General features: G+C 36.7%; 9 protein-coding genes across 15 annotated transcripts; 6 read left to right on the forward strand and 3 right to left on the reverse strand.

The window, feature by feature from the left end:
• The first annotated feature begins 24,168 nt into the window (after positions 1-24,168).
• Positions 24,169-25,836, forward strand: LOC110629365 (probable WRKY transcription factor 15). 2 transcript variants are annotated; one of them, XM_021776299.2, is made up of 3 exons: positions 24,169-25,056; positions 25,147-25,272; positions 25,409-25,836. In XM_021776299.2, the coding sequence occupies exons 1-3, from the start codon at positions 24,311-24,313 to the stop codon at positions 25,566-25,568; spliced, it is 1,032 nt and encodes a 343-aa protein (XP_021631991.1). In that variant the 5' UTR covers positions 24,169-24,310; the 3' UTR covers positions 25,569-25,836. The 2 variants fall into 2 exon arrangements, with proteins under 2 accessions (XP_021631991.1, XP_021631990.1); XM_021776298.2 differs by having other exon boundaries at positions 24,174-25,056; positions 25,144-25,272.
• Positions 25,837-30,214: 4,378 nt separating this feature from the next.
• Positions 30,215-33,307, forward strand: LOC110629364 (tRNA-dihydrouridine(16/17) synthase [NAD(P)(+)]-like). The gene is made up of 3 exons (XM_021776297.2): positions 30,215-30,796; positions 31,213-31,319; positions 32,201-33,307. Exons 1-3 carry the CDS (start codon positions 30,341-30,343, stop codon positions 32,949-32,951), a joined length of 1,314 nt encoding a protein of 437 aa, XP_021631989.1. The 5' UTR covers positions 30,215-30,340; the 3' UTR covers positions 32,952-33,307.
• Positions 33,308-33,888: 581 nt separating this feature from the next.
• On the reverse strand, positions 33,889-38,591 carry LOC110629832 (probable 2-oxoglutarate-dependent dioxygenase At3g50210). Of its 3 annotated transcripts, XM_021776984.1 has the most exons (12): positions 38,432-38,591; positions 38,219-38,334; positions 37,588-37,706; positions 37,431-37,494; positions 37,240-37,307; positions 36,602-36,660; positions 36,354-36,519; positions 36,208-36,227; positions 36,079-36,125; positions 34,405-34,485; positions 34,225-34,314; positions 33,889-34,142 (listed from the first exon to the last, which is right to left on the reverse strand). In XM_021776984.1, exons 1-12 carry the CDS (start codon positions 38,463-38,465, stop codon positions 34,017-34,019), a joined length of 990 nt encoding a protein of 329 aa, XP_021632676.1. In that variant the 5' UTR covers positions 38,466-38,591; the 3' UTR covers positions 33,889-34,016. The 3 variants fall into 3 exon arrangements, with proteins under 3 accessions (XP_021632676.1, XP_043805550.1, XP_021632677.1); XM_043949615.1 differs by lacking the exon at positions 38,432-38,591 and having other exon boundaries at positions 37,588-37,650; XM_021776985.2 differs by lacking the exons at positions 37,431-37,494; positions 37,588-37,706.
• Positions 38,592-39,141: 550 nt separating this feature from the next.
• LOC110629652 (protein IRX15-LIKE) lies at positions 39,142-40,400 on the reverse strand. The gene has a single exon (XM_021776726.2). It carries the CDS (start codon positions 40,289-40,291, stop codon positions 39,350-39,352), a length of 942 nt encoding a protein of 313 aa, XP_021632418.1. The 5' UTR covers positions 40,292-40,400; the 3' UTR covers positions 39,142-39,349.
• A 15,288-nt stretch (positions 40,401-55,688) lies between these two features.
• LOC110630236 (SUMO-conjugating enzyme SCE1) lies at positions 55,689-60,331 on the forward strand. The gene is made up of 5 exons (XM_021777628.2): positions 55,689-55,939; positions 56,082-56,165; positions 59,153-59,305; positions 59,412-59,525; positions 59,997-60,331. The coding sequence occupies exons 1-5, from the start codon at positions 55,871-55,873 to the stop codon at positions 60,057-60,059; spliced, it is 483 nt and encodes a 160-aa protein (XP_021633320.1). The 5' UTR covers positions 55,689-55,870; the 3' UTR covers positions 60,060-60,331.
• Positions 60,332-67,836: 7,505 nt separating this feature from the next.
• On the forward strand, positions 67,837-71,968 carry LOC110628998 (RNA-binding protein L). Of its 4 annotated transcripts, none has more exons than XM_021775825.2 (10): positions 67,843-68,253; positions 68,814-68,876; positions 69,203-69,287; positions 69,409-69,480; positions 69,692-69,767; positions 69,981-70,032; positions 70,772-70,863; positions 70,956-71,025; positions 71,388-71,473; positions 71,635-71,968. In XM_021775825.2, the coding sequence occupies exons 1-10, from the start codon at positions 67,918-67,920 to the stop codon at positions 71,735-71,737; spliced, it is 1,035 nt and encodes a 344-aa protein (XP_021631517.1). In that variant the 5' UTR covers positions 67,843-67,917; the 3' UTR covers positions 71,738-71,968. The 4 variants fall into 4 exon arrangements, with proteins under 4 accessions (XP_021631520.1, XP_021631517.1, XP_021631518.1 ...); XM_021775826.2 differs by having other exon boundaries at positions 67,845-68,253; positions 69,695-69,767; XM_021775827.2 differs by having other exon boundaries at positions 67,846-68,253; positions 71,695-71,968.
• A 7,887-nt stretch (positions 71,969-79,855) lies between these two features.
• Positions 79,856-84,189, forward strand: LOC110629858 (ethylene-responsive transcription factor RAP2-10). Its single transcript, XM_021777027.2, has one exon. The coding sequence runs from the start codon at positions 80,264-80,266 to the stop codon at positions 80,837-80,839; it is 576 nt and encodes a 191-aa protein (XP_021632719.1). The 5' UTR covers positions 79,856-80,263; the 3' UTR covers positions 80,840-84,189.
• LOC110629857 (CBS domain-containing protein CBSX1, chloroplastic) lies at positions 82,060-91,415 on the reverse strand. Its single transcript, XM_021777026.2, has 8 exons — positions 91,088-91,415; positions 90,156-90,243; positions 90,012-90,076; positions 88,978-89,026; positions 83,706-83,758; positions 82,794-82,909; positions 82,606-82,663; positions 82,060-82,528 (listed from the first exon to the last, which is right to left on the reverse strand). Exons 1-8 carry the CDS (start codon positions 91,292-91,294, stop codon positions 82,454-82,456), a joined length of 711 nt encoding a protein of 236 aa, XP_021632718.1. The 5' UTR covers positions 91,295-91,415; the 3' UTR covers positions 82,060-82,453.
• Positions 91,416-95,102: 3,687 nt separating this feature from the next.
• On the forward strand, positions 95,103-99,566 carry LOC110629828 (polyadenylate-binding protein 2). The gene is made up of 9 exons (XM_021776980.2): positions 95,103-95,667; positions 96,359-96,477; positions 96,583-97,239; positions 97,349-97,426; positions 97,540-97,629; positions 97,779-97,916; positions 98,407-98,565; positions 98,772-98,975; positions 99,177-99,566. Exons 1-9 carry the CDS (start codon positions 95,421-95,423, stop codon positions 99,420-99,422), a joined length of 1,938 nt encoding a protein of 645 aa, XP_021632672.1. The 5' UTR covers positions 95,103-95,420; the 3' UTR covers positions 99,423-99,566.
• The last annotated feature ends 44,613 nt before the right edge of the window (positions 99,567-144,179 follow it).

Here is a 144,179-nt window from a genome sequence, read left to right on the forward strand (position 1 = left end):
GATCAGTTCACGGTCGGCGGCGAAACTCACCAAATCGACGGGAAAGAGGTTGATGGTCGACGGTCGGCGGTCGGAGGTCGACGAGAAAAAGATTGACGATCGACGTGAAAGAGAAAGAGAGGCCAGGGGAAGGAATCGGGATTCGAGAGAGAGAATAGGGGTTCGGGGGGAATCGGGTTCGGGAGAGGAGATTGCAGAATGTGGAGAACGGGATGAACGAAGGGGTTCAGCGAAATCGATTGATGGGGTTGGGCTGCTGCCTGCTGGGTTGGGTTAACATGTTTAAACCGGTTTTTTGGTTTTTCGGTTTGATCGGTTATTTAACATGTTTAAACCGAACCGAACCGAAAACTGAATAATTTTAAATTTATAAATCGAACCAAACTGATCATACCGATTAACCGAACCGAAAAACCGAAATTAATCGGTTCGGTTCGGTTTTTCGGTTTAAACCGAAATCTGCACAGGCCTAATCGGAATTCCTACCGTCCGGTGGAATTTCGGATGTCGGAAGCCTCTAGTAGGGTAGAATTATGTTTTCATAAAATGTTTTAATGTATTTCATGATTTTAAGTAAAAAGGAAATGATTTTTTGCATGAAAACAACCTTGGAGGAAAACCCAGGTTCGGCCGCCGAACCTCAAGTTCGGCCGCCGAACATGCAGGCATTTCGGGTGTGCCTTAGGCCCCCGAAGGCATAAGTGAGGGAAGTCTAGGTTCGGCCGCCGAACCTCAAGTTCGGCCGCCGAACATGGCATGCATGCGGAGGCACGTTCGGCCCCCGAATGTGGCCTGGCCAGCCACTATAAAAGGGTCCCTTAGCCGAAATGGGCGAGCTTTTCTCCCCATTTTCGGCCAAGGTGAGCTCTCCGCCGTCCCTCACCAATCTTTGAGTTCTTCCTTCAAATCTTTCACGATTTTCACAAGTTTTCATCTTGTTTTGAAGATTTTCAAGTTTTGAGCAAGTTTCGAGCTTGGAGACCCAAGAAAGTTGAAAATCTCCCATCTCCAAGAGTAGGTCGTCTCTCTCTCGATCTTCAAGAGGTAAGAGCCGATCTTAAGCTCATTGCATGTTTTAAGTAAGTTTTATGAAGATCTATGGGGTAGAATACATGTTTAGCTTATAGTTAGGTTTATGAGTTTATGTTGTGTTTTTGAACAATGTGGCTTGCCAATGCATATTTGATGTGTTGTAGATGGGGCTTAGGATAGTTTGAAGCCCCTAGGAGCTGGTATGCTTGTGTATGTGTGTTGTAGAATAGGTTTGTGCATGTTTGGGAAGTTTTGGAGGCGTATATGTATAGAAGAGCTGAGTTTCTGCCACTAAGGGAGAAACCAGGTTCGGCAGCCGAAGGAACTTTCGGCCCCCGAACATGCTTGTGGAAGCAGCCTTCGGCTGTCGAAGCTTCCCTCGAAAGGAGACTTTCGTCTCTGTCTGGGAGTTTCGGCCGCCGAAAGTGCCGCTGAACATACATGAGTTTAGCCTCTGTCTGGGAGTTTCGACCGCCGAAGGTGCCGCCGAACCTGCCTGACTTTCGGCTCTGGAGGGACTTTCGGCCGCCGAACCTGCCGCCGAAAGTGCCCTGTCCAGCCCTCTTTTGCATGATTTTCTATGATTATTTCATGATGTTCTAGGGGGTTTTTGGGGGATGTTTTTAGAGTTATGTTCTAGTTGTTTGGTCCCTCATTTGAGTCCACCTGTGTAGGTTCGGACCCGAGGAACCGAGGACCCCAGCAGTGAGTTCAGCTGCTTCTGAGTCAGTAGAGCTTCCGCCAAAGGTGAGTGGAATAACTCTTATGCTTTTAAATAAATAAACCAGTTTTAGCATGATTCACGCATCATGAATGCCATGAGATATAATAGGGTGCTTGCATTAGAACTCACGAATATGTTGCATTGCATAATATGTTGATGATGCGGATGAATGTTGAATGATCCTTTAGTCCTCATATGTTATGATATGATGATGATACGGTACGAAAGACCAGTGAGGCCCATTCTACGCCCCTGGCACAGTTGGAATGTTATGTTATGCTATGTTATGATTATGTAAGAGAAAGACCAGTGAGGCCCATTCTACGCCCCTGGCACAGTTGGACCATGTAGAGGACTATTGGTGACAAATTCATCCTTGATGTGATTAGCTGTGATGTGATGCATTTCATGTTATCATATATTTTAAATGTTTTATTATTTTGCTCACTGGGCTCTTGTAGCTCACCCCTCTCCCTTAACCCCCAGGCTTGCAGGTACAGGGTAGACCAGGAGGTCAGCAAGAGTAATGAAGTCTTGTGTATGTAATAGCTAGAATGTGGACATGACAAATTGTATAATAATGTAGAGTTGTGAATAGTTATGTAATGTAATGACATTGAGGATTAGAGACTGTGCTTGACCCTATGTATAAGGTATCCCTTTTAATGCATGATCCTAGATCTTTTCATAAGGTTTATGTAAACCAACTCAACACTAGTTATGCCACCCATTGGGAGCATTGATGAGGTCCCACAGAGGGGCCAATGTTTATGATTATGTTTATGTTCAGTGCATGCACAGGTTGAGTTGGTGTATGAGAGAATGAATGAAAGAAAAGTTTTAATTTTTATGTATGTTGTTGATCATGTATGGGATTAATCAGGTTCACAGGATGCATGTTAGGCTTGCTACGGGTCCCAGCGGCTTTAAGCCGACCTGGATCCTAGCGCCGGTAGCGGTTCGATTTTCGGGTCGTTACAGAATGGTATCAAAGCCCTAGGTTCATATGGTCGGACCTAGAGTGTCGGGCTCATAGATGTTATAGAAGGTCAAGCACAATAGGAAGATCATATCCACTAGGATAGGATGTGGAGTCCTGTCTTGCATGATGATGTGAAATGCCATGATTATATACATGTGCATTAATGCTATGATATGAATGATATGTATGTGATGCGGGTTCATGTGTGCCCACATGAACCATATGATGCTAATGTTTATGTGTTTTGTGCTGTTTTTCAGAAAACAGGATGAGAGGAACTCGTCGATCTGCAAGATTGACTGGAGTGCCACCTGAGGATGAGGGCATGAGCGCCCGTCCTCCTACATTGCCTAGGGTAATGTCTAGTAGGTCTAACAGAGAAAGGACAGCAAGAGACCCTATAAGGTCTCTGGATCTGGAAAGAAGCAGATTAGTGAGGGGAACAGTTCAGGGAGGAATGTCTGAAGACATGGGGGATGATATGGATGTAGAGCAGAGGAGGGATAGCAGTCTGGGAGTTAGCATGTCAGAAGAGGGAATGGGAGAGTCCCAAGGAGGCACTCAGGCCTCGGGATTTGTTCAGCCACCCTACTACCCACACTTCTCACAAAATCCCGGGTATTCGATGGGAGGTACATCGGATTACCCTAGCTTCACCCCTTATCCCACACAGATGCCATACCCACCCTACTACCCACCATATTCACAATACCCAACCCCCACCTTACTATCCAAACCCAGCAAACCCTACCTCAGAAAATGCTGCACCGCTACCTCCACCACCTACAGAACCAGCAGCCCCAGTTACTCAACCTTCTAGACCTAGCTCAGCCAGTGGGAGCAAGGTCAAGATGACCGACTATATGAAACTGGGTGCTCCTCAGTATGAAAAAGGGGATGACCCATTTGTGTATCTTGAAAGGGTTAAGGTGATCACAGATGAGATTGGGGCTGATGACAGTAGAGCCATTCAGATGGCTGGGTTCACGCTTAAGTGCAAGAAGGCACGAGAGTGGTTCAAGAATTATGTGAACCCGAGAGTGGACAGCATGTCTTGGGAGGAGTTTGCAAACGAGTTTGCAGGATGGGCTTTTCCCGATAGTTCAAGGGAGCTGAAGATGATCGAGTTTGAGCAGTTGAGGCAGACTGATGAGATGAGTGTAGAGGAGTTCACAGACAGATTCTTGGAGCTGTTGCTATTTGCAGGGCAAAATCTTGACTCGGACCAGAAAAGGTCAAGGAGGTATATCATGAAACTCCACTCCAGATATTCCTCCTTGATCCAGTCAGCAGATAGGGAGAGCTTTCATGCCATAGTGGATATGGCCCGAAAAATGGAGGCCAGTGCCATCGTTCAGGGGACAGTTAAGCAGTCAGTGGCACAACCTTCTGGTTCTAAGACCCCAGGCACTTCTTCTTTTAGTGCAGCAGCTTTAGGTAGCAAGAGGTGGAGCAGTACCACCAAGAAGTCGAAGAAGAACAAGTTTTGGAACAAGGTCAAGTCCAGTCTGGGATTAGGGAGTGGCTCGAGCTCTGGAGCGGATAATGCCGTTTGTACAAAGTGTAGCAGGCCACACAGGGGAGTTTGCCGAGCTGGGACAACAGCCTATTTCAGATGCGGGCAAGAGGGACACATGGCTCGGGAGTGTCCTAGGGCAGCTTTTGGAGCACAGTCTCAGTAGACGGCTTCTGGCAGTGTGGCTCAACCAGCAGCTCCAGCCATGACTCAGGCCAGTGGCAGAGGCAGAGGGAGAGGGTCAGCCTCTTCTTCAACGGATTTCAGAGGTGAAGGTCCATCAGCTCCAGCACGGATCTTCACGATGACTCAGCAGGAGGCAGATGCATCTAACACCGTGGTGGCAGGTAATTTAGTCATTGGTTGTTCAGATGTGTATGCCTTGATGGACCCTGGTGCATCTCATTCTTTTATTGCTCCGAGAGCCGTTGAGAGGTTGGGTCTGATGATCTCTGGGTTAGAGTGTCCTCTCTGGGTCGGTGGACCCAAGTGTGATCCATCAGTGGCAGAGTTAGTCTGCCAGTGCAGTCCAGTCTTTGTTGAGGGAAAATGCCTTTTCGCCGACCTTGTGGTTCTAGACTTGACAGATTTTGACGTCATTCTAGGGATGGACTGGTTATCTACCCATGGTGCTACCTTGGACTGCAGGGACAAGGTAGTCAGGTTCAGAGGTCAGGATGGGTCAGAGGTTGTCTTCAGGGGAGACAGGAGGGGTACACCTAGAGGTCTGATATCAGCTCTTCAGGCTCGTAGGTTGCTTAGGAAGGGATGTCAGGGGTATTTGGCTCATGTGAGAGAGCTTAGCAGTCAGGTTAGAGAGCCTGCCTCGGTGCCAGTGGTTAGAGAGTTTTTAGACGTCTTCCCAGACGAGCTGCCAAGTTTACCACCTACTAGGGAGATAGAGTTCGAGATAGAACTGATGCCTGGAACCCGACCGATCTCTATTCCTCCCTACAGGATGGCTCTAGCCGAGTTGAAAGAATTGAAGGAACAGTTGCAAGAGCTGGTAGAAAAGGGCTTCATCCGACCAAGCACCTCACCTTGGGGTGCACCAGTTTTGTTTGTGAGGAAGATGTGTAACGACCCCAAATTGGACCGTCACCGGCGCTAGGATTCAGGTCGGCTTAAGGCCGCCAGAACCCGTAGCAAGCCTGCTCTACTCTCTGTGTACCTGTAATCCTCATACATGATCATACATTTTCTGTGAAAATGACAACTCTGTTCTGACCCAAGGCTTAACCTGTGCATGCACTAGCTCTGTACTCTGTACTCATGTACTCTGTACTCTGTATCCCTGACTAGAGCTTGCTCTAGATGGGTTAACTCATACCTGTTAAGCCTGGTTTTCACATACAGGAAAACATATATACATATACAGATCATGTACACAATATACATCACTAGGTCAAGCACATTTCTAACTGTATACACAACTATGTAATATTACATGTCCACTCTAAGCTATTACAAATCTCTTTACTCTTCCTGTACTCTGCTGAACTGTCCCTGTACACTGTACACTGAACCTGCAAAACTGGGGTTAAGGGAGTGGGATGAGCTCTATAGCCCAGTGAGTAGAACAGTAAAACATCTCAGGAAAACATGATCTCATGGAATGCGTCATAACACAAACAAGCCACATCAAGAGTAAACCTGTCACCACATAGCCTCAGTAACTTCCGTGCCAGGGCGTAGAATCGAGCACCTGGTCTTCCTGTCATATATGTATATGTGTATAACACCTCTGTACTTACCATTGCCAGGGCATAGTCAAAGGCTCCTGGTCTTTACTATACCTGCCAGGGCGTAGTCAAAGGCTCCTGGTCTTAACTCAGAGACTATTGGATCATTCAGCATTTACTCACATCAACACTTAACAATGCAATGCAACATCTTCGTGAATACTAATGCAGTCAACCTATTTGTATACTCATGATGCATGAGATATGCTAAAACATTCCATTTTTCATTAAAAGCACTAAGTTTAGTTCCACTCACCTCTGGCTCTCTGGACTGACTGACTCTGCAGGCTCGGAAACTCTGGAGCAGAACTCACTGCTGCTCTCTCTGGTTCCTCTGGTCTGTACCTATACAGATGGACTCAAATGAGGGACCAAACAAGCTTATGACTAACTCTCTTAAACTCATGCAAAGCATGCAAAAGAAAAGCTGGACAGAACACTTTCGGCGGCAGATTCGGCGGCCGAATGTCCTCTCCAGAGACGAAACTCAAGCACCTTCGGCGGCACCTTCGGCGGCCGAATCCCCCAAACAGAGCCGAACATACAAAAACACTCAGGGGCAAGCTGTGGCAGCCAAGCCACCATGCAGGAGGTTCGACGGCCGAATGAACCTTCGGCTGCCGAACCTGAGTTCATCCAGAACTCAGCTTCAACGGCAAACCATCTTCTCCTTCCCTTCACCCACTCAAAACATAAATACTCCAACTCCTCAACACACATATACTCAAGTATATGATCACAGGGGTCCAAAACTATCTAATAACCCCAAACAACAAATCAAACATAACACAGAAACATGTATACATGCATAAAGCATCAAAACCACTACTTCTCACTTAAACATGCATCTCTCTCCCTTAACTTCCATAAAACCTTCAGAAAACACATAAACAGGTTCAAGAGCATTACTTACCTCCTGTAACAAGAAGATGAACACTCTGAACTAAGGACAACGGACCAACTCTCCTCAAACTCTCAAACTCTCACAAACTTAGCTTTTTGCTTCAAAACATTCAAAACCTTGTGAACTATCAAAACACTCTGCATGAGCTGCTCAAACTCAGCAAATAAACCAGGGGAGACGTGGCCAAGCTTCTGGCAACAAGTTGGCCATAACACCTGTCCAAAATGCTGACTAAGGATGCCCAAAAACTGGCTGGCCAACTCAGCTTCGGCTGCCGAATCGCATGCAAGACCATGCAACATTCGGGGGCTGAACTTAATCTTCGGAAGCCGAACATTGGGCACTTTCGGCGGCCGAACTTGGCTACAGTCTCCATGAACCATTTTCTCTTCAAAACTCAAAACTATAGAACTGTAAAACCATAAAACACCTCATAACACTTAGAAAACATAACTCCTACCCTTATATAGAATCCCAACACCCCGGATTCCACCAGACAACAGGAATTCCGGTGCCGGATTCTAGCCGGGTATTACATTCTCCCCTCCTTAAGAACATTCGTCCTCGGATGTTCCTAAAACAACAAAAACAAAACACAAGGAGGAAACTAACCTCAAAACAGATGTGGATACTGCTGGAGCATAGACTCCCGCGTCTCCCACGTACACTCTTCCAAATTATGATGGTTCCACAAAACTTTCACCATCGGAATCTCCTTGTTCCTTAGCTGTTTGATCTGTGTGTCCAGAATCCGTACTGGCTGCTCTGTATAAGTGAGATCCTCTAGAATCTCTACATCAGGTTCATTAACAACCTGACCCGGATCTGACACAAATTTCCGTAGCATAGAAACATGAAATACCGGGTGAATCCTCTCCATAGAAGTTGGTAAATCTAGCTTATATGATACATTTCCGATCCTCTGCAAAACCTCAAAGGGTCCAATGTACCCTGGAGCTAACTTACCCTTCCTTCCAAAACGAACCACTCCTTTCATCGGAGATACTTTCAGCAATACCCAATCCCCCTCCTGAAACTCTAACAGTTTCCTGCGAACATCTGCATAACTTTTCTGTCTACTCTGAGCTGTTCTGATTCTTTCCCTGATTACTGGCACTGTTCTACTGGTAATCTCTACTAACTATGGCCCTGCAAGAGCTTTCTCTCCTACCTCTTCCCAGCAAACAGGTGATCTGCACTTCCTCCCATATAATGCCTCATAAGGAGCCATCCCAATGCTAGCATGATGACTGTTATTGTAGGCAAACTCCACCAAAGGTAGATGCTGCCTCCAAGAACCGCCAAAGTCTAACACACACATTCTGAGCATATCCTCTATGGTCTGGATGGTCCTCTCTGACTGTCCATCAGTCTGTGGGTGGAAAGCAGTACTGAACTCTAATCTCGTGCCCATAGCACAATGCAGACTTCGCCAAAATCTAGAGGTGAACTGAGGTCCTCTGTCTGAAACTATAGACACTGGGACTCCATGCAATCTCACTATCTCATCCAGATAGACCTGTGCCAACTTATCCACAGAATAGTTACTCCGTACTGGAAGAAAATGAGCAGATTTCGTGAGTCTGTCCACAATCACCCATATAGAGTCTATCCTGTTGGACGCTACTGGTAAACCCACTACAAAATCCATGGCTATGTTCTCCCATTTCCACTCTGGAATCGGTAATGGGTTAAGCATTCCGGCTGGTTTCTGATGCTCTAGTTTCACCCTCTGGCAAACCTCACAGGCTGTCACGAACTGCGCCACTTCTTTCTTCATGGCTGGCCACCAATAGACCCTTTTCAGATCCTGGTACATCTTGGTGGCTCCTGGGTGAACACTATACCTCGCATTATGAGCTTCCCTCATAATGTCTTCCTTCACACTGCCCCTATCTGGTACACAAAGTCGACTCCCATAGCGAAGGATCCCTTTACTGTCAAATCTGAACTCTACACTGCTGCCTGACTGAACAGTCCTGGCAATTTTCATCAACTCAGGGTCCTCATGCTGTCTCTGCGCTATCTGCTCCAGAAACACAGGTGTCACTCTCATCTGTGCTATCAACGCACCTGTACCGGACAACTCTAGCTGTAATCCCTCATCTAAGAGCTTATAAAGCTCCATCACAACTGGTCTCCGCTCTGCTGCTATATGGGATAAACTGCCTAGTGACTTCCGGCTTAGGGCGTCTGCGACAACATTCGCCTTACCCGGATGATACTGGATTTTACAATCATAATCACTGAGCAATTCGACCCACCTTCTCTGTTGCAAATTCAGCTCTCTCTGACTTAAGATGTACTGTAAACTCTTGTGATCGGTGAAGATCTCGCATTTAACCCCGTAGAGGTAATGCCGCCACATCTTAAGTGCAAAGATAACTGCTGCCATCTCTAGGTCATGGGTAGGGTAATTTAACTCGTGCTTCTTCAACTGTCGAGAAGCATAAGCTATCACCCTATCACTCTGCATCAAAACACAACCCAATCCCACTCGAGACGCATCACAGAACACTGTGAAATCCTCATTACTCACAGGCAGAGCTAACACTGGTGCTGTAGTCAATCTCCTCTTGAGCTCCTCAAAGCTCTCTTCACACTGGTCTGACCAGATAAACTTCTGGTTCTTCTGAGTCAATTTGGTCATAGGAGCAGCTATCTTCGAGAAGTCCTGAACGAACCTCCTGTAGTAACCTGCCAGTCCCAGAAAGCTTTTAATCTCAGTCACTGTAGTGGGTCTGGGCCAGTTAGCTACCGCCTCTATCTTCTTGGGGTCTACCTCAATCCCATCCGCTGACACCACGTGTCCCAAGAAGAAAATGCTCCTTAACCAAAACTCACACTTAGAGAACTTGGCATACAAACCATGCTCTCTCAGTGTCTGCAAAACTGTCCGCAGATGATGGGCATGCTCCTCTGCATTTCTGGAATACACTAAGATGTCATCAATAAAAACAATCACAAAGTGATCCAGAAACTCGCTGAAAACTCTATTCATGAGATCCATGAATGCTGCAGGGGCATTAGTCAACCCGAACGGCATTACTAAGAACTCATAGTGCCCATATCTGGTCCTGAAAGCTGTCTTAGGTACATCTGCCTCTCTGACTTTCAACTGATGATACCCGGATCTCAGATCTATTTTCGAGAAACAACCTGCTCCAGCTAGCTGGTCGAAAAGATCATCAATCCTAGGCAGAGGGTATCTATTCTTGGTAGTAACTTTGTTTAACTGTCTGTAGTCAATGCAAAGTCTAAGGGATCCATCCTTCTTTTTAACAAAAAGTACTGGAGCACCCCAAGGTGAGGTACTAGGGCGGATGAAACCCTTATCTACCAAGTCCTGCAACTGTTCTTTCAACTCTTTTAACTCTGCTGGTGCCATCCTGTAGGGAGGAATAGAGATGGGTCTGGTATCAGGCAACAATTCAATTTCAAACTCTATGTCCCTATCAGGTGGTAGTCCTGATAAGTCATCTGGGAACACATCTGGAAACTCACACACTACTGGCATCGAAGCTGGTTCCCTAACCTGACTGTCTAGCTCTCTCACATGAGCTAGAAACCCCTGACAACCCCTCCTAAGCAAACGACGAGCCTGAAGGGCTGAGATCAGACCTCTGGGTGTACCCCTCCTATCTCCTCTGAAGACACACTCTGACCCATCCTGGTCTCTGAGACTCACTACCTTGTCTCTGCAGTCCAAGGTAGCACCATATGTAGATAACCAATCCATCCCTAGAATGACATCAAAATCCGTCAAATCTAGAACCACAAGGTCAGCTGGAAGGTATCTACCCTCTATGAACACTGGACTGAAACGACAGACTGACACTGCCACTGATGGGTCGCATTTGGGTCCACTGACCCAGAGAGGATACTCTAACTCAGAACTGATCAAACCCAATCTCTCTATGGCTCTCGAAGCAATAAAGGAATGAGAAGCACCGGGGTCCATCAAAGCATACACATCTGAACACCCAATGATGAGATTACCTGACACCACTGTGTTCGATGTATTTGCCTCCTCCTGAGTCATAGTGAAAATCCGTGCTGGGGCTACAGGATTTCCACCTCGGGAACCTGCTACTGAAGTAGAGGCTGCCCCTCTCCCTCTACCTCTGCCACTACTCTGAGGTATAGCTGAAGCCGCTGGCTGCCCTACGGGTTGTGCTACGCTGCCTGAACTCATCTGCTGGGAAGGTGCCATAAAAGTCACCTGAGGACACTCTCGAGCAATATGCCCTTCCTGTCCGCATCTAAAACAAGCTGTAGATCCCAACTGACAAGTTCCTCTGTGTGGTCTCCCACATTTCCTACATGCTGGAATAGCTGTGCCAGAGCTTGAGCCACTACCCATTCCCAGACCAGACTTAACTTTACTCCAGAACCCTTTCCTTGTTCCTTTCGCTCTATCCCATCTCTTACTGCCTGTAGAACCTGAACTAGGGGCCTTAGAACCCGAAGCCTGTGCCCTTGATTGTTTCTGAATATTGGCACTAGCTTCCATCTTTCTGGCTGCATCTATAATAGAGTGAAAACTCTCCTTTTCTGCTGGTAGGATCAAAGAAGAATACCTGGGATGAAGTCTCATGGTATATCTCCTTGCCTTCTTCTGATCAGTATCATAGGCTTGACCCACGTACTGAAGCAGATCCAGAAACTTATCCGTGAACTCATCAACACTCATCTCATCTGTTCAAATTCTATTATCTTCATCTCCCTGGAGCTATCAGGAAAAGCCCACCCTGCAAATTCATTGGCGAACTCTACCCAAGACATATTATCCATCCTGGGTTCCACATAATTCTTGAACCATTCTCTGGCCTTCTTGCATTTTAACGTGAAACCTGCCATCTCAATGGCTCGACTATCATCAGCTCCCAACTCACTGGTTATCATCCTAACTGACCTGAGGTATTCAAATGGATCATCTCCCGTGTTATACTTAGGAGCATCCAATTTCAAGTACTCCGTCATTTGTACCTTACCTCCAGATGAGCTAGGTTGATGTCTGTCAACAACAGGGGCTACTGGTTCTGGTGGTAATACTAGCTCATTTGGTTCTGGGTGTGCTGCACTTGGATGAGTAGGGGAAGATGGATACATAGGATATGGTGGGTAATAAGAAGGATAAGGCATATATGGCATGTAAGGAGGATAGGGGACAAAACTCGAGTACTCCGACATACCTCCCATCTGATACTCTGGGTAGCCGAAGCCTGACGTCTGAGCGCCTCCCTGCGACTCTCCCATACCTTCCTCAAATCTGCCTATACCCATACTGTCATCCCTCGACTGCTCAATCTCCTCCTCTGATCTTCCTCCTCTTGCTGTACCTCTTCTGCTCTCGTCCACAGACCTTCTAGGGTCTATTGACATACCTTCCCTGCTAGATCGCTGAGACCTTGCCCTCGGCAATGCAGGAGGACGAGCAGTTGGTCTCTCACTATCTAGTGGGACTCCAGTCAATCGAACTGATCGACGAGTTCCTCTCATCTTTACGCTGGAAACACAACATATAATATAGCACGTTAGCATATAAACATCACATATCAATACTGCACATGCATAAATCATGGCATTAACCAGATAGGACTCAACACCCTATCCTAGTGGACATGAATTCCTATTGTGCTTGACCACCTCTAGCCTCTATGAGCCCGATACTGTCTCTATAGGTCCGATCATGTAAACCTAGGGCTCTGATACCAATCTGTAACGACCCCAAAATGGACCGTCACCGGCGCTAGGATTCAGGTCGGCTTAAGGCCGCCAGAACCCGTAGCAAGCCTGCTATACTCACTGTGTACCTGTAAATCTCATACATGATCATACATTTTCTGTGAAAATGAAAACTCTTTTCTGGCCCAAGGCTTAACCTGTGCATGCACTATCTCTGTACTCTGTACTCTGTACTCTGTACTCTGTACCCCTGACTAGAGCTTGCTCTAGATGGGTTCATTCATACCTGTTAAGCCTGGTAGTCCACATACAGTAAAACATATACATATACCGATCATGTACAACACAATAGATTTACAACTACTAAGTCAAGCACATATATAACTATTACATCTCTTTAACAGTACATGTCCACTCTAGACTATTACATTTCTCTTTATTCTTTCTCTGAACCCTGCTGGACTGTTCCTGTACACGGTATACTGAACCTGCAAAACTGGGGTTAAGGGAGTGGGATGAGCTCTATAGCCCAGTGAGTAGAACAGTAAAACAATTCATTAACAGATGCTCTCATGGAATGCGTCATAACTCAAACATTTCACATCAAGAGTAAACCTGTCACCACATAGTCCCAGTAACTCTGTGCCAGGGCGTAGTCAAAGGCTCCTGGACTTCCTGTCATATATGTATATGTGTATATAACACCATTGCCAGGGCGTAGTCAAAGGCTCCTGGACTTTACTATATACCTGCCAGGGCGTAGTCAAAGGCTCCTGGTCTTTGCTATACTTGCCAGGGCGTAGTCAAAGGCTCCTGGTCTTCCTGTCTGTGACTATGGGATCATTCAGCATTTACCCACATCAACAAATAACAATGCAATGCAACATATTCGTGGATACTAATGCAATCAACTTATGGCATAATCATGATGCATGAGATATGCTAAAACATGTCTTTGATCAATTCAAAACGCATTAAGTTTAGTTCCACTCACCTCTGGCTATCTGGACTGACTGACTCTGCAGGCTCTGAAAACTCTGGAGCAGTACTTACTGCTGCTCTCTCTGGTTCCTCTGCTCTGTGCCTACACAGATAGACTCAAATGAGGGACCAAACATACTCGGACATACCGCTAAACATCTCCCCTTAAAACCCCTTAGACCAAACATAGAAAACATGCAAAGGAAGGCTGGACAGGGCACTTTCGGGGGCACCTTCGGCGGCCGAATGTCCCTTCCAGAGACGAAAGTCAGGCATGTTCGGCGGCCTAACTTGGACTTTCGGGGGCCGAACCTGAGTTCATCCAGAACTCAGTTTCGTGCACAAGGACGCCTGCCAATCCCTCCATCACCTGCTCAGACCTCAACACATGCATTTCACCCTTCTAAAACATGCATAAACACTTCAATAAGCATAAAGGAGCTTCAAATAAATTAAACTCCAACAAACAACACACAACAACCATACACAAAGCATAGGATCCATACACCCTAATATGGACAACTTATGCATACTCAAGCACAACTCCCCTTTCCCATCATCAAACTCATTTAAAACATGATAAAAACAAAGGATTCACTCTTACCCTTTGAAGAACAAAGGCTGGCGTGACCCCAAACTTGAAGAAATGAAGATTCAAGCTTCACAAGTTCTCAAACTCCACAACTTCTCAAAACTAGTTAAAACTCACCATAAACTTATTTTTCTTTGAAAGATTTGATTAGAAACTCAAGAAAATCACCAAGGGGAAACATGTGCTTGTTCCTGACCCAAAGGAGAGCTTAAGCACCTCCATAGTCGGCCATATCCACTTAAAAAAAGTGAACCACCGCTTCACGTTCGGTGGCCAAAGCTACATGTAACACCTCATCACGTTCGGGGGCCGAACATGAGCTACTTTAGGGGGCCGAACATGAGCTACTTTAGGCGGCCGAACTTACACTTTAGGGGGCCGAAAGTGGCAAAACTTTCCTTAGCCTTTTTTCTTCAAAACTTATTCCTTTGCTAAAACAAAAGCTTAAAACATCTAAAAACATTTTAGAAAACCTCCACTCTCCCTTCAGGGATGCTCTGACATCCTCGATTCCACCGAACGATAGGAATTCTGATGTCTGAACATGCCGGGTATTACAGTGAACGGTAACAGTGCCGATGAAAGGGCCGGGCTGTTACAGTTTTCATATATTTTTATGGTTTTTACGAAGAAAGAAATTGAGTTTTGAAAGAAAAGACCAAGGGGGAAAATGCCAGGTTCGGCCGCCGAGCATTGGTCTCTTACGGAGGCACCTTTGGCCCCCGAAGGTGGTCTGGCCAGCCACCTATAAAGGGCCTCTTGTCCAAAAATGGGTGAGTTTTCTCTCTCTATTTTCGGGCATAGGTGAGATTTCGCCTTTCTTTGGTCGATTTGTTGTTTTCCTTCAATCTCTTCGAGTTTTTGATTAGTTTTACTTGGTTTTTGAAGATTTTGAGCTAAAGATCAAAGTTTTGAAGCTTGGAGACCCCCAGAGCTCGTTCCTCCACATCTCCAAGTTTGGGATCGCATCTCCTCTCGATCTTCAAGAGGTAAGCGTAGATCCTCGCCTTCTTTTATGTTTTAAGTATGTTTTAAGAAGGGTTAAGGGGTTTTTATGCATGTTTAGGCTAGTTGTTTAATGTTAAGGTTTATATTAGTTAAATGTTAAATGCATGCTTAATGTGATGTTTTTGGGGTATAGGCTAGTTTTATGCCCCTATATGCTTGAATATGTGTATATGCATGTTTTAGTATAGTTTTGATGCTTGTTGGGTTGTTGAGGGTGGCTGGATTGGTAAGGCAGAGTCGGGTTCTGCCCTTTGGAAGAGCCCAGGTTCGGCCGCCGAAGCCACTTTCGGCCGCCGAACCTGCTTGTGGAGGCAGTTTGGCCGCCTAAACTCGCCCCCGAAAGTTTGGAGTTTTGGCTCTGGAGAGGAGTTTCGGCAGCTGAACCTGCCCCCGAAAGTGGGTGACTTTCGACTCTAGAAGGACTTTCGGCCGCCGAACCCTGCCCCTGAAAATGCCTGACTTTCGACTCTTGAGGGACTTTCCGGCAGCCGAACCTGCCGCCGAAAGTGCCCTGTCCAGCCTTCCTTTGCATGTTTTCTTTGAATGTTTTATGATGTTTTGGGGGGGGGGTTGGGGAGATGTTTAGAGTTATGTTAGAGTTTATTTGGTCCCTCATTTGAGTCCACCTGTGTAGGACCGGACCCGAGGAACCGAGGAGGCCAGCAGTGCTAGCTGTTTCAGAGTCAGCCAAAGGTGAGTAGAACTAAACTATGTTTTAAAGTAAATGAAATTTTTAGCATGTTCATGCATCACGAATGCCATGATATGTACTAGGTTGTTTTGCATTAGAATTCACGAATATGATGCATTGCATAATATATTGTTGATGTGGATGGATATTGGATGACCCACTAGCCCTCGATATGATATGTTATGATACGACATGGAAGTCCAGTGAGGCCCATTCTACGCCCCTGGCACAATTGGACTATGTGAGGGTTATTGGTGACAAATCCATCCGTGATGTGAATTGTTTGTGATGTGATGCATTTCATGATGGCATATGTTTTATAAACTGTTTTTATTGTTCTGCTCACTGGGCTCTTGTAGCTCACCCCTTTTCCCTAACCCCCAGGTTTGCAGGTTCAGGATAGACCGGAAAGTCGTCAAGGGTAAAAGTTATAGTTATGTAATAGATTAGTTGTAATACCCGGCTAGATCAGGCAGTGGAATTCTTCCCGTCCGGTGGGGAATCAAGGATGTCAGAAGTGTCTAGAGGGGTAGAGTGAAGGTTTTCTAAAAGCTTTTTAAATGTTTTAATGAGTTTTAAAGTGTTGGAAAATCTTGGAGTGGATAAGACTTGAGTTTTGAAGAGAAAAGACCAAGGAGGCAGAATGCAGGTTCGGCCGCCGAAGGTAATGATCGGCCGCCGAAAGTGCTACAGGTTCGGCTTCCAAAACTTCATGTTAGGCCGCCGAATGTTGCATGGTTTTGCATGCAGTTTCGGCAGCCGAAGGAAAGGCGGTTGGCCCCCTATTTAGGCCCCTTTGACCGGCCATGGAGGGTGCTGGAAGCTCCCTTTGTGGTCAAGGTGGGGTTTATGCTCTCCTTGGATGGTTTCATGAGGTTTTTGCAAGGTTTTCATAAGTTTGCACTTGGTTTTGAAGGTTTTGAGTAAAAAGAGGAAGTTGTGGAGCTAGAAGCTTGAGGAGCTTGGTTTCTCCATGTTTTGAAGCTAGGATCACGCCAGCCATGAGGTAAGTGTTGATCCTTCTGTTTTATAGTGTTTTAAGCACGTTTTATGGAGGGAAAGGGAAGAGTTGCATGGTGAGGTGTAAAAGGATGTTTTTGAGGGTTTTTATGCATGAGTATGTTTATGTGTTATGGGTGTTGGTTGTTGGGGTTTTTAGGTAGTTTTGGACCCCTTTGTGTATATATGTGCGTATATGCTTGCTGTGTGTGTTGAGATGCATGTTGAGTGAGGTTTGGGGGAAGTTGAGCATGAGGTGAGCGAGGTTCTGCCTAACTGGAGAACCCAGCTTCGGCCGCCGAAGGAGGGTTCGGCCGCCGAACGTGTTGAGGAGGTGGTTTCGGCTGCCTAAACCTACCCCCGAAGGATTGGACTTTCGTCTCTGGAGGGGAGGTTCGGCCGCCGAAGGTGTCGCCGAAGGTTAGAGACTTTCGTCTCTGGAGTATGTTTTGGCCCTCGAACCTTGCCCCCGAAGGCTTCGGCCGCCGAAAGAAGAGCTTCGGCCGCTGAAAGAAGAGCTTCGGCCGCCGAAAGTAGGCGAGTTTCGTCTCTGGAGAGGACATTCAGCCGCCGAATCTGCCGCCGAAAGTGTCCTGTCCAGCCTTCTTTTGCATGCTTTGTGTGATTGTTCTAGGATCTTTTAGGGGGTTTTTGGGGAGTTGTTTAAGAGATGTTTAGAGTTATGATAGAGTATGTTTGGTACCTCATCTGAGTCCTCCATTGTAGGATTGGACCCGAGGAACCGAGGTGGTCAGCAGTAGTAGCTGCTTCAGAGTTAGCGGTAGCCCAAAGTTAGCCAAGCAGTGGCTACAGGTGAGTGGAACTAAACTTAATATTTTAAATTGAGAAATGACACGTTTCCAATATGATCCATGCATCATAAAATGCCATGTTATGTATTAGGTTGTGTTGCATTAGAATTCACGAATATGATGCATTGCATAAGTTGTTGTTCTTGTGGATGAACGTTGGATGATCCTTAGCCCTTGATAGTAGATGAGATATTATGACAGAGATATGGCTGAGATAGCCATACCAGGTCGCCCCTGGATAGTCCAGGTCGCTCCTGGTACTATGATAAAGATAGACAGACAGTACAAGTGAAGTCTTGGTGAGGCCTAATCGCCCCAGGCACAGTTGGGTATGTATGTTATGATTCAGAGCAGAGTACTCCCGGTGAGGCCTCATCGCCCCGGGCACAGTTGGGTACATCCTAATATGCATAGGTAGAGGGCTATTGGTGACAAGTTCATCCGTGTGGTGATATGTTTGTGATGTGATGCATTTCATGATAGCATGTAATGAATGAACTGTTTTATTGTTCCTACTCACTGGGCTATAGAGCTCATCCCTCTCCCTTAACCCCAGGTGTGCAGGTTCTGAGATAGCTACGGGAAGTCAGAGTCAGCAAGAGTATCGAGGAAAGATATGCATGTACATATGTAATAGATCAGTGGACATGATGTAATTAAAGTTTAGTTGGTCATGTAATGTAGGGATATGTAGTGTCATATGATAGATAGAGTTGTGCTATGCCCCAGTGTATGAATAATCCCTTTGTACATGTATTCTGTTTTACGTTTCTTGATGAGAAATGTACTGAACCAGGTTTAATGTATGGCATATGTAGAGTGTGATGGGAAGAAAGGGTTTCACTCCCTTGACCCTAAGTGGACAGCATCCATTAGTGTAAGCCCTAAGGGCTATTCCAGATTTGTACAGGATGAGAGTATGCTTTGGTTAAGCCTGGTTAGTCATACAGTTTTTATATATATGTTTGATCATGTACAGGATTTTTCAGGTACACAGAGATTATAGTCGGCTTGCTACGGGTCCCGGCGGCCTTAAGCCGATCTGGATCCTAGTGCCAGTGATAGTTCCGGGCCGTTACAGAGGGGTATCGGTTTCCGGGCTGTTACATTAGTAGTGGACATGGTATGTAAAATGATGTAATGTAATGTAAGGTTTTGTCCAGTGATGTATTGAGGATTAGTATTGTGCTTGGCGCTAATGTATGTTAATCCCTTTTGTAAATGATCTTATGAAATGTTTTAATGATGAATTATGTTGAACCAAGTTTGGCATATGTTATGTTGACCCAGCTAGAGCATTTGATGAGGGCTCTAGTATGGGGTTTGTATGTTTAAGGTTATGGTGCATGCACAGGTTAAGCTTGGTGTATGAAAAGTTTAAAATTTGTATGTAAATGTATGATCATGTATGAGATTTATCAGGTATGACAGGTTGTATGTTAGGCTTGCTACAGGTGTAACGACTCGGAAACTGGACCGCTACCGGCGCTAGGATCCAGATCGGCTTAAGGCCGCCGGGACTCGTAGCAAGCCTAGCATACATCCTATCACCTGGTCAAATCCCATACATGATTAAAACATTAACATAAAAACTTAAACATCTGATGTATATACCGAGCCTGACCTGTATGCTACATAACTGGAAACATAAAAGAACCCCATACTAGAACTCTCATCAAATGCTCTAGCTGGGTAAACATAACATACATCAAGCTGGAATCACATCCAATGAACCAAAACCTAACCTGTGCATGCATCAAACCATAAGCATAAGACCTCCACTAGAGTCCTCATCAAATACTCTAGCATGGTAAACCACACATGCCACAAGTTTGGTTCAAACCTAACTCAACATAAAAACATTACATACATCATGTACTAAAAAGGGACTAACCAAGCCTTAGGGCCAATCACAATACTAATCCATAAACATAACACTACTTTACGTTACATTTCATTACATTATCTTGCAATACATTATATCAATTTACAATACATGTCCACACAAAAACACTAATCTATTACATAAGCATAACCTTAACTCTTGAGACTTCCCGATCGACCTCATACCTGCAAACTTGGGGTTAGGAGAGAGGGGTGAGCTAAAAAGCCCAGTGAGTAGAAACAATAAAAACAGTTCATTTATTACATGTTATCATGAAATGCGTCACAGCACAAACAATTCACATCACGGATTGGACATGACCTCAAAACTCCCTCTGTCGGTGCCCGACCCCCAAAGGAGCTCACACAGGACTTTCAATCACATAACATGGTGCCTGACCCTAAAAGGGCTCACACAGGACTTACCCAACATAGTGCCCGGCCCCCCTAAAGGAGCTCACACAGAACTTTAAATCATGACAGATCTATGGGCTATTGAAGTCGCCTTGGTCCATCCACATCAACAGTAAATAATGCAATGCGTCATATTCGTGAAACTAGTGCAATCAACCTATTACATAAAAACATGATGCATGAACGTACTTTAGGCATTTGATTTAATTTAAAAGCATAAGGTTCAGTTCTACTCACTTCTAGCAGACGCTGGACTGACTCTGCAACAGCTAACACTGATGGCCTCCTCGGTCCCTCGGGTCTGATCCTACACAGGTGGACTCGAATGAGGTGCCAAACACACTCTAAACAACTCATAAAAAATTCCCCAAAAACCCCCTAAAACATCCTCAAAACATGCATAGAAAATAACCATGAAAGGGCTGGACAGAGCACTTTCGGCGGCCGAAAGTTTCTCCCAGAGCCGAAAGCCATGTAGGTTCGGGGGCACTTTCAGCGGCCGAAAGTCCCTTTCAGAGCCGAAAGTCTAGCACCTTCGGCGGCAGGTTCGGCGGCCGAAGCCTCTCACAGATCCGAAAGTCCTGGCCTTCGGGGGCACGTTAGGAGGCCAAAGCTGCCTTCCATGCAGAGTTCGGCGGCCGAACATACCTTCGGCGGCCGAACCTGGTCCCCTCTGAACAGCAGGTCCGAATCTGTCACAAGCAAAACCAACCTCCAAACCACCCAAAACCTCACATGCTCTTACCCAAACATGCAAACACGCTCCCACATGCATATAGGGGCAAAAACTAACTTAAACCCCCAACACAAACATCACATAAACATACATTGGGCATAAAACCCACATAAACCCTAACATGCATATCTACCCATACTCAACCATCAAAACATCTTTAAACTTACTTAAAACTTCATTAAAACACAAAGGAAGCAAAGATCTACACTTACCTCTTGAAGATCGAGGGTTGGTGCGATCCCTAACTTGGAGATGTGGAGGAAACAAGCTCCTTGGGTCTCCAAGTTCCAAAACTTCGATCTAAGCTTTAAAACTCTTCAAAACAACCATGAAACTCATAAAAAAACATGAAGGAGTTGAAGAAAAAGCATGAAAACGACCAAAAGAGGACATGAACACACCTGAGCTCGAGAATGGGGAGAAAACTCGACCATTTTCGGTCTGAGGGCCTTTTATAGGTGGCCGGTCAACGACCTTCGGCGGCCTAAGTTGCTCCTGCAACTCCACCACCTTCGGCAGCCACTTCGGAAGCCTAACCTGCCTCCTAAACCAACCCATGTTCGACGGCCGAACCTAGTTTCTGCCCTCAAGACTTTCGGAAGCCTAAAGCACTCCTGAAACAGCCCTATGTTCGGCGGCCGAACCTGGGTCCTTCCTCCTTGGCCTATTCTTTTCAAAATTCATTTCTTTTCCATTTAAAACCATAAAATCATGTGAAAACATTTTAAAAAACATATTTTACCCCTCTATAAGACTCTGGCATCTTCAGAATTCCAGATTCCAACGGAGATTCCACCGGAAGGTAGGGATTCCGATGCCGGAATCTAGCCGGATATTACAACGGGTCCCGACGACCTTAAGTAGATCTGGATCCTAGCGCCGGTAGCGATCCGGTTTTTGGGTCGTTACAGTAAGAGACCGACTTTAATCCAATGAACATAAATTCAATGGATTTTCCGGTAATAAAACCAAATGATGTAACCGAAAAATAGAGTTGTATTGTGATTGGCTAGACCTGCAAGAAAGAGAACGTGAGGTGATGGGTGCCCACAGCAGCCACTCCAAAGCTCAAGTCAGTATATAAGAGAGTAGGACAAATGTAATGAACTGCTTAGAACTTAATTAGTGTAAGAGAATAACGTACTTTTGTCTCTGTGATCCTTAACTTTTATACTGTAAGGGTGGAGTTAATTATAGTATTTTCTGGAAATCCGACAATGATGTGGCCGGCTCATTGGTAAGAGATATCGCCGACTAATTAGTTGGAGATCTCGTGATTGTAGGCGTAAAAAGGATTTGCTAGATTGTAATTATTAACGGTAACTTCCTTATGAAATCTCATCCTGTAGCTGTGAGGGCGGATCCTAACAAACTGAATTGATTTAAGGCCGATTTGGAACGTCTGAGTTTTCTTTTCTCTCAATTTTTTGGATTTCACAGTTTTCTGGACTTTTCTTTTTACGGGTGGAACTGCATATTAGTTTATTAAGTACTTACTACGTGATCTGTTTTATGGTGACAACTCCCTATTTACGTTAGAAGATTATTGTGTAATATTAAATATATATAATAAAGTGAAAGAGAAATGGAGGATAGTGACGCAGACGAGAGACAACAAGGTGAGATAAAATATACTTAAAAAAAAAAAAATAAAACGAAAGGAAAGATAAAAAGAGAATATAAAAAAATGGGAGAAAATATGAAGGTGAATTCATTATCATCGGCAACGTTGTAAACATTTGGAGATATAACTTCCAATGAGAAATGCTTTTGTTTGCAAAGTTTTGGAAGAACATGTCTGAAGAGATTAATTGAGATGGTATTATACTCAAATGTTCGGATATTTAATTTGCATTATGTTTATTTTGTGAAAAATAATTTATATATATATTTATAATATAAAAAATAAAATTATAAAAAAAATATATTTTAATAAAATTTTAAAATCGAGAAAATGATTTTTTTTAGAAAAGTAAAGTGATTTTTTTAAAAAAATTTATTTGAAAGTATATTTCATTGATTAATTTTATTAATAATCTAAAAATAATAATAATAAGTACAATATTGACAGAAGTTGGAGGAAACTTCTTCTCATATCATTAAGACAGAAAAGAAGAGGAAACTTCTCATCATCTTAGCTTCACTGGTACAAATACTTGGCATTGTTTTAACAGACTTTGGGTAGCATTCTATTCATATTGTTTCATTCATATAATAAATTTTATGTAAACTTATGTTTTTTAGTTATGTATTATCTCTTATTTTTAAATATATTAAAAATTATTGAAATTTTAAAAATTTACTAATTAATTATTATTATTGTTATAGTCTGTATTAAATTAAAAACTAAAATAATTGATAATATTTTAATTTTTTTATTTTTAATAAAAATATAATTAAATCGAGTCCAATTAAATTTTAATTTAATCTCATTTAATAGAATTATTTAAAAATTCAAATTTAAATTTAAATTCAAATCAAATTTTAAATATAAATTTAAACGCTACTCATAAAAAAAATTATTTATTATTAAATTTAAATTTAAAAACTCATAATAATCAACAAATGGTCAAACAAGGAAAAGGAATAAAAAACAAAATATAATAAAAATAATTATATTGTTGGATATAAATAAAATATGGTAATTAAATTTAGCATAATTAGCTAATTATTTAATTAAAGCATTTATAAAAAAAAAAAAGAATTAAGAAGAAGACAAAGGGTCCAACCGGAGCTATCTTAATCCAGAGAGACAAATAGCAAAACCACAAAATTGGAATCTATCTTTTAGAAATTTCCCCAAAGCATAAAAAGTCAACTATATCATGCGGGTAGCGATCCCATCCATCTCACCTCTTTCTTTAATAATACTCATTCGGCTGCCTAAACACTACGATGCTTTGACTTAGGCCGCTTCGCTTCCCCTTTCCCCGCTTTCTATCGCCCTTTATTTAATAAAAAAAATTATTATTTAGTTTTTATGGGGAGAAATTGATTAAAAATATTAAAAATATTTTAATTTTTTTTAAAATTAAAAGATTAATTAGTAATTTTTAAATAATTTTTTAATAATAATAATAATAATAATTATAATATAAACTCTTCATAATTTTTATTTATAATTACTTTAATGCATTAAAGGTATTGCATAATTTATTATTTCATCAAAAAAATCTTTTTTCTAAATCATAATCTTTCGTCCCATAAAAATAAGCCTCACTTTCCTTTTTAATAAAATTTAATTTTAAAATTAAAAAAAAAAAGATTTTTTGTACCAATTTAATATAAGATTTATGGTAAATTTAGGGTTTTTCGAGAGAGAGAGAGATATATATAAAAAAATGTGATTGTGGTGGAATCTCATTCAACGTACAATACATGTTTGACGACAAATGCTAAAGTGACGGTCAGTGAGTGACCTACTTTTGGTTGATAGGGTTGTGTAACCGATGCCATCCTTTTGACCAAACTACAAGGGAGGCGAAGACCTTTCTCTCCCTCTCTGCCCTTTATCAACAGCCCATCTCTCTTCACTTTCTTTTCACTCACTTTAATCTCTTTCTTTTTTCTCTTCTCTTTTCTTTCATGGTCTTCTTTCAGTAGCCATGGCTGTAGAGCTCATGATGACATATAGAAACGATGGTTTCGCTGCTAAAATGGAAGAGAACGCCGTCCAAGAGGCTGCTTCTGGGCTTGAAAGTGTCAACAAACTCATCAGACTTCTCTCGCATCAGAATCAAGAAAATATTCAATCTTCATCTTCTTCTCCAAGTTCAAGATCGTCCATGGATATAGAGATGGATTGCAAGGCAGTTGCAGATGTTGCCGTTTCTAAATTCAAGAAAGTTATTTCTCTTCTGGGTCGAACCAGAACAGGCCATGCTCGTTTTAGAAGAGCTCCTGTGGCTACTCCGTTCAGTAATGCTCAGATTAGCCAAGAAAATCAAGTTCCTGCAAGTAAGATTTATTATGCTACGCCGATCCAGCAGATTCCTCCGCCGCCTCCTCCTCCTCCTTCAGTTCCTAATCATTTCCATGATTATTCTTCTATGACGGTGATGTCAAAGAACAATGGGGTGACTAATGACAGGAAAGAATCGTCTACCACGATCAATTTTTCTTATTCTTCTGCTGGGAACTCGTTTATGTCTTCATTGACTGGCGATACGATTGATAGTAAACAGCCATCGTCTTCATCAGCGTTTCAGATTACCAATCTGTCTCAGGTTTCTTCAGCGGGAAAGCCTCCACTGTCGTCTTCTTCCTTGAAGAGGAAGTGTAGTTCTGAAAATTTGGGTTCTGGAAAGTGCAGTGGTGGGTCTTCTGGTCGTTGCCATTGCTCTAAGAAGAGGTATCTCTCTCTTTCAGAATTGGTCAATTCTTGCTTTATTTTTGTGAAAAATTCAATTAACCCAGATCTTGATTTTGCTTTGTGTAGCAGAAAATTGAGACTGAAGAGAGTTGTGAGAGTTCCAGCAATTAGCTTGAAGATGGCGGATATTCCCCCGGATGATTATTCCTGGAGAAAATATGGACAGAAACCCATCAAAGGTTCACCGCATCCAAGGTATATACTTGAACTAATTAAGCTTTTGTGTATTTAATGATCCACTAACTGCTATTTCAAAATCATTAATTAACCAAGTTGAACAAGTGAGCCCTGTATTGATTTTCTGTTATGTGTTTGTGATTATGTCAAACAGAGGCTACTACAAGTGCAGTAGCGTGAGAGGTTGCCCAGCACGTAAGCATGTGGAGAGAGCTCTGGATGATCCCTCAATGCTTATAGTCACCTATGAAGGAGAGCACAATCATACGCTCTCCATTGCAGAGACAAGCAATCTCATCCTAGAATCCTCATAGATTAATCACCATCATCATCATCTTCATCCCAGCATCAACAAAGAACAAAATACAAGTGGGATTGTAGTTTTATTTCAGCCTTGAGTACTGTAGGAAGGGCAAAAAGTTTGTAGTGACAGTAGCTAGTGAGATCTGTGGAAATTGAGGATTCAAAGAAACTTTCTCAAGCTTTAATCTCAAAGGAGGTTAGTGGGGTTTGGTTCATTTCGTTTCTCTCTGTAAAATATTTTAAATTCCACAGCTGTCTTAATTTTTATTTATTTTTTCATATATCTGATTTCTGAATTGAAAAACTTTGAACCCACTTGGCCATTTGTGAAGAAAAAGAAAAAAAAAAAGCAGGAAGGGGAAGAAGATGGTGGGATATGGTATTAGATTTTGAATCTAAAAGTAAATTAAAGGAGAAATCAAAAGCAAAGTGGGAATGCAATTCTTTCTTTTTGGAATTTTGTAAAAAAAAAAAAAAAAATTGTTTGATTGGATGATTAGTCTTGGGAGTCATTGTATTTGGATGCCTCCTTAGTTTTGTTGCATCATCCATTGATTAAAATAGTAAAAGAAAAAGACCGGGTCAAACAAGGGCAAAGAAACGTAGACCAACGTGTCGTGTTTGAGACGGTTGACCATAAGAAATAAATAAGTTGGCAGTTTCCAGTTGGACGGCCAATTCAATAATAATGAGATAGTATGAGTTTTTTTTTTAAAAAAAAACTAAATTATAAAATATTTTTAAAATTAAGTCATTTTGACCTCTTAATTGATCGGTTCAATGAAAATAAGAAATATGATTTTTTAATTAGATTTATTTTAGGGTAAATTTGACAATTATTTTAGCTAATTATAATATGGTACTAAAAATGGGTCAAAAAAGAAAAATAATAAAGGAAGGTGGGTGTGGGAAGAACATGGGAGTTGTGTAGTAGAGAAGCGTAGACAAAGAAAAAAGGGTGAGTGAATGAAAAGAATGGGAATGCAAAATGGGCAAAAGTCAAAATGGGTGGTTGAAGGAATTAATAAAACCAAAAGGGTCATAAAAGGGGTCCCACAATGTTTGAAATAATTAGAAATGTAGGTTTGGTTGTAATTGCTTGGGCTTTGCTCTACGTCAACGTTGATGGTCCCCACATCTCAAATTGGTCCATCATTTTCAATTTTTAATCATACACCACTGGACTACTTATCCTTGATGAATGATTAAGGACTTGTTTAATTGAGCTAGTTGAGGGTAATTAAAGTCTGAAATTTTGAAATTTTTAGAAAATATCGTCTTTATTTCAGTTTCTTAGAAATCAAGAGTATATTTCAATAAATAATAATTGAAAAGAAAAATATTTAATTGAATATGATTATTACTGTTAATGTTATGATATTAATATTATTAAGAACTTAGGTATATGATGCAATGATAAGTGAAGAACGGAAGTATTTAATATTTATTAAATTTAAGTATTGTATGAAATAATAATTGAATGATTAAAGTATTTAATAAAAATTATAATTTTAATTAATGTTTTAAATTTAAAAAAGTAATAAATGGAAGGATGATTTTTTGACAGACATAAAATATAAGAGTTTATATATTTAATTTTAAATATATAAAAATCGAACGAATAATTATATTAAAATTTTTAAAATAGCATGAAATTTATTCAAAATTAAATAATTGAATTCTAAAATTTAATTTGAATAATTAATAAAAAATTAATTATTTAGTTCTTTTGATATAATAAAATTCACTAATTGATTTCATTATTTTAAAAAATATATTAAAATATTTATACCATTTTAAAAAATTTATTAATTAATTATTTTATTAATTTTAACTATTAAATATGATAAAAAAAAAATTAAAATATTCAGTATATAAATATATAATTGCACACTTTTATTTTAGTATTTTTATCTATCAAATACCTTATTTTAATCATGTCATAATAAATATTTAAATTTTTAAAAAATATTATTTTTAAATATAATTTTATTAAATTTATAATTTTAAAAATATGTTTAAAATTAATTTTTTAAATTATAATCACATATTTAATCTGATGATAAATGCATAGAAAGTATATATGTAAATATAAGAGAATTTATGTTTTATTTTTTTAATTTTTAATTTTTATTTAAAAAAAGTTAATTTTTTAAATTAACAGTTTTAAAATAGATTTTTTTTTAAATTTAAGTATTTAAATTATTTTTTTATAATTTAAGTGTTTAAAAATAATATTTTTTAAAATTTAAATATTTATTAGATAATAATTAAAATTAAGATATTTAATAAATAAAAATAATAAAACTATAAATATAAATTTTACAGTTAATTTACCATTTTGATAATTCCGAAGTAAAGTAGCTTCTTAGAAAGGTACAGTTTATCATTATTATTATTATTTAATTGATGCAAAGTAAAAACAAGGAACGGAAGCTATGGAAATTTGGTTGGGTTGCGCCCTTTTGCGTAGGGCAAAGGCAATCAAATTCATTTCGGCGTAGATCTTTGGCTTTGGTTTGGTGCTATCTCTGGTTCGATGCCTGTGTGAATTGGCAATCTTCACATGTCATTAGATTTATAATCATAGAGAGAAGAATCTTAGGTCCTCAGCCTTAAACAGCCATCTGACAAATCACATAAACATGCATCCAATTAAATGGGAAGGTCAATTTAAACCCTAATTCTCATGGTAAGCACAATTGTACAAGTATGATCAAAAGACAAAGTCAGATAATGATGAGGTAGTTAATTTTGCACCAACATGAAAAAGCTTGCAAGTAAAGAATATGAAAGCAAGCCCTTTTGTTTTATGTTAAAGAAGCCAAGAAAAAATGTGAAGTCAATAGTTATGCATGTTTAAAAGACAGCTACATAGTGGGAAATGACTCATGATGTGGGGTATTAAAATAATAAAGCATACTTGAGCATCAATAATTTTTTTTAATAATAATATTTATTAGGGGTGAGCATTCGGTCGGTTCGGTTTAAAATCGAACCGAATCAAATAAATCGAAAATCAAAATTTTAGTGTTTATGAAAACCGAACCGAACCGATTTTTGATCAGAAATCGAACCGAACCGGTCTGATTCGGTTCGATTTGATCGATTTCGATTTTTAATATTTTTTTATTTTTTACACTTTATTTTTAATATTTTAAAATTTAATTAAAATATTTTAATTTTAGTATGATTTAATTTATCTATATTATTGAAAAAACATATTATTATCACTAATCGGTTCGATTCGGTTTTTTCGATTTTTTTTTTATCAAAACCGAACCGAACCGAAATAACCGAAATTTCTGAAATTAAAAACTAAACCGAACCGAAATGTATAAAAAACCGAACCAAAATTTCAAATCAATTTGGTTCGGTTGATTTTTTCGATTTGAACCAAATACTGCTCATTCCTAATATTTATTATTACTGATAATTATATTTTTTAGTCGCAATTATAATTATATGGTAAAATAATTATAACCACAATTTATATTAATTATATATTATTGTTACAAATTTGTATTTTTTTTCTGTAGTTTTTAATATTTCTTTATTAATCACTATCACCTTCAAATTAAATTCTAATTAGCTCTAACTCCAAAATTTATTATTCTTTTTGTTAAATTATAATTCAAGGAGAAAGGGATTTATGATTTGGTTTTCATTTAAAATTTTATTTTGATTCTTTATTTTCTTATCTCCCTTCATTCAGTTTTTGAGTTAGGGATACGCAATCTAGTAGGTTTCAAAATTAAATTGAATCAAATAAATTAAAAATTAAAAATTTAATATTTATTAAAATTAAATTAATTTTAAATAAAAATCAATTTGAATCGAATTAATTCAATTCAATTAGATCGGTTTAATTTTTAAATATTTTTAAATATTTTTTATATCTTAATTTTAGTATTATAAAATTTAATTAAATTATTTTAATTTTATTTATGGTCTAATTTCTATAATATTAAAATAATATATTATTATTTATGAGTTAAGTTGATTTTATTAATTTATTTTTATTAAAATCAAATTGAATTGAATTAATTAAAATTTTTTAAAATAAAAATTAAATCAAATAAAAAAATAAAGAATCAAACTAATTTTTTAAATTAATTAAATTCAATCAATTTTTTCAATTAAATAATTTCATTCTAAACCTTTGTTATAATTAAATTAAATCAATTGAATTAAATGTATTCCATCGTCAATTATTTCTATTAATCTTAAGCCCATGATCACATCATCTCTTTAATTACTATCCATATTGGTTAGCTCTAACCTCTAATTTAAAAAAAAAAAATTTACAATAAAATATTAAAGAAGAACGATAATTATATTTTAAATTTTATTTAATAATAATATTTTTTAAAAAATATATATCTATCCTGTATTTAAAATAAAATCAAACTTATGAATTAAAAAGAAATAAAAATTAGAACAAATTTCAAAATAAGTATTTATAAAATTTGAAGAAGAAAAATTTCATAGAATCAAATACTTACCGTTAGATTAAATTTTTAATATGATATTTTAAATGAAATGATAAACTTTTGCCAGTCAATTTGCAAATTTCTTCAACAGCTGACCGCGGTCAGGCCCAAAGATAGAATTAGAATTGTGTCCTGAAGCCAAATCCAGCCCATGTCCAAGAGCAGAAGCAGGGCTCCGCAGTCTTCCTCCCAATTCTCCGGGTGCCGAATCTTGAAAAACTCCTCTGCTTGCTTTCCCTACCTTCTCCAAAGGCGGCGATGGGTTGCTTCTCTATTCCCATCGTCAGCCCATGAAATCTCTCTTCTCTCCAAGCATCCTTCCTCTCCAACCCCTACTCTTTACGCCGCTCAAATCCCTTATGGCCTCATCTCTGACCCATACCCTCTCCCAAGATCCTCCTCCTCCTCCTCCACACCTAGACGACCTTCTCTGTTCCAATCCACAGCAGCAGCATCAAACGGAAGAGGATGCCTCTTTGTCTTTGCTTGATACGTCGTCATCCTGCTGCTTGGGCTCCCCAAGCCGGTACCTGAGCGGAGAGTCTAAGGTGGAGCGAGCATGGTCCCACTGGACGAAGCTAGGCCGACCCAAGTTGATTGTTGCTCCTATGGTGGATAATTCGGAGCTTCCGTTTCGAATGCTTTGTAGAAAGTATGGGGCTCATGCTGCTTATACTCCGATGTTGCATTCTAGGATTTTCACTGAGAACGAGAAGTATCGAAACCAGGAATTCACTACTTGTCAGGTATTCATTTAAGCTTCGTTTTCATTGAAGTGATGAAATTTATGTGTTTCATTTGTGCCTTTGTAAGCAGCATTTTCTGTTGCCATATTACTTAATATACTATGGAAAACTCAGTTTTATGTGATTGAGTTTGATTTGTTGGATACTAAGCCTTTTGGGTTATCATGAAAGCTGTATATAGATTTCTTTAACTTTTTACTAACGTGCTACTGTGCATTGTGAAACTGGGCCTCCTGGAACTGTTCTACGGTTATATGCTATATACTGCATTGTTTCGTGCCATTTTCTTATGTGGGAAGATGCATGAATTAATCTCCCACAAGTTACAAACATCTAGCTTTGTATGATTTTCTTCTCTATGGTATATGTTCTTTCCATGACCACCAATTAAGTTGCATTTGTGAGAACAATTGCAGGAAGATCGCCCATTATTTGTTCAATTTTGCGCAAATGATCCAGACACCTTGTTGGATGCTGCACGGAGGGTGGAACCTTATTGTGATTATGTAGACATTAATCTGGGGTAATATTCTTAACCAATTATCTCTAATACTTCTCATATTCATTAAATCAGGTTACCTTTTTTTTTTCGCTGGAAATATAGATAGTGTACTTTGATGACATTGTGCTGTAACCGTATTTTAATACAAGTTTTAGGTTTAGTTTTTCTTTCTCTGATTCTTATGGAAAATATTTGGTTAGAGTAGGGATCTTATTCTTGCTTTGCACAATACATTGCAGCAGAATGAAATTTTACTGTTTCTTAGGATGGGCAAATTATTCTTGTTTATGCATGGATTAAGAGATCTATTGTAAACTTCAATAAGGTTGTACTAGAAGGAATCTCATTAAGCTCCAAAATTTTTTGAATCAAATTAACTCATGCCCCAAAATATTATGAGCACTGAAATAATGAAGATTTTGTTGTTCTTGTGGATGACTGAAAGAGCTTTAATGCAGCATTAAAAGGGCATAGAGTACACTGTACGTATCCTTTTGAGAAACTTTAACAACAATTAGTAAGCCTTAATCCCAAACTACTTGGAGTTGGCTATTATCTCTATTAGTGGCAGCAGTTGATGATATTAATGAAATTATGGTGTAGGGGTGGGGATCATGGTAGTAAAAGTAGCAATTAGCAATGATTTTAGCGATACCTCTGGTTATGGTAGTGCGGCGCATAACAGGCACGGTATCTTGGTGGTGGTTGATACTGATGGCAATGATGGTGGGTCAAAAATTTGAACCTGCCATTATCTTTCTCATTGAAAAGAATAATTTTATCATACTTGAATTGATGAAATATAACATAAATTCCAACTGTCAAGCATGTATCCATGGTCTGCAACTGTGGACTGAAACCTTTTGCATAAATTGTAATTGGCTCGAATGGCATCTATACAGGTGTCCTCAGCGGATAGCCAGACGGGGGAACTATGGAGCTTTCCTAATGGATAACCTTCCACTTGTCAAATCTTTAGTTGAAAAGTTGGCTCACAACCTTCATGTTCCTGTGTCTTGCAAAATCCGGGTGTTCCCAAAATTAGAGGATACTATTAGTTATGCAAAGATGCTGGAGGAAGCTGGTTGTTCCCTTTTAGCTGTTCATGGTCGAACTAGAGATGAGAAAGATGGAAAGAAATTCCGGGCTGACTGGAAGGCCATCAAGGCTGTGAAAAGTGCTGTCAGAATCCCAGTTCTTGCTAATGGGAACATCAGGCACACGGATGATGTTCACAACTGTTTGGAAGAGACCGGTGCTGATGGGGTGCTTTCAGCTGAGTCTCTTCTTGAGAATCCAGCTCTCTTTGCTGGATTTCGCACAGCTGAATGGATAACTGGTGAGGGAAAAAGAAATAAAGATGGAAAACTGGACCAGGCAGATCTTTTAGTGGAGTATTTGAAGCTTTGTGAAAAATACCCTGTGCCATGGAGAATGATCCGTGCTCATGTGCACAAGATGTTGGGAGACTGGTTCAGGATACAACCTCATGTAAGGGAAGATCTTAATGCACAATCCAGACTGACCTTTGAATTTTTATATAATTTAGTAGATCAACTCAGAGAGCTGGGCGTAAGGATTCCACTTTATCTGAAGGATGTGGAAGTTGAAACTCAGGCAGTAGAAGTTTCTGCAAACGGTTTGGCCAATTGAATTTTGCAACTCGTAGTAGTTAGATGTCTCGTGCACGATACTCGTACCATGGAAAGATGAGAATCGACAAGCAGGTTATCCTTTACCAATTTGTTGTTCCTTTTTGTATTATTAGATTGAAATCATGCTGCAATTTGTGGTGCTAGTTATAGCTAATTTATTTTTTGAGGAAGCAGAAGGCACATCAGCAGTCAAAGGCTGCAGTATACCAGATTTTTTCTCTCTATTGCTTGCATGCTAACCCTGGACATGCACTTTGTATTATTGATTTTTGTATTACAGATCATGAAGATGTATTAAATTGAAAGCACTGATTTTTGCTGAGATGAACAAATAATAGATGAGCAGTTTTCTTATTGCTTTCCAAGACTAAAAACGTGGAATGTTGAGGTTCAGAAGGCCTTGTTTTATTACTATTATTTTCTTATTTTCTCTTGCTAGATTATATCGTTTCAGGGAAACAGTGCTCTAAAACTTCTATTATGTCTTTTCTATCCCTGTTTTGATTTTCTGTCGGAAAATCTCATAAAGCAATTCACTACAAAAAGCATATGGAAGAATGCCTTGCAGAAAATGGAGAAATTAAATATGGTTTTCCTTGGTAGATATATAATTTATTTTATAAGAAAAATTTTAAATAAATTTTTAAAGAATTATAACTTTTTTCGTTTCATAATTTTTTTAATTATTTTAAAATATATAAATCAATTAAATTTTATTTTGTTTATAATTTTTTTAAAAAAAATCTCTTATTTATTTAATAAATAAATATAGTTAAAAATTAAAAAGTAATTATATTTTTTAATATGTAAAAAAATAAAAAAATAAAAATTATGAAATATTTGATTTTAATTTAATTTAATTTAAAATAAATCTTTTTAAGCTAAAATTAATTGAATTTTTTTTTTATTTTAAATAAAAAAATAATTAAATTAAATTACATTAAATTTCTGTGAAATTTTTTATTTAGTAAATGAAAATAAACTGAGGTTAATTTGCATGCTGTTGAGACACTTATTCGTGTATTATTCCATCAAATATACACAATTATTACAAGATCAAAATTCAAACGAAGTTTTTTTGGACTTTGCCCACCAAGTGTTCTCCATAAACCGCTTTGCCAGACTTCCTGATCCCACCAGTCCTCTTTACACAAATATCTGAAGGCTCTACAGCTGCATCAAAGTTGGGCTGTTCATGGCCAAAAACATGTATTAGGGATAACTTTTCAACATGAGGTGAAGGAAAGAGATAAATGAAGCTATTGACTAACCTCATGGAAGTAAGCCACGCATACGCGATATTTTGGAGAGTTGTTGATAACGCGATGCAGAGTTGAGTCATACAAACCATTTGACCAAATCTGCAATTCGACAAGGCTCCATAAGAATGATCTAATGGAAGCAAAAAAATCCAATATAAGACATTTAGGTAAGTGTTTGAATTTTATTACCTTTAGCATGTCCCCAATGTTGCACACAAATGTTCCAGGAATTGGGGGAGCTGATATCCACTCACCAGAGAGATTTCTCACCTTCAACAACTCACCTAGTTTAGAATTCAGGGAAAATAGAGCAAGCAGGATTTACATAGCCTACATATAAAGCTCCTTCAACTTAACATACTTCAGGCTTTAAATTTGTGAGAACTGGCTCTACCTTCTTCTATATCCAATCTCACTATCAAATTCAGTAGCTAAATTCAAATGTTCAGGAAGAGAAGCTTGGTGACATGAAGCAGCTATAGAATTCCAATAAAAGCTGATGATAAAAAGAGGTCTACTTCGAAACAAAAAAAGAAAGCTTCTTTGGGTGAAGAACAAGCAGACTGAATCATAGTTTAATTGCACAAAGAGAAGTGGAATGGCTGGTTTTGAGGCCAGGATTTCGCACTGATGAGAAAGCACAAACAGAATCAACTGAATCACCTGCATGCAATGGGTTTGTCTATGCAGCCACTGGACGGCTCCTATGCAACTATAAGAATCTGCTATGCAGCCATGGTTCTAAGAAACCAGATTTGAAGAGCACAAAGCCGTATACAATCCTTTCTACATGAGCATTCAGCCTTGACTCTCTCAATCTGGATTGCCTCCACTAGCTAAGATTGGTCGGTTTATTCTTCAGTTTTGATCAAACTGAGAGTTTGTTTATTCTTTTACCGAACTTCTACTGCCAATGGCCAAATTGAGATGGATTGTGTATTTTAGTTTATTCTTTTAATAATTTGGTTTGTTCACTACTGGGAATTACCGTTGAGATGGGTTTCTTTGTCTGTGGTCGTTCTTTTCTTGAATTTTGGTTCATATTGTGTGCAAGTCACAAGCAATAACTTTCTTTTCGCCTTTTTTCATGAATGAGAAATCTCTATTTCCTTCAGATATTTGGTGACAGTAATTGCGGCAATGAAATTAGAGAGAACAGAAGGTGCCTGTGAGCATGAGAGAAAGGGAGACAAAAAGACGGGTGGGAATGACAGAAGAGAGGAGAGAGGATGTGGAAGAGAGAGATTGACGAGGACTTTTGAGATTTATAATCTTAAATGTTTTTTTTTACTAACCCTAATTTTAGTTATTTTGGACAGACAGACCAATCAGTTAATGGAATCAAATATCGAGATGAAATCTTTACATTTTCAAACAAGGACAGACCTGTGTTTTTTGCCTAACCTTTGGGATGCTTTTAGAAATACCCTTTTATGTAGTATGCAGTCTGTAAGGACAAAAACAAAGGGGAAGCCCACCAGGTTGATAACTGGGATATGGAGATAAGAAAGGGGGATCAAGCGGCCTAAAAAATAATTAACAAATCCCAGCCAGTTTGGGAGTGAGACATAGGTAGTAGTTAAGGTGATTTTTGTAAATTATGAACAAGCATGCCAATTACAAGGTTAAGATATAGACGTCAAATGGAAATTTACCTAATAACTGGCTATTTCACTGCTCAAAAGTACAAAGGAGTTCTAGGATGTAAAAATGTGATTTCTACAATGAAAGGTAAAGGCATATCTTTAAGAGTATAATGAAGCTGTCTACAGATTCAGCACCATGCTTTTCTATCTATATATATAGTGGAACATTTAAGAAAATACTCCTAAAAACTAGAGGATCAAATTAATAGGTGTGAACCTGAAGTGCAGTTATATCATCATCCTGATTAACCAAAGTCAACAAACCTGTCACGCAACACTTACAGGACTGAGATTGGTAAAACTAGAATTTATGAGGGACTAATATCTTAAAGTTCATAAAATTTACCATAATCAGTGTGAGCTCCACTGTAACCATTCACCCAGAAGATATATGCAGAATCAAACCAAGAACAAGAGGAAAACATTTACATTAGACCCAACAACACAAGAAGAGTGCAAGTGTTGGCTGAATCAGAAAATAAGATGCAGTACCATCCAATGTCATTCTGAGCCAATTCTTCACTTTTTTCATTAGATGCACCTGGGTAACCAATAATACGCAAAACCCAAAAAGCATCTCCAGCTATTTCACCTTCAAATGCATCAGCTGAACTGCACAATGCGAGAGCAATTCCCCGCAAGATTTTTCTTGATAAGTCTGTAAAGATAAGAATGGAGATCATCAATCTGAATAAAATATGAGGGACAAATACCAAGGAACCACACTGCAGAAGGCATGCCTGTGCAAAGGGCTACATATTCCTCCATCAGTGTTTTGAAGTTTGGCGGATCAAGTGGCCTCTCAAAAGGAGCAGAAGATGAATAAATGAATGCAGGTACAAAGTAATCCAACATTCAATAAAAATACAACTTCATAAAGACAACTAATAATATCAGAGCTAAACCTTAAGACCAGCACTTTAAACTTCAGCATGATACAGAAAGAGCTAGAGCTATCTAGCTTATAAAAATTGTGGAAGATGTAGATGAGCCATTCCAGATTACTCTGATTAACCATTTAAAGAACAAAAAAGGTAAAAACAATAATCCATTTGGAATTGTTCAATGTATCTTACTAACAGCAAACTGTTAAGGTCTGCGTTCCATCAAGCAGAACTTTTTCTCAAGTTTCACTGAAACCTCAGTCAAGGCTACCTTCGCTGAGAAAAAATCATTACACCAATTCAGCAAAAACAGCCAAGTCTTGCTTGAGATTTGATGGCTGAACATCCAGTTAATCTCAAATGATGTGGTGGAAATCATTTAACAGGTCATTTAAAAAAGCATTAGATATTTGCAATATTCTGTCTATTAAGTTAGCCTAAAGACATTATTTCAAAAAGAAAAGTTGGCTTAAAACATTGTACTTTCTGCATACCATTGATTATTTCCTTCCATGGGATTACCAAGTTCTCCATACACCCCTGGTTTCATTTCTCTGTAACACTATAATGAACATATACAAAAGCATCTTATCTCAGTTAAATGCATAACACAAAAATCAAAGGATCACACACACACACACAGTATATATATATATATATATAGACTGAATAACTAAAAACCTACATCAATAGCTTCATGCATGTCAGGAATGCCTTTGGTTATATTTTCTCCAATTCTCTGGTACCCCCTGAATCCAAAGAGCTCATTGCGCGTTAAAGTTCATAAAAGCTATTAACAAACCCAAGTTGTTAGATATAGCAGGCTATTTCAAAGAGCAAACCTGTATCCAGCAGCAGGAGTCATCTTTATGTTCAATTTTTCTTCATAGGGAAGATGAAAGAATCTGTGTGACACGTTTTTAACCTCTTTGATAAGAGGATCAGGTATACCATGTCCCTTCTAATCAACCACATAACCAAAAAGCATACAGAAAATTTAGAGATAAAAAGGCTAAAGCTAAACAAAATATAATGCAGCAAAATATTGCCATTCCGTCCTGATAATGTACGGAATCAAAACCATATAGAGAAGAGAAATTGCTGCCTTTATTCCAATAGTATAAAACCATTTGAGTACATATACACAAACATGTAAATGAAAATAATAGGTTGTTGTCTGTAATTTTTATTCCCTCCTATATGCCATAATAGAAAAACAAAAGCACGAGAAATAATATTAGCTCTAGCAGCAAACCAGCAATATTCAATATTTTTAGAATCTCATTGAAAACCCTATTTTATTACTCATTGCTTCGCTAAATCCAGATATATATCTCACAAAAATTAACCAGAAAATTCCCACCTCCGGAAGTCAGTGCAGCACAGCGACATAAATATCAAACTACCCACTATCAGCAACAACAATTTTGCAATAAACAAAATGACAAACACAAAATTAGGAAGGAAAAGTACCACGTAGAAGAATCCAGCTTCTCTACAAGCCTGGTCCAATTGTTTAACGACTTCACACACAATGGGGTCTTGAGCCATGTTTGGATCATCACACTTGGCTACGAAAGGACCAACATCTGCATAGCTCAGAAGAGCAGTTTTCATTCGAAAAGTTAAAAAATTCGATACTGTGTCAGAAGATAATAGATATGGGTTCGAAGAATATTTGATTACCGATAATTGGGATAGATTTGAAATCGGTGGCCATGACGCTTTGCCTGATGATCTCTGTGATTCTGAACTTTAGGCCAAATGGATCCAAAAGCGGCTGCTCAGACAGTATAGCTTACAGTACCCTAATTTAATCATTGGATTGTGGAACTTTTCTTGTCTTATCCTTCTATCATTTTCCAGAGGCAACCTATATTTATCTACGAGGCTGGATTCTGGAACTGATTGTGGTAAAGAGATCCTGACACTCAAAAAATTACCCTAAATTACCGTCCAATTTGGGGAAAATTCACACAAGAATTTAGTATTACCCTGATTTTTAATTATAATTAATTAATAATAAAAATAATTACTATAGTGTACCCTATCATTTAGTCTAATTAATTAATTTATTTTTATAATTTTATCTAATACAAGGTAATTTAAATAAAAAATAATATTTTTCCGCTTTAACTAAAGAAAATAGATATTTATCATTTCCAATTAATAGAATTAAATTATGAGTATATTTTAATGTATTTTTAAAATAATAAAAATAAAATAATCAGTTATGCTAAATTATAGAGACATGATGATAATTATTTTTTTATAATATAAATAATACTTTTATAACACTTGACTAAAAATTAATGAAAAACAATATATATTGGGCTTCAATTAATCAATTATAATGTATATCTGGAATTGTTGAATATGGCAGATAAGCACTAAAATGACAGATAAATTGAGAGTCTGAAGCTTCCATAGCCAAGAAATTACAAGGTTTAGATGTTGCATTACCAAAAAAGAATTATTTTTTACACTCCCCATTATCAAATCCAAGAAGAAAAAGAGAAAAGATCTAAAGTTTTTCAATGATCATAAATACCCACATTTTTTTACCACTTTATACCATATATCCTGGCTTTTAGACAAAAACACTTAGGATGAAGAAGAAGATGATGATTTTGATGTTTGGTTGTTGCAGAACTGGTAGCTATTCTCATCCATCTTCTCCACCACAAAATGAGCAAGCATGTCATTAGCTTCCACCAAGTTTTCTCTGCACAAGAACTCATCCCCATATACTTTCTCCACATTTCTATAGTAATCATGAACAAATATATGAGTCTTCCCATTTCCTCCCTTCTTGCTCCTAGCTAGAACCCCGGATGTGAAGATTGGCGTCATCCTTCCTGGCCCTTCTGGTCCATCTCCTCGAGGCCCATCAATCAATATCACATCCCAATCTACCTCATAAACGTGATTAGGCAAATCATTAATCCCAAGCTTACATTCTGAGAAGAGAAGATTCTGAACTGGCTTGCATTCGTTGCGTATTTGATCCCTTGTAGAGGCTATAAGTTCTTTGTATTCTCTCATTTTTGTTGTGTATTGAACATCAAACACATCAAATTCTGGGTGTAGCTCTTCAAAATAGGCTGCATAGTATCGGTTTTCTTCAATAAAAACTGTGCGGCCATTGTGGTTGAGGGCTTTCCACAAAAGGGTTTCGTGCGTTAGCCCAAAAACAAGAAAATTACATGGAGAAGAGCACTTTCTAAGAACATCAGATATGGGTTTGATTTCAGAGTAAGACATGTGGAAACTGTCATTAGATCTTGAAGCATAGTGGAGGAGAGTATTGATGACAGTGGTAGGCAGAGGTGCAGAGGTGGATATGGAGGAGGAGGTGGCAGCAGCAGCCAAGGAAGCTGTGGATTTAGTGGGCAAAGCTTCTCTAGTATAGATAAGAGTAACAAGAAAAGCAATAGTAAAGAAAGAAACAAAAGCAAGAAGCCATAACCGATTGGAGCTTCCTTGTTTTTGGATGTAAGGATGAAGAAGAATAAGCTTTGTGTTGTTGTTGTTATTGTTCTTCATCTTTGTTGAGCAAAAGAGAGAAATTGCTCTCTTTCTCTCTTGTTCTTGATCTTGGTGGTCAAGATTTTAAAATTTTTTGATTGAAATGAGAAAAGATGGAATGATTTTAAAGATGGGGTTAAGCTCTTAGGCAAAAGAATATTTTTTGAAGCAATGGTACAGGAATGTGACATTTAGTCACTTTGCAATCAATCAAATAATATTCTAGATACCTAATTACAACACATTTTAGAGATTATCAATTTATTTTATTAAAATTAGTTTAAATTAGTTGCCTTGTCTCCATGCACAATTGTACTTGGTCAAATGGAAATTCTTTTAAAGAATTTCAATAATTGGAGGGGCTTATTCCAAATTTGAAGAATTTGAATAATAAATTATTTATGAAAATCATTGATGACGGCCGAATTTCTAAAGAAAGATATAGACCCAAAATTTATCAAATTATACATAAATAAGTCAGTTCAACTCGATCTGTACGTACGAACCTGAATAACACTAAAAAATAAAAAAAAAAAAGATAAAAAAAGGAGAAGCGTGATTCTCCCAAGTGAAACTTACACATACGCAATAAATTCTATTTTTAAAATTTCATAATATTAATTTTATTTAAATTAAAATTTTATTATTATTAAACTTATCAATGGGATTTTATTCATCAAACATATAAATGGGTTTGAAAATTAATATTAAAAATATAAAATATAAATTCATTATAAATATTAATTTTTAAATACAAACTCGTTATAATAAAATTTGAAATATTGTGACAGTTGCCGTATTTATACAGAACAAAACAGAGTTGTGCAATGGGAGCAAAACACAAAGTGGTTGGAGAGGAGCTGGTGGAAGGAAGGCAGCGACCCAATAACTAATACTAGCCAGAAGTCGCTTTACCTTGTTTTAATTTACAAGTAACATTATATAATTAATATTTTTAAAAAATTATATTAAATAAATAAATAAATTGAGGCTTTTCTTAAAAAAGTGGTTACCCTTTGATGGAGACTAATTACCTGTAACCATCTTCTAATTGAAAAGCAATCATTAGATTTATGCCCTAACCTCCAGTGATTATGTACCAAATTGAGATGCTTTAGGGCAAGATTTTGATACATTTGTAATTTTCAATTTTAAGTATACAAATGGGTATAACTAATTTTGTCACACAAGTACATGTAGTATTCAAAATAGCAGTACTTTTTGTATATATTGATGGATTTAGGTTTAAAATTGATGTTGATTCAAATTTTTATATAGATGGCACCTTTATATAACTAACTAATTAAATATAAAATATCTATTTTTATAATAAAAATAACCGGATATCTTAGAATTTCATTAAGTAAATTTAAAAAATTATTATAGAAAAAAAATTATTAATTAATTTTTCATATTAAAAATATATTAAAAAGTTTTAATTAGTTTTTATCTTTAAATGTTTAAATTAATATCGTTATCTTTAACGTTCAAAAATGAGAAAATTTTCTTTTTAAAATTATTGATGTTGTTCACATCATGTTTATAAATCTATAAAATAGGAGAGAATATCGAGTATATTAGTTTAACAATCTCTTTAATACTTAAGTCAATATGTGTGATGCATAAATTATGCAATTGATCGTTAGAAAAAATAATGTACCTCATTATGGAGGTTGTGAGCTCCTTATATAACGTGTAAGATAGAATTTTAATATGATATGAAATCCTAGATAAGATAGGACACAAAATCCTAGATAAGACAGGATGAATCCTATCAAATAAGGATAATATTATGATATAGATAATATTTTATTTCGATTAAAATTTTACCACCTTATTTAGAGTTATAAGATATTTGATAGTAAATGTGATTTGGGTTATTGAGACTTAAATTTAATATACTTTAATATTGAGTTACATAAGTAGTCCCTCTATAGTAATTGAATCTTTAGGCTCGATAATGAATTATTCCTTTGACAAACTTGTCATCCTATGAAAATTTCGTGACAAATCACTATGATGATTGCTTTGACTTTTCCATTTGCGAACTTGTCACCTTGTGGGACTCTAATAATGATTCGCTTTGATTTTTTTCCTTGATGAATTTGTCGTCTTGTGTTTTGATTTTGAAGGTCATGGTTTCTTTGCTACTTGTATTTGTGGTAATGATATTTTATGATTGCATTTTAATCCAGATGAGAGAACTAAAGTTATCAATATATAACTAAAATATAAGTATTTCAATAGATGGACTTATATGGCTAAATAAATATTACGTGGCTTTTATTCCCATCTTGTTTTGATGGCTTGACATTGATGAGATTTGGTATTATGCTGTCATCATGAGAAATTGTATAGGCATCAATTGTTGATAAGGCCATGCGGATTGCCTAAGGGGGCAATTGTTTCCTGAAAGAGCGCTCTTACATCGCCTAAATGAGCAATTGATCGCCTGAAAGGGCGCTCTTATATTGCTTAAGTGGGCAATTGATTGCCTGAAAAGACGTTCTTACATCGCCTAAGAATGCTCTTATGTCGCCTAAGTGGGTAATTGGTTGCCTAAAAGAGCGCTCTTACATCGTCTAAGGGCGCTCTTACATCGCTTAGGGGCGCTCTTACATCGCTTAGGGGCGCTCTTACATCGCCTAGGGGCGCTCTTACATCGCTTAAGTGAGCGATTAGTTGCCTGAAAGGCGCTCTTACGTCGCCTAGGGACGCTTTTACATCATCTAAGTGGATAATTGGTTGCCTAAAAGGGCGTTCTTACGTCGTCTAGGGCGCTCTTACATCACCTAAGTGGACAATTAGTTGCCTGAAAGGCTCTTACATCTCCTGGAGGTGCTCTTATGTCGCTTGAGAGCGCTCTTACGTCGTCTATATGGGCAATTAGTTGCCTGAAAGGCACTCTTACATCGCCTAGGGGCGCTCTTACGCTGCCTAAGAGTGCAATAGATCGCTTGAATTTGGGGAAGAGCCTTTTGATATGTGGAGTCGCCTCTTTTATAGGTGATATAACCCATTAAATCTCATCTTCAAAATTAATTCTTGTAGAAGATATAAAAGTATAAAAACTAAATTTGCATGAGATGACTAATAATGATATGTGATCCTAAAGTTAATGCTGAGTCTAAATAGAAAAATAAATATAAAAGTGAAAAGTAATTAGTATTTACCGCTGGTTGTTAAGAACATAGTATTACTTGATTGATGTGCGTAAACATCACCATCTTGCAATAAAATAATTTGTAACTCTTTTTTCTCTTTTTTTTTTTTTATACAATAAAGGATTTTTTCTAAGGCATTAACATAATGGTAGATTTTGTAAAATAAATTTAATAAATGAATAATGCAGATAAACCTTCATGCTTAATAAGAGCTTAAAGGATACTTAAAAATAACGAAAATATTTATACAAGTCATTTAGTGACGGCAAAATTCTATCGCTGATTCAGAGATACCGTCACAAAGTCTACCGCTACAGTAGCGAGCTGCAAAAATCGGTCTCAAAAAATTTAGGATGAAGGAAGCAAACATGGGATTAAGTCCGTTGCAAATCTTTTACATAAGCTTTTTACAATAGAATAAAATCCTTTAGTGACGTTAATTATTTCGTTGTAGACCCCCAAATTTCTAATAGGTGTGAGTGAGATACAAATTTTCATTATAACATATTTGTGCAGAAGCTCAAATCTCTAAAAAAAGTGTGAGGGATATACAAATTTCAATGTAATAGATTTTACACAGGAATAAAACTCTTTAGCGATAGGAATATTTTCATCAAAAGCTCATATTTCTACATGTTTGATCACAATCTTCTTTAAATAATAAGAAAAATGTGAGATACATAATTTTTTTTGTCGATTTCCACAGAGGGCGCGAATGATATTATTCACATCATATTTTTTCGGATATAAACCTACAAAATTAGAGAGAATACTTAAATGGATTGGGTTAGCAACCACTCTGATATTTAATTTAATATGTATGATGAATAAATTATGAAATTAACTGTTAAAGAGGATTGATCGTTTTCTCTCTTATTTTACCCATTTATATAAAAAAATATTATGTGAATAATATTAATTATTATTTTCTTTATTAAATAAATAATAAAAATAATTGAAAATATTTTAATTTTTCTTCAACTCTTAACTTTTTAAATTTATTGAAAAACTAATCACTGTACTTTTTAAAATTTCAATAATATTTTAATATGTTTTTTTAGAAATGAATGATAAATTAATGTGCTCTTTAAAAATAATGATAAATTAATGTGTTCTTTTGTTCGATATGTATTAAATGGTATTTTTTTTAAAAAAATTTGATAGGTATAAGGAGAATCAGATGTTTTTTTTTTCTAAAATTTTGAAATATAGTAAATTGTCACGATAAAATTTCTTAATTTCATATGAAATCTATTACAAAAATTATAATAGTGAGCATATAATAATAATAATGATGCATTCTAAAATAAATTAAATAATTAAAAAAATTACAATTGAATTTAAAATAAATTCTCAAGCATTAAAAATATTAATTAAATTAAATATGAATAAGTATTCACATATTTCTTATTGATGTTGCTAAAATCAAGTTGATGATGTGGTCGAAATGGAACTGAACTGTGATTGGTTAATCCTGTAAAAAAGAGAAAGTGAGGTGGTTGGCATCTACGGTAACTACTTCAACGCTCAAATCAGTAAACTGAGGAGAAGGCGAGAGTAAGGAATTGCTTAAAACTCAAGAGTAGTTGTGTTAGACAATAGTGTGTATTTATTTCTATGATCCTTAGCTTTTATACTGTAAGAAGATATGGTTAATTATAATATTTCCTGAAAATCCGACGATGATGTGGTTGGCTTATTAATAAGGGATTTTGCCGGCTAATTGGTTGGAAATTCTGTGATTACAGGTGTAAAAAGGATTTACTGAATTATAGTTGTTAACGGTATCTTCCTATGGAGTCTTGCCCTGTAGTTGAGAGGGCGAGTCTTGACGAGCTGAACTGACCTTAGGTCGACTTGAAGCGTTTGGGTTCTTTTTTCCTTTGATGGGATTGAGCATCATCTGATCAGACTCTTGCCACATGACCTTTTCTTCGACTTCCAGCACATAGCCTTCTTTGGGCGAGTATTGTGTAATATCAGAAGTTTTTTCGCTGGTCTTCGATTCTTTAAATTCGAAAATGACAGTTGTCTTCATGATTTGGGGCATATGGTTTGTTTAGATTGGCCTTCTATACTCGCATCAGTTTTCCTGCTCCTGCCTATAAATGACCATTGTCTTATGGCAATAATAAATCGAACTTAACATCTGATATTGCCTTGAGAATTTATTAATCAAGACTGACACTCGGTCGTTCTCCTGGCGAATACCCTTCTAGTGATCTGGTTGTGAAATGTGTCACAGTCTTGAAGTGCAAATCATACCAACTATCCTGAGTGGAACCGTGCAACCTTAGTTTAGTCCTTTAAACTAAGTCAGCTTCTATTCGGGTTGAGCGCGTTGTGTCCTTACTTTCTTCTTACTCGCGTTGCTAATCAGCCCAGTCTAAGATATTGCCCAGCGCCTAGCCAAAATTGATCCGAGCGATATAGTAACACCTTGGTGAGTTTTCGGGCTTTCTCTTATCTTAATGGCCCCGATGATCTTCCGGATATTTTTTAGCTCTGCTAAGCTTTCGGACATTCTCTAGCTCTATCAAGCTTCTAGACATTCTCTAGCCTTGACTAGCTTCCGAACATTTTCTCACCTTGTCGAAATTCCATGCATTCTCTAACCCCGACTAGTTTTTGAGCATTTTCTCTTCCCGTCGAGCTTCCAAGCATTCTCTAGCCCTGACTAGCTTTCAAGTATTTTCTCGCCCTGACTAGCCATGACGAGCTTCCAGTCATTTTCCTCCTTGCGGACTTCACTCGCTCTTTTAGCAGTCCGTCTCACCTTTTTTGATTGTCAAAAAGTCTTGCCCGCCTACAATGGGCCTTCTTCCTTCTAAAAATTTTTTGAATTTCCAAGGGTGATTGTAAAAGCAATATGATACTTTTTTGTGAAATGGGGCTAACACTCGGTTGGTCAGACTGGCGTATACCCTCCTTATGGCCTGACATAAGATGCCTTAGAAACCCTTTGTGAAACGAGATTGGCACCTAGTTGGTCGGTCTGGCATATGCTCACCTTGTGGTCTTGAAACTTTTGCTTATAGGGACTAACACCTAGTCATATGCTTGGCGGGTTCCCACCTTGTGGCCTTCAAACTGTAATATGGGACTAACACTCGGTCATATGTCTGGTGAGCTCCGGCCTTATGGCCTTGAAACTTTTGTTTAATATGGGACTAACACCCAGTCTTCTAGCCTGGCGGATTTTCGCCTTGTGGCCTTGAAACTTTTGTTTAGTAAAGGACTAACAGTTGGTCTTCTAGCCTAGCGGGTTCCTACCTTGTGGCCTGACATGAGATACCTTGTTATGCTGGACTAACATCCGGATGACCTTGTGGCCTTTTAGTGGGACTAACACCCAGTCTTCTGACCTGGCGAGTTTTCGCCTTATGGCCTGGCATGAGATGCCTTGTTATGTGGGACTAACACCAGAATGGCCTTGTGGTTTTTTAGTGGGACTAACACTCGGATCTTTTAGCCTGGCGGGTTCTCGCCTTGTGGCCTGTCATGAGATGCCTTGTTATGCAGGACTAACACCCGGATGGCCTTGTGGCCTTTAGTGGGAATAACACTCAGTCTTCTAGCCTGGTGGGTTCCCACCTTGTAGCCTAGCATAAGATGCCTTATTATGTGGGACTAATACCTGGATGCCCTTGTGGCCTTTTAGTGGACTAACACCCGATCTTCTGGCCTAGCGGGTTCCCGCCTTGTGGCCTTTTGTATCCACACTTTTACCTGATGTTCCTAATAAGAAAGGTTTGAAGAACGCATCATAGTTTTATTTATTATATTTTTGTAAACATCATACATTTAGTCAAGGATAATTAAAAGGCTTGGTTATCTAACTCGACTAGTTTATAAGACTCCAGGTGAATAACCTTCGAGACCTTAAGTAGTTCTTTTCAGTTTTTGTCCAACTTACCAAACCCAGCATTATTGCCTGTTACATCTTCTGTGATTTGCTTATCTTTCTTTACCATCACTAGGTCCTTCGGCAATTATGTAAATAACCCCTATGGGTTCTCAATCAAGGGTAGTTTTGGAAGTTGTTTCTCTGGGCTCAGGCCTCCTCTCTTCTGTATTTTTTCTGGCAAAATTCTAAAATGTGTCGTCTCTTATTAACTTTTCGATCTCATCTTTCAACTACCGATACTCCTCCATTGTATGTCTATGGTCTTCGTGAAAGTGGCAATATTTGGTCCCGTCTCACCTTTCGGCTCTCTCAGTGTTGAGCTTGGGAGGCCACCTGACCTCCTTGTCGCTTTTCCTGATCCACATTAGAATACGTGTCCGTGAGTCATTCAATGGAGTATAGTTCTTATACTTACTTTGGTCATCTCTTCTTCGGGAGACTTGGTGACTTCTATGGTTTTCTTCATACCCTCACCTTTCCGCCTTTTGGCTTTGCTTTTGGTTCGCCCTCTTGTCTCTCTCAATGCTTGGACTTCATCATTCAGCCTGACATACTCTTACAATTTTTCCATCAACTGTTGATACATAACAGTTGGGTTCTTGATTAAGGAATTTATGAACTTGACGCTACGTGTTCCTTTTTTCAATACTTCACATGCTATTCCATGGTTTAACTCCTCCACCTGTATTGCTTCTACATTAAATAGTGAGATAAAGCTTCTCAAAGACTCGCCCTCTCCTTAACGAATCTTTCGCAAGTCGGAGGAGAGTTTTTTAGGAGATATACAAATAATAAACTTGGATCTAAATAACATAACAAATTGCGTAAAATTTTGAATCAAACCTGGGTTCAGATGTTGGTATTATTTCTGAGCCAAACCTGTGAGTGTTGATGGAAATACTCAGTATAGCACAAAATTGTTGACATCTTAGAGCATCATGGTCATCCTAAATATTTATCCAAGCTAGGCAACTTGAATTTGGTCGAAAAAGTTTTTGTTAGGATTTTTTTTATAGGGGCGAGACACCATCTAGGCCAAAGTCCTCTTCTTGCTCCTTCTGGTACCTTGGAACAGCCCATACCAGCTTCCAATCGATGTCTTTCGGAGTATCGTCTAATTCATCTTCTTCAAACTCGGCCTTCCATTTGGATCACATTTTGATCGCCTCTATCCAAGTCTTCGAGAGGTCTACAGAGGCTTCCTCCCTTCCCCTAGGAACTATGTATGACATCTCCCCTTGAGTAATATTTAAATTTATTAGAGTATTTGCTCGTTGTTTAAATTGTTGAGATATGCTTTATTGACCATTAAGGGTGTGTTTTATTCACTATCAGGAGTGGGAGAAATGATAGCACCCTCATTGGTAGCAATTTTAGCAGTAGCCCGAGAAGTGTCAGCCATTGGGAGAGAGGAAAGGAAGGATTCTTTTAAAAGAAAAGGGATGAGAGATTAGTTTTAATCCAAATGAATAGAGAGAATTCAATGGATCTCCCAGCAGCAAAATTTAATGATTTTGCTGAAACCTAGTTGATGATGTGGACGAAATAGAGCTGGATTGTAATTGGTTAATCCTGCAATAAAGAGAAAGTGAGGTGATTAGTGCCTACGGCAGCCACTCCAATACTCAAGTCAGTAAACTGAGGAAAATAGCAAAATTTAGGAATTGTTTAGAATTCAAGAGTAGTTGTGTGAGAGAATAACATACATTTGTCTCTGTGGTCTTTAGCTTTTATACTGTAAGAATGTGGAGTTAATTATAATATTTCTTGGAAATCCGATAATATTGTGACTGGCTCATTGATAAGGAATCTTGCCGGCTAATTAGTCAGGGATCCTGTGACTATAGGCATAAAGAGATCTGCTGGATTGTAGCTGTTAAAGATACTTTCATATAGAGTTTTGCTCTATAGTTGAGAGGGCAAGTTTTGATGAGCTGAAATGACTTAAGGCTGATCTAAAGCGTCCAGATCTTTTTTTTTCTCGGTGGGATCGAGTACTATCTGATCATACTCTTGCCACATAACTCTTCTAAGTACATGATTTTTTTTGAATAATTATTGTGTAATATCAATCTCTACTTCTATATGATGAGGCAATTGAAAGTAAAAAAATATTATGTTGATTATAAATAGTTGATATGAAACAAAATTTTGGAGTACCTACCACCTACCAATGATGTAACACATGTATGTTATTTAAAAGATTTTTTAACAATAATGTCCTTAAAAACAAATCCAATCCACAATTTATATTAGACTTGCTACCAAACTTAACCCAATTTTCAAAATTTGAATGCTTCAATCATTGTCTTAATTTTGCATAAATACTAATTTTATTATTATATTGATTAACACACGGTAATAATATTAATAGTTACTATTATTGCTAATATAACAATAAATAAAAATTATAGATATTAATAAAAATTATTTTTAACAGTTATATTTTTTATTATTAATAATTTGTGAATGGATTTGAATCCACAAGTAATGGAATGTTGTGATGAGAGATGTGATAGTGTGAAACTATGGTCCATAGCCATTAGAGAGAAGGAGCCCAGTTACTGAGGGATGACAAGTGCGGCCCAAATTATATAGTAAATTTTTTAAAACTTAGCAAAATTCATACCTTATTCTGTCCATTTTTATTATATAGTAAATAATTTAAGCATGAGTTTTTATTTAATTCATAAAATAGTTTTCTATTATTTTTTTAGTTATCATAAATTAAAAAAGAATCAATGCGAATTAAAAAATATAAATTATTACAAATATTAAAATTATAAATACTAAATTATTATGCATATTAAAACTTAAAAGATTAAAGAAATGAAATTCAAAAATTAAAAGATTAAACTATAATATAAATGAAATTCAAAAATTAAATTATTTTAATATAATTATAAATTTTAATAAAATAATTATTTTATTAACAGAATGAAAATTTAAGAATTAAAACATAGATTTTATCAAATTTTAGAAACTACATTGTAAATGATCTAAATATTTAATTTAAATACTATTATATTTATTTTGATAAAAAAATTAAATTTACTCTTAGTAAAAAATATTAAATTTGATTTTTTAATTTAAATTTATTTCTGAACTATTACACTTATTAAGATTTTATCTATTTTATTTAATTTTTTAATAATAACTCAGTAAATAATTTTTTTAATTAATTTTTGTTTGTTGAATTAGTTTGGTGATATGAGAGAGCAAATGTTGTTTTTAAGTGAGTTAGATTGCAGAGATGGAGGCAGCTAAGATCTGCCTTTCTCAAAAGGTGAATCCAGTCTATCCTGCATCAACCAGCACCCAAGAAATTGCCATTGCTGCTCACTGCCACTGCTCAATTTCCAAGTGCTAACCCCCACCACTGCTAGCCCTAATTAAATTAATAGAAAAAGGAAATATAAAAGAATATCAGTATTTTTTATATATATATAATTGGTTTCAACTATTGGTTTAAATTCAACGCCCCTCAACTTTAAAAATAATTTTATTATTAATGAAATAAAATTCATTTTTTTTATTTTCTTGTATTTTATTTTAATTTTAAGTTTGTTTGTACTTTTTAATTTAATTTAATTTAATATTAAATATTAATATTTAATTCTTATAAATTAGTCTTCATATTATTTATTTAATGATTAATTTATTGTATTCATTTAACCTAAAAGGAGTATAATTACTGAAATGTGTAAAATTATAGAAAATAAATTAGGAATTAAATTATAAAGAAATATTAAATTATTTTTTTTATGTTTGAACTAATTTATTATTTTTTGTTTAAAATGAGAATTGAAAATTGAGGGAGCAGAATCTGAAATTTATCAGATTTACTCAGATACACCTACCACCAAATTAAATCTGTGGGCGCAAATTACATAATTATTTTTAAAAATATGAAAACTAATATATAAATTTTACGAGTATGTATGCTCTCATCCTCACATTTACATCCTCATTTTATTTTTCTTTTTTGGAGAAAAAAAAAAAAACCTCACTTTCTTTTCCTCCGGAAATCATAAAAGTACCGACATGGTTTAAAATGAGATTTGATATGCATTCGGTCAATTGAAATTTTGATTTTGGGCTTTATGACTCTGCCATTTTAGCGACTCTTGTCCCAGTGCAGCCTGCTTTCCGTCCAAAAACCAGCAAATTAAAGTCCAAACCTCTAATGCAAAGAAGAAATTCGGTCCAAAAACCCAATAAACCAAACCCTGGTGATAATGGAATCCCAAAAGTACATACACAATGCCCAGAATACACTAGCAAATACAAGAGATCAAAGCAACATATAAAAGCAAATTGGATCTTAGTATTCCTGAAAATCAGGGCTCAAACAAACGCAACATATCCAAACAAAACGCACATCAATCCAAATCAAGGCTACAAATCTCGTAGTCCCATCAAAATGCCAAACTTTCATCAGCTTTCGGCCAAGGCTCCCTGAGGATGAGAACTGAAGGCGGAAGAACTGAAGAAGAAGAGCAACAACGATAGTCTCGAAGGAGAAGAGGCAGGTAACGAGATGGGCGACGACAGCTGAAGAATAAAGGGGAAAGAAGAAAGGAACTGGGAAGAGAGGTTGGGCAATTGAGTAGCAGGTGATGCCTTAAAATGTCTTCAGTTTTTTTAATTTATCGAGTAATAGAAACAATGAAGCATTTGTAAAAGGGAGAAATTGGCTCAGTTAAATTCTTTTTTTTTTTCACTCATTTAATCAAATCCAACAGAATTTTTTTTTTAAAAAAAAATAATAATAAAACTGAAACCTAATCAATTGATTGAAAAACTAATAAAAAACCTAATTAAATTCATTCGTTTCGAGCTTTCGGTTAAAACCAATATTTGCTTATAGGGGTATTTTCATTTAAGACCGGAAAATTACAGAAGTTACGTTATGGTGCAGCATGAAAATTTTTCAGGAGTTTATTGCCTTTAAAAAAAACCCCCAAAAACCTTTAAGGAGTTGAAGCATAAGATGAAAAAAAAAAAAAAATCAAATGCTATAACACATATGGGCCCATTGGATCATGACACTTGAATACGGAAAGATTTTAAGAGTCAAACTATTTGGTCCGACCAGACAGAGAAAAGGTTCGATTAATAGAATGTGGATATCAAACCTCCAATTTCTCATACTTCGCTAACATCCAAAACGACCAAACAGACCCTTTCAAAATTTGTACTATCAACATTTGAACACAAGAACAATGATCTCAATGATCAGAAGGAATTTGACCAGGTACAAATTTGATGAAACCAGCGCGAGACACTGATTCCCACGCGATGGTCCGCCTCTTAGCCCTTTTCGAGGTATTCAATACGCTTGCAAAAAGGTTGTCTAGACGCCACCATTCCATGGGACGTAAAGCAGAAAATCGAGATATAAATATTCCAAAACTAACTTTCCACGAGGGGGTTCAGTCTCCCAAAAAGAAAAAGCTCTCCGAAAGTGAGACTCTCACTCTTCCAAAAACTAAAACTCCAAGAAACTAATCTCCCTCTCATATATTCATAGAAAACCCCTAAAAATAGAGACTATCTGGAGATTTCCTCGTAAAAACTTTATTATTTATTTTCTCTTATTTTCTCTTTATATTAATAAATATCAAATAATCTTTTGATATAACTTACGTGTTAGAGGATTTCCACCGGGAGTATTTCCGATAGACCTTTGACTGTCTTTTTCTATCTCACAAGTCTTTTTTCTCAATATAAGTATAGAAGGACTTAAAGGAATCAACTATGGGTCAATAGCCAATCTATTGAACCAAGCCGCTGCCATGTGTCCACAATTGGACACCCCGTTGGATCTCGCTTCATCAAAGGCCAAAGCTACAAGATGGCAACTTGCATGCACTCCACAAGTAAAGCAAGTGAATAGCAGTTCCAACCAATTTCCATACTTGGGATTTAAAGAAAACTACGTTTTTAATAGGGAAATTTATTATTTGGTGTTTGTAGTACGGGGAAAATCATTAGTTAGACTCTTAATTTTGAAAAATATATTAAAATATTTATGAGAATTTTAAAAGTCTATTAATTAGTTCATCTATTATTTTTTACCATTAAATATTATAAAAAAGTCTAAATTATTTTTAATATAGAAAGATTTATTAATATAATATTTATAAAATTAAGGGATCAACTATTAAATTTTTCTAAATAATATGGCCTAAATAATAAAACGATTAAAACTAACAGAAAACTAATCAGTAAATTTTTTAAAATGTTATAAATATTTTAATATATTTTTTCAAGTTGAGCTACTAATAAATGAATTTTTTTGCATAACATGACAATTAAATTGTAAATTTTCATTTTTAATAAGGGACCATATATTCTCAATCACTTTTAAGGGTGGGTCACCATCCTTAAATTTAGATTTAAGGACGTGAGAGATGCAACCATCAATGAACTTCTAGGAAACCCACCAACAAAAGTAAAAACCACATGTTGCTATTTCTCAATTTATAGGGAGAGGCCCACCCATATGAAAAAAAAACCCAACTCAGTCGTCAACCCTCAAGTGGATGGACCATCTGACTCGAAAAATAGGACCCGATAGTAGATAGAGAACTCTACCTGATCTCACCATCTAGATTACATCCTTCCATCTACGACCACGCAAACTAGTCCAAATGAAACATTAAGGCTTAAATTAACAAAATTATAGTAGTGCATAAACCACGTCATACTTCTTAAAACCGGATTTCCTAAGTTTGTAGACAAATAGATTAGAGAAACTAGAAAAGCTTCCACTATTTCGAGGATAGTAGCATATCAAAATGTTGGATAAAAATTATTTTTTTTTAATATGTATGAAAAAATAAAATAAATAAAAATTATATTATAAAAAATAATATTTTAATATATTACTCTTTATTATCTTACTTTAACTTATAAAATATTCTCTGGCTTCTTTCAAACACACTGTGATAAATCTTTTTCTCCTCCTGCTTCATGATAAATCTATCTTTCTTCTGGGTCCATCATATGGGTCCATCAAATGGGTCTCTCTATATTCTATTTGATAAAAGGACCTGCAAAATAAAGAAAAAAAGTCAGGGGCCTACCGGAAATGTCCCGGTGGAGACCCTCCGACGTTCAAGTCAGATTTTATGAATTAGAGTAGTATTTAGACAAGAGTTGCAGAGAGAAAAATAAAATGGAGTCCAAAAAGGAGAAAAGAAGCCGACCCTCCAGAAAGAGAAGACCCATTTTTTACCTGCCCCGTTCCTGCTATTATGCTACCTGTCTATGTCACTCAGGCTCGTACGTATGGACGTGTCAGACCCACTCTCCACGTCAAGCATCCATTTAATTCTCTCTAGTGCGCATGCGGGGTAGGGCTGCAAGGTGTTTGGGTCTACTAGTCTCTCCCGCTTCACTGGGTTGGACTTCTTCTTATTGGATCCGGGCTCATGGTGGATCTAGCCTACTCCGCGTGTCCGGATCGAGACTTGAAACACTGGATCGATCTTATTTAAGGAGGACTTGATAGGTTTTGAGCCATTATTCTCCTTTTCAGTCCAGCCTCGCTCAGGGCAAAGAAAGCCCGTCGGCCATCGCATTGTTAAAGTGAATGTATATGACATTGCATGGTCTTGATTGCTATTCTTAAGTTCTTATCTCATCTGAATAGGAAAAAAAAAAAAGTTAGATTAATTGAATTTTATTAATTAAATTTATCATTAAGTTATCACAGAATAATAATGCATGCCCTACTTATCACTATCGGCTAGGTTAAGGTCCTAATCTGCTTTATGCGCCCACAGGGAGAAATTCTTCACGTGACGGATCATTTAGTGGCGTGCATCTCACGCCAGCTTACCAAAAAATAAAAAAAAAAAATCGAATTCTTTGACTTTATTTAACCCTTCATTTTTATATTCTAAAAAACCACTAAACGACGAAATGTACCTTCCCTTGTCCAATGACACAGCTTAGATCGTCCCAAGATAAAATCTCCACCGTACAATGCTTCCCTTTGCACAAGTCTTCACGGCAAGGGCAGGTTTGGAATTGTATCAAAATATTTATTATTTAATTTTTATATTATATTGAATTTTAAAAATATAATAAAACATTCATAATATTTATTTTTATTAATTTTATTTATTTAATATTTTATTTTTTATAATTTAAAAACTTTATCAATTAATTTTTAATTTTATAAAATTCTATTAATTAATCTGAAGATATTTTATATTTTTTAATAATATTTAATTATTAAAATTTAAAATATTAAAAATATTTTAATTAAAAAATTAACTAATGAATTTAGTTATAATATAAATAATAATCTTTTTAAGGAAAAAAAAAAAGCGTTATTAGCCGACGAGAGAGATTTCTCTCTCACTCTGCCTCTGTATTTCGCTGCCCTTTAAAACTACCTATCATTTGATGCTGTGCTCAGAGAGAGAGAGAGAAGAGAGAGAGAGAGGGGGTAACGAACATCCGCTGTAGAGAGAGAAACCCTAAAGTCACAGAGGGAAGAAAGATAGAGCAATGTCGGGAGGCATAGCGCGCGGTCGTCTTGCTGAAGAGAGAAAGTCTTGGCGCAAAAACCATCCCCATGTATGAAACACAAGCCTTAGATTATTACTTTTTTTTTGGGGGGGGGGGGGGGTGGGGGGGTTTCGAATTTTTTTTATTTTAGTTTTTGTTTTCGAGGTTGCTAATTTGCTGTTGGATTTGATTTTTAATTTTGGTGAGGTAGGGTTTTGTAGCGAAGCCGGAGACTCTGCCTGATGGGTCGGTGAATTTGATGGTGTGGCATTGCACTATTCCTGGAAAACCTGGTGTAAGTGTTACTTTCTAAAATTTCAGACTAAATTTTGCTTCCAGTCTTACTTTGGTGGTCTTGGTTAATGAGATGATCATATCATTTTTTTTTATCTTCCTTGCTTCGAGAATTTCATTTGGGAAACTTTGCTTCCACATGGTAGGTAATGACTAGAGGAATTGGAAACTGCTAGGAGGTATATATATTGTAAGAGATGTATGTGCTGTATTAAGGGGAAAAATAATTGTTCTAGGTAATCGTAATGTATTTTTCTGGTCGCTTGATTATTCTGCTGTTAATTGAACCAATTTGATAAAATTGTAGTGGGTTTTTATTCGTCCTTTTGGTAATTAACTGAACAAACTTAAGAAAAATTATAGTGCTTGAGGTTGGTTCGGATTCTGAAAGTAATTGTGTTAAATTCCCTGTTAGTTAAATTCCTTGTTTGGGTAGGTAGGGGGGACTTGTAAACATTATCATTTACTTTTATTACTTAGAAGTTGAATTTAATGTTAATATAATGAAAATCTTTTCCGGTCCCATTTAGAATGCTGTATATCTCGATAGGTTTTGTAATAAAGTCAAAATCTTTACTTTGCAATGTCATGTTTAATTCATTCCTTATCTGAAAGGTTGCACAAAGGTCACAACTGGTTTCTGGAATTTTTTGTTGTTTTCTAATAGTTGTCAAGTTATGTCATCCCTTTCATTTCAGTTGCCTGAATGAACTTTCTTCTTGGCATTTTGAAGGGGTACTTGATATAGTTGTTTTACCTAGTTATCTTATTATCCTGTTTTGGGTAGGATATGGCAGGAGCTTCTTTTAAATAGAACACAATTTTGTTGTTTGCTGATTAAAGATGCAGGAAATTAGTTTTTCTTATATTGCAAGCATTGTGAGATACTTGTATTGGTTAATTTCTTAGCTATTGAGCTTGTCTTGATTGCATCAAAAGACATTGGCCTATAGTCAGGATTTTGTGATTGTGACATTGTGTTCGTAGTTGTTAAAGGCACAATCTGCAAGGGGCCAAGAGGTTTGGAGCCTAGGTGCAAGGCAAAGGAGCAAGCCTGAGAGATTTGGCGCAAAAAAAGGATACCTAAAACAATTTAATATTATTTTATTTCATAACATATATAAGGAATAAATAATCAATTTTGAGAAAAAAAGAAGAAATTAACTTTATCTTAAAAATTGGAAGGAGCTAGTAAGCAAATTAATCACCAATTGAACATAAAATGAACAAATTAAACAACTTGAAAAATTGACTCACAATTCGAGTGAATTGAGATTGTCAAGCATGGAGAATAAAAGCAGTTATTAAGTAAAATTTATTGCAATTCAGCCATGTTAGTGCACCAAACAAGATATGCCTTCCCAGCATCTCGACAAGGAAATCTCATTGCGAGGGAATTAATTTAAATAAATTTGTCAAGTAGAGAGTGTAGAGGGAGTTATACGTGTTGTTAATTTTACAGATTAAGAAAAAAAGGGTTGAAAAAAGGCAGAATGAAAAGAGTGGAAGTATGAATCTACTGATGGTTTGGTGATTGTCTTTATGCATGAGAAGTCTTGCCACAGGTGAAGGTTTATGAGGCATGCCGTGTCTCAGCCAGGTGGCTCAGACCCTTGGTCTGGTGTGCCTCTTTGACAATGGAATTAAACAATCTAACAACATATCAGATGCACCTTCACAGCTAACCTAGTTATCATGCTGTTTATTATATGTTGCTATGTTCATTGGCATGTGACCTTTCAGATGATAATAAACCTTAGCACAAGTTAATCATCTCCTTGATTTGGCTATATTCCTTTGTTTTGAAAATACAATTTTGTTTCATAATTATGAGTACTTGTGGATAATGGAGATGGTTTTTTCAATTTACGTGCTTTCATATCCTGCATCTTCTTTTGCTTTCTCTTTTTTTTTTAAAAAAAAAATAAAAAATAAAAAGTTCTTTTTTCGACCAGTGAATTCTTCCCCCTTCCATTTGAAATAATTGTTGTTCTTTGAATTTTAACTTCCTCATTTTAAATTGCAATGGCCATACTCTCTCTCTTTCTTTCTCTCATGCTCTCTCATCTTTCCAGCTTCTTGACATGGAATTGGGTTCCTTTTAATAGCGTCTTAGGAGATTTCTCTCTGTGAGGTAGTTGTGGATGTGGAAGAGATTAAAAAAGTTATTCATTTTGTTGATTTGGTCGTCTTGATGATAACTGACTTTGATGGTATTGAAGTAGATCATGGCTACAAGTTACAATTTCTCACATTACATAGATTCTGTTGGTTATCATTCATCCATTTCTTTAGGAAACGGATCTCTTCAAAAATTGTAAAGGCAGATTTTGCTTAAAACTAAGTAGCTGTTTGACTGCTTTCTGAGTCACCTACATTGTGTGATAAGTTTATTGCCCCCCTCTCTAATGTTTTTCACCTTTATTGCTTGGCTTGGCTTATTCTGGTATTGTTGTGTAGAGTACAAAAGACAAGAAGTTGTACCTGATGATAAAACCACAACAATATCATTGTACAGGAGGTAGTGCCCCTCTCTAGGCACTCTATTCATTGATTTAATACTTCATTTTGCTGGGTGAAAAAGGAAATAATAGAAAATATGATCAAGTCGAACTTCAATTTTCAGTTGTAATTTTAGGTCTTAAGTTGAAGTTTGACTTGGGAAAATGATTTTCAGTCATAATCATACTTCAGATGTGTCTCTCTCACTCACGCTCTGCTGTATTTATATTGTAATGATAATCTATGACCTCGCACGCCCTTGTTTTACCTCCCTCCCTCACTTCCAGGTTCATTTATATTAAGGTATAAAACTTCAAAGAATGTTTAGTTTCTTTTGTCGGGGTATTTTGTTGATCTCTATCTGAAGGTCTCACATAATTGGTAAAGACGATTATAAGGATAAAACTAGTGGTTATATTTTTACCTTGTAATTATATATTCTTGTTGAATTCGATGGATTAACCATAACTTTTTACGGTATTGTAGACTGATTGGGAGGGTGGTTATTTTCCACTTACACTGCACTTTAGTGAAGATTATCCTAGCAAGCCTCCGAAGTGTAAATTTCCTCAAGGTTTCTTCCACCCCAATGTCTATCCTTCTGGAACTGTTTGCCTGTCAATCCTTAATGAAGATAGTGTAAGTACCTTATGCTGCTTTTGATTAATGTTCTGCATTTTCTTTTTCTGCTAGTGCTATGAAATCTCTTTGCTATCTAGTATACTCAGAATACTTTATGGTGTAGGGGTGGAGACCAGCCATCACTGTGAAGCAAATTCTTGTGGGTATCCAGGACCTGCTGGATCAACCAAATCCTGCTGATCCTGCACAAACTGAAGGCTATCATCTCTTTATCCAGGTATGCTGACTTCTGGTCAAATATGATGATTTCTCTGATGGAATCATCACACTTTTTTGGTCTCCATCTGTATTCATGACAGATTGAATTCATTAATTTATTGTAAACGAATACTAGAATATTGAAGGTTCTGTTCTAAGGTCGGAAAATCGCGGAAGTATTGGTTATCTGTTGATTTGTTTTGATAACACAAAAAGGTGTAGAAGTTCTTCTGCAGAAACTTTATCATTCCATTTCTGATGTGGACAGCAAACATCACCTTGGTTGTGTTATTTATGGCATATGGATGTCAAGAAGACCTGTAATAATATAATCTGATGAGTATTTTAAAACATTAGAGTGGATTGATCATGTGCTTGAGTTTTGGGAAGACTAAAGAGTTGGTTGTTTGAACAGGGGGGCTCAAACAGAATTATCTTCGCAGTTATTGTTTTCATTATTCTAATGTGCATGAACTTGATTTAAATGCAGGATTCTGCAGAGTACAAGAAAAGGGTTCGCCAGCAAGCCAAGCAATACCCTCCTCTCGTCTAATGTGAAAACATCTTTATCTAGGAACTGCTGGTTCTTCGTAACTGTTAGTTGCCGGGCAATTGTGTAATATTAAACTAGCTTTTGATGAAAATTGTTGGCACTTGGTAATTGTCAGTGGCCTTGTGTGTGACTGCATGGTTGAACTGGTATTTCAGCTCTACAGATTTGGGTTAACCTTTGTTGATATGTTATAAGCACTACCCCAGTCAACCAGTGTTACCCATTGGTGTTTATACCAGTTAAAATCTAAAACTTTCGAAGTTATATCGCAATTTCTTGGTGTGATCGAAATCATAATGTTGAACTTGATAATTTGGAACTGCACTGCCATTTCTTTCCTCTCAAATAGATGACAAGTTAAAGGGCCTGTTCGGCGTTCTACTGTTTGTTCAGCTTTAGGCCTGTTTAGTTCAAACTTCCTAGCTACTTTACTTTCTTGAAGTAAAAGAACTAGTTTCCTTAAATTTAGGGGAAGTTGGGATAAAATGCAAACAAAATAAGCTGGTTATAATATTTTTTTAGAAATTTGAAGTGTGGATGCGCATCTTGGAATCTAATAGAGAATGGCTGAAGAAGATCTATGTTGCCTAGGATGGAATGTTTGTCTTGCATGTGTTTCTAGTTAATTATTTTATTATGGGGGTTCTATGAGGGTTGAAGCCATCGGAAATAGGGGTGAGCAGTATTCGGTTTAGATCGAAATAACTGACCGAATCAATTAATTTCAAAAATTTAGTTCGGTTTTTTTTTTCGGTTCGGTTCGGTTTGAAATTTTTAAAAAATCGGTGATTTCGGTTCGGTTCGGTTTTAGACGTAAAAATTTCGATTAGACCGAACCAAATCGAAATCACCTATACTACGTCGTTTTAATAGTTCCCTATTCCCTATTTCCCTTTCCTGCCCTAAATCTAAAACAAATTTCTATCTCTTCGTGCGTGCTGCCAGTGCTCCTGCTCCATCTCTCATCTCTGTCCACTCTCCTCTCGACTGGACTGATTCACCATCGGCGTCGGCCGTTGCTTTCTATTGGCTCTCCACGCGTCGTCGGGCAGTCGACAATCTCTCATCTCTATGCTCTGCTCCATCTCTCATCTCGCCGCGAGATTCTCGTACCTGTGCCTCCACTCTCCTCTCGACTGAACTGATTCACCATCGGCGTCGGTCGTTGCTCTCTATCGGCTCTCCACGTGTCGTCGGGCAGTCGGCAATTTGGTCGTGCTTATTCCACAGCCCTCAGTCCTCTCCGAGTCTCTGTGTCGCGCTTCCAGCCATTCACGGTTGAACTTGAGTAAACTGTAAAAGATAAGTAAATATTTGTGATTTGCTGGTTGAACTTGAGTAAACTGTAAAAGATAAGTAAATATTTGTGATTTGTTGTTAATTGTTGAATTTGTGTACGTTTGATTGTTGAATTTGTGTGTTGAATTTGTGTGCTGTTGATTGTTGAAGTTGTGTACTCTTGATTGTATCGATTTAACCGATCGAATTGACCAAACCAAACCGAACCGAACCAAATCGATTTGATTCGATTATATCTCTTATTCGGTTCGATTTGATTTATATAAAATACTGCAATTCGATTTTCGGTTATTTCGGTTCGGTTTGGTTCGATTTTAAACTGAACCGACCGAATGCTCACCCCTAATCGGAAACTGCAGGAGATTGAGAAACCACCTGGAACTTGCATTCTCTTCTTCCCAAGACGTTTGGCATACGATCCGTAAAGCTCGGTGATAACCTATAAAATACTATTCTCCCTAGGATCATGCCTCATGTATCCACAGTTGTTTGTAGGAGAGAGTATTTGATGGTTTCAAATTGAACTAAAATCGATAAATTGAAACATTGAACTCATAAAAATATCCACTGAATTCGAATTGAAATAGAGAAAAATCAAATCAAATCGAATTGATTCAGTTTGGTTTTGAATTCAAAATCGAACCATCTATTTAGCAATCGTTTGCTTCAATCCAAAATTTCTAGAGATTTTTAGTCTCAAACCATACAATCTCTTGCCTAATTTTCTAGAGATTTCCGGTACCCAAACCACAAATTTTCAATATTCAAAGCCATAAATATAATTTTGACTTAGAAATAAGTCAGTAGTCCTAAATTTAATCAATAAAAATCTTAAATTAAAATAATATGATTCTAACAAATCTAATCAATCTTTCATCCATATGAATCAATACCAAAAATAACAAGAAAAAATTCAACAGATTCCATCAATAAATATTTCACATTTTAGTACCTAAATCGACAAGAACAAAGCATGCACAAGAACAAAAAGAAAAAGACAAGGAGATGATTGCAGCAACATTTTGTGGTTTGGACATGACTCCACATCTGGATCAGTGAGCATCAACGACAACGATTTGAGACTTGAAGCTAAGGTTGCGACAGGTCTGCCATAGGGATAATAAGGTCTTCGAGGAGGGATGATGTTGTATCTGTGAAAGGATAGGAAAAAAATAATAACAAGAAAAAAAAAATAAAAAAAAAAGACGTGAATAGAGAGTCTTTATCGATTGAGAATCTGGAAATTGAAAATGATAAGGCTCAAGGTTAAGGAAATGGGAAAGGATAAATATGATATATATATAACGGAGTGTTAAAACGATGTAAAGAAAACTTAACCGAACTGAAAATTAATTTTTTAAAAAAATTAATCGAATTGTATTGATTTAATTAAAAAATCGAATTAATTAACTGAATTGGTTTGATTTAATTTAATTTTTGAGTTTAAAATGAAAATTACTCGGCCTAATTGTATGATACAGGTAAGGCAATTTAGAAATCCAATTAGGAGAATCCAACAACAAGGAAAATTAAGGCATCCTATACACTCTGATCCTTAATGCCAAGTCAGGCCATACAATGCACTAAATATGTGTGCTCTAACTGTTCTGATTTTTCATATATCAGGGTTGGAGTATGGTTTTAGCCGATTTAGTATTAAATAAATCAACTAATGAATTGAATGAAATATTTCTGTCAAAATTATAAGAGAAATTTACCTGACGTACCTTGTATGGAAAAGAGTATAAGAACTTCATTCACATAGTAAATTTAATTTTTATTTTATTTTTTTCAACCTCATAACTCACTCTGCAACTCCATAATCTTAAACTTCTTAAACGCTTAAGACTCAGAACTGTTACACTCTTTATTAACTAAGCTCATTCAATACCTCTCGCTCCCATTCAATATTCAACCCAAAAATTTCATAACATTCTACGTGTTTTGATCTTGATACCCTGTAGATCTACCAGGCATCACCACGTGGATTTCAAACTATAGTTGCTTAAGCATTTCTGATTGTCTGTGATGCTGCCCAATAGAATTGAAGAAGGAAGTGCCAAACAACTGCATAATTCCACGAGTTAATTGGATTTTAACCCGGTTTCTTTCACTCTAGAGTTTTTGTTTGGGTCGTTAGCTTATGTATTTTGGGATGATTTCCAAGTCTGCGAGTCATTTTCTTCAAATCTTGTACTATGGTTTTAGTCATGTAGTTTTTCTTTTACTAAAAAATGGGATAAGTGTTAAAAAAAAAGTCTAGTAAAAAGAAAGGAAGTTTGTGAATTTCCATTTCTTTTACCCCAATTAAGAATTTTAAGAATTTACTTTAATTTGTTTTTTTAATAATTCTTTTGTTTAAGATAAAGAAATTCTTTCTAATTTAAAAGAGTAAAAATATTGTATATTTTATAAGAATTTATTTAAATTTGTTTCTTAAGAAAAAATAACCTTTATAAATAGTAAATAAAAGTTAATATATTATAAAAATTATATAATAATTTAATTTATCTAAAATTAATATACTAAATTATAAAGTCCGATTAGCCGATACAGTAATTCCACAATTGATTTAGCAGAATCACTTTACAGATTTACCCCTAATATTGGTTTATACATTTGCCCTCTATTTCTACATCAATTTCCTTTTCTGTCCTCGGCTTGCGTTTGCTGCTCATGATAAAACGACGTCGTCTTTTGCTTGCTTTTTCTTTTTTCTTTTATCTTCCGCTTCTTACTAACCTTTGGACCCTCCTGACAAAATGATGCCGTTTACTTTTCTTTGTTCTTCCTTCCTTCTTCTTCTTCTTCATATTTTCTTTTTATCTTGCAGCAAAAAAATTAATTTAAATAGTGTAGCCATTGAAACTCATGTATTAACTTATTCATTTCTTGGATTATGTTTTTCATGGTGAAACGACATTGTCTCCTGCCTGCTTTTTCTTTCTTCTTTCATCTTTCGCTTCTCACTAGCCTTTGGACCCTTACTTTTTCTTTGTTTTCTTCTTTGTTCTTCCTTCCTTCCTTCTTCTTCTCCATCTTTTCTTTTTATCTTGCAGCAAGAAGATTAATCTAAATAGTATGCTCTTCATAGTGAAACAACGTCATCTCTTGTCTACTTTTTCTTTCTTTTGTTTTTTTTTCTTTCTGCTTCTCACTAACCTTTGGACCCTTACTTTTCTTTGTTTTCTTCTTTGTTCTTCCTTCCTTCTTCTTCTCCATCTCTCCTTTTTATCTTGCAGCAAGAAGATTAATCTAAATAGTATAGCCATTGAAGCTCAAGCATTAACTTATTCATTTCTTGGATTATGCTCTCAACAATACACCTATAAATTTATCAAACCATTTAAGCAGGGAGATTTATCTGTGCACCTATGGAAGCTCTTGCATCAGCTCACTCACTTCATACATAATGATCTTGACAATACATATGCCCATGAACATCTCCACTGGCAACTTATCAAAATTAAAATTAGTGCAGCCATGGAAGCTCATACATGAACTCACTCATTTCATACATAATGATCTCAATGGTACATGTATAAATAAACTTACTAATGCCTTACAGAGATGATGATATACACCCATAAATTTATCAAACCATTCATGCTAATAGTGCAACTATCAAGAGGTTTTGTTCATTAAGCAAAGAGATTTATCTTAATAGTGATGCACCCATGGAAGGTCATGCATCAACTCACTCATTTCATACAAAAGTACATGTGCCTATGAACATCTTGCCTAGCAATTTATCTAAATTAAAATTAGTGCAGCCATGGAAGTTTATGCATGATAGAGATTATAATTTGCATAGTGTTTATTCTTTTCTTTTTGCTGTTGTTTGGGTACATTTTTCAAGGGTTTAATCATTATAAGTGTCTGCTTTCATATAGGGAGTTCTCATTGCTATTGTATCATATAATTTTATTTTTTCCATGCAAACACTGTAACAGCCAAAATTGTGTCTTTTCACTTCTACAGATCTGTAATTGCTTGCCTTTTACACTACAAATTTTGATGTCACTAACAGTGGCAAGTGAACAGCCTCTTAGCTTACCTGATGAACCATTTAACCCTTATTTATAGAGCTCTTTTCCATTTTCTTTTAATCCATGACCTTTCTCATATCTTTTTCAAGTTTTAACTCTTCCTACAATAGTTTCTTTTTCTATTCTAAACATGCATTTACCCATGTTTACCGATATTTTTTATTCTGTGGTAGGTTGTGACTTTTGTTGCTGCTAGAGGCGCTCATTTTTGTTGTTTTGATGAGTATATTATTTATTCCATTTCACCATATATATTCAGCTCTCTATGATTGTTTTCATTGAATTTCATCTTTCTGTTGATTTCTTACAAAATTAGAACTTGTTCATCCTCTTTTAATATTTAAGGTTACCTTGCATTCTTTATTATTTCTTTACTTTTTTCCCCATTTTAAATATTGGTGTTAACTTGAATATGTGAAATCTTTTCCTTTTGATTTTTTTGATTGCATTTCAAATAGACTATTTGCAAGTGTGTGTTACTTGCAATATTTGAAAACTACATTGGTAGAGAGGTTTCTCAGTTTAAAAAACTTGGGAAACTATACTGGAAAATACACATTTTTTACAACAAATGAAAAATGTTCTCTAAGATGTGTGGTTTGGACATATTAAAAACTGATTAAAGTGTATACTTTAAAAAGTACAAAATTTATATTTTCAATAGCATGTTTACACCTTTTTGACAACAGATGAAAAATATTTTTTAAGACGTGTGGTTTAAACATATTAAAAACTGATTAAAGTGTATACTTTAAAAACCATAAACAAGTTTTCATCAATATGCTGAAAAGAGTACCAATAGAAAGATTATCAATGAGCTACTTGTGTTGCATTTCACTTTAATCGCTAATTATTGTTCTATTTACTTAACTTATAAATAAAGAGTGAAATTGCATTTCATTCTCTTCGTGTATAAGCAGGAAGTAAAATTCACGTGTAAAGCAACCATCAAAAATATTGATTTAACAACATGATGGTGGTTTAAAGTCTACCCTAATTGTAAGAGTAGCATAAGAAATTACAACAACACAATTTGGTATAACAATAAATGTGGCATGTTAAAAGACACTCCAGTACCTTAGTATTTTATTTATATTTCTGATTTATCTTTTTGCAAATAAGTTTAGATTATTTCCATCATGCTCCCAATTTTTTTTTCTATAGATACAAGCTGAGCCTTATTGTTGAAGATACAACTGGGGTTGCCGCATTTGTAGTTTTTGTAAATTGGCTTCTGATCTTATTAGGGTTCCTACTGCTGCATTAGTGCAAAGTTCAAAAGATAAAGTTTTAATCCCATAGTTGTCACAAAAGTTTACAATATTGAAAAAATATTTCAAATTATTTTGAGTTCTCAAGTGAAAGATGCATCTAACGTTATTTTTCGAGTAACACAAATATTTACCGACGAGGATACATCAATGAGTTCTTAATTGATTGTTACACCTTCAAAATCACATAGCACAATATTTGTTTAGAGTTCTCTTTTAAAAAATATCAAAGAGTATACTCGAAAGAAACATGACTTCTCTAATATTAAAAATAGTGATTTTTCTGCTCCTGCATTAAGTATTGTGTCTTCTCAATCAGATCCATCGAGTAGTTCAAAATTAGCTAATAATTTAACTCTCAGTCAAATTGACTTTTTATATTATGTGATACTAAAAAAATATGAATTTTACTTATATTTTTATCACAGAAAGAAAGTAAAGAAAGAAAGCTCTTCAACTGATGTTTGCATGTTTTGATTCCAGTGAATACTGAATTATATAATATAAGACGTTTTCACATTTAAAATTCATATATATTTAAATTTTATTTATATTATTTTGATAAAGACGAGATGAAGAAAATTTGAAAACTTAGTATATGTTTTATATATAAAAATTTTTGAACTTTGTCTGCATGTTTATGATAGTATATGTTAAATGGATAATGAATTTATTTAGATTATGTTAAATAAATGTTTAAATTTAATATAATTTTATTTTTAAAATAGATCAAAATTAAATTATTTCTGCAGCATCGTGAGAGTAATATTCTAGTTATTAATAGATGGCAGAATAACTAAAAATAATATTATTATTTATAATTTAAAATTAATTTATAATTACAATATAATATATATATATATAACTATTTTAACTATTATAAATATGTATAATTATGTTAAAAGTATATGATTTTTAAAAAAATTGAAAATATAATTATAAATTAATTTTTTAAATTTTAGTTTGAAATGATTATAGTTTTGTGATAAAAAATTAAAAATAAAATAAAATTAATTTAGTATAATCTTAATCCATCTAATATAATATTTCAGAATTAAATTTGGATCGAAATTATAATACAAAATTTTACTGCAATTATAACAAACCGTAACAGACTTTGGTGAAAGAAGAAAAGAACCTGTTTATAAAGAAACGGGCTCACGAGCCCCTCGGCCCAGTCGTATGCATGCTTGCGATTAAGAACACCAAACCCCAAATCACGAGCCTGGATTCTCTTCCATGGATGAAAGCATGGCTGCCTATTACCCGCCACCACCGCCCGGTCACTACCCCACCTACTACCAGCCGCCGCCACCACCTCTGCCTGCGCCTTCTCCTGCTCCTGCTCAACCACCGCCGCTGCAGCCTGCTTCATATAATCCTCAGCCACAGCCACCTCCGCCTTTTGCCTCGTACTCTCTTCCCTATGCCGCACATGCCACTCACGATCTGGTGCGTACGCTCTTCGTGGCGGGTCTACCAGAGGACGTCAAGCCTCGAGAAATCTACAATCTTTTCCGGGAATTCCCTGGTTATGAGTCTTCTCATCTTCGTAGCCCTACACAGACTTCTCAGGTACTCGTTGTCCTTATATATTGTTGTATGCTTTTGCTTGATAATTGGGTTTTAAACGGATCAGTGCCTTTTTGCTTTTGTAAAACTAGGAGTTTTGGTTCTGATGACAATGCAAATAACAGATTGAAATTTGTTAGTTGAGGTTTTGTTCAATAATGCCCTAGTTCAGAGTGTCACGTACCGAAGGGTGCTTTGGTTGGGGAAAGCATTCTGCCCGTGACAAGAGAAAGCCTTGTTTGGTGTTGATATGCTGTGTTATGCCCTACACTGGATGTCTATTGTTAGATATTCACTCTATGAAGTTTATGGATTTGAACATTTTACTGGCCTACAAATGAATTGAACTTCCTCAAAGGAAGATTTATTGTAATTAGAATAAGATGGAAGTTTTGAAAATAGAAGCGAGGGTTCATTTTTCTTGTGTTGCATTATTAAAGTTCTTCAGAAGTAACTGCATTGCAGAGCGAAAATGAGAGACAGGTTCTGGTAATATGTTTTTCTCTTTTTTTTTTCCTTCCGTTGAATATATGTACTCTAACATTGTATTGCGGTGGTGGCAGCCATTCGCCTTCGCCACATTCATGGATCAACCATCTGCAGTTGCAGCTATGCATGCACTGAATGTAAGGAGAGTTTTCCATGTTTGTTCCTTTAAAATATTTTGAATGCTTGAGAAGTTGTTTCATATGAAACTTATTTTCATCATATTTAAATGAGAGAAAAGTCTGAGAACATATCAGATAACTTGAACATTTGCAAATTTTTATGCAAGGCATTAAAAAGTGAGTCTTTTTTAGAAAAATTGTTATCGAGGTGGATTGTTTTATTTTCATTCTTCACTTGTAACCATAGTTGGTAAAAACTGGTGTAACAGAGGCACCAGCAAATAATGCAGAACATTAAATGTGAGTGTAACCTGACTACTCTTGGTTCCGAACATTGATTTCAGGGGATGGTTTTTGACCTTGAGAAGGGGTCAACCCTATATATTGACCTTGCAAAGTCTAATTCCAGATCTAAGCGCTCAAGAACAGGTTTATTGCTCTTGCAGATTATCATTCCTGTATTATCTGGTATACTGGTATATATATATACATATCATTGATTTAACTTATTTCAAACTGCATTTGTCTACTTGGTGTTTTTGAGAATTAGATGATGAATGGTCCGGCTTGGATAAGAAAGCTAAAGCTTCCCCATCAATACCATGTGGCACTCTTGATTCAGGTAAGATGACTGTCCAAAATATCTAGGATTTGTGGAAATTTGTTTCTAATTATCTTTGTGGGTCCCTTAATTCAGTTATATTTCTGCACTCTACTCTTATTAGTTGTGTGTTGCTTCTGTTATCATGGAATACAAATAAGTTTACTCAATCACATGGAGGACACATTCTTCTAAAAGCTCACATTGCACGTTTTGCACGCTTGGGCACTAGCAGGTTTTGGCAGCGTTCACTTGCCTGGAATGGGTAATACTGCTTACAACACGATTGGTTATCCATCTGCACAAAGGTTGTCTGCACTACTTGAGCACATCTTTATTTGGAAGCGACTATTTCTAGCTCAATTAGCACATTCACTTGAATTGATTACTTCTAGCTGAAAGGTCAAGGGCTTAGTAAGCCCTGTTTCCTATAGTGGGAGTACAGTATGCCTTTTTTATAACCTTCATTTTTTTGTCTATTCAAGCCTTTCAAGTGACTGTTTATTTCTTGAATCACGCAGTCATGGGAACTTTGATGGCCGAGTTGCAAGTGAGTCAACAGGGGCAAATTTGGTAAGATATTTCGTTTTATATAGATTTCTGCAGGTCGCTTCTTGCTTGCCCCTGTTTTTCCCCTTGAAGATGAATTAACATGTTGTGCTTGATTGTCTATTACTCAGCTATTTCAAAATTCAATTCCAATCCTTTATGGTTGAAAAGTTTACCTTCTCTTCCTGCCCCTCTAGATTTTAAAATTTTTTATCCTCAAGGAAGAAATGGCTTCCTATAGTTTTTAGGATAAGAAATTGCTGCTATTAATTATACAACGCAATCATTCTGATGCTGACACATCATGTCTGGATGATTCAGATATAATGTACTGTTTTCAGTCCTTTATTGACGTCGATTTTCAGTTCATGATGCAAGCTCCTCATATCTAGAATTCAACTCGTGAAACCTTTTCTGGTATAGAAATTCCACTAACGTTTTTATATCATAATTCAGCAGCACCAGGAAATCGGAGAGCTGATACTAAATAGATATTGGGAATAACTATGGCTACCTGAACTCATTGTTCTTGATGCTTGTGCACAAAACAACCATGTCCAAACTTTTTTTTCCCAGTCGGAAAATGCTTTATTTGTGTATTCTAGGCCTTGTTTAATTTGCATTTATTGTAGAACCTTGCACATTGTAATCATGTCATGGATCCATTTTAGATCTGTATACTTAGGTTCATGTCAAATAATGGGACAGGATGTCCATGTGATTGGAATTGTCAATTCTGATTGTGAATGTTCTTCACTGACAGACTAATTCTTCAGCACCCCCATGTCCAACACTTTTTGTGGCCAATCTGGGGCCAAATTGTACAGAGCAAGAGCTAACTCAAGTGTTCTCAAGGTAAGTGCTATTGTTTAGTCATTAAAATATTCTAGGCCTAATATTCTGTCGATTTTTTTTGAATTTTCACTTTTGTCATCTTTCTCCTTCAGATGCCCGGGGTTTTTGAAATTGAAGATGCAAAGCACTTATGGGTCTCCAGTTGCATTTGTTGATTTCCAGGTACTTATTCTAGTCTAGTCTTTCTCTTTCCTTTTCGAACATGTCATTTTTTCCCCTGGCTTGGCAAATGGCAATAGCATTCTGTTATAGGTTTTGCTGGGTTTAACTCTGGGTGCGGATTGTTCTATTCCCTATTGGCATTTTCTGTTAGTTTCTGTTCATTTTTTCTTGTTCTACAAAATTAATCGGTTGTATTTGCAATGTAAATGGGCGCACAACCCCATGCCCCTCCCCCCCCCCCCCCAAAAAAAAAAAAAAACCTTTCCTTTTTGGCGTTCTGAATGTACGAGAAGAGGGGGGTTATTGCTATGCTTTACTTCTGCCGTATTGAATTTCTCATTTGTTTTTCAAAATCTGTGCAGGATACTTCCTGTTCAACTGGTGCCTTGCATCATCTGCAAGGCACAATTCTCTACTCATCACCAGCTGGTGAAGGCATGCGGCTAGAGTATCCTTTTGAAAATTTCTTTTGTGTCTGTTTGGGAGGAGGAAGAAAATGGAGGCAAGGAAAGAAAAATGAGAGGAAATTTATTTATTTCGTGTAGAACCTATTTCTTGTTTTCCTCACATTTTCACTATCCTTTCATTTCGTCCCTCGACCAAACATAGCCTAGTGCTTTTTTTCCCTACAAATTATATCCGGCAAGTGTTGCTTAATAAGAAACCTAGATATGCAAAATCACGGATGGGAATGCGAAGGAAGCCAAGGTAATTGGACAAAAGTGTGGAAGAGCTCTTGGTTGATCATGCAAATGCAATGCAATGCAATCGGTTAGATGCACTTTCAAAGTATTCTTGTATAAACAGTATGTTGTTTGAACCATTTATAAACCTTTAATTTCCTTGAAGGTATAGATTTAAGATGAATGTAAATTTTTGTGTTTTAGGTGAAAATTTTAACGTATCTTTAAATTCAAATGTATCCAAATGAAGTCTTTAGGAGTGAGCCCTGACATTCCATACTTGTGAGCTCTAGGTAGGGTTGATGTGAGAAGTGAAACTTTGAGCATGCCATTTGAGGAAGAAAAGAACAAGTGAGGATTGAAATGGAATGGTGGGAAAGCAGGCTTCCATAACTTTAATTTTCATGAAAAATAATAGTATTTGATAAATTTACTCAAAATAGTAAAGAAGAAAATGGGAAGTTTATCTTAGTAAAGCAATCCCATCCCATCAAAATCACATTAATCCCAAGTTTGACATCAAATTCAAATTTATTGAAACATTACAAGTCAAATTATGAATTGTTGGACTCCATTGAACTTAGCCATCAAGAATTCAACCAACGACAACCTCATTGTACATTGTTATGACTTTTTTTGCAACCTTAATTGTCAATCCTTTTATCTAAACATCATATAAATACAATGTATCTAACGTTTGTAACTCTCAAATAAGAGACAATATTCACTGAATTTTGAATCCTCACACTTATTTTTAAATAAATATAAAGATAAATTTACTTTAAAAAAAAAACACAGAAGTAAATATATTTTGTAGGTAACATTTAAAATTAAATATTTATTACAAAGTTAGTGTTTTAATTAATTGTATAGGAATTTCATAATAAGTATTTAATGTTAATATTGATTTTTATATTATTATAATAAAAATAAATAAATAATAACATGATTGATGACGAAGCTAAACCCAACCACAATCAAAGAGTAGAAATGTGTATATTTTATTTTATTTTTGTCATTGCAATGTCCACCTAAATCTTGACTTTATTGGCTCAATAATTAGACGGCCGGCTTAAGTAGACATCCTTATCTCCATATTATATTTTTTGTTTTCTGGCGATTCCACCAACGTTGTTTGTCTTAGCAAATATCTCCCCACTTCTTCTTGTTCTTCGTCTTTTCAAATTATTAATTAAATAATTTTTTTTAAAAAATAATTACGATTCATGTGTTAAATTTTAAATTTTCAATTGGAGAGAATAAATAAATGAAACGTAGAAAAAATAAAATTTTAATATTTAAAGTGCAGAAATAAACATGTGAAAATAGTTCAGGACGCAAATAAGATAGATTATAAAAAGATATAAATTCAAACTAAAATTTATTTAATTTTTTAAAAAATTGAACATGTGTCTAGATTTTAAAAATTATTTTTTTCAGATAAAACTTTCAAAGTCCAAATAAAATTAGTTAAAAAAAGTTCAAAATAAGATTTTTTTTTTTTTTTTGGCCTGTGTTATAATTAAAAATGATAAAATAAAATAAATTTCCATGTGCCACGATTGCCCATCATCACCAACTGCATTCACTTGATGACCAAAGCACTTTCTTGGAAATCCTGAATTGTGAGAAAATGAAAATCGAGAGAGATGATGGTCTTTGGCTTTGCGTTTGGCTTTTTTACAAGTCAAATTGCCCACTGGCCTGCCTGCGCCGTTCATCATTATTAAAGAGGTGATTTCGCCGTAATCAAGTTATTCATAAATTATTTAAAATTTGATTTGATAAAAACTTTAAAAAATCTGAGTTTTAATTATAATTATGAGATAATTAAGTTAATTAAATTCATAAATAAATTATTTAAATAAATTGAATTTAATACCGTAAAAAATTAAATTCAAACTCTAATATTATAATTTAAATTATATCGTAAAAATCTAAATTTAAATTTTAATATTATAGTTAAAATTGAGTTTGAGTTAGCATTAATTCATAATTCAAGTTCTTCTAAATTCTATTTATTAATCACACTCTAATGAGAATAGTCTCTAATGATGGACTAATCCTTAATATATATTTTTTTTTCTTTTTTTTTTTTTTGAGATCAATCCTTAATCCTTATTTTATGCTTAGCTTTTGCAACTTTTTCTTTCCTCTTTTTATTTATTTTTTCAATAAAATAATGTTTATAAAATAATTTTATACATAAAAAAAAAGATGGGAATTAAGAAAAATAAAGGGATTTAATTCAAATTGTTTGTATATTAATATTAATTTGTTTTAAAAAAAATATTATAATCTAGACTACACAATGTGGTAATTTATTCCCTTCTTTTAGCAATCCAATAATTATAATTCATGAATAAAAATATTTATCTTTTTATAAAAATAATATTAGAAATTTCAATCAATAATGAGACTTAGGATTTGGCCTTTATCATGTTTAAGATTGTAATTAAATATAATGATTCCTTTTTTAAGTACAATTGATTCTTATTGGATATAAATTTTAAATTATTATAATATTTTTATTTAAATAATTTATAAAAATTATTTAAAAATGATATTGATTACAAAGTTAGAGCTAATAATCTCTTCTTTTTTTTAAAAAAAAATAAATAAATATTTGGCACCATTTCTATTTGTCAACTAGTTAACAGCTAAAACTCACTATTGAGGCATGAACTTGTGACAAATAAATAATTTAAAAAAATAATAATTTTTTTAAATATAATATAAAATTATTATATTTTTAATCATTAATTAATTATTAAATATTTATAATAGTATTATTTTTTAAAAATAATTTAACTAATTTAATTAATTAATTAAAAGTCATCTTATCTAAATAGATTATATATGTACACTATTTCAATATTAATAGAATTATTTTAATAGAAGATAAATTATTAAAATAATTATATATAAATTGATATATGTGTATATATGTATAATTATTATATAGTTTAGTCACTAATTAATTATTAAAGATTTATAAGAGTATAAAATTAATTTAATTTAATTTAATTTATTGACGGTATATATTTAATTTTCATTTATAATATTATTATTTTTGTTAGATTTAAATTAATTAAAATAAGGACTAAATTATTCAAATTTAAAAATATAAAAATTAAATGATAGGATTTATTAAAATATTTAATTTTGTTATAAAAAATTTCAAAATTAACTGTAACTTTATTTTCGTCCACAAGTTTGGACATTTTAATCCATACATTTTTGCTAAAAAAATGCAGTTATATTCGATTAATGAGGGTATGTTTGTCTTTGTCTTCCTTAAAGGTTTGACATTCAACCTGTTTATGATACTTGAAAATATATATATATATATATATATAGCTTGAAAAATTATTTATCTAAATTTGATTAATCGTAAATTAAAAAATTTTTTATATATAAATAAATAGATTTTTACATGAATATAAATAGAATCTATTTCTATAGGTCACAATATTCCGAATTCATCTAAAAGTTTTTTATTTTTAATAGCAAACAATTTCAATAATGGTTAGATTAAATAATTATATTAAATTTTTTAAATATATATATCTATATTTAAATTTATATATAATTAATAAATGAATTTATTTATTTATTTATTATATAAAAAGGTCTAAAAAATCTTAAAACGGCACGAGTTAAGAAATTGTTATAAATAATTTTAAAAAATAAAATTCACCATCTATAAGTGAAGATGACTCAAGATAAAATAAATTCAATTCGTCACAAAATTGAATTATATTTATAAATAGCTCACGATAAAATAATTTTAATCCGTTGCAAAATCGAATCATACGACTCCACAATGGTAACAAAAAATACTGATCCAAACTCTACCGAAACACCGATACAGCAATAAAAATATTGATTTACGTAGGGTGAACAGTATTCAATTCAAATCGAAAAATCGATCGAACCAAATCAATTTGAAAATTTAATTTGATTTTTTATATATTTCAGTTCGATTTGGTTTTTAATTTTAGAAATTTCAATTATTTCGGTTCGATTCGATTTTGATCAGAAAAATCAAAAAAATCAAACTGAATCAATTAGTGATAATAATATATTTTTTCAATAATATGGAGAAATTAAATCATATTAAAATTAAAATATTTTAATTAAATTTCAAAATATTAAAAATAAAGTGTAAAAAATAAAAAAAATTATTAAAAATGAAACCGATTAAACCGAATTGAATCGAACTGAATCAGACCGGTTCGGTTTGATTTTCATAAACACTAAAATTTCAGTTTTCAGTTTATTCGATTCGGTTCGATTTTAAACTGAACCGACCGAATGTTCACCCCTGGATTTACTGAATACTAGAGGCGAAAATCACTATCAAACCTGAGAATAATTGTACAGATTCAATTAGAAATCGTCCAACCAACCTTTGCATGTGAAAAATAAACAAATCAAATCTCTAAAGACAGTAGACTAGGAGCTATTAAACTGACCCTACAATCTAAAGAATCAAATCTAACGTTAATCGCGAATTAAAAGATTTATTGCCACTGTATACCAAATTAAAAGTTAATATGACCTTTTCAATTTCATATGGTTATAGAGTAACTGTAATAAAATTAACCCAATTCAAGCACTAGTCTCATACTAGAAATATTGACGGTGATAAAAATTATTAAATTATCTTCAATGAAAAAATCAAGCAATCACTGCTAAAATAAACTAAATTAAACGAGAAAAACAAAACAAAAAACACCAAGACCGTCAAACATCCTCCACCGGTAGACAGAGGAGGCGGACGACCAAAACCAAACTAGCCACCTGTCTTTTTTATTCTCTCTATAGGAGCTTCTCAATATTTTATAAATGATTTTTAAACTTATTTCCATATAAATTCACTTTCCATAATCGTACGCATAAACTATTACGATTAACTTTAAGAATATTTTTATAAATTAAAAATTAAAAATACATATATATTTTTATAAATAAATTAACCTTACATTTATGACATACTCAAATTTAGTCCTTTGAATTTCATTAATTGTATTTTTTTTAATAAAAATTAAAAATTAAAAGAGAAAAATCTAACACTTTTATATTTATTTAAATACACTTACTATTAAATTAAATTTTTTATTTTTAAATTGAATTTTATATTTTTAATATAAATTTAAAAAATAAATATTTACCCATTAATTTAATATTTATTATCAATCTTCATGGACATCCACCGTTGATATTATCAAAGATCAATGACAGCCATTAACACTTTTATATTATTTTCTTAATTTTGTTGTATATTTTTCTAAAAGAGGAGTTTTAATTTTCATAATATTATTATTTTAAAAAATCAGAATACTTTTTTTTTATTTTTTAAATCCTTTTTATTCGTGATATTTTATTGATAATGAAAGGTAAATTATTTTTCGTAATATTAAAAATTATATAAAATAAAGAGAGAAAAATAAAATATCTGCACAAACATAGTAAACAAATGAAAAAAAAGGCCGCCTTAATGTGAATAAATAAGTTAGTAGGGCCAGTTAATACGAAATACCCATATTATCCCCAAATTTCTGAAAGAATAATAATATTTTTTGAGGACAAAAAAGTCCATCCACACAAATCGTTATTGCGTGGAGGAGGGAAAGTCAATTCCTAACGGTATCTATCCACCGACCACCGACCTACTTTTTTTTTTTATAAGGGTGGTGTGAGGGTGGGGTCCAATAGAGAGGTGGGCCTCACTGTGATTCTCACCACGTGGAGCCCACATTCTTATTAGAACCCGGCAAACTATACCTGACGCTATAATTTCACTTGTCAAAAAATACAAAATTATCTAAAATTAATTTTACCATTTTAAAAAATTATTTTATGAAAAATTATAATTTAATCCATAATAATAACTAATTATTTTTATATTTTTAAAGTATATTAAATAGTCTATATAATTTTAAAAACTCAATTGAAAATTTCTTTTATTAAATTTTAATATTATTATGGCTAATTTTACATTATTGATGTTAGTTTTTTCTCACCTTTTGAAAGTGTAAAAATTAAATTAAAAAAATATTTTAATTAAAATTTTAAAATTATAAAAATTATTTAATATACTTTTAAAAACATATATGCTAACTAATTAATTTTGATATCATAAAAATTAAATAATATTTTTTTATTTAAATGAATTTATATAGTCTGCAAGCTGACAATATATTTCAATTATATGTATATATATTTTATTAATTGAAATAATCATAATTTTGAATAAAAAATTATTATTTAATTTTATGTTATGAAAAAATTTATTAGTTATTTTTTATTTTAATAAATAAACTAAATATTTATAATATTTTAAAAAGTTTATTAATTAATTTTTCTTTTAATTTTAAATATTTTATTATTTAGTTTATATAATTTAAAAAATATTATTTAATTTTTTTATATTTATAAAAAAATAATCTCTTTTATAATATTTAATAGTTAAAATTAATGAAAAATAAATCAGTAGATTTTTTAAAATATCATAAATATTTTAATATATTTTTAAAAATAAAAATGCTAATTAATAAATTTTTTTATATTATAAAAATTAAATAATAAATTTTCTTTAAATAATTTAATACCGTCAAATTAAAATTCATTTATATTATTTATATATATATTTTTTTTAATTTATTGTAGCATATAAAGATAAGATAAATATGGCAGAAATTCAAATATTAAGATAAGATATCCACATTTATTAGATGATTTACTTTATAAAGCACATATCAAAGATAAAATAAGAAAAAATTTAATATGTTTTGATTATATTCAATGTATTACATCAAATACTCAAATCAAAGTTATATTTTTAATTTATTCCACAATATTCATTATTTTTAAAAGTATTGCATAATAGTTTTTTATATTTAAAAATGTTTTATAAAATTTCATGAAGCTATTTTTTTTTATTTTATAAAATATTTGAAAATTAAGAAGTAATTTTTCTGATTTTTCATTTTTATTTATACTAAAAAAATAACTTTTGTATAATTTCTTAAAAATCTGTCTTATCAACTTTTTAATTATTTTACTTTTATAATGATAGACTAATTTTAAAAAATTATAAAAATCAAAATAATTAGATGAATAAATTGTAATTTATTTAAAATAAGAAATATTAAATTATAATTTAAGAAATACAATGACTTCTTTTACTTACTAAATATAAACGAAAATAAATCAGACTTTAAATTTAAAATAAATTTAAATTAAATCAGTCTGAATTTTAATATATTTATTACGCTTAAAATTATATTAGAATATAAAATATTTATGAGAAATTAACGGAAAATGAAAAAGAATATTTTGATTTATTAATATGATAATGAAATAAAATAAAGAAAAATAGTGTTATAAACAAAATCTAGCATATAAAGAATATCTAGAGAAGAAAAAAAAAGCATAGTTTATGTTTGAATCCAAATCTATGTTGGGTTTGGGTAAAGCCAGGCTTGCAAAAAAATAAATAATTTTCTCCTAAACCATTGAAATTCAACACCTCAGTTGCCACATAAGACACCACCACACCACCCATCAACACCTAAGCATAAATAAAAAAACCATACTCCCATATGTAATTATTTAATTCCATAATATCATTTTCCACTACAATTCCATAACCCACACCCACTTTTATTTATTTCATTTTTCATTTTCTTTCTTTTCCAAACAAGCCCTTCAAGTGTTTGAGATGTTTATTAAAAAATCCTTACACAGATTTAAATATATATAACTTAATTAATAAAATAGATGATAAATAAATTAAAATAATAATAAATTTTATAGTTATTCATATATTATTTTATTGTTTACAATATTTATACATCTTAATTTTTATAATTTTAATTATATATATTATTTAATTAATTTTATAAAATTAAAATAAATTGATTAATAATTTATTAAATAAAATGAGTAAATAATTTAAATTTATAAAATATATATGTATTTTAATTGAATTATTTTAAAAATAAAAATAAATTAGTTAATTTATTAAAAATTTAGAAATTTAATAATATTTCTCCTATATTTGATTTAAATATCTAAATTTTATTGGATTGTCATCGACATGAAATCACCTAGTAGTATAAAATTTCCCAACCACGTCTCTCCTCCTCTCTCCAAGTCTCTCCCATAACATATAAGGCAAACAACATAAACACAACACCCTTCACACTCACACCCCCCTTTGCCTTTAAACAATTTCCACAAAGATTTGTCGGTGAATTTGGATTTTCTGATTTTTTTTCTTTTATCACCCATCTTTTTTTATTAAAAATAAAAAAACAAAAATCACCATTAACGTGTAAGATTACCCAGATGACTCTCCCCCTCTTTTCATACCTGGCTACAGCATTAAACCCATATCTTCCCCAATCTGTTCTGCCATGAAAGCTCGCTGATTTTGGACTTGGGTTTCTATAACACAGCTACTTTTTCTCCTTCTAGAGAGGGAAGAGAAGGGGGAAGTGGGTGTTTGGGAATCTTCGGTAATTGGTCGATTTTTTTTTTAAGCGATGGAAAATGGAGTGGAAAAGGCGATGGCCACGAGGAAGCGAGGAGATGGAACGGTGGACGGCGACAGACAGTACAAGGGGATAAGGATGAGGAAGTGGGGCAAATGGGTGGCTGAGATAAGAGAGCCTAACAAACGCTCGAGGATTTGGCTGGGTTCATATTCAACTCCTGTGGCTGCGGCTCGGGCCTATGACACGGCGGTCTTCTATTTGAGAGGGCCATCGGCGAGGCTTAATTTCCCGGAGTTTTTAGCAGGAGAAAGTATCGGCGGAGTTTGCGGTGACATGTCGGCCGCTTCGATAAGGAAAAAAGCGACCGAGGTTGGAGCTAGAGTTGACGCTCTGGAGACGGCTTTGAGTCACCATCACCATCACCACCACCACCACCACCACCACCACCACCACCATGACCACCATCGAAGTAGCAGTAGCAGTAGCAATAGCACTAATAATAACAGCAGCAGCAACAACAAATCGGTGATTGATAGCTCAGAATTCAAGTCCTTTTTCGAGCGGGTCGACTTGAACAAAGTACCCGAAGCGGAAGATTCTGATGTTGAATGGGAAAGGAATTAGGTGAACAAAATCAACTCTCTTGCTTCCTATTTCTTCTTCTTCTCCTTCAGTGGAGGCGACTACTGTAATCATAGTAGCCGCTAACATGCGCCAAGGAGGTATGTTAAGGTTATGCCCGGTGAAATGATGAAGCATTAATTAAAAAAAAAAAAGAAAAACTTATGTGGATTATTGGTATTTAGCAAGTTCATCTTTCTTATATTATTAGATTTTCTACTTGGGTTTTTTTCCCTTTCTTTTCTCCTTTTTATAAAATTGGGTAAGGAAATTTTGGCCTTGTAAAATGTATATTAGTTGGGTTATTATGATCTAATATAGCTTTTGTCTCAATTTCCAATTTCACTAATTTTAAGTTTTGAAGAAGAAATGAATACAATACAAGAGAAAGGGACTTGGGCAGGTTTCTTTGCCTGGTAATTTTCTAGCCCCGAGAGAGAGAGAGAGAGAGGGGATGTTAAAAGCAGTGAGAAGCGGGAACACGGGTGGCCTACAGCCTTGCAGTTGTTGCAAATAGCCATGCTAACCACTAAAGTTGTAACTACTAAAGTGATAGGATTTGGAGTTAGGTATTTTCTGGTTCTTCACTGTTGTTTATTATAGGACTTGTGGGCACCAGAAGAGAGAGATTGCCATCCTGGCTGGCTTGTGCAGTATGATTATGATGATGGGGACCAACTTCATGCCCTCCTATGCCTATTTTTTTTTAATATAATTCTCTATTTAACAGCTAATTACAAAAATTAAGCCTTAATCATACCCTGATTTTACCTGCATCTTTTTTGACTTGGTGTGTTTTCCTATGTGTAGTCTGCAAATTTATGTGCCACTTTTTAGATGAATAGATGGCAGATGAGATGACAAACATTAGCCCACGATTAGCGGACTAATGAACTAACATTTGTTTGATGGTATCTAGATGGACTACCGTTCAAATTCAGTCAGGCAATTGTTAAGAAAAATAAAAAATAAAAAATCTCTAAAGTTAGGATGTTTGTAATCATCTCGGATACTCGACAATCATTGCTGTTGGTTTGAGAAAACTGGGTTTCAGACGTACCATGCTTCTGCGTTGTATAAGGAAATACAGACAACCTCTTAATGTTCTGAGGCTCGTGTACAGTTCAGTTTCAGCATAGCTATAGAGGATAAAAAATGAGTCACCACTGGCAAATTAAAGTATTTAACAACTACCCATATTCAAGAACGTAGCAAGGACAACCTTTGAATTCTAAGACAATTATAAGAAGCACCCATTCTTGCTAGAATCATGTGTTCCATAAGATTACAAACTATCTCCAAACAATGTATCTACATCAGTTGTTTTCTCTTTTCTTTTTCCACTGCTTGTCCCTTCCCTTATATGGGATAATTAAAGAGGGAGGACTAGTGGCAGAATGGAGAGATAAACAAAAATAATTGGTCCCTAATCACTTTGATCCTGGCAATTACTAGTAACTTAACAATATAAACAGCAAAAACGAGGTACAGAATAAGCCAAAATTGTACGTAGCCAAGCTCTTCCAACCTCTTATCTGCTGAAGTTGAACCAGTTCATGGAAGCAATTGATCCAGTTTGCCTTCCGCTCCTCATTTTCGTTGCAGAACATTTGGATATCAAGCTGTTCCTTCAATGTCATGCTTTATTTGAAGGGCAGCTCTTACAACGTTTCCTCTTGTGATAATTCCAACCTTAAAGGGTAGGAATAATGGTTTATTAAAACTACTGTTGCACATGAGAGGTCAACAAAAAAAAAGACATCCCTTACCAGTTTGCCCTCGGAATCAACAACTGGAAGTCTACGATATTTTGTCTCCAGCAACAATCTGATACAAGACAAACGGACTAAGAAGTTAATTAGGCTCCACCGTTTGGAATGAAAGTAAACAGATGGCATAAATTAAAGTATCAAACACAACTAATGGCAAGAGGAGAACAAAAGGGGCATGAAAGAACCTTGCAGCATCCTCAAGATTAGTGGTTTCACGGACAACAACTGGGGCCGGGGTCATTAAGTCACCAACAACCTTCCCATTGGTTTTGCTGAGTAAATTTTGTACCTCATTAAAAGTCTGCAATTATCATTGACGGATCAAGTCAAAACATCTTATTAAGCCATTGGGAAGTTTGAAGTCCAAACAACTAAAACCACGCCGAATCACTTAGCGGGATTTAGGTTGTTTCATGTTTAAACATTAAGGATAAGGTAATAAAACACATTTTTAACTATTTTCTTTTTGCACAACAGACTTTAACATAACAAAATATGTTCTCTACATGAAATTTCATTACATCAGTTCAACAATTTTAGATTTTATAGAACACATAGAGAAGTGCTTGTGAGAGAGACTGTCTATTTTTTTTTTTTTCTTTTCTACTCTACAAGTAGTCATAATTCATTTAGAGTTCTTCATTGAAAAATTAGGTGGATGAAAATAATGAGATAGTTCAGAGTAGAGAAGGAAATATATACATATTCAAGTAATTAGAAGACAAAGACCACGTTAAGAAGGCCCTGAAAGAAAAAGTTCAACATAGTAAGAAGGCACATCTGTGCAAATAATTTTTACCAGCAGCAAAAAATCGAGCAGGAACCAACCAGGAAAAGGAATAAGTAGAAAAAAAGGGGCTTTCTTTGACATCTTGATCTGTTATGCAAGGGTCAATACATCTAAGAAAACAATGGAAGAAGAAAAATAATAATCTAAGTCCCTTTCTCACTGCAGAGTGCAGAGAAAGCAAGTTTTCAGGTCAAACTTGCAAAAAGAAAAAAAGTCGAAAGGCATTTAACTGCCATAAAATAAATTTTTATGCAGTGACCAAGCATAATTTGTACGCATTACTGTTTCACATGTAGTTTTAACTTACTTTCCAAGTGCTGTCAACCTCTGGAAACATGCTGTTTGCAGTTCTTCCACCACCTAGATGACATACAGGAAAATTCATGCAGGTAAGAATGTGGAAAAACGCAGCATATTTAATTACCCTATTATGCTAAAAACTATTATTGATCCATTTTCTGCCCTATTATAGTGTTAAAAACCCCTAAGATATGTAAAAAGTTCCATCATGAACAAATGCAAACTCAAGTAAATAGAAATGAACAATTTGGCAATAATGTGACACCACCATATGTTATCACTATAATAATCTAAAAGTCAATAATTATAAATTTCTTTAAAACATTAAAAACAAAAATCTAGAAAAAATAGTTCAAATGCATCCATCATTAAACATCAATTTCAAACCATATATATTAGTCATTACCGAAAGAGGAAAGAAGAGAAGAAAAGGTCCACCGCCAAATTTCATATTTTAAACAAGAATACTAACCATAACACAACAAGCACTACAAAAAAACATTCCAAACCAGGATTCAATAATTCTTCTGGTCCCCCCCCCCCTCCTTTTTTCTTCCAATTTTGACAGAGTCAACATTTGGTTGACATATAGTACAAAAGTGAACTCACACTATTTTCCCATTTAATTGGTGGATTAACTGGCATAGTCCAATTTTCAAAACAGTGACAATTACTGAAACTATTTTCAAGGACAAGCCATATCTAATACTTGTTCTTGTGAAGCGTTAATAGTTCTACAGCATACAGTAAAACTATGATGCATCAACACAACTTAAACAAAGGATATGCAGTGTCTGAGACTTGCCCATGCCCAATGCAGATCAAACACTTCAAATTTAAACCAAGTCCCAAAAGCAAAAGAAGAAGAAAATTGCATGTGTTTGACACTCTTTATGCTTGTTTGGAAACACATTTCACACTTCAAAAATCTTTTTCATTATATGTGTGTGTCGAATCATATTAGAACATTACTACTTAAGCCCTCACAAAATTAAGAAGCAAGTAAAGGCAAGGCACCAGTAATGATTTAATATGTAGTGATCTTCACAGTTGTCAGGTAGAGAATCAAAATCAAGGATCGTAATCCTCATTCTTTGAATCGAGAATCAGGAATGGAATCAAATTGTAAAATTTGGTAAAAAATTTTAAAACTCAATTGCAAATAACATGTATATTTGTAGATATATTTCCTATTAATTTTATCAAAAGATACATGATAACATATAATGATCCCCATCTTTATTTTTGAACATGTGTCCCACTAAAACAGTACATTAGTTAGGTCAGTTCGAACGAATAATAGCTGGCTCGAAAGGATGCATGGATGTAGTATGAAATTGTACCTTCACTATAGCCACACGCTTAAACAACCTAATACATGATTAGTTAACTAACAATAACCCTCCAGTATCCCTCCAGCCGACTTAACGTTTAATAGTCAACTGCCCACCATAAATGGTTTGTACATATTAGTATGCTTTCTAACAAAAGGCTGATAGGTCAGCATCCATAAGGACCATTGCCAACTTTGAGACCATCTCTCTGGTCACTTAGGACAAGACCTAAGAAAGGGAGACAAAAGAGGATAAAAGACTTTCAATATGAGGTAAGCTTTCAGACAATATTCTCAGACTTCATAACTCCTCTTCTTCTTTCTTCATCCCTTCTTTATTATCTTTTTCACTAGAGCATTTGCTAAATTTTTACTAACTTAACCATTAAAGTGCTAGTGGAAATACCCCAACTGGCTTTCTACCCTTGTTGGTTTTACAAGCCTTGTTGACACCTCCTGACCGGATCCAAAGTCATTCCTCCTGTCACCCATCTGTGTTTTGGTGGATTTCACCATTTATCAATTCTAAATATTTGATTGTAAATTATGTCTATATATATATTTAATTCCAAGTCATGTACTGAACATAAAATCAAAGAGAACCTAATAACTTTGTTATGACCAAGCTCAAAATATCAAACTAGGAAGTTTTTTTTTTAATAACTAGAACTATATTGGGCTATTTCCCCCTTCTTTTTTCATTAATTTGCTGCCCTTCTCTTGGGTTTCCCCTTCTTTTGCCCTTTTGTTTTAAATTGGAGCTTTTGATCTTTTTTGAACCAATGAATCTACAAATTCCTAATTATTCTCTGTTGAATCCCACGTCGATTGTGGAAAGGGGTAATGTGCCCCTTATATGGGTCATAGGCACTCCTACCTCTTGAACTAGCTTTTGGGGTGAGTTAGGCCTGACCCAAATTTAACATGGTATCAGAGCCTCCCCATTCGATATTGGGCCTCCATAAATTGTTGGGAAATCCCAAGATTATTGTAATCCAAATTGCGCAGCGGAAAAATAAAAATCTCTGATTTCCTTTCCCAGAATCCGAATGCTTCATTTATTTCATAAGAAGGATATGAGACTAACCCGTGAATCTCGTCCAAAAGATACAATGGTGGATTGATGGTGCTACTTTTTCAAACGAACACCCTCTATGGTATCCACACGAACGTCTTCTATCCTTCTAGAGTGCTAGCTCTATAAAAAATGGATAGATTATGTGCTCCACAATCTGCAACTGTTAGACTGAATTTTTCTCAAAAATTAACATCATCCTCATCCTTCCACAATTCATAGAATGAGTATTTATATGTTTCAGTCTTTTTTTTCCCACAACTCCTTTTCCTAAAAAGAGTTGTGTTCATAACCCACTATCACAATCTCACAGATACTCAAATATCTTATGTGATAGAGTCCTTTATCTGTAACAGTTACAGATAGATTGCAGATCTTTTAAATATTATTATCTCATAATAATAAATGATTAATAATAATAACACTTTATTAGTATTAATTATATTAATGATTAATAATAATAACTGATGATCTGAGATCCAGAAAATACGGTTTTACAAGGGTTCTGTAAAACTGGAAAAAAGCTTAGACCTAGAGGAGAGTATTTCTCCTTTTATATGTTTTCTTTTATCCGCTAGTGACGTGTAACAGAATGTATGTCATTGGGCCACCTGTCCCTGTCACGTTGATATGGACGTACGAGAAAATCAGATCGCTGCCCCATGCGTAACGGCTCCTGATTCTCTCCAGGCACGCATGCGGATGGTCCCACAAGGCGAATGGGCTGAATTCCTTCCTGGTTCCGAGCTGGGCCAGAAGATAAGGTTAAGACTAGGCCCAGAGGGGATCTGTTCATTGGGCCGAAGGAGCTGGGCCGGCCTGATTGAAGAATCTGACTGGAGCCCGGTCTTTGAGCTGAGCGGATCGGCCCTGGTGCACATGTGAGGCTTGGGGGCCTCTAGACAATAGGCTGATATCGTGGGCCTGGCCCCAGACCGGGGTGGAGAAATCCAGCAGTCATCAATAACACTTTATTATTATTAATTATATTAATGATTAATAATAATAACACTTTATTATTATTAATTATATTAATGGGCTTTGGGCTTTTAGCCCATTAATATGTCATAGCACATCAACAACGTTCTTTTGTGTGTGACCCAATAGGCTCACATTAATTGGCAATAGGCCTAGTCCCACAAGGCCCATAAGTCATAAGTGGCCTCTAGCAAGAAATTATGACTACCCAACTAATATGAGGATCAATAGTCCGATAAAGCCTAATAAATAGAACATATATTAATCCCTTTGTTACACGATATCTAGTTTGAACATAAGTCATGGTCAATGTCAAACTTATAATGTTCAAGCATATGATTTCTCGATCTCTAAGTAGACTGATAAATTCAAATGATATTGATCACGCTATCAATTCATTTGAGCACGGCCATGCATTTCTCAGTCTCACTTATCGAGGGGCCCAGAAGATATCTCTCTCAGAGAGAGGGACAAATCCTATCTTGATTGTTCATTATCCTCTACATAATTTCTATTATGCTCAATCATAACCTTTATGATTGTCCGATTAAAGACAATGTTTGGTTATATCAAAACATAATAGTCCTTATGTTGGAAACTATGACAATCTCAAGTCAAAGGATTAAGACATAACTACTTTGAGATTCACTTATGACAATAACCCATGTAGTGATCTCAACGCGGGTCCATCCAATATTTTGTTCTCTAACAAGTATCTATGATTATTGAATTACATCAACATATACATAATCATCTCATGATTATCAATCAATAATCATACTAGCTATATTTTATTATTATCAACATAATAATAAGTAACCATGGATGATAATCATTATTATGTAACATGCAAACAAATAATAATGATAAAAACCTCTTTTATTAATAACCAAAACGACATACAAAAAAGGCCCAAGATAATGGCCTAGGGCAAATACACTAACATAAATATATTCACGCACCAGTAAAATTATGGCCGTGAGGGGATGTGTTGAATCCCACATCGGTTGTGGAAAGGGGTAACGTGCCCCTTATATGGGTCATAGGCACTCCTCCCTCTTGAGCTAGTTTTTGGGGTGAGTTAGGCTTGACCCAAATTTAACATTCTCAATATTCATTTTTTATTCATACAATTCTTGTTATTAGTTACTTACAGCTCACACATTAGATTCATATCGTTACATTAGAAATTCCATACAACTCATACGTACCATACAATTCTGCAAAAAAGGTGATCTTATTGAAATCGAACTATGAGGATGTAGTTATGACAAGTAACAGATGTCTTTATTAATGTAATATGAATTATGAATTACACTGCAAATTCTTAAGTTTGACATACTTTTTAAATATTTTACTAGATATTGTAATGGAATTTTCTTTTTGTTATAAATAAAAGGCTATTAACATAAAACGTTGTTCCCAGCTTGTTGTAACTTGACTTTATAAAAGTTGCTGTGTCCTATACCTGTGTCATGTCATGTTGTATCCATGCAAAATGAACGGTTCCCAAAATATAAAGTTCCAACAAGTCACAAGAACAAGCCAGAATTATTTTTACATCTTTAATATAGACAAATTATATCGTACAGAATAAAATGCTGATAGAGAGAATTTGAGCACATTCTAGTAAAACATCAAAAAATGGTCTGATATTTTTTTTAAATTTTCTTAAGAATATATTGTTCCAAACTATTAGAAGTGCAGCAGAGAATAAAATGGTCTCTTCAACAAACTGGATTAGGATGCAGGAGTTATTACAATTTTGTTTCATGTGAAGGTTTAACAACTTCATGCTTGGTACTTTTGAGTCAAAAGAATTGCGACCACAAAAAGGAAGTGACAAGGCTTTTCTAAAACAATATGAATAGCCAAGTCTCAATCATTTCATACCTGATATAGAGTCCAATGCTAACAAGTCATAATCTGACACAAGACCAACCTACAATAGTAAAAAACCTTAAAATCATTCCCATAAATAAAGAATAAGAATATACAAATAATACAAATATATCAAACCAAAGATTGAAGTTAACATCTTAAAAGAAGGAAGGTTAGAACTACTCTAAAAGGTGTCGAATAATTTATGTTATAAAGAACTCTGAAGCAATTAGGAATATTGGAATGCATGCATGCATATTATTTTAATAAACACAACATAAATTAGCATCAGGCCAAACTTAGTAGAGATTGCTTGCAGTTCTTATTCTTGATTTCAAAGCTTTTTAGGTCCATTTATTTTCAAGATATGGTACATCCTCAAAATTGGTGAACAGAACCAAACAAAATGCTAGAGGCAAAGACTGCAAGTAACCATCAAACTGGGGCCATACAAGCATTCGATGTAGAGTGAGAAATCATGGGCCCTTACACTTGAGGAAAACTATGATATTTTTCTGAAAAAGTTTTCTAAGAAAACTAGAAAATAGAGTTTTGGCTTTACAAAATTTAACTAAGTTCTGAAAAACAACATTGTTTTCCATTGTTTTTCTTTATATCAAATGTCATGTTCTCCAAATGGAAAATAATGACTTCTCTACAACCAAAATTATATTATAAGTTTAACATAACTAAATTGAATAATAATTTGGGAAATATTTATTTACGACAAAAAAATTAATCATACTATTATAAAATCAGTGAATAATAAAAACTGAGCCTTAATCACATGCTAGTTGGAGTAAACAGAATAATGCATGTTAAAAAAAATCTTAAAAGTAAAGAAACTTCTAAATATTATTTTATGATAATTTATTTTTAATTTATTGAACTAGAAAACTGCTTTCTATTTCTGAAGATGAAGGCATTTTCTCTTTTTTTGCTTAAAAAATGAAAATTGGACTTCTCTTAGAAAATAGAAATGGAAAACAGAGAAATGTTTTTCACAAGTAAAGGAGAAGGAAGTGAGGGGAGGAGCAAGAACTTGCCAGTTTCCAATCATCATCAATTACAGGAAAGCCTGTAATTCTGTGTTCCACCAGAGTTTCCAAAGCTGTTGGCCAAACAATACCAAATTAGTGGATGAAAATAATATGGTGTACTCCAACAAATAATATTTTTGTTACAAATACCTTCATCCACAGTTGTTGTTGGTTTTACTACATGCAAATCCTCTTTCCTTGTCATAAATTCACCAACTGTATAAACTCCACTTTTTGGCTGCAGAGCAGGTCCAAAAAGGAAAATCATATGAAGAAAATGGATGAGGTATTAACTATTGAGGTTGGAGATATTTAAAGATATCTGGCTGCCAAACAACAGGTCCGCTTAAATAAAAATGAAAAAAACTAAACTGAGTTTGGATAATATTTAAAGCTAAAGAAGAATAACTTGAATGCTCAAAATTCCAGACTGAGTACATCAATGAGGAGTAGCACCTAAGTATCTTGATTAGTGAGTTCCAGAACCCCAATTTCCATCCTTATCCCAAACATCCATTACTCAAGCTCCACCATAAGTCTAAATTCAAGTGCCATGTTCAGCTGAAAGTAAACAGATGAGTAACCATTTCCAAGCGCTCTTGCACTTCAAATCATTCAAAAACAAAAAGAGCATCCCAATCCGCATTCAAACTAAGCTGTATCATCAGGTATGGATCCATTACATGATATCCCATAAGCATTAGTGTTACTTCACCCCGTTTTACATAATAAAGATTGCAAGAAGCAAATTCTACGTAATTACCGTTAGGCACTCGTCCTCTTATCTTTACTGCTAGCTTCCTATTATTCCTAATCCAACTAACACATTAACAAAAATAAATTGAACCAGTGATTGATCTATAACCAAGTTCCTTGAGTGAAATAAATTGATCGAACAAACCAGGTGCCAAAATTAAATTGAATTTCCTCTAATGTGTTCATATACACTTAACTAACAAACCAAATGAACTAATCAAATCACGAAAATCTAAACCGAAAAGTTCAGTATATGGAAACGACAATTCTGAACTTGGAAGCACATTTAATTATCTATCATAAAGGATAAGGTAACAGAACGGTACAGAATTGGCCATCAAGGTGCCATTTGCGGCGATAGATGAGGAGCGACGAGGACACGAAATGACTGATAGAGGTACGAATCTCTGGCCTGCACGGGACAAGAGAAGACAAGGAAGCTGGTGAGCGGAGGCAACGGTGGCGGTCGTGGTAGAAGGAACAGCGTCAGGTAGGCGAGCGACCGAGAGATTAAGATGGAGAATGGAGTGCATGGTGTTGGAGATGTGGGAGAAATCGAGAAAGGGGAGAAGAGGGGTGTGGAGAAGGAGACTAGCGGAAGTGAAGATAAAAGTGCAAGCGAGTGATAGAGATTGAGACTGCTCACGAGTCTTGCCTTTTTAATGACTGCCCTCAATTATATGAATTTCTCTCCCTCTATTTTAATTGCTTAATTACTCTCTAAATTATGTTACTTTTTTTTATTTATTTTGGCCTATTAATTTAAATAATTGTTTCCGTTACTATTGAAATTAATTTTAACTAAACTTTGAGATATATTTTATTTTTTATTATTTTTTAATTAATATATTTTTAATATAATAAATAAATCATTTAAATATTTTTATAAATTTATATTTATATTTTAATTTTTGAAATTTATCAATAAAAATAACAAACTTTTTTACAAATTCACGTAGCTACCTTTACTATTATTTATTTTTTTACTATTATTTATTTCTTCATGAATTACATCCTTTTTCTTAAGATTAAAGCCACGAAACACGCTATTGATCAATTAGATTTTTTTTTAATCAATTAAACTTTTTTTATTAATTTTCTGGTTAATAATGAAGTAATTGATTTTTTGGTATATTAATAATCATATTTTTACTATTCAAAATTTAAAAATTGTGATATAAACATAAATTTGTAAAAAAATTATATTATTTTATAATATATTTAAAAGATATAAATATAAATTTATAAAAATATTTAAATTGTTTATATAATAGTTTTAAAATATAGTTAATTAAAAATAATAAAAAATTTAGTGAGATGACTAATAAATTTTAAATATTTATCAAAATTAATTTAAATTCATAATTAAAATAATAATAAAATTTTAAAAGTTTTAATTGTCTAAAATAAAAAATTTAAGATATCAACGTTGACAAAAATGATTAAATTATTTGGATTTGTAGGAAATTTATTTATATATGGTACTTCCAATCTAGTAAAAAAAATAATTTATTGCTTAACAATGTTAGACATCTTTTTGATATTATTAAAATAATTTTATATATTTAAAATTATAAAAAATAAATAATAATTTATAATGTACATAAATATAAAAATCATTACTTTTTCAACATCTTATTTGATTATTTTATGTTTTATGCATTTATAGTAATTTCATTGTTCTACAGTATTATTAGAAATATTATATTATTAATATTATACTAACGAAAATTAAATTTTAATTTTAATGGCATAATTTTATTACATTTATTATTATTTATTTTTTTATATAGTTTTTTTTTTTTACATAATTTTAATGGCATAAACAAAAGCACGGGAAAATGCAATGGGAATAAGTCACTTATTCTTAAAGTTTATTTTTGTTGTTCGGAGAGATTTTTTATTTAGTTTTTAAAAATTAGTATTATTAATAAATTAATTTTTATATTTTTAAAAATTTATTAAAATATTTTTTTCTGTCAATATAATAGCCTTTTTATCTATTTCTATCATTAAAAAAAAATAAAATATCAAAATATTCCACTTCTTGTTTTTTTCTATCAGCCATCAAATTCTCTTCTCACAACCGCCTTTTTCTTTCTCCTCCACTGACAAAACCCTCAAAATTTATTCTCTTTCCCCTCCGATCGTCCTACTTCTCATTTTACTCCTCTCCATGAATTTCAAGACCATAAGCAAGGCATCTCCAATATTGCATTCTCTTTTGACTCCTATTTCCTTGTCTCTAATTTCGACGATAAAACCATTCGCATCAGAGACGTCATCACAGGCTTTTAAATTAAAACTGTCCAAGGCCATACTAATTATATTTTATGTGACAACTTTAATCCTCAATCCAACATGATCGTCTCGAGTTCTTTTGATGAGACGATTAGAATCTGGGGTGTGAAGAGCAGCAAGTGTTTGAAGGTGCTTTCGGCGCATTCTGATCCTATTACAACTGTTGAATTACTTTTTTTCTTCTTTTTATTTTTCTTTTTCTTTTAAAAGCTTTCTCCTCTTCTTTTTCTTCTTGTTCTTTATCTTTTTCTTCTTTTTCTTTGGAGGGGAGGAGAATGTGGACTATTTTACTGATGAAAATAAAATATAAAAATATTTTAATAAATTTAAAAAAAATAAAAAAAATTTAATAAATTTCTGAAAATATAACTACTAATTTATTAATAATGATAATATTGAAAAAACTAAATAAAAGAGTTTTATTTGATGGTAAAATTAAATTTTAAAAATTTTTAAAATATGATGAAATAACTATTTAATTGACGGAAAGAAAAAATATACACATTTTAATAAGTTTCTGAAATGTATGAATTTACTTATTAATAATCACAATGTTAAATAGTTAAATAGTAAATTTACCTAAAATTTTCTTTGTATTCTTATTTTTATTATGATTTTTTATTTTATATTATAACAATACGCATGTGTCACAGAATCATTATTTTATAATCAAATTTAAAAAAAAATGACAGAATTTTATAACTAATTATTATTTATATTATATAACAATGAATATTATAAGTTTCAAAAAAATCTATATTATAACTAATTTAATTATTATTTATAGTATATATATTTAATTTATTAACTTTGCCTTATTATTTTAAATAATTTATTGATATAAATATTTTTAAATTAAAATTTTAATAAAATTTAATTGGTAAAATGCTCTAAATAAAAAATAAAATCACAATAGTTATAAACTATTTTACTAATTAATTTCTTAAAATTTATCAAATATTTCGTTTTGATTAAATCAAAGGATTAAATTAAATATGCTCTAAATTAAAAGAACATAAAAACCAAAGAAATAAACTAAATAAACAATAGGAGACAAATTGAAGCAGTTGCAAAATCAATTAAATTGAAACTTTTAGAGGAAAGGGAAGGGAGAGAAAAAAAATAAATGAGGGAAATGAGTAGCATGATCGTGTATTTGGTTGGTGAGTATTCCATCAATTCGATTTAAAATTAAAAGAAATTAAATAAATTAAAAATTAAAATTTTAATATTTATAAAAATTAATTTAAATTAATTTTAATTAGAAATTAAACTGAATTAAATCAATTCAATTTGATTTGATTTAGTATGATTTAATCGATATAAATTTTTCATTTTTATCACTTTAATTTTAATATTTTAAAATTTAATTAAAATATTTTAATTTTTATATAATATAATTTTTCTGTATTATTAAAAATAATATATTATTATATTTAAATCTCTCTATTATTAAAAATAATATATTATTATATTTAATTTATTTTTAAAATTTTTTCATTAAAATTATTAAAAATAATATATTATTATATTCGGTTTATTTTTTAAAATTTTTTTATAATTAAAATTAAATTAAATCGAAATAATATAAATTTTTAAAATTAAAAATTAAATTAAATTTAAATAAATAAAAAATTAAATTAAAAAATTAAATTAATTCAATTTATCAGTTTGTTAAATTTTAATTGGATACTGGTCACGTACGAATTTAAACTTTATTATTTTTTATTTGCTTTTAATTTTTTTGTTTGTCTGCGCTTTCTTAGTCGCCCTTGCTTGCATTTGTTTTTTCCGTTGCAGGTACTCGGTGTTTGACAGTTGAGATATTTTTATAAAAAAAAAAAAATTTTAAAACCATAAGAAACTACCGTATAAAGAATAATAGAAAGGACAACAAGGTTTGCGGTTAAGGCTGAGACCAAGTAACGTGGTCCACGTAGAAGAGATCGAAGGGCTGCGATTGCATGATAAAAAATTCAACTTTTAGGGTTTGGACAGTTATCACCGCCCTACTGGTCTTCTACTATATAACCAAAAGCTTGTCCAACCCCTCCTTTGCGGTGCCGCTCGTGCTGCCCACCCTATTTCTCCTATCTTCATACTCAAACCATCACCCCCTTCCGACCGATAGGGCCTTTTCTTTTTTCAATTTCCGGCCAACTTATCACATATCAGAAAAAATTGAAGGAAAAATACTCAAAACCCCCCAAAAAATCACAAACCCAAAACCAAAATTTTCCTATCAAAAACTTACAGTCCCCGTTTTCGTTCAACAGCATTAGTTAAGGGTTTTTTGATTGTTGTTGTTGTTGTTTTTCATTTCTGGGTGGGTTTGTTCTCTGTCGTTGAATTTGGAGAATGGCTCAGGTTCAGGTTCAACCACAGTCTCCAGTTTCTGCTTCAAATGGGGTGGCAAGCAATGGAGTGAACCAGTTCGTCTCGACCTCGTTGTATGTTGGGGATCTTGACCACACTGTGACCGAAACTCAGCTCTATGATTTGTTTAATCAGCTGGGTCAGGTCGTATCTGTCCGGGTCTGCAGGGACTTGACCACTAGAAGGTCCCTTGGCTATGGCTATGTCAATTATAGCAATGTCCATGATGGTTAGTCTTTATTTATGCACATTTGATGAATTAGATGACATTCATATGAATGATGCTATTGTGAATCCGTATTTGACAATTTAGCTATAATCAGCCGTGTGATATTCATGATTTTCATGTTTTAGTTGCGTTTTTAAACCATTTGACTAGGGCCAGACCCAACCAGGTGTTCTAATTGTAATTTTATGGTCAACAAAAGTGCATGTTTTGTGATTTTTTGGTTACGAGCACGAGCACTGAGAAACTAAGCAAATGATGCATTTTTGTGTACGTTTAAGGTGGACTGATCAAGTAATACAATCCACTATAGTGGGGAAATTTCAGCTTTACATGGTAAAAGCAATTACATTTCGCAACAAAAACGTGATTAGAGTAGTCCTGTGGATATGGATTGATTGAGGTTTAAAGTTGAGTTGTTAGAAACTTCTCCAAGCTAAAAGTGCTGATATTACAATTTGTTGTGTGACATTTTCTATTCATTTGGCATCAAACCTTTTTTTTCCGTCTTATTCTAGGATTTTGAGGTTTGTTCTGTTTATGTAATTTTATGTAACTTTCTGTAATTTGTGAAGGCTAAAAAGTAAAGAAAATTTCTCGCCTTACAGCTTAATATTTATTTGTGATGTATTATGCTGTCCATGTTGTTGAGGGATGGATGCAAGTAAATTGGTAATTTTGTTCATGATTGCAGCGGCACGGGCATTAGAGGTACTGAATTTTACTCCCATCAATGGCAAGACTATTAGGATAATGTATTCTCATCGTGATCCCACTATTCGTAAAAGTGGTGCTGGAAATATATTTATCAAGGTATTATATTCTAAATATTTGGGAACAAGTTAGTAGTTTCTCCTTTATCTCTCTCACCCTTGTGTTTATGCTGATATCCAACTTACTTTTTGTTTTTCACCTTAGAATTTGGACAAGGCAATTGACAACAAAGCTCTACATGACACTTTTTCCACATTTGGGAATATTTTATCTTGCAAAGTAGTAACTGACTCTTCAGGTCAGTCTTTAGGATATGGTTTTGTACAGTTTGATAACGAGGAGTCTGCAAAAAATGCAATTGATAAATTGAATGGCATGTTACTGAATGACAAGCAAGTTTATGTGGGACCTTTCCTCCGCAAACAGGAAAGAGAGTCTGTTATGGACAAGACAAAATTCAATAATGTTTTTGTAAAGAATTTTTCTGAGACAACAGCTGAGGAGGATTTGAAGAAGATTTTTGGTGAATATGGAACTATTACTAGTGTTGTAGTTATGAGAGATGGTGACGGAAAGTCCAAATGTTTTGGATTTGTAAATTTTGAGAATCCTGATGATGCAGCTCGGGCTGTCGAGGCCCTTAATGAGAAAACATTTGATGATAAGGAGTGGTATGTTGGGAAAGCGCAGAAAAAATCTGAAAGAGAAAATGAATTAAAAGGGCGGTTTGAGCAAACTTTGAAGGAGACAGTTGACAGATTTGAAGGATTGAATCTATATGTCAAGAACCTAGATGATACTATCACTGACGATAAACTGAAGGAATTATTCTCAGAATTTGGTACAATTACTTCATGCAAGGTTTGTAGTGTTCATCCTCATCCTTCATGATGGATTTATATGGACAAATAAGTCTTGTTGTGACCATCTACAGCTTATCTCTCTTATTTGTATCTTTGAGATTTAATAGGTTATGCGTGATCCAAATGGTGTAAGTAGAGGTTCAGGCTTTGTTGCCTTCTCAACTGCTGAAGAAGCATCACGAGCTGTAAGATTATATTCTGTGTGTTCAATATTTCTGTATTAATAGGCTGTTTCTCTTCTTCCCTTTTCTTGTTTCTCATTTTGATTTCAATTTTTATTTTCTCTGCATTTCTGTAGCTTGCAGAGATGAATGGTAAAATGATAGTTAGCAAACCATTATATGTTGCACTTGCACAAAGAAAAGAAGAACGAAGAGCAAGGTTGCAGGTAATTTTTTAAAGCATAGTAACTATGTAGAGATGCTGGTAGAGTTGATTCTTTTGCGGCTGCCTCAATTAGTTTTTGTCATGCAAACTTGCCATTTCTTCCCCTGCATGAGTTCTCTTTCTTGCTTATATAATGTGTCATCTATGCAGGCACAATTTTCACAAATGCGTCCTGCTGCAATGCCACCTACAGTTGGCCCTCGTATGCCTATCTATCCCCCTGGAACTCCAGGTATCGGACAACAACTATTCTATGGTCAAGGCCCCCCTGCTATCGTCCCTCCCCAGGTGAGAGCTGCTTAACTTGCGGGACAGTTGCTTGGACCTCCATCCCAAAACCGCTTCTTTCTTATGAGTTGATTGTATGTCACTATGGTTGTATTGATTGTTCTGGCCATTTTATTGGCATGACTGGACTTGGTTGAGGTTGATGTATATAATTTGAGTAGTGGAATTGGTGAAATTTAGGGTTTACATATGGGGTAGTAGCTTTTGCTAAGCATAGAGATCATCTCTGTGGATTTTAGCTTTGTGCTCTTTCCATTAGTATACCTTCCTTTATGACTCAGAAGTTTGACCTCAAGACTTTTTACCCTTCCAAAAGCTTTTAGGCGTTGATTCCTCTTACTTGAATAATGATAGTATTAAATGTTAGATTTACCTTTTCTTATCATTAGAACCAATCAATATGATATAGTTGGCTTCCCTGTGTTCTCATGCTTACTTTACTCTCAATTGTTTACAGTTGATTACTGACCCTGTTCTGTAAATATGACAGCCTGGGCTTGGGTATCAGCAGCAACTGGTTCCTGGAATGAGGCCAAATTTTTTTGTTCCAATGGTCCAACCAAGTCAGCAGGCTCAGCGCCCAGGTGGCCGGAGACCTGGAGCAGGGCCAGTGCAACCTCAGCAACCACTTCCCCTGATGCAGCCACAGGTAGATGGGAATTTGATATTTACATTAAAAAGTTTTTGTTCCTCTTGATATATCCGTGCCAATATTATAATTTTTGAGAATGTGCGATTTGTATCCAAAAATCAATTAGAAATTGAAAAACTGGATTATGAAATTACAAAACATAATATATGCTTTGAAATTTTATATTAAAAATTTCATATACTTTGTTTCTTGTTGAATTATAGATGCTTCCTAGGGGCCGTGTTTATCGTTACCCTCCTGGCCGCAATATGCCTGATGTTCCCATGGCTGGTATCCCTGGAGGCATGCTTCCTGTTCCTTATGATGTGGGGGGAATGCCATTCAGAGATGCTGCATTTTCACAGCCTATGCAGGCTGGGGCTTTGGCCACTGCCCTTGCTAATGCCACACCTGAACAACAGAGGACGGTAAATTTCTGCTGAGCAAGTCATATTTTTTGGCATTCACTAAAGGAGCATGTGTATATAGTTGGTTACATTATTATTTAATCCTGATATTATTTGATCAAATTCTACATTCTTTTGTTCAACTCCAATATATAGATGTTGAAATTGCCCAAGGCACCTTACTGTAATGTTGATGGTTTGAATATTTTTTTGCCCTTGTAGTTGCTTGGGGAAAATTTATATCCACTTGTGGACCAGTTGGAGCATGAAAATGCTGCTAAGGTGACGGGCATGCTTCTAGAGATGGACCAGACAGAGGTTTTGCACTTACTGGAGTCACCAGAAGCCCTGAAGGCCAAAGTTGCTGAGGCCATGGATGTGCTTAGAAGTGTTCAGCAGCAGCAGCAGGTTAATAGTCCTGATGATCGAATGGCCTCGCTTTCCCTAAATGACAACCTTGTTTCTTAAGCCTTGCAGTTTCTATTTTTTGAGCAACTTTTTTGAGAGCCTTTAGTACATTTCTAGAAACTTTGTTTTGAGAGTATTTTTGTGGTTGCTCCAAATTTTTACCTTAAATGGAGTTTCTATTCTAGTGGATACTTGATACTTAAATCTCGGCTTTGCAACATATTAAAGCTCCACCTACTTGCCACTTGGTGTCAGTTGTAGTGGTATCCGAACATGACGGTAAATAAACACTCACTGCTGAACCAAAATTTTACAGATTTTGGAGGTTTTAGACTTGTTATGGCACAAGTGGCTGAACCTAATTGTGTGGGGTCGGTCCATGTGTAGTTCTCTAAGTGGACTGCCTTGGTTTTGTCAAACTAGGTATCACGACATGAACCAATGAGCTGTATCTTTTAGTGGTATTTCTTTTCTTTTCCTTTTTTTGCCAAATTTTCATTTAGAGACAAATTACCCAAAGCGAGGGGTGGTGGGTTCGAATTTGGAAATCAGGGATCAAGTGATATGCTTCATAGCCAACCAAGTTAGGCGGTCTAGGTGCTTTTTAGTGGTATTGAAGTCGTGTTTAATACCATAAGTTTTTGAGTGGGTATATGCAATGCCTTTCTATTGAAATCAGATCACCTCGATTGCCTGCTGATCCTGCAAAGCTAAAGGTAGGCTACTAGTTTTGAAGTGTTGTTAACTGTTTAGAAGAGGCATTATTAGGTCACAATGTAGTGAAGGAAAATGAACAAGATTTCAGTGACCGAGTGTGAAACCGTTCATTGCAGAGGGCAGGACCTACATGATGCGCGGTTATATAGGAAAGTGGAAGCAAGCAATGGATACTTTTTATTTAGAAAAAGAAAATCTCAATCTTTCCCTTTGTGTGGGCAGCGAATGTCTTGGTTCTATTTTTATTCTTCTTTATTGTCTTTGCTTTTCGTTTTGAGGTGGATTATCCGTCTCGACCTTAGAATGGATGAAAATAGACTTACTGTTCTGTGTTGTGTCTTGTCTTCTCCTAAACTGGGTCTTCTGGATTACGGTGTTTGCAGAGATTTAGTATTTGTACAAGGCAATGCCCATATGAAGTCGGTGGAACCAATCCTTAAGTAGCCTACTCTCATAGCCTAGTGTTATTGTTATGCTATTTCCTCCTCACTAATTCTCCTATAACTGGTGGGAGGGAAGAATATTAGAAAATTTACTGGTTGGTTTTTATTTTAAAATACTTAATTAAAACACCTTATATAAATTAAAATTTTTAATCTTTTAGTTAAAGAAACAGTTAATTGACAGTTTTTAATCCTTTAGTTAAAGTAAAACTTAAGTTAATTTTAGTGAAAATGATTTCATTTTTTAAAAATATTTACTATCAAATTTTTTATATGTAATTATTGTTTTTTATTTTTTAATATCATAAATAAGAAATAAAAATAAAATAATTGAATAGAAATATTTTTTATTTATAAATTATTTTTCACGAGTTCTGATAATATTTGAATTATATTCTTATAGCCCTTTCAACTTTACCATAAATAGAAAGCAACTTTAAAGGGAAGGAAGATGCATGGTATGAAAAATGTTTCAAACGAGGCTTCTGCTTGTAAGCCATCTTCAGGAGGAAAAAAAACAAAAAAACAAAAAAAAGAAAAGCAACAGCCCTCTGTCTACATGGATTGCACATGCTTGATTATTTCAGGATTTATGTACTATTTAAAATAATGGAAAATAATTTTAAAATGTTATATAATTTATTTAGTTAAATATTAATATTAAAAAATAATCTTTTCATTTTTCATTTAAAAATTAAATAAAAAACGTTATTATTAACATATTTTAATCAATGAAAAATAAATAAATTATAATTTAATTATAATATTTTATAAAATCTTTTTAATATGTATTTATTTTCTTTAATCATTTATTTAAATAGCCTCTGAATAGGTCTTCGGCTTTTGAATATAAGAATGTAATAAAACATAACAAATTTATTCATTAACGAAAAAGTTGTTTGAAATTTAATTAATATTTAAATTTACAAATATTTAAAATTTTAACCAATTATAAATTCAGTTAAAATATTTATGCACATTTATTATTAATTTTTTTTAAAAAATATTAAATAAGATATATAATGAAATTAAATTAAATAAGAGTAATAAAACAATTTATTTGATTAAACCAATTAATAAGTTTGGTAAATATAAACACCAAAATGGAAAGATAGTCATTTTTAACTTTTGTATTTTAATTTATAAACTAAATTTATAAGACTACAAAATATTCTAAATAAACAAGTTGATTTATTTTTAAATCAAACTAATTTGATCTGCGATTAAATAGAGCAAACTTTATATAATTGTTAAAATTTTTTAAAAAATTATTATTTAATCCCTAAATATTATTACTATTAAATTAAATTTCATTTCCTTTAACAAAGGATTTTTTAATTGTCTAGTAAATTTTTTAATTTTTTAGATTGAAAAAAACCTAAACTTAATTTGTGATTACAACATGCACTATACAATGATGTAATTTTGAATGAAAAAAGATAAAAACAAATCAAATTAACGCAGAGGAGTGTGAGTAACATTCATTCTATCACTAATAATCAAGTGAAGTAGATCCATAGGAGGGGTAGGTAATTTATGTGCACCCAAATCGAAAGACCATGCAAACTCAACTGACTAGTCCACTGCTTGATTCACTCTTTGAAAACATGAACAAATTGCATCCATTGAATTTTTTGGAGTAATTGGCAAATTTGCCACACTTAAAACAGATCCGCAACCCATTCTTGTGGAGGAATTCTTGTGAAGGAACTCTGAATCACCTCCGCCACACTTAAACTATCACATTCCACTACAACCCAGGACATCTCCATCTCTACAATAATTTTCAATCCCTAAAAGAGAGCCCACATCTCAACAAAAAAAAAATTGAGCATTTTTCAAGTTTGCAACAAATCCACTCGCCCATTTCCATTCCAATCACGTACCAAACCACCATCACATGCCCAACCAATAAAAATTACAAATTGAACCATTAGTATTAAGCTTGTAGCACAAAATTGGAGGAGGGAGCCAACTTATGAAAACTGTCATTTCCTTATTACATTTGGACGGACTAGTAAGATTCAAAATCATGTCATCAACTATTTCAACTCCTGCCATAATTGCTTAGAGTAACCAATGCAATAAGTCTTGAGTCCCAATAAAAATGAATTTGTTTCTCTGCTTCCAAAGTAACCAGCAGGTTATGCCAAATATTGTTGCCCATTTCGTACCATTAGTCCATTAACTCTGATCAGAGAGATTTATAAGAATCCACTTCCTCACTGATATATCTACTTTCTAGAAGATATAGCCATGGGGCAGTCTCGAAGTACATGCATAATGTTTTTCGCTATTAAACCACAAACTTAACAAAGTGAGTGCTCACTTAAATGATGTCCACATCTTTTCAAAAGCAGTAAGCAACTTCTCCTAAATGCACAACCATAGGAACATGCAAATTCGTTGTGGCCCTTCCCATTTCTATATTTTCTTCCAATCATCAGAAGCCATATTAGGTGTCTACGCCGTAAGCACAACATATGTAAATTTTATGGAAAAATCGCTTGAGTTTGTTTCTCACCAACATAACAAATCCTCACCCTACTGAGGGCACAACAGAAGGGCAGTTGCCATGTGCAACCATACATCCGAAGGCAAATAGTGTGTCAATAATTCCCAGTTCGATTCACCATTAGAGAGAACAAAATCAACCACTTGAGTACCCATATTTGGTGGCATGGACAACACAACCTCACGAAGCTAGGGATACGCTAGTATCCAACAATTATCTCAAAAGTTAACTGCCCGACAACAACCCAAATCCCAAATTACACTATTCTCGACAAACTCCCAGACTTCATAAATTCTCTTCTATAGAATAAATCTAAGGTTTAAAAAGGTGAGGGAGAAACACATTAGGTATATTATCTTTGGGTTTGGAAACCTCATCCTAACTCCATAAGAAAAGCCCGATTCATAGAGTGCATGTTACGCAGATGAAGCTCACCAATATTCTTAGGTTGTTGAATATGCTCCCATGTAATTAGGAATCCATCGTGTCCCAATATTAACACTCTAGACAAATTGATGTATTCAACTTTCTATTTTGGAACACACTTATTTAGAGAGAGCAACTATTTGCATTATAAACAAGGGCATAGTGGACAAAATTGACTGAGCTAAAATAACTCTCCCTGCCAATGACAATTGTGTAGCATTCTAACTACTTAACCATAACACAACTCTCTCAACAAGATATTGATATGTACCCTTTATAACTCTTGAGTATAGAAGGAGAACACACAAATAGCGCCCAAGATCGCTAGACTCCTTAAATCACATCTCAGCACAAATCATTCTCTTATCCGAAACTTTAATGTTCTTAGAAAAGAAAACATGAGTTTTTCCTGCATTAACTTTTTGGCTAGAACAAGCAGAATTTCTGTAGAACATTATGCACGGTATTTGCCTGGTCGATAGAAGCCTCCGCAAATAGGATCAGGTTATCAGTAAAAAATAAATGGGTAAGCTTAGAGCCAACCCTACTTATTTGTATTGGCTTCCATGACCCCTATTGTGTTGATTTTAAAATACTATAAGCTAATTGCTCCATACATAAGACAAATAAATACAGGGAAAGAGGGTCACCTTGTCTCACCCCCTAGTTGATTTGAAAATCTCTACTTTTTAGTCATTCCATAAGATTTGTATAATACTTGAAGACACACACTGCATAATCACAGAAACCAGATGTGAAGGCAACCCGACATCATGTGAAGTATCGAACAAAAAAATTCCAATTTATACGACCATAGGCCTTCTCCAAATCCACTTTTATGGCCATAAAACCCACCTTCCCTTTCTTCCTTCTCATCAAATGAATCACCTCCTGAGCAATGACAATATTATTTGTAATGTGTCTTCTCGGGACAAAGCTTGTTTGAGCTGGCCCAACCACCAGCGGAAGGAGATGTTTAATGCAATTAACTATGACCTTAGTGATGATCTTACAAACCATTGTGCAAAGGGCAATAGGTCAAAAGTGTGACATCTAGGTTGAATGATCGATATTTGGAAAAAAGCAAAGGAGAGTATTATTCATTCCTTCATCAAGAACACCGCCTGACATTACTCGTCTAACTTCTTAATAGATATCCGATCCTACCACAGATCATTGGCTCTGGAAAAAACTACCTTGTAATCCATCCCAACCTGGCGCCTTCCAAGGCTTCATACTAAAGAGAGTCGTATGAACTTCTTCATGAGATACTTCATCAAGAAGCCCTTGGTGTATCGCAGAAGGGATAGGAGCAAACATACCTCGAGAATGGGCCAAAGAAGTACTGACTGCCTCTTCTTTAAACATATTACTAAAAAAAAAGTTTTCAATTCCTGTAACTCAACTTGATCAGAAATCCAATGACCATTATGGTCTTGAAGTAATTCAATATGATTTTGCTTCATCCTCTTAACAACCTTCAAATGGAAAAGGGATGTGTTTCTATCACCACTTTGAATCCATTCACATCTGGATTTTTGAAACCATATGAGCTCCTCACGATGCAACAACATATTCAGTTCCCTTTTTAAGATTCATTTTCCAATAAGAAGTCGTGGATGATAACCGAGCAATTTTTCAAATCATGCGAAAATGAAAAAATATTTTCATAAACATGCAGGATCCGAAAATATTTTCGGATCCTGTGTGTCAACGGACCGTGTTCGGCACTATGAGTGCCGAACAAGCTCATCCGTGCCACGGGAGCAGTGTAATTTGCTCCCATGGCCGCCAGCTTGGCGGAAAGAAATGTTCGCCACTTAAAGTATCTCATGAAGTTTAGCGATTCTGCCATGTTTGTTGTCATCACGCCATACCTCTATCCACCATCGTGCGATCTCGTCCATTTCTCTAAATTTATCTTAATTGCCCAATCGTATGATTCTGGGTGCACCTCCCGAATATTGTTCATTGCATCATAAAATTTTCTTTTCTGATTTTCATTTGCTGATATAAATGACAAGTTTATAAAAGTTAAATTACCACGAGTCATAAGTGACATTAAATTTAAAATATTAAGTAAACTTCGTATTAAAACATGACACATACCTGCTTTGCGCAACGCTTCCTTTATTGTTGTATTTTTGAATGTCTTATTATAATTACTCAGAACATGTCTGATGCAGTAACGATGATGACCATATGGAGGTTGCCATCAATCTTTCTGCATCGCCTTAAGAATTCCAGCATGGCGATCTGAAATTACACATAAATCTTCTCGATTGGTCACAAAGTTCCTTAAGCAATCCATAAACCATGACCAATTGTCACCGTCTTCCTTATCAACAATGGCAAAAGCTAATGGAAATAGTTGATTATTTTCATCAAGTGCGGTTGCACACAGTATACACCCGGTATATTTTCCGTACAAGAATGTCCCATTGATTGAGATAATAGGTCGACAATGTTTAAATCCCTCAATCGATTGCTTAAAAGCCCAGAACATACGGTCAAACACACGACACATTGAATTTAATCGCTCATTTATCCAATGTGGATTATCTTCGATCATGTATACTGTTTCTGGGTTAAAATGATGAAGAGCAGTCATGAATCTACGCAAACGACTGTATGATTCATCCTAACCCTCATAAAGCCGTGCAATTGCCTTCTGCTTAGCTTTCCATGTTTTCTGATAAGACGGCTCGTACCCAAATTTATCCCGCACTTCAGTTTGTAGGGCAGCAATTTTTATATCGGGCTGCTGTTCAATTAATGCAAATATGAATGAACAAATGAAATTCTCATTCAATTGGCTATGGTTTTTTGTTACCTGAGGATTTGTACACGTGTGCGGTCCATTGTATCTCGTAATTTTTCATACATCCTCCCTTTCTTTCTTGGATGCTCAAAGCCTCCATGCACATCCACTGTCTTTGTCTTTACACTTTATAGAATACGTCTTCTCCCTTGTTTCATGATAACAAAATTGATGGTGATATCTTAGATGATATTCTTTTGCAGCCGCAGCCACTGCATCTCTCGAAGAAAATATCATCCCAACTGAAAACTCTTTAGAAGGATCCTAAAAGTAACGACCTTCTGGCTTATCATAAGGATCCACCCTCAGCAAATCGAAGTCTATTTCTGCATATGGCGGAGGATGAACAACAGGCACAATAGGATTAGGAAATTGTGTGTTGTAATATCGAGACTCACTCCCAATATCCTCCTGTCCATTATCATCATCATCATCCTCAGTAGACATCCATGAATCATCGTCGTCCTCATCCTCGTCCTCGTCCTCGTCCTCATTATCTACTGTATCAGATAAACCATAATCATCAACTACATTTTGCTCTTCACATGGTTCATCATTTGATTCAACAGCAGTTCCAGATTGACTAATATCAGCATCCTCATTTGTAGTATCAACACAACGAAGTATCTTAACATATATTTCTATACCAGGTATACCACCAATTTGATACAAGTAATTAAACATACTAGACATATCATCTTCACCCCATATCTCCATACATTCAAATTGTAAGGATCCATCCACAATTGTAGGCTTTCTAAAACTAATCGTCTCTATAAATTCATTATTCTCGGATAATCCAATTGCACGAGCAATTTTACCGACCAATTGATTAAAACTTATCTATTTACCCAATGGAATAATCTTTGAAAAACCTCCATCATAATCGTAACCATTACAACTATTTATAACATTACCATCCCAATGAATATTAGCATATGCAGGAACTGCCATTTCTCTGCAAAAAAAAAAAGAATAATAAATAATTTTACCACCATTTACTATATACATAAAGAAAATAAAAATTTAGAATATAAAATATTTAAAACTTATCTGCGTTTCTTTTTTGTATTCGAATCGATAAGAGTAGAAATAAAATTTTTGTGAAATTTGTAGAGGGGAAGAAATATTTTATAGAACGTAATTTATTGAGATATAATGCAAATTTTAAGTAATTTATAAAGTAATGGATGGGGTAATTTATAGAGAGACCGGAAATGAGAGTAATGTATAGAGGGATAGAGTAATTAGTAGGAGTGATGTATAGAGGGATAGAGTGATTAGTAGGAGTGATTGGTGATTGGGGAATGATTGGTGGGATAATTTATAGAGAGACCGGAAATGGAAGTGATGTATAGAGGGAGAGATTGATTAGTAGGAGTGATTGGTGATTGGGGGGTGATTGGTGGGATAATTTATAGGCGGAGGTGGGTTCTAGTTCAACACCAATACTGTCGAATTAGGGTCACGGGCTGTAAAGAGCCCTGCATGCCCCTGCGTGCATGCAGGGCCACATGGCATGCCCCTGCGTGCATGCAGGGCCAGTGCATATAAGTGCCGAAGAACTTTCTTAATAATTTCTTTTGAACTACTTTATTAAAATAATTTTAAAATAAAAAAATAAAACGTATTAAATATTTTCAAAAATTAAAATATTGTATTTTTAAATAACTATTAAATTTTATTATCTCTTAATTTATATTTATTTTAAAAATATTAAATTTTATTTTTAACGGTATAATAAATTTTAATTTTTAAAAAATAAAAAATATATATATAATATTTTAATAATAAATGAATTTTTCATAGACTATTTAAATTTAAAAAATATTTTAATTTTAAAATATATAAATTTAGAAAATATTTTAATTTTAAAATATATAAATTTACTAGATAATAGATTAGATAATTTAAATTTAAATATTATAATAATAATATTATTAAATATTATTAAAAGTTGATTTTATAATAGAATTAGAAATGAGTTATTAATTGATTGATGGTTAAAAAATATATAATTGTAAATATAAAAAATAAATTTAATATTAATATATTTTAATTAATATCAATAAATAAATTTTAATTTATTATAATATTTTATTAATTTTTATAAATTTTTTAAATATATATTTATTTTATATAGTTTATTTTTATTTATAAGGGACATAAATTTATTCGGCAGCGATGCTGCCGAACAAAAGAAAAGTGTTCGCCACTATAAGTGGCGATAAGTGGCGAACACTTTTCTTTAGTCAAGCCTCGTCAGGAATCCCTGACGAGGCTTAATTTTCTGTGCGTGTTCGCCACCCAAGGTGGCGAACACACCACGCAGGCAGAAATGTTCGCCACTTAAAGTGGCGAACATTTCTTTCCGCCAAGTAGGTGGCCACGGGAGCAGATTACACTGCTCCCCTGGCACGGATGAGTTTGTTCGGTACTCATAATGCCGAACAAGTTCGGAGTTCGACACCTATGGTGTCAAACTCTTCTTTGTTCGACACCATGGGTGTCGAACAATGGTGTTCGGCAGTCATACTACCGAATACGGTTCGTTGACATATAGGATTTGAAAATATTTTTAAAAATATTTTTTCATTTTCGCCTGACTTGAAAAATTGCTCCTGCAAAAGCCTGTTGGACAACTCTAATGCGGGTCAAAAGTTTTTTTTCTGGCGAAACACATTATAAAAAATCTGCCTGTTCTATTTCTCAAGCTTACTGGTAAATAAATTTATATTCTGCATAAATTGCATTCTACCAATCCAGTTTTGTAAAATAAAAGAGCTAAAAGCCGAATGTGTTAACCAAGCAGCTAGAAAGCGAAAAGGGCAACACTGCACGGGAGGAGTGAAACTCTATGATCGAAGTAACAAAGGACGATGGTCCGATTTGATCATTGACAGACGTACAATTGAGACCTCTTGAAACTTTACTCTCCGACTCAGATTACAAAGCATACGATCTAGTCTTTCATACAAATTATCCCTTCCCCACTTGAATTTTAGACCCGAAAAACCCACATCACAAGTCCTGCATTGAGAAACCACCTCATAAATTGAGTACAAACACCATTCATTTAACTAGATCCCCATTTGTTTCTGATTGGTTCAGAATAGCATTAAAATCTCCTAACAATACCTATGGGATTGCTTGATTTATCTACTAAGAGTCAAGAGCTTGAGAGAGGCGAGAGCCTATACTAAGAGTAGGATGACCATACACAGCAGTAAGCTACATCACTAATCCAAACTGATTCTTCACACACATATGAATAAATTGACTATTGTCCAACAAGATTTCAACCTTCCAAAAATGATCTCACAACACCCAAATACCTCTTGAAAAACCTTCAACTTCAAATCGATGTGAGAACTCAAACTCAATTTTCGTTACAACTCTATCAGCTCACCCACCACTTATCCAAGGTTCCAACAAGATAACGATATGGGGCTTACGTTGCCCCGCCAACAATTTCAAAGTATGCACAAACGAGCTACTACCTTCCCCTTAATAGTTCTAAACTAAAATATTCATCATAAATAACAAGAATATAATCAAATGACCCACTCAATCCCGAAGGTACAGGTTAAAAGGTTCCTCATCTCCCTTTGAATAATACTCGGTTCCTTCATTCATGTTAGTGTCATCCACATCCTTGCCCCTATCTATAAGCATTAGATTAGGATCGACATTCTCTTTGCCTTTTGGACCATCCAATTTGCCTTCCTAACCCATCTGCCTGTTCTAGAGTTGTTTCAAAAATCACTTCAAATATCCTCAACAATATGAGACAATACTGCCCACACAAAATGGACACCATCAGCCATGCCTAACAACATGCGCAAGAATGCTTGTTGGCTGTATATGCTCACCTTCAATATTACCCCGCATAGGAGCAAGTGAATGCATAAAGTCTGCATGGAATGTGCTTTACATGCAAATTCTCATTTACATATACCAGTGGCCTTAGAATGTCGAGGTAACTGCCCAATCTTCTCTTTCTTCTCTTCCTCTACTCGAGTTGTAACAACCTCATCCACAACTGCATCCTTCATCGCAAACACGGAGAACCGAGACCTATTCCAATTAACCTCACGAGTAGCCACAATATTTTTCCTACCTTTGCGAGAAATCTACTTACTACGTCATTCAACCACCATCCATGGATCAAAAGATTGATCAGTAGATAAAGTTTTTTCCATAATAGGTCTCATGTTAGCTGTTGCAACCTGCTCATCCCCAAGCTTTTTCGTCAGACATATACCCTCCATGTGCCCATACTCACCGCAATGAAAACAAATCTCACCCAAGTTCTCATACTCGACAACTTAGAGGCCACCATCAATGGTAAACTTAAAAATCAAAAGTTCCTTCAGATTAACAAAAATAGCAAACCTAGCAAATTTTCCCCTTAATAATCACTTGTATTGTAATCAATCTTCACCACCGTCCCTAATATTGCCGCACCAATATCCCTGATAAGTGATAACCTTCTTCTGATACATATGAAGGGGCAGGCTAGAAAATCAAACCCAAATAAAAGTTTGCCCAATATCTAAATTAGCCACATCAAAATCAGGTGTCCAAGGTTGGACCAACAAATAACTTCCCATAATTGTCCAGGGACCATCGAACATAGCATGATTATAATATGAGAGATTCATAAAGTTTACTAAGAAATAACTATTATCCAAATCTAAGACTTTGGCTTATATGACATTCCATAGCAACTCAAAGCAGTCATACATGGCTTTATAGCTAATGTGACGGCCCAACAAACGGACAACCACCGTCTAATTTGAAGTTATAGCATTTTTGTTTCAAAGCCACAGACAGACTTGCCCTAAGAAAAGCTCATGAGTGATCTTTTTGCACCTTCCATAACTTCCTCCATTTCAATTTTGCGAACAACACTTTGAACCAAGAGATCCCTAAAAGAGTACCAGGCGGTCCACCATTCACAATAAGTGGTTAGTGCGGCATCTTTTTTGTAACTCTGTCCTCCATCTCAGGAGGTGTATGAAAACTGGCATCACCGTCAACATTGAGAAGAAGCATACCTAAAGCAAAAACTTATTTATTTGTTTTTTATCCATCATAAACTGTATTTAGATATTAATTGCTTAACACCAAAAGGAAAAACTCTAAAAGATAAATTACATTTAATTCTTGAGTGCTAACTATGTAATCAATATATTTATTTCTCTATTTTTAAAATTAAACATTTAAAATTTTTTAATTTTAAATTTATTCAGTTCAAGACCTTTAAAATAGATAAAGCTATCCATTAATTAAATTAAAACTTAGGGATAAAAGTATAATTATTCAATTCTAAAACTCTGTTTGTTTGACATAAAATAATTTCCAACATTATTTGATGTTTGAAATATTTAGAAAATTTTATTTAACTGCAAATATTTTTCTGATAAAAGGAAAAATTAAGTTATTTTAAATAAAATAACTTTTTTTTGTTAAATGAGAAAATTATTTTTCACACTTTAAAATTAAAATTATTAATATATTTTATTTTTAAATTAAAATTAAATATTAAAAATAAATTATATTTTCTGTAAACAAATAAAATCTAAATCACTAAATTACACTTTCTCCGTTCTCCCTTTCTTCTTGTCATTTTGCTCCTCTACCACCTCCTTTTGATAATCAACCATATGAACAAATTTATGTTCAAATCCAATGACATTGAGATCAATAGCACCAAATTATAATCCAACCCATCACTCTCGGAATCTCTAGGGGCTTCGACGATGGTCTTATTGGAAAATAAAATAGAAGAAATTAACAATGGAAGGGTAAAATTCTTCCATTTACAATATAATCGGTCCACTTATAAATATTTATTGATTTTTTTTTTATTAATTTCATGTATAAACAGTTTAAAGTGAATAAAAAATTCTTAAATTATTAGCTGAATTTAAATTAATAATTAATTTGTAGATTTTTCTTTTTTAGACATCAAGAATTTGATTGTAAATTACCCTGAAAATTTGGGAGACCAACAAAGCACGAGTTTTAACATAAATTCTCCTCCAGACACGAAACTGAAAAGGAAAACGGTGCCGTATTATGACCAACCGGGCGGCCCAATCATGAACCGGCCCACCCTAAAATCGATTGATTTTTTTGAGAAAAATGATTGATTGATGGATTGGTGGGGATCTTGTAAAGATTTGTTTGTCCAGTATGTTATTATGTGAATGATTCCTTCATCAAATCGATTTCTTTTTTTTCATAAGAACCAAACATGAATTAATATTTATTAAAAAAACAATTAATAATGAATAATTATCACAATAATCAATATACTTTTCTTTATATTTATTTCAAATTATAAATAGTTTTTTATTATAAAATAATTTATTAATATGTCTCCGTTTAACATGATTGCAAGAATAAAATCTATTATTTTTAAATTTTATCCCTTACTTTGAAATAAATATTTTATTTAATTAATTTTTTTAAATAATTCTTCCATTTGAAATCGAAAAAAAAATCAAATTTTTTAATTTAAACTAATTTTATTTTTAAAAAATAAAATTTTACATAATTTCTGCAAAATTTAGTTGATTTTTTTTACTCTTTTTAAAAGGTTCAAGATTCTTTTCGTAATTTTCACTTTAGATTTTATAAAAATAAATAATAAAATTAATAAACTATTAATTGTATGATATAAAAGAAAAAAAAGAATTGTTTGACTTCGGAACTGGAAGAATAAGGAAGTGGGCCTGGGCTCTCCCAGTAAATGTAAAATAGAGAGAGAAGGGCCCCACGTGGCAGGGGACCGTTTCCAGTTGAGGAGAGCCATTTCTCATCTTCTCCAACTACACCCTCGTCCTCCTTCCATTATTGATTTTTTTTTTTCTTAAAAGAAACAAAAAATAATTCCAGAGATTAGATTGACAGGTGGATTTCTGTTTTTTCTTGTCTTCTGGGTTTGTGACTTGCCCTAACAATACCATCTCCTCTTTTTTTCAATTTGTATAATTCATTTATTTTATACGATAAATTTTTTTATCATTAAAATTATATTAAAAATAATTTATTTTTTTGATTATTTTTACTCGATATACAGGGTGTAAATGAACCAAATAATTCGTGAGTTATTTGAGATTCGATTCGATAAAAACTCGATCGAATTCGACTCGATTTCTAAATGAACCAAGTTCGAGCTTAATTTTTAGGCTCGTTTGGTAAACGAGCCAAACTTGAGCTCCATAGTATTCGGCTCATTAAGACTCGTGAGCTCGGCTCGTTTCTGAGTTTATGAGCAGGCTCGTGAACGGTCTCGTTAAACAAACTGAAATTACTATCATAAAAGAAATAAACTCAAACCCTGCATATATTTTAATGAGACAAATCTAAAATTTTTAAAATTTAGCTCTATATAGTTTAGTTACACTCTTAAACTTGCATATATTTGGATCATTAAGATTTAAAAACTCATCTTAATAAGTTTACATGCTAATTTGTAGATATACTTATTTAATTAAAATTATTTTAGTTTTAAACTTATTAGTTTTAAACTAAAACTCATTATACATATAAATAAATTAAGTTACTCGTAAACTATTCGAGACTCAACTCGATAAAAACTCGACTTATCTAAACTCGTTTGCTAAACGAGCCAAACTTGAGCTTCTTAATACTCGGCTCGAGTTCGATATGAGTAAAGCTCGAATTCGGCTCGAGCTCGAAAAAATTTTAACGAACCAAGTTTGAACTTTTCAAAACTCGACTCGACTCGGTTCGTTTACATCCCTATTTATATACTAACAAAATTTTCATGTAATTTTATTTATATATGGCGACAGTACGATTCGAACTATAATTTAAAATTAAGCTAATTAAATTCTAACTATAAATCAAACTAATCAAATTTAAAATTAAACTAATTAAATTTAAAATTGGACTGGTCAATCAATTTTGGTTTCTAAACTAAATTAGAAATTTAAATTAAAGATTAATTATAGTCTTTTCGTCTATAATCAAAATCAGACCGAAATAGGTTGATTTGAATAATAATCCGATTCAATTTCAATTTAAATTTTTATTTTTAAAATAAATTATTTTATAAAACTATGCCACTTAAAATTACTGTATAAATAAATTAAATTGTAAAGTAATTGAGTTTAAATTTATTTTTAACTTGTAAAAAATATTTTTATATTTAAATATAATATTATCTTATTTTTCATCATGTAAATAGATACATTTTGAAAAAAATATTTATTTAATAAAAAATATACTTAATAATATTTAAGATTTTTATTTATTTTTTGATATTTTATTTCAGTTTTTTATTTTTAATTTTTTTAAATCGAAATTGAATTAATAGTTTATAATTTGAATTTAATTAAAAACTAAAATTAGAAGCGTGAAAAACTGAAATTGTAGTAGCTTCAAAATCATTAAAAATATAATTTATGATAATAATTTATATTAATCCAACCATGGCCAAATACATCTCTTATCAATTTTTCTAAAATTCACTCTAATTTATAGTTGAGAGTAAAAAATAAAAAATAAAAAGCATACTGAGAAAAACAATTTAAAAAATTATTTTTTCACTATTCTTAAAATAATATCCTAAATATAATTTATTTTTTTAGTATTTTTAATAAATAACGAAAATAATGTAAATGATAATGGTAAATACATAAAGACAATTGAAAAAAAAATCAACCCATTTTATTTTTATTGTAACTTCATTTTATATTATTTTTATTCTCAATTAAATCCTATATTTTGATGTTTTAACTAAATGTATCCTAAATTTTAAGTTATTATTAATTTTATCTTAAATTTTAAAATGTAGTGAAATAGTCGGCAGATTTTTTCACTCTTTCGGTATGAAAAATAATCTATCTAAATATTGGTTTAATGTTTAATATATATAAAATCAATATAGAGTTAACTGTCCACCCATCTTTAAATTTTGATGATCTATCGATAAAATCGTATTTCTTTTTTACTCTCAGTATAGTTTACATGGCCCTTGGCCCTTGTCCCTTGGCCTTTGTCCCTTGTCCCTTGTCCCTTGTCCTTGCCCATTTTTTGTAGTTCTCTCTTTCTAGCTGCACTTAGGTTCATTGGAATTTGGTGTATAAGGATTGATAAAGTTTTTTTCGTTCCTAAATTCTCTCCATGTTCCTTTTCAATATTCATGGCTCTGATATCATGCGAAAACGAAAACACGCATAATTTGGGGATAAAAGTTATTGTCTTTTCATTACTAGGAATGTCACAATATACACATTAGGTTGACCCCTGTTTAGAAAAACTTATAAATACAAAACTTTCTATAAAGTATCAGTTCAAACTTGTAACGACCCGAAAATTGGATCGCTACCGGCGCTAAGATCCAGGTCGACTTAAGGTCGCCAGGACCCGTAGCAAGCCTGCTATACTTTCTGTGTACCTGTAAAATCCCATACATGATCATACATTTTTTGTAAAAACCATAAATCTGATTCTCTGAACCAAGGCTCAACCTGTGCATGCACTATCTCTGTACTAGACAAGAGCTTGCTCGAGACGGGTTCAACTCATACTCTGCATGAGATGTGGGAGACTGCACAGAGGAGTTTGTCGGTTGGGATCTTCAGCCTGTTATAAGTGTGGGCAGAAGGGACATTTTTCACGGGAATGTCCTTAGGCGACCTTTATGGCACCATCCCAGCAGATGAGCTCAGGCAGTGTAGCACAGCCAGCAGCTCCAGCCATACCTCAGAGTAGTGGCAGAGGCAGAGGGAGAGGGTCAGCCTCTTCTTCAGCAACAGGTTCCCGAGGTGAAGGTCCGGTAGCCCCAGCACGGATCTTCACAGTGACACAAGAGGAGGCAAACACGTCGAACACAATGGTGTCAGGTAATCTCATCATTGGGTGTTCTGATGTGTATGCTTTGATGGACCCCGGTGCTTTTCACTCTTTTATTGCTTCGAGAGCCATGGAGAGATTGGGTCTGATAGTTTCTGAGTTAGAGTATCCTCTCTGGGTCAGTGGACCCAAATGTGACCCATCAGTGGCAGTGTCAGTCTGTCGCTTCAGTCCAGTGTTCATAGAGGGTAGATGCCTTCCAGCTGACCTAGTGGTTCTAGATTTGACGAATTTTGATGTCATTCTAGGGATGGATTGACTATCTACATATGGAGCTACCTTGGACTACAGAGACAAGGTAGTCAGTCTTAGAGACCAGGATGGGTCAGAGTGTGTCTTCAGAGGAGACAGGAGGGGTACTCCTAGAGGTTTGATCTCAGCCCTTCAGGCTCGTCGTTTGCTTAGGAGGGGTTGTCAGGGGTTTCTAGCTCATGTGAGAGAGCTAGATAGACAGGGTAGGGAACTAGCCTCAGTACCAGTAGTCCGAGAATTTCTAGACGTCTTCCCAGATGAGCTTCCAGGACTACCACCTGATAGGGAGATAGAGTTTGAAATAGAATTGCTGCCTGGTACCAGACCTATCTCTATTCCTCCCTACAGGATGGCGCCAGCAGAGTTAAAAGAGCTGAAAGAGCAGTTGCAGGACTTGGTAGAGAAGGGTTTCATCCGCCCTAGTACCTCACCTTGGGGTGCTCCAGTGCTATTTGTCAGAAAGAAGGATGGATCCCTCAGACTTTGTATCGACTACAGGCAGTTGAACAAGGTCACTACCAAGAATAAGTATCCCCTGCCTAGGATCGACGATCTATTTGACCAGCTAGCTGGAGTAGGTTGTTTCTCTAAAATAGATCTGAGGTCCGGGTATCATCAGTTGAGAGTCAGAGAAGCAGATGTGCCAAAGACAGCTTTCAGGACCAGATATGGACATTATGAGTTCTTAGTAATGTCGTTCGGGTTGACTAACGCCCCTGCAGCATTCATGGATCTCATGAACAGAGTTTTCAGTGAGTATCTGGATCACTTTGTTATTATCTTCATCGATGATATTTTAGTGTATTCCAGAGATGCAGAGGAGCATGCCCAGCATCTGAGGACAGTTTTGCAGACACTGAGAGAGCATGGTTTATATGCCAAGTTTTGGTTGAGGAGCATTTCATTCTTGGGGCATGTAGTATCAGCAGAAGGTATTGAGGTAGACCCCAAGAAGATAGAAGCTGTAGCTAACTGGCCTAGACCCACATCAGTGACTGAGATTAAAAGCTTTCTGGGTTTGGCAGGTTACTACAGGAGGTTCGTACAGGACTTCTCAAAGATAGCTGCTCCTATGACCAAACTGACTCAGAAGAATCAGCGGTTCGAGTGGTCGGACCAATGTGACGAGAGCTTTGAGGAGCTAAAGAGAAGATTAACATCAGTGCCGGTGTTAGCTCTGCCTGTCAGTAATGAGGACTTCACAGTGTTCTGTGATGCGTCCAGAGTGGGACTGGGTTGTGTTTTGATGCAGAATGACAGGGTGATTGCTTATGCTTCTAGACAGCTAAAGAAGCACGAGTTGAATTACCCCACCCATGACCTAGAAATGGCAGCAGTTATCTTTGCACTCAAGATGTGGCGGCATTACCTTTATGGGGTTAAATGCGAGATCTTCACAGATCACAAGAGTTTACAGTACATCTTGAGTCAGAAAGAGCTGAATTTGAGGCAGAGAAGGTGGGTAGAACTACTCAGTGACTATGATTGCAAGATTCAGTATCATCCGGATAAGGCGAATGTTGTGGCAGACGCCCTAAGCCGGAAATCACTTGGCAGTTTGTCCCATATAGCAGCAGAGAGAAGACCAGTGGTGATGGAGTTTTATAAGCTCATCGACGAAGGGCTACAGCTAGAGTTGTCTGGTACGGGTGCGTTGATAGCACAGATGAGAGTGACTCCTGTATTGTAATACCCGGCTAGACTCCGGTATCGGAATTCCTATCGTTCGGTAGAATCTCGGACGTCGGAGACCTCTAGAAGGGAAAAATCATGTTTTTATAAAATGTTTTAATGTGTTTAATGATTTTAAGTAAGAAAGGAACTGAGTTTTGAATGAAAGAGGACCAAGGAGACATTTCCAGGTTCGGCCGTCGAACCTCATGTTCGGCCGCCGAACTTGCATGAGATGTGGGGGCACGTTCGGCTGCCGAAAGATGGTCTGCCAGCCCTATATAAGAGCTCCATAGCCGAAACGGGTGAGTTTTCTCCCCATTTTCGGCCACGGTGAGTTCATGCTCTCCTACGGTTCGTTTTTGATGTTTTCCCTCCGATCTTTCATGTTTTAATAAGCTTTATGTTGATTTGAAGAGATTTGAGCAAAAAGAGCAAGTTTGGAAGCTTGGAGACCAAAGAGTGGATTTCTCCCTACCTCCAAGCTAGGATCGTCTTTCCTCTCGATCTTCAAGAGGTAAGCTTAGATTCAACCTTTCTTGCATGTTTTAAACTAGTTTTATGAAGATCTATGGGGTAGAAATGCATGTTAGGTTATTGTTATGTTTATGGGTTTATGTATGTTTATGAACAATGTGGGTTGTTTGATGTGTTGTAGATGGGGTTTAGGATAGTTTGAAACCCCTAGGAGCTTGTATGCTTGAGTATGCATGTTGTAGAATAGAAAAATGCATGATGGAATGAGTTAGGAGGCATTTATGCATGTTGAGCTGAGTTTTTGCCCTTCTGGGAGAAACTAGGTTCGGCAGCCGAAGGTTCTTTCGGCCGCCGAACCTGCCTGTGGTAGCATGAATCGGCTGCCGAACCCTGCCCCCGAAAGATGACTTTCGGCTCTGGAAGAGACTTTTGGCCGCCGAAGGTGCCGCCGAACATGCATGAGTTTCGTCTCTGGAGGGAACCTTCGACCGCCGAAAGTGCCGCCGAAGGTGCATGGCTTTCGGCTCTGGAGGGCCTTTCGGCTGCCGAACCTGCCGCCGAAAGTGCCATGTGTAGCCCTCCTTTGCATGATTTCTATGATTGTTTTAAGGTGTTTTAGGGGGTTTTTGGGGAGTATTTTTAGAGTCATGATCATAGATGTTTGGTCCCTCATTTGAGTCCACCTGTGTAGGTTCGGACCCGAGGAACCGAGGACCCCAGCAGTGAGTCAGTCGCTTCAGAGTCACTAGAGCTTCAGCCAGAGGTGAGTGGAACTAAACTTAATGTTTTAAATTGAGAAATTAAATGAAAGTTCAGCATGACTCACGCATTGTGAATGCCATGAGATATATATTAGGGTGTTTGCATTAGAATTCACGAATATGTTGCATTGCATAATATGTTGTTGATGTGGATGAATGTTGAATGATCCATTAGCCCTCATATGCTATGACATGATGATATGATATGGAAGTCCAGGTGTGGCCTGCACTACGCCCCTGGCACTATGTAAGAGAAAGACCGGGTGTGGCCTGCACTACGCCCCCGGCACAGTTGGTCATGTATGATATGTTATGTATAAGAGAAAGACCAGGTGTGGCCTGCACTACGCCCCTGGCATGATTGGAATATGTAGAGGGCTAAGTGGTGACAAGTTCATCCTTGATATGATTAGTTGTGATGTGATGCATTCCATGAAAGCATGAACCTTTAATATAAATATTTTATTATTCTGCTCACTGGGCTCTAGTAGCTCACCCCTCTCCCTTAACTCCCAGGTTTGCAGGTACAGGGTAGACCAGGAAGTCAGCAAGTGTAATAAAGTTTTGGTCATGTAATAACTAGTGTGGACATGAGAAATGTCGATATATGATGTTTAGTACAGTTATGTAATGTATTAATGATATTAAGGATTAGAGATGTGCTTGACCCTAGTTGTATGTTAATCCCCTTTGTTTACATGATCTTTTAAATGTAATAATTTTAATAGATGCCTATGTTGAACCAACTCAATGTATGTTATGTTACCCCATTGGAGCATTGTTGAGGACTCCAGTGTGGGTTGATGGTTATGTCTATGTATAGTGCATGCACAGGTTGAGTTTGGTGATTGAATGGAAAGAAAAGTTCAAATTTTTTATGTATGTTGTTGATCATGTATGGGATTAAACAGGTTCATAGGATGAATGTTTGGCTTGCTACGGGTCCCGGCGGCCTTATGCCGATCTGGATCCTAGTGCCTGTAGCGGTCCGATTTTCGAGTCGTTACAGATTGGTATCAGAGCCCTAGATTCATATGGTCGGACCTAGAGTGTCGGGCTCATAGATGTTCTAGAAGGTCAAGCACAATAGGAAGATCATGTCCACTAGGATAGGATAAAGAGAGAGTCTAGAATGATGATGTGAGATGCCATGATTTTATGCATGTGCATTAATGATGTGCTATGTATGTGATGCGGGTTCATGTGTTTGCACATGAACCATTTGATGCTAATGTTTATGTGATGTGTGCTGTTTTTCAGAAAACAGGATGAGAGGAACTCATCGATCTGCACGATTGACTGGAGTACCACCCCAGGACGAGGGCACTGATGCCCGTCCTCCTGCATTGCCTAGGGCAATGTCTAGTAGGTCTAGCAGAGAAAGAGCAGTAAGAGACCCTAGAAGGTCTTTGGATCTGGGTAGAAGCAGATCAGTGAGGGGAACAGTGCAAGGAGGCATGTCAGAGGATGTGGGGGATCAGATGGATGTGGATCAGAGGAGGGATGGTAGCCTTGGAGTGAGTATGTCAGAAGAGGGCATGAGAGAGTCCCAAGGAGGCACTCAGGCCTCGGGATTTGTTCAGCCACCTTACTACCCACCCTTTTCACAAAATCCCAGGTATTCGATGGGAGGTACATCGGATTACCCTAGCTTTAATCCTTATCCCACACACATGCCATACCCACCTTACTATCCACCATACCCACAGTACCCTATGTACCCACCCCCATCTTTCTATCCAGGTACAGCAAACCCTACCCCAGGGGATGCTGCACCTCCTACACCACCAGCAGCACCTACTATCCCTGCAACCCAAGACCCTAAACCTAGCTCATCTGGGGGGAGCAAGGTCAAGATGACCGATTATATGAAGCTGGGTGCTCCCCGGTTTGAAACCGGTGATGACCCGTTTGTGTACCTTGAGAGGGTCAAGACAATTACAGATGAGATAGGAGCTGATGACAGTAGAGCCATTCAGATGGCTGGGTTCACATTAAAATGCAAGAAGGCCCGAGAGTGGTTTAAGAACTATGTGAACCCGAGGTTGGATAGTCTATCCTGGGAGGAGTTTGCCAATGAGTTTGCAGGATGGGCTTTCCCTGACAGTTCCAGGGAGCTGAAAATGATTGAATTTGAGCAGTTGAGGCAGACAGATGAGATGAGCGTGGATGAGTATACAGAAAGATTCTTGGAGCTGTTGCCGTTTGCTGGGCAGAATCTGGATACAGATCAGAAAAAGTCAAGGAGGTATATTATGAAGCTCCATTCCAGGTATTCCTCCTTGATTCAGTCAGCAGAGAGGGAGAGTTTCCATGCCATAGTGGATATGGCTCGAAGGATGGAGGCTAGTGCTATCATCGAAGGGAAAGTCAAGCAGTCAGTGGCATAGCCTTCTGGTTCCAAGACCCCAGGAGGGGGTAGGTTAGACCCTTCTTCCCTGAGTTCAGGCAGTAAGAAGTGGGACAGAGGCTCCCGGAAGTCCAAGAAGAATAAGTTCTGGAGTAAGATCAAGTCAGGTCTGGGATTAGGAGGTGGCTCGAGCTCAGGTGCAGATAATGCAGTATGCAGGAAATGTGGGAGACCGCACAAGGGAGTATGTCTGGTTGGGACGACAGCCTGCTTCAGATGTGGGCAGGAGGGACACATGACTCGGGAGTGTCCTAGAGTAGCTTCAGTGGCACAGTCTCAGCAGATAGCTTCTGGTAGTGCGGCTCAGCCAGTGGCTCCAGCCGCGACTCAGGCTAGTGGCAGAGGCAGAGGAAGAGGAGCAGCCTCTTCTTTAGCAGGTTTCAGGGGTGAGGGCCCGTCAGCTCCAGCACGGATCTTCACCATGACTCAGCAGGAGGCAAACACATCCAACACCGTGGTGTCAGGTAATCTCATCATTGGTTGTTCTGATGTGTATGCATTAATGAACCCTGGTGCATCTCATTCTTTCATTGCTCCGAGGGCCGTCGAGAGGTTGGGATTGATGGTCTCTGGGTTAGAGTGTCCCCTATGGGTCAGTGGACCCAAGTGTGACCCGTCAGTGGCAGAGTCAGTCTGCCAGTATAGTCCAGTTTTTGTGGAGGGAAGATGCCTGTCCGCCGACCTTGTGGTTCTAGATTTGACAGATTTTGACGTCATTCTAGGGATGGATTGGCTATCTACCCATGGTGCTACCTTGGATTGCAGAGACAAGGTAGTCAGGTTCAGATGTCAGGATGGGTCAGAGGTCGTCTTCAGAGGAGATAGGGGGAGTACACCTAGAGGTTTGATATCAGCCCTACAAGCTCATAGGCTTCTCAGGAGAGGTTGTCAGAGTTTTCTGGCTCATGTGAGAGAGCTGGATAGTCATGTTAGAGAGCATGCCTCAGTGCCAGTAGTCAGAGAGTTCTTAGATGTGTTTCCAGACGAGCTGTCAGGTTTACCACCTGCCAGGGAGATAGAGTTCGAAATTGAGTTGATGCCTGGAACTAGACCGATCTCTATCCCTCCCTACAGGATGGCACCCGCAGAATTGAAGGAGTTGAAAGAGCAATTACAAGAGTTGGTAGATAGAGGATTCATCCGACCGAGTACCTCACCTTGGGGTGCTCCAGTGCTATTTGTGAAAAAGAAGGATGGATCTCTCCGACTTTGTATCGACTACAGGCAGTTGAATAAGGTCACTACCAAGAATAAGTACCCGCTGCCAAGGATCGACGATCTATTTGACCAGCTAGCGGGAGCAGGTTGTTTCTCCAAAATAGATATGAGATCGGGATACCATCAGCTAAGGATAAGAGAAGAGGATGTGCCGAAGACAGCATTCAGGACCAGATATGGGCATTATGAGTTCCTTGTGATGCCGTTCGGGTTAACCAATGCCCCTGCAGCATTCATGGATCTCATGAACAGAGTTTTCAGTCAATACCTGGATCACTTCGTTATTGTCTTCATAGATGATATCTTAGTGTATTCCAGGAATGCAGAGGAGCATGCCCATCATCTGAGGTTAGTTCTGCAGACCTTGAGGGAACATGGCTTGTATGCCAAGTTCTCCAAATGTGAGTTCTGGCTGAGGAGCATTTCGTTCTTGGGGCATGTTGTGTCAGAAAATGGAATCGAGGTAGACCCTAAGAAAGTGGAAGCTGTAGCAAACTGGCCTAGACCCACTACTGTGACTGAGATCAAGAGCTTCTTGGGTCTAGCAGGTTACTACAGGAGGTTCGTTTAGGACTTCTCTAAAATTGCAGCTCCCATGACCAGACTGACTAAGAAGAACCAGAGGTTTGCGTGGACCGACCAGTGTGAGGAAAGCTTTGAGGAGCTAAAGAAGAGGTTGACTTCAGCACCAGTGTTAGCTCTGCCATCTAGTAATGAAGACTTCTCAGTCTATTGTGATGCGTCCCGTGTAGGACTGGGTTGTGTGCTAATGCTGAATGAAAGGGTGATTGCTTATGCTTCTAGGCAACTGAAGAAGCACGAGTTGAATTACCCTACACATGACCTTGAGATGGCAGCGATAATCTTTGCACTCAAGATGTGGAGGCACTACCTTTATGGGGTTAAATGTGAGATCTTCACAGATCATAAAAGCCTGCAGTACATTCTGAGTCAGAGAGATTTGAATTTGAGGCAGAGAAGATGGGTAGAACTGCTTAGTGACTATGATTGCAAGATCCAGTACCATCCGGATAAGGCGAATGTTGTGGCAGACGCCTTAAGCCGGAAATCACTTGGCAGTTTGTCCCATATTTCAGCAGAGAGGAGGCCAGTAGTGAGGGAGTTCTTCGAGCTCATGAATGAAGGGCTACAGTTGGAGTTGTCTGGTACAGGTGCTTTAGTTGCCCAAATGAGAGTGGCACCCGTGTTTCTGGAGCAGGTGGCTCAGAAACAGCATGAGGACCCAGAGTTAGTGAAGATTGCCAGGACTGTTCAGTCAGGCAAAGATAGTGAGTTAAGATTCGACAGCAAGGGGATCCTCCGCTATGGGAGCAGATTGTGTGTACTAGATGACATAGGGCTAAAGGGAGACATTATGAGAGAAGCTCATAATGCCAGATACAACGTTCACCCTGGAGCCACCAAGATGTATCAAGATCTGAAGAAAGTGTATTGGTAGCCAGCTATGAAGAAAGAAGTGGCACAGTTTGTGTCAGCCTACGAAGTGTGTCAGAGGGTGAAGCTGGAACATCAGAAGCCGGCTGGAATGCTTAACCCACTACCTATTCCAGAGTGGAAATGGGAGAATATAGCTATGGACTTCGTGGTGGGGCTACCGGCGGCGTCCAACAGATTGGACTCCATATGGGTGATTGTGGACAGACTCACCAAATCTGCTCACTTTATCCCTGTCAAGAGTGGCTATTCTGTGGATAAGTTGGCGCAGGTGTATGTTGATGAGATCGTCAGGCTGCATGGGGTTCCTGTTTCAATAGTGTCTGATCGAGGGCCCCAGTTCACCTCCAGGTTTTGGTGGAGTCTGCAGAACGCTATGGGTACCAGGTTGGATTTTAGCACTGCTTTCCATCCACAGACGGACGGACAATCAGAGAGGACCATCCAGACAATAGAGGATATGCTCAGAATGTGTGTGTTGGATTTTGGCGGTTCTTGGAGGCAACATCTACCTTTAGTGGAGTTTGCCTACAATAACAGCCATCATGTCAGCATAGGGATGGCCCCATATGAAGCTTTGTATGGAAGGAAGTGCAGGTCACCTGTTTGCTGGGAAGAAGTTGGAGAAAAGGCCTTGGCAGGGCCTAAGCTAGTAGAGATCACCAGCAGGGTGGTGCCCATAATCAGAGAAAGGATCAAGACTGCTGCAAGCAGACAAAAGAGTTATGCAGACATCCGTAGAAGGCAAGTAGAGTTTCAGGAGGGGGATTTGGTATTGCTCAAGGTGTCTCCAATGAAAGGGGTGATTCGGTTAGGGAAGAAAGGTAAGCTAGCTCCACGGTACATTGGGCCCTTTGAGATCTTGCAAAAGATTGGGAATGTATCGTATAAGCTAGATTTACCTGCTTCAATGGAGAGAATCCATCCGGTTTTCCATGTTTCCATGTTAAGAAAGTTCGTGTCAGATCCGGGCAAGGTTCTTAGTGAGCCTGATATGGAGATCCAAGAGGATCTCACCTATGTTGAGCAGCCGGTACGGATCCCAGACACCCAAATCAGAAAGCTAAGGAGCAAGGAAATTCCGATGGTGAAAGTCCTTTGGAATCACCACAACATCGAAGAGTGTACCTGGGAGACACGGGAGTCCATGCTCCAGCAATATCCTCATCTCTTCTAAAGTGAGTTTTTATGTGCTTTGTATGTATGTTCATGTTTATGCTATGTTTTTGCCATGCTGTGTTGTTTGGTGAACATTCGGGGACGAATGTTCTTAAGGGGGGAAGAATGTAATACCCGGCTAGACTCCGGTATCGGAATTCCTACTGTCCGGTGGAATCTCGGACGTCGAAGACCTCTAGAAGGGAAAAATCATTTTTTTATAAAATGTTTTAATGTGTTTAATGATTTTAAGTAAGAAAGGAACTGAGTTTTGAATGAAAGAGGACCAAGGAGACATTTCCAGGTTCGGCCGCCGAACATTGGATGGTTTAGGGGGGCAAGTTAGGCTTCCGCAAGTCTCAAAGGTTCGGCCGCCGAACCTCATGTTCGGCCGCCGAACTTGCATGAGATGCGGGGGCACGTTCGGCTGCCGAAAGGTGGTCTGCCAGCCCCATATAAGAGCTCCATGGCCGAAACGGGCGAGTTTTCTCCCCATTTTCGGCCACAGTGAGTTCATGCTCTCCTACGGTTCGTTTTTGATGTTTTCCCTCCGATCTTTCATGTTTTAACAAGCTTTATGTTGATTTGAAGAGATTTGAGCAAAAAGAGCAAGTTTGGAAGCTTGGAGACCAAAGAGTGGATTTCTCCCTACCTCCAAGCTAGGATCGTCTTTCCTCTCGATCTTCAAGAGGTAAACTTAGATCCAACCTTTCTTGCATGTTTTAAACTAGTTTTATGAAGATCTATGGGGTAGAAATGCATGTTAGGTTATTGTTATGTTTATGGGTTTATGTATGTTTATGAACAATGTGGGTTGTTTGATGTGTTGTAGATGGGGTTTAGGATAGTTTGAAGCTCCTAGGAGCTTGTATGCTTGAGTATGCATGTTGTAGAATAGAAAAATGCATGATGGAATGAGTTGGGAGGCGTTTATGCATGTTGAGCTGAGTTTCTGCCCTTCTGGGAGAAAACAGGTTCGGCAGCCGAAGGTTCTTTCGGCCGCCGAACCTGCCTGTGGTAGCATGAATCGGCTGCCGAACCCTGCCCCCGAAAGATGACTTTCGGCCGGCGAATGTGCCGCCGAACATGCATGAGTTTCGTCTCTGGAGGGAACCTTCGGCCGCCGAAAGTGCCGCCGAAGGTGCATGGCTTTCGGCTCTGGAGGGCCTTTCGGCCGCTGAACCTGCCGCCGAAAGTGCCCTGTGCAGCCCTCCTTTGCATGATTTCTATGATTGTTTTAAGGTGTTTTAGGGGGTTTTTGGGGAGTATTTTTAAAGTCATGATCATAGATGTTTGGTCCCTCATTTGAGTCCACCTGTGTAGGTTCGGACCCGAGGAATCGAGGACCCCAGCAGTGAGTCAGTCGCTTCAGAGTCACTAGAGCTTCAGCCAGAGGTGAGTGGAACTAAACTTAATGTTTTAAATTGAGAAATTAAATGAAAGTTCAGCATGACTCACGCATCATGAATGCCATGAGATATATATTAGGGTGTTTGCATTAGAATTCACGAATATGTTGCATTGCATAATATGTTGTTGATGTGGATGAATGTTGAATGATCCATTAGCCCTCATATGCTATGACATGATGATATGATATGGAAGTCCAGGAGTGGCCTGCACTACGCCCCTGGCACTATGTAAGAGAAAGACCGGGTGTGGCCTGCACTACGCCCCCGGCACAGTTGGTCATGTATGATATGTTATGTATAAGAGAAAGACCAGGTGTGGCCTGCACTACGCCCCTGGCATGATTGGAATATGTAGAGGGCTAAGTGGTGACAAGTTCATCCTTGATATGATTAGTTGTGATGTGATGCATTCCATGAAAGCATGAACCTTTAATATAAATATTTTATTATTCTGCTCACTAGGCTCTAGTAGCTCACCCCTCTCCCTTAACTCCTAGGTTTGCAGGTACAGGGTAGACCAGGAGGTCAGCAAGTGTAATGAAGTTTTGGTCATGTAATAACTAGTGTGGACATGAGAAATGTCGATATATGATGTTTAGTATAGTTATGTAATGTATTAATGATATTAAGGATTAGAGATGTGCTTGACCCTAGTTGTATGTTAATCCCCTTTGTTTACATGATCTTTTAAATGTAATGATTTTAATAGATGCCTATGTTGAACCAACTCAATGTATGTTATGTTACCCCATTGGAGCATTGTTGAGGACTCCAGTGTGGGTTGATGGTTATGTCTATGTATAGTGCATGCACAGGTTGAGTTTGGTGATTGAATGGAAAGAAAAGTTTAAATTTTTTATGTATATTGTTGATCATGTATGGGATTAAACAGGTTCACAGGATGAATGTTTGGCTTGCTACGGGTCCCGGCGGCCGATCTGGATCCTAGCGCCGGTAGCGGTCCGATTTTCGGGTCGTTACATGTGTTTCTGGAACAGGTAGCTCAGAAACAGCATGAGGACCCTGAATTAGTTAAAATTGCCAGGACTGTTCAGTCAGACAACAGTGCAGAGTTCAGACTTGACAGCCAAGGGATCCTCCGCTATGGGCATCGACTATGTGTACCAGATGACAGTAGTCTGAAAGGAGACATTATAAGGGAAGCTCATAATGCAAGGTACAGTGTTCACCCTGGAGCCACCAAGATGTATCAGGATCTGAAAAGAGTATATTGGTGGCCAGCTATGAAGAAAGAAGTGGCACAGTTTGTGTCTGCTTGTGAGGTTTGCCAGAGGGTGAAACTGGAACATCAGAAGCCGGCTGGAATGCTTAACCCACTACCGATTCCAGAATGGAAATGGGAGAACATAGCTATGGATTTTGTAGTGGGCTTACCGGCAGCGTCCAACAGGTTAGATTCCATATGGGTGATTGTGGACAGACTGACGAAATCTGCTCATTTCATCCCTGTGAGGAGTACTTATTCTGTGGACAAGTTAACACAAGTTTATTTGGAGGAGATAGTAAGGTTACATGGAGTCCCAGTGCCTATAGTATCAGACAGAGGACCGCAGTTCACCTCCCGATTTTGGCGGAGTCTGCAGAGTGCTATGGGTACAAGGTTGGATTTCAGCACTGCTTTCCATCCACAGACTGATGGACAGTCAGAGAGGACCATCCAGACCATAGAGGATATGCTCAGAATGTGTGTGTTAGACTTTGGCGGTTCTTGGAGGCAGCATCTACCTTTGGTGGAGTTTGCTTACAATAACAGCCATCACGCTAGCATAGGGATGGCCCCTTATGAAGCTTTGTATGGGAGGAAGTGCAGATCACCTGTTTGCTGGGAAGAAGTAGGAGAGGCGGCTCTTGCAGGGCCGGAGCTAGTAGAGATCACTAGCAGAGTGGTGCCCATGATCAGAGAGAGAATCAAGACTGCTTAGAGCAGACAGAAAAGTTATGCAGATATCCACAGAAAGCAGATAGAGTTTCAGGAAGGTGATATGGTGTTGCTAAAGGTGTCTCCAATGAAGGGAGTGGTTCGCTTTGGGAAGAAGGGTAAGCTAACCCCACGATACATTGGACCCTTTGAAATCTTGCAGAAGATCGGGAATGTGTAGTACAAGCTGGATTTACCTGCTTCTATGGAACGAATTCACCCAATTTTCCATGTTTCTATGCTCCGAAAGTTTGTGTCAGATCCGAGTAAGGTTCTTAGTGAGCCTGATGTAGAGATCCTTGGAGATCTCACCTATATCGAGCAGCCAGTGCGGATCCTTGACACTTAGATCAGAAAGCTGAGGAACAAGGAAATTCCAATGGTGAAAGTCCTTTGGAACCACCACAATCTAGAAGAATGCACCTGGGAGACACGGGAGTCTATGCTCCAGCAATATCCATATCTGTTTTAAGGTTAGTTTCCTTTTTTTTTATGTGTTTCATTGTTTGTGGAACATTCGGGGACGAATGTTCTTAAGGGGGGGAGAATGTAATACCCGGCTAGAGTCCGGCATCGGAATTCTACTTTCCAGTGGAATCTCGGATGTCGAAATCCTCTAGAAGGGTAAGCTTTATGTTTTTGTAAAGGATTTTTGTAACGACCCAAAAATCGGACCGCTACCGGCGCTAGGATCCAGGTCGGCTTAAGGCCGCCGGGACCCGTAGCAAGCCTAACATACATCATGTGAACCTGTTTAATCCCATACATGATCAACAACATACATAAAAATTTAAAACTTTTCCTGTAATACCCGGCTAGAGTCCGGCAACGGAATTCTACTTTCCGATGGAGTTCCGGATGCCGAAAGTCTCTAAAGGGTTCAATTTATATTTTTCTATCTTGTTTTGATATGTTCATAAGTGTTAAAGCATAAGGTAATGAGTTTTTGAGTGAAATGAACCAAGGCAGAAAAGCCAGGTTCGGCCGCCGAAGTTGAGGTTCGGCCGCCGAACATGCATGACTTTCGGTTTCACGTGTGGCCGCCGAAGGTGGTCTGGCCAGCCACCTATAAATGGCCCTCAGTCGGTTGAAACGATAAGATCACCGTTTCTTCGACCTGCTAAGGTGAAACCCTGTCCTTTTGAGAGTTTTCTTCATGTTTTCATTAAATCATGCAAAGAGTGGATTGAGTTTTATGTTATTTTGAAGGTTTTGAGCTTTAAATACAAAGTTGTGAATTTTGGTGAGTTTGGAGGAGTTGTGCTTCAAACCTCCACGTTGGGATCATTCATCTACTTGATTTCAAAAGGTAAGTGAAGATCCTGAGTTTGTTTTTATGATTTATACTGGTTTTATGGGGTTTATGTAGAGAGTTGCATGAATAGGGTAAAAGAAGAGTTTTTGATGATTTTGTGAGAGAGGCTTGTTTATGTGTTATGAGTTTTGTGTTGTTGGGGTTTTAGGTCGTTTTTGACCCCTTTGAGCATATTCTTAGGTGTATGCAAGTTGAGGAAGTGAGGTGTGAAGTTGGAGAGGAGTTTGGTGTATTTGGCGAGAGGCAGGGCAAGTTTCTGCCCTGCTGATGAACTCAGGTTCGGCCGAACCCCTGAGGAGGTGACTTCGGCTGCCCAAGCTTGCCCCCGAGCTTTTGGACTTTCGGCTCTGGAGGGAAGTTCGGCCGCCGAAGGTGCCGCTGAAGGGTAGAGACTTTCGTCTCTGGAGTGCCTTTCAGCCTCTGAAACTTGCCTCCGAAAGGGTTCGGCTGCCGAAAGTTGAGATTCGGCCGCCGAAGGTGCTTGAGTTTCGTCTCTGGAGGGACTTTCGGCCGCCGAACCTGCCGCCGAAAGTGTCCTATCCAGCTTTCCTTTGCATGCTTTGCATGGATGTGAGAGTGAGTTTAAGGGGATAAGTTGGCACAGGTCTATCTGGATGAGATAGTCAGATTACATGGAGTTCCAGTATCTATAATCTCAGACAGAGGACCTCAGTTTACCTCCAGATTTTGGCGGAGTCTGCAGAGTGCGATGGGCACGCGCTTGGATTTTAGCACTGCTTTCCACCCACAGACTGATGGACAGTCAGTGAGGACCATCCAGACCATAGAAGATATGCTTCGACTGTGTGTGTTAGACTTTGGCGGTTCTTGGAGGCAGCATCTACCTTTGGTGGAGTTTGCCTACAATAACAGCCATCATGCTAGCATAGGGATGGCTCCTTATGAAGCATTATATGGGAGGAAGTGCAGATCACCTGTTTGCTGGGAAGAGGTAGGAGAAAAGGCTCTTGCAGGGCCAGAGTTAGTAGAGATTACCAGTAGAGTGGTGCCTATGATCAGAGAGAGAATCAGAACAGCGTAGAGCAGACAGAAAAGTTATGCAGACGTTCGCAGAAAGCAGTTAGAGTTCCAGGAAGGTAATTGGGTATTGCTTAAAGTGTCTCCAATGAAAGGAGTGGTTCGTTTTGGAAAGAAGGGTAAGTTAGCTCTACGATACATTGGACCCTTTGAGATTTTGCAGAGGATCGGGAATGTGTCGTATAAGCTGGATTTACCTGCTTCTATGGACAGAATTCACCCGGTATTTCATGTTTCTATGCTACGGCAGTTTGTGTCAGATCCAAATCATGTTCTGAATGAGCCTGAGGTGGAGATTCTGACAGATCTCACCTATATAGAGCAGCCAGTGCGGTTTCTGGATACACAGATCAAACAGCTAAGAAACAAAGAGATCCCAATGGTGAAAGTTCTGTGGAACCACCATAATCTAGAAGAGTGCACTTGGGAGACGCGGGAGTCTATGCTCCAGCAGTATCCATATTTGTTTTGAGGTTAGTTTCCTCCTTTTTATGTGTTAGTTGTTTGTTTTAGGAACATTCGAGGACGAATGTTCTTAAGGGGGGGAGAATGTAATACCCGGCTAGAGTCCGGCAACGGAATTCTACTTTCCGATGGAGTTTCGGATGCCGGAAGTCTCTAAAGGGTTCAATTTATGTTTTTCTATCTTGTTTTGATATGTTCATAAGTGTTAAAGCATAAGGTAATGAGTTTTTGAGTGAAATGAACCAAGGCAGAAAAGTCAGGTTCGGCCGCCGAAGTTGAGGTTCGGCCGCCGAACATGCATGGCTTTCGGTTTCACGTGTGGCCGCCGAAGGTGGTCTGGCCAGCCACCTATAAATGGCCCTCAGTCGGTTGAAACGATAAGATCACCGTTTCTTCGACCTGCTAAGGTGAAACCCTGTCCTTTTGAGAGTTTTCTTCATGTTTTCATTAAATCATGCAAAAAGTGGATTGAGTTTTATGTTATTTTGAAGGTTTTGAGCTTTAAATACAAAGTTGTGAATTTTGGTGAGTTTGGAGGAGTTGTGCTTCAAACCTCCACGTTGGGATCATTCATCTACTTGATTTCAAAAGGTAAGTGAAGATCCTGAGTTTGTTTTTATGATTTATACTGGTTTTATGGGGTTTATGGAGAGAGTTGCATGAATAGGGTAAAAGAAGAGTTTTTGATGATTTTGTGAGAGAGGCTTGTTTATGTGTTATGAGTTTTGTGTTGTTGGGGTTTTAGGTCGTTTTTGACCCCTTTGAGCATATTCTTAGGTGTATGCAAGTTGAGGAAGTGAGGTGTGAAGTTGGAGAGGAGTTTGGTGTATTTGGCGAGAGGCAGGGCAAGTTTCTGCCCTGCTGATGAACTCAGGTTCGGCCGCCGAAGGTACATTCGGCCGCCGAACCCCTGAGGAGGTGACTTCGGCTGCCCAAGCTTGCCCCCGAGCTTTTGGACTTTCGGCTCTGGAGGGAAGTTCGGCCACCGAAGGTGCCGCTGAAGGGTAGAGACTTTCGTCTCTGGAGTGCCTTTCAGCCTCCGAAACTTGCCCCCGAAAGGGTTCGGCTGCCGAAAGTTGAGATTCGGCCGCCGAAGGTGCTTGAGTTTCGTCTCTGGAGGGACTTTCGGCCGCCGAACCTGCCGCCGAAAGTGTCCTATCCAGCTTTCCTTTGCATGCTTTGCATGGATGTGAGAGTGAGTTTAAGGGGATTCTTGGGGAGTTTTATAGAGTTGTTCATAAGCTAGTTTGGTCCCTCATTTGAGTCTATCTGTATAGGTACAGACCAGAGGAACCAGAGAGAGCAGCAGTGAGTACTGCTCTAGAGTTTTCAGAGCCTGCAGAGTCAGTCCAGTTAGCCAGAGGTGAGTGGAACTAAACTTAACGCTTTTATTTGAACAATGGAATGTTTTAGCATATCTCATGCATCATGATTATGCAATAGGTTGATTGCATTAGTATCCACGAATATGTTGCATTGCATAGTTATTTGTTGATGTGGGTGAATGCTGAATGATCCAATAGTCTCAGATAGGAAGTCCAGGAGCCTTTGACTACGCCCTGACAGGTATAGTAAAGACCAGGAGCCTTTGACTACGCCCTGGCAGTTATAGTAAAGACCAGAAGCCTTTGACTACGCCCTGGTAATGGTAAGCACAGAGGTGTTATATACACATATACATATATGACAGGAAGACCAGGTGCTCGATTCTACGCCCTGGCACAGAGTTACTGGGACTATGTGGTGACAGGTTTACTCGTGATGTGGATTGTCTGTGGTATGACGCATTCCATCAGATCATTTTTTTATGACTTGTTTTACTGTTCTATTCACTGGGCTATAGAGCTCATCCCACTCCTGTAACGACCCGGAAATCGGACCGCTACCGGCGCTAGGATCCAGATCGGCTTAAGGCCGCCGGGACCCGTAGCAAGCCTGACATGCAACCTGTAAACCTGTTTAATCCCATACATGATCAACAATCATACATAAAAATTAAAACTTTTCTTTCATACATTCTATCATACGCCAAACTCAACCTGTGCATGCATTTAGCTCAACCAAAACATGCATACAAGCTCCTAGGGGTCTCAAACTACCTTAAACCCCAACTACAACACATCAAACACACATTACAAGCCACATTGTTCATGAACATAACATTAACTCAAAAACCTAACTATGAGCTAAACATGCATTCTACCCCATAGATCTAGCATAAAACTTACTTTAAACATGAAATGAGCTTAAGATCGGCTCTTACCTCTTGAAGATCGAGAGAGAGACGTCCTAAACTCGAAGGTGGGAGATTTTGAGTTCTTGAACCTCAAAACTCCAAAACTTGCTTTAAACTCGAAAATCTTCAAAACAAAGCAAAAACTTGTGAAAAACTTGAAAGATTTGAAGGAAAGAACTCAAAGATGGTGAGGAATGGCGGAAGGACTCACCTTGGCCGAAAATGGGGAAAAAGCTCGCCCGTTTTCGGCTAAGGGACCCTTTTATAGTGGCTGGCCAGGCCACGTTCGGGGGCCGAAAGTGCCTCCGCATGCATGTTCGGCGGCCGAACCTGGACTTCCCTCACTTATGCCTTCGGGGGCCTAAAGCACTCCCGAAGTGCATGCATGTTCGGCGGCCGAACTTTGAGTTTCGGCGGCCGAACCTGAGTTTCCTCCAAGGGTGTTTTTATTCAAAAACTCATTTCCTCTTTACTTAAAATCATCAAAAACATTAAAACATTTCATGAAAACATGGTTTTACCCTTCTAGAGGTTTCCGACATCCGAGATTCCACCGGACGGTAGGAATTCCGATATCGGAGTCTAGCCGGGTATTACATTCTCCCTCCCTTAAGAACATTCGTCCCCGAATGTTCCTCAACTAACACATAGCATGGCATACACACATCATACACATAAAACACATGAAACAATATAAGAAACTAACCTTAGAAAAGATAAGGGTATTGCTGGAGCATGGACTCCCGTGTCTCCCAGGTGCACTCTTCCATATTGTGGTGGTTCCATAGGACTTTCACCATCGGGATTTCCTTGTTTCTTAGCTTTTTGATCTGGGTGTCTATGATCCGTACTGGCTGCTCAACATAGGTGAGATCCTCTTGGATCTCCACATCAGGCTCACTAAGAACCTTGCCCGGATCTGACACGAACTTTCTCAACATGGAAACATGGAAAACCGGATGGATTCTCTCCATTGAAGCAGGTAAATCCAGCTTGTACGACACATTCCCAATCTTTTGCAAGACTTCAAAGGGTCCGATGTATCGTGGGGCTAGTTTACCTTTCTTCCCAAAATGAACCACTCCTTTCATTGGAGACACTTTGAGCAATACCAGATCCCCCTCCTGAAACTCTATCTGCCTTCTGCGGATGTCTGCATAACTCTTCTGTCTGCTTGCAGCAGTCTTGATTCTCTCTCTGATTATGGGTACCACCCTGCTGGTAATCTCTACTAGCTCAGGCCCTGCCAAGGCCTTCTCTCCAACTTCCTCCCAGCAAACAGGTGACCTGCACTTCCTTCCGTACAAAGCTTCATATGGAGCCATCCCGATGCTAGCATGATGGCTGTTATTGTAGGCAAACTCCACCAAAGGTAGATGCTGCCTCCAAGAACCGCCAAAGTCCAGCACACACATTCTAAGCATATCCTCGATAGTCTGGATGGTCCTTTCTGACTGTCCGTCAGTCTGGGGGTGGAAGGCAGTGCTGAAATCCAACCTAGTACCCATGGCATTCTGCAGACTCCGCCAAAACCTGGAGGTGAACTGGGGCCCTCTATCCGACACTATCGAAACCGGAACCCCATGCAGCCTGATGATCTCATCCACATATACCTGCGCCAACTTGTCCACAGAGTAGCCACTCCTGACAGGGATGAAGTGAGCAGATTTGGTGAGTCTGTCCACAATCACCCATATGGAGTCCAATCTGTTGGATGCTGCCGGTAACCCCACTACGAAGTCCATAGCTATATTCTCCCATTTCCACTCTGGAATAGGTAGCGGGTTAAGCATTCCAGCCGGCTTCTGAAGTTCCAGCTTCACCCTTTGACACACTTCGCAGGCTGACACGAACTGTGCCACTTCTTTCTTCATTGCTGGCCACCAATAAACTTTCTTCAGATCTTGGTACATCTTGGTGGCTCCGGGGTGAACGTTGTATCTTGCATTATGAGCCTCTCTCATAATGTCTCCTTTTAGCCCTATGTCATCTGGTACACATAGTCGACTCCCATAGCGGAGGATCCCCTTACTGTCAAATCTGAACTCACTATCTTTGCCTGACTGAACAGTCCTGGCAATCTTCACTAACTCTGGGTCCTCATGCTGTTTCTGAGCCACCTGCTCCAGAAACACGGGTGTCACTTTCATCTGAGCAACCAAGGCACCTGTACCAGACAACTCTAACTGTAGACCTTCATCAATGAGCTTGTAAAACTCCTTCACCACTGGTCTCCTCTCTGCCGTGATGTGGGATAGACTGCCTAGTGACTTCCGGCTTAGGGCGTCTGCCACGACATTCGCCTTACCCGGATGATACTGAATCTTGCAATCATAGTCACTCAGCAGCTCTACCCATCTCCTCTGTCTCAGGTTCAAGTCTGTTTGACTCAGGATGTATTGCAGGCTCTTATGATCTGTAAAGATCTCACATTTTACCCCATAGAGGTAGTGCCTCCACATCTTGAGTGCAAAGATTACTGCTGCCATCTCAAGGTCATGTGTGGGGTAATTCAACTCATGCTTCTTTAGCTGCCTAGAAGCATAAGCAATCACCCTCTCATCCTGCATCAGTACACAACCCAGTCCCACATGGGACGCATCACAAAAGACTGTAAAGTCCTCATCACTAAATGGCAGAGCTAAAACTGGTGCTGAAGTCAACCTCTTCTTAAGCTCTTCGAAACTCTCTTCGCACTGGTCGGTCCACAGAAACTTCTGATTCTTCCTGGTTAGCCTGGTCAGAGGAGCTGCTATTTTCGAGAAGTCCTGAACGAACCTCCTGTAGTAACCTGCTAAACCCAAGAAGCTCCTGATCTCCGTCACTGAAGTGGGTCTAGGCCAGTTAGCCACAGTTTATGTCTTCTTGGGGTCCACTTCTATCCCATTCTCTGACACTACATGCTCCAAGAACGAAATGCTCCTCAGCCAGAACTCACACTTAGAGAACTTGGCATACAAGCCATGTTCCCTCAAGGTCTGCAAAACCAACCACAGATGATGGGCATGCTCCTCTGCATTCCTGGAATACACCAAGATATCATCTATGAAGACAATAACAAAGTGATCCAGGTACTGACTAAACACTCTGTTCATGAGGTCCATGAATGCTGCAGGGGCGTTAGTTAACCCGAACGGCATTACAAGGAACTCAAAATGCCCATATCTGGTCCTGAAAGCCGTCTTTGGCACGTCCTCATCTCTGATCCTCAACTGATGGTACCCAGATCTCAGATCTATTTTGGAGAAACAACCCGCTCCTGCTAGCTGGTCGAATAGATCGTCGATCCTTGGCAAAGGGTACTTGTTCTTGGTAGTGACTTTGTTCAACTGCCTGTAGTCGATACAAAGTCTAAGGGATCCATCCTTCTTTCTGACAAACAAGACTGGAGCACCCCAGGGTGAGGTACTCGGTCGGATGAAGCCCTTGTCTACCAGCTCCTGTAACTGCTCCTTCAACTCTTTCAATTCTGCTGGCGCCATCCTGTAGGGAGGGATAGAGATCGGTCGGGTTCCAGGCATCAATTCTATCTCGAACTCTATCTCCCTAGCAGGTGGTAAACCTGGCAGCTCGTCTGGGAAGACGTCTAGAAACTCTCTAACCATTGGCACCGAGGCGGGCTCTCTAACCTGACTGTTAAGCTCTCTCACATGAGCCAAATACCCCTGACATCCCCTCCTAAGCAACCTACGAGCCTGAAGAGCTGATATCAGACCTCTAGGTGTACCCCTCCTGTCTCCTCTGAAGACAACCTCAGACCCATCCTGACCTCTGAACCTGACTACCTTGTCCCTGCAGTCCAAGGTAGCACCATGGGTAGATAACCAGTCCATCCCTAGAATGACGTCAAAATCTGTCAAATCTAGAACCACTAGGTCGGCGGACAAGCATCTTCCCTCAACAAACACAGGACTACACTGGCAGACTGACTCTGCCACTGATGGATCACACTTGGGTCCACTGACCCAGAGAGGACACTCTAACTCAGAGATCATCAACCCTAACCTCTGGACGGCTCTCGGTGTAACAAAAGAATGAGATGCACCAGGGTCCATCAAGGCATACACATCTGAACAACCAATGACTAAGTTACCTGCCACCACGGTGTTAGATGCATCTGCCTCCTGCTGAGTCATCATGAAGATCCGTGCTGGAGCTGATGGACCTTCACCTCTGAAACCCGCTGAAGAAGAGGCTGCCCCTCTCCCTCTGCCTCTGCCACTGGCCTGAGTCATGGCTGGAGCTGCTGGCTGCGCTACACTGCCTGAAACTGTCTGCTGGGACTGAGCCATCGGGGCTGCTCTTGGACAATCTCGAGACATATGCCCCTCCTGACCACATCTGTAACAGGCTGTCGTCCCAAACCAACATACTCCTCTGTGTGGCTTACCACACCTTGCACAAACTGCATTATCCGCACCAGAGCTTGAGCCACTCCCTAGTCCCAGACTGGACTTAACCTTGTTCCAGAACTTATTCTTCTTAGACTTCCTGGGACCTCTGTCCCACTTCTTGCTACCTGAAGTTGCTGCACTCATTGAAGAAGAGCCTGGGGTCTTAGAACCAGAAGGCTGTGCCACTGACTGTTTAACTGTCCCCTGAACGATGGCACTGGCCTCCATTTTCCGGGCCATATCCACTATGGCGTGGAAGCTCTCCCTATCTGCTGACTGGATCAAAGAGGAATATCTGGAGTGAAGTTTCATGATATACCTCCTTGACCTTTTCTGATCCGTGTCAAGGCTTTGCCCTGCAAATGGCAACAGCTCCAAAAATCTGTCTGTGAACTCCTCTACACCCATCTCATCGGTCTGCCTCAACTGCTCAAACTCTATCATCTTCAGCTCCCTTGAACTATCTGGGAAAGCCCATCCTGCAAACTCGTTTGCAAACTCTTCCCAAGACATGCTATCCACTTTCGGGTTCACATAATTCTTGAACCACTCTCGTGCCTTCTTGCACTTAAGTGTGAACCCAGCCATCTGAATGGCTCTACTATCATCAGCCCCAATCTCATCTGTGATCACCTTGACCCTCTCCAGATACACAAACGGGTCATCCCCTTTTTCATACTGGGGAGCACCCAACTTCATGTAGTCGGTCATCTTGACCTTGCTCCCACTGGCTGAGCTAGGTCTAGGAGGTTGGGTAACTGGGGCTGCTGTTTCTGCTGGAGGAGGAGGTGCAGCATCCCCTGGGGTAGGGTTTGCTGGATTTGGATAGTAAGGTGGAGGTGGATACATTGGGTACTGTGAATATGGTGGGTAGTAGGGTAGGTATGGCATCTGTGTGGGATAAGGGCTAAAGCTGTGGTAGTCCGATGTGCCTCCCATCGAATACCCAGGGTTTTGTGAGAAGGGTGGGTAGTAAGGTGGCTGAACAAATCCCGAGGCCTGAGTGCCTCCTTGGGATTCTCCCATTCCTTCTTCTGACATACTGACTCCCAAACTGCCATCCCTCCTCTGCTCTACATCCATATCATCCCCCATGTCCTCTGACGCTCCTCCCTGAACTGTTTCTCTGACTGATCTGCTTCTGCCCAGATCCAAAGACCTTCTAGGGTCTCTTACTGCTCTTTCTCGGCTAGACCTACTAGACATTGCCCTAGGCAATGCTGGAGGACGGGCGCTCGTGCCCTCATCCTCAGGTGGTACTCCAGTCAATCTTGCTGATCGACGAGTTCCTCTCATCTTATTTTCTGAAAACAGTACACATCACATAAACATTAGCATCATATGGTTCATGTGGGCACACATGAACCCGCATCACACATCATAGCATATCATTCATATCATAGCATTTCACATCATCATGTAAGACAGGACTCCACATCCTATCCTAGTGGACATGACCTTTCCTATTGTGCTTGACCTTCTATAACATCTATGAGCCCGACACTCTAGGTCCGACCATATGAACCTAGGGCTCTGATACCATTCTGTAACGACCCGGGAATCGGACCGCTACCGGCGCTAGGATCCAGATCGACTTAAGGCCGCCGGGACCCGTAGCAAGCCTGACATGCAACCTGTAAACCTGTTTAATCCCATACATGATCAACAATCATACATAAAAATTAAAACTTTTCTTTCATACATTCTATCATACGCCAAACTCAACCTGTGCATGCATTTAGCTCAACCAAAACATGCATACAAGCTCCTAGGGGTCTCAAACTACCTTAAACTCCAACTACAACACATCAAACACACATTACAAGCCACATTGTTCATGAACATAACATTAACTCAAAAACCTAACTATGAGCTAAACATGCATTCTACCCCATAGATCTAGCATAAAACTTACTTTAAACATGAAATGAGCTTAAGATCGGCTCTTACCTCTTGAAGATCGAGAGAGAGACGTCCTAAACTCGAAGGTGGAAGATTTTGAGTTCTTGAACCTCAAAGCTCCAAAACTTGCTTTAAACTCGAAAATCTTCAAAACAAAGCAAAAGCTTGTGAAAAACTTGAAAGATTTGAAGGAAAGAACTCAAAGATGGTGAGGAATGGCGGAAGGACTCACCTTGGCCGAAAATGGGGAAAAAGCTCGCCCGTTTTCGGCTAAGGGACCCTTTTATAGTGGCTGGCCAGGCCACGTTCGGGGGCCGAAAGTGCCTCCGCATGCATGCCATGTTCGGCGGCCGAACTTGAGGTTCGGCGGCCGAACCTGGACTTCCCTCACTTATGCCTTCGGGGGCCTAAAGCACTCCCGAAGTGCATGCATGTTCGGCGGCCGAACTTTGAGTTTCGGCGGCCGAACCTGAGTTTCCTCCAAGGGTGTTTTTATTCAAAAACTCATTTCCTCTTTACTTAAAATCATCAAAAACATTAAAACATTTCATGAAAATATGGTTTTACCCTTCTAGAGGTTTCCGACATCCGAGATTCCACCGGACGGTAGGAATTCCGATATCGGAGTCTAGCCGGGTATTACAACTCCCTTAACCCCAGTTTTGCAGGTTCAGTATACAGTATACAGAGGAGATCCACAGAGTACAGAAAGAGTAAAGAGATGTGTACTAGCTTAGAGTGGACATGTAATATTAAAGAGATGTAATAGTTGTGTATAAAGTTAGAAATGTGCTTGACTTAGTGATGTTTGTTATGTACATGATCTGGATATGTATATATATTGTATTGTATGTGAAAAACCAGGCTTAACAGGTATGAGTTAACCCATCTAGAGCAAGCTCTAGTCAGGGGTACAGAGTACAGAGTACAGAGTACAGAGATAGTGCATGCACAGGTTAAGCCTTGGTATAGAGAAAAGAGTTTTTTTATTTTCACAGAAAATATATGATCATGTATGAGATTTACAGGTACACAGAGATTATAGCAGGCTTGCTACGGGTTCTGGGGGCCTTAAGCCGACCTGAATCCTAGCGCCAGTGACGGTCCATTTTGGGGTCGTTACATTTCCTTTCATTCATTCACCAAACTCAACCTGTGCATGCACTATACATAACATAATCATAAGCATTGACCCCTCTGTGGGATCTCATCAGTGCCCCAATGGGTGACATAACATGCGTTGAGTTAGTCTACATATACATCATAAAACATCTGAGATCATGTATTAAAAGGGATAACAATACTCTATGGTCAAGCACACCTCTAACATCCATGAACATTTTTACATTACATTTCTATATTGTACTTATACATAACATCTCAACATTTTTCATATTCATGTCCACTACTAACTACTACACCCAAAAGTTTGGACTTCTGGCTCTGGAGGAGGGTTTCGGCCGCCGAAGGTGCCGCCGAAGGTTAGGGACTTTCGTCTCTGGAGAGGACTTTCGACAGCCGAAGTGCCGCCGAAAGTGCTTGAGGTTCGGCTCTGGAAGGGACTTTCGGCCGCCGAACCTGCCGCCGAAAGTGCTCTGTCCAGCCTTCTTTTGCATATTTTTCTTGATTCTTTTAGGATGTTTTAGGGGGGTTTTGGGGAGTATTCTAGAGTTGTGCTTGAGGTAGTTTGGTCCCTCATTTGAGTCCACCTGTGTAGGAACGGATCAGAGGAACCGAAGAGAGCAGCAGTGAGCACTGCTTCAGAGTATTCAAAGTCAGCTCAGAGTCAGCCAGAGGTGAGTGGAACTAAACTAAATCTTTGAATATAAGAACTTAAATGCTTTTAGCATGTTTCATGCATCATGATATGTAATAGGTTGAGTGCACTAGAATACACTAATGTGACGCATTACATTATTCTATGCTTGTACGGATCGAACATAGTTTTGGATTCACTAGCCCTCAAAGTAAAGTTCTGAGGAGCCCTGAGGGGGCCGGGCACAGAGCACCATAGGGTGCGTAGAGAAGTCCTGAGTAGCTCCTTCGCGGGCCGGGCACAGAACAGAGGGAATTTTGAATCTGTCCGTCTGAGATGGGTGATTTACTTGTGATGTGATGCATTCTATGTGAGCATGTTTATTAACATGTTTTATTTGTTCTACTCACTGGGCTAGTATAGCTCATCCCTCTCCTTTAACCCCAGTCTTGCAAGATCAGAATTAAGGGGACGTTCAGAAGAGTACAGGAAGAGTAAAGAATCTTGTAATAACATAGTGTGGACATGTAATATTATAAAGAAATGGTTTAGTACTGTATAGTGTAGAGTATTGTGCTTGACCCATGTTGTAAATCCTTTTTGTATACATGGTCTGTTTATGTGCTGTGAATGTTTACTGCCTGTGCCAGAGCTGGAGCCACTACCCATTCCCAAACTAGATTTGATCTTATTCCAGAACTTGCCTTTCTTAGCTTTAAACTTTTCTCCTTTCTTGCTGCCAAAAGCTGCTGCATTGGGGGTCTTAGAACCCGAAGCCTGTGCCACTTGCTGTTTAACTGTTCCCTGAATAATGGCACTCGCCTCCATTTTCTTGGCGGCATCCACTATAGAGTGAAAACTCTCTTTCTCTGCTGGAAGAATCAAGGAGGAATACTTGGGATGCAGTCTCATGGTATATCTCCTTGCCTTCTTCTGGTCAGTGTCATAAGCCTGACCCACATACTGAAGCAGATCCAGGAACTTATATGTGTATTCATCTACACTCATCTCTTCGGTCTGCCTCAATTGCTCAAATTCTATCACTTTCAACTCTCTGAAACTGTCAGGAAAAGCCCACCCAGCAAACTCATTGGCGAACTCTCCCCATGACATGTTGTCCAACCTGGGGTCCACATAATTCTTGAACCACTCTCGAGCCTTTTTACATTTGAGTGTGAACCCTGCCATCTCAATGGCTCTACTATCATCAGCTCCTAACTCATCGGTTATCATCTTAACCGTTCTGAGGTACTCAAATGGATCATCTCTCGGATTGAATTTGGGAGCATCCAACTTCAGGTACTCTGTCATTTTCACTTTGCTTCCCTCAGCTGAGCTAGGTTGAGGTACTTGGACAACAGGGACTACTGGTTCTGGTTCTGGTGGTGGAGAAGGTACTGAACTTGGCTCTGGGTATGCTGAACTGGGATGAAAAGGTGTGGGTGGATACATGGGATATGGTGGGTAAAAAGGAGGATAAGGCATGTAAGGCATGTAGGTAGGATATGAGGTAAAGCTAGAGTAATCCGACGTACCCTCCATCGGATACCCTGGGCCCTGAGCGCCTCCCTGAGATTCTCCCATACCCTCTTCAGACCTGTCCATACCCATGCTTTCCTCTCTTTGCTGCTGATCCACATCTATAGCCTCCCTCACTTCCTCTGACCTTCCTCCTCTATCTGTTCCTCTTCTGCTCTCGTCAACAGACCTTCTAAGGTCCCTTAACGTCTCCTCCCTGCTAGACCTCTGAGACCTTACCCTTGGCAACGCAGGAGGACGAGCATCTGAACCCTCATTCACTGGTGGGACTCCAGTCAATCGTGCAGATCGACGAGTTCCTCTCATCTTAACTTTCTGGAAAACAATACATAACAGCACACATCAGCATATAAACATCACATAACAACAATGTACATGCATAACACCTCAGCAAATAGACAGGACTCAACATCCTATCCTAGTGGACATGCTTGCCTATTGTGCTTGACCTACTAAAACCTCTATGAGCCCGACACTCTCTCTATAGGTCCGACCATATGACCTAGGGCTCTGATACCAATTTGTAACGACCCGAAAATCGGACCGCTACCGACGCTAGGATCCAGGTCGACTTAAGGTCGCCAGGACCCGTAGCAAGCCTGC

The sequence above is a fragment of the Manihot esculenta genome, chromosome 13 (assembly GCF_001659605.2).
Source record: "Manihot esculenta cultivar AM560-2 chromosome 13, M.esculenta_v8, whole genome shotgun sequence".
NCBI lineage: Eukaryota > Viridiplantae > Streptophyta > Magnoliopsida > Malpighiales > Euphorbiaceae > Manihot > Manihot esculenta.

Excerpts from the sequence above, each read along its gene's own strand:
- LOC110629365 (XM_021776298.2), top strand. The coding sequence starts at position 24,311 with ATGGCTGTAGAGCTCATGATGACATATAGAAACGATGGTTTCGCTGCT. Across the intron at positions 25,057-25,143 it reads TGCCATTGCTCTAAGAAGAG|CAGAAAATTGAGACTGAAGA; the intron begins GTATCTCTCTCT and ends TGCTTTGTGTAG. Across the intron at positions 25,273-25,408 it reads AAAGGTTCACCGCATCCAAG|AGGCTACTACAAGTGCAGTA; the intron begins GTATATACTTGA and ends TATGTCAAACAG.
- LOC110629364 (XM_021776297.2), top strand. The coding sequence starts at position 30,341 with ATGAAATCTCTCTTCTCTCCAAGCATCCTTCCTCTCCAACCCCTACTC. Across the intron at positions 30,797-31,212 it reads AGGAATTCACTACTTGTCAG|GAAGATCGCCCATTATTTGT; the intron begins GTATTCATTTAA and ends GAACAATTGCAG. Across the intron at positions 31,320-32,200 it reads TATGTAGACATTAATCTGGG|GTGTCCTCAGCGGATAGCCA; the intron begins GTAATATTCTTA and ends GCATCTATACAG.
- LOC110629832 (XM_021776984.1), bottom strand. The coding sequence starts at position 38,465 with ATGGCCACCGATTTCAAATCTATCCCAATTATCG. Across the intron at positions 37,308-37,430 it reads ACATGCATGAAGCTATTGAT|TGTTACAGAGAAATGAAACC; the intron begins GTAGGTTTTTAG and ends TGTTCATTATAG. Across the intron at positions 36,661-37,239 it reads ATGGAAGGAAATAATCAATG|GCCACTTGATCCGCCAAACT; the intron begins GTATGCAGAAAG and ends TCCTTTTGAGAG.
- LOC110629652 (XM_021776726.2), bottom strand. The coding sequence starts at position 40,291 with ATGAAGAACAATAACAACAACAACACAAAGCTTATTCTTCTTCATCCT.
- LOC110630236 (XM_021777628.2), top strand. The coding sequence starts at position 55,871 with ATGTCGGGAGGCATAGCGCGCGGTCGTCTTGCTGAAGAGAGAAAGTCT. Across the intron at positions 56,166-59,152 it reads CTATTCCTGGAAAACCTGGT|ACTGATTGGGAGGGTGGTTA; the intron begins GTAAGTGTTACT and ends ACGGTATTGTAG. Across the intron at positions 59,526-59,996 it reads GCTATCATCTCTTTATCCAG|GATTCTGCAGAGTACAAGAA; the intron begins GTATGCTGACTT and ends ATTTAAATGCAG.
- LOC110628998 (XM_021775825.2), top strand. The coding sequence starts at position 67,918 with ATGGATGAAAGCATGGCTGCCTATTACCCGCCACCACCGCCCGGTCAC. Across the intron at positions 68,254-68,813 it reads GCCCTACACAGACTTCTCAG|CCATTCGCCTTCGCCACATT; the intron begins GTACTCGTTGTC and ends CGGTGGTGGCAG. Across the intron at positions 69,768-69,980 it reads GGTTATCCATCTGCACAAAG|TCATGGGAACTTTGATGGCC; the intron begins GTTGTCTGCACT and ends TGAATCACGCAG.
- LOC110629858 (XM_021777027.2), top strand. The coding sequence starts at position 80,264 with ATGGAAAATGGAGTGGAAAAGGCGATGGCCACGAGGAAGCGAGGAGAT.
- LOC110629857 (XM_021777026.2), bottom strand. The coding sequence starts at position 91,294 with ATGCACTCCATTCTCCATCTTAATCTCTCGGTCGCTCGCCTACCTGAC. Across the intron at positions 90,244-91,087 it reads GCACCTTGATGGCCAATTCT|CCAAAAAGTGGAGTTTATAC; the intron begins GTACCGTTCTGT and ends CCTGCTCTGCAG. Across the intron at positions 89,027-90,011 it reads TTGATGATGATTGGAAACTG|GTTGGTCTTGTGTCAGATTA; the intron begins GCAAGTTCTTGC and ends TTACTATTGTAG.
- LOC110629828 (XM_021776980.2), top strand. The coding sequence starts at position 95,421 with ATGGCTCAGGTTCAGGTTCAACCACAGTCTCCAGTTTCTGCTTCAAAT. Across the intron at positions 97,917-98,406 it reads CTGCTATCGTCCCTCCCCAG|CCTGGGCTTGGGTATCAGCA; the intron begins GTGAGAGCTGCT and ends TAAATATGACAG. Across the intron at positions 98,566-98,771 it reads TTCCCCTGATGCAGCCACAG|ATGCTTCCTAGGGGCCGTGT; the intron begins GTAGATGGGAAT and ends GTTGAATTATAG.